This window comes from Loxodonta africana, chromosome 7, assembly GCF_030014295.1.
Source record: "Loxodonta africana isolate mLoxAfr1 chromosome 7, mLoxAfr1.hap2, whole genome shotgun sequence".
NCBI lineage: Eukaryota > Metazoa > Chordata > Mammalia > Proboscidea > Elephantidae > Loxodonta > Loxodonta africana.
In genome coordinates, this window is record NC_087348.1 from 8,920,029 (window position 1) to 9,057,289 (window position 137,261).

General features: G+C 50.4%; 11 protein-coding genes across 21 annotated transcripts in view; 6 read left to right on the plus strand and 5 right to left on the minus strand.

Moving 5' to 3' along the window:
* The window catches only part of C7H11orf68 (chromosome 7 C11orf68 homolog), a 2,964-nt gene extending 1,191 nt beyond the window's left edge, over positions 1–1,773 (plus strand). For all 4 annotated transcript variants that reach the window (XM_010599027.2, XM_003419418.3, XM_023559577.2 and 1 more), the window contains exon 2: positions 1–1,773. This exon is cut by the window's left edge. In XM_010599027.2, the coding sequence (XP_010597329.1) occupies positions 1–409 (409 nt within the window). In that variant the 3' untranslated portion in view covers positions 410–1,773.
* A 14,542-nt stretch (positions 1,774–16,315) lies between these two features.
* Positions 16,316–22,875, plus strand: FOSL1 (FOS like 1, AP-1 transcription factor subunit). Of its 2 annotated transcripts, XM_010599026.3 has the most exons (4): positions 16,317–16,617; positions 18,827–19,024; positions 21,286–21,393; positions 21,797–22,875. In XM_010599026.3, the coding sequence occupies exons 1-4, from the start codon at positions 16,516–16,518 to the stop codon at positions 22,214–22,216; spliced, it is 828 nt and encodes a 275-aa protein (XP_010597328.1). In that variant the 5' UTR covers positions 16,317–16,515; the 3' UTR covers positions 22,217–22,875. The 2 variants fall into 2 exon arrangements, with proteins under 2 accessions (XP_064143837.1, XP_010597328.1); XM_064287767.1 differs by lacking the exon at positions 21,797–22,875 and having other exon boundaries at positions 16,316–16,617; positions 21,291–21,549.
* A 570-nt stretch (positions 22,876–23,445) lies between these two features.
* CCDC85B (coiled-coil domain containing 85B) lies at positions 23,446–24,441 on the minus strand. The gene has a single exon (XM_003419581.4). It carries the CDS (start codon positions 24,287–24,289, stop codon positions 23,681–23,683), a length of 609 nt encoding a protein of 202 aa, XP_003419629.1. The 5' UTR covers positions 24,290–24,441; the 3' UTR covers positions 23,446–23,680.
* A 2,353-nt stretch (positions 24,442–26,794) lies between these two features.
* FIBP (FGF1 intracellular binding protein) lies at positions 26,795–31,064 on the plus strand. Of its 4 annotated transcripts, none has more exons than XM_010599034.3 (11): positions 26,822–26,935; positions 27,154–27,352; positions 27,565–27,691; positions 28,516–28,594; positions 28,779–28,879; positions 29,361–29,494; positions 29,816–29,924; positions 30,003–30,066; positions 30,326–30,412; positions 30,499–30,596; positions 30,939–31,064. In XM_010599034.3, the coding sequence occupies exons 2-11, from the start codon at positions 27,160–27,162 to the stop codon at positions 31,006–31,008; spliced, it is 1,062 nt and encodes a 353-aa protein (XP_010597336.1). In that variant the 5' UTR covers positions 26,822–26,935; positions 27,154–27,159; the 3' UTR covers positions 31,009–31,064. The 4 variants fall into 4 exon arrangements, with proteins under 4 accessions (XP_003419630.1, XP_023415347.1, XP_010597336.1 ...); XM_010599033.3 differs by having other exon boundaries at positions 26,831–26,952; XM_003419582.3 differs by lacking the exon at positions 28,516–28,594 and having other exon boundaries at positions 26,795–26,952.
* CTSW (cathepsin W) lies at positions 30,968–34,594 on the minus strand. The gene is made up of 10 exons (XM_003419583.3): positions 34,464–34,594; positions 34,155–34,239; positions 33,260–33,373; positions 32,737–32,891; positions 32,530–32,626; positions 32,365–32,445; positions 32,100–32,225; positions 31,893–31,957; positions 31,603–31,812; positions 30,968–31,524 (listed from the first exon to the last, which is right to left on the minus strand). Exons 1-10 carry the CDS (start codon positions 34,548–34,550, stop codon positions 31,414–31,416), a joined length of 1,131 nt encoding a protein of 376 aa, XP_003419631.1. The 5' UTR covers positions 34,551–34,594; the 3' UTR covers positions 30,968–31,413.
* Positions 34,595–49,295: 14,701 nt separating this feature from the next.
* Positions 49,296–64,064, plus strand: EFEMP2 (EGF containing fibulin extracellular matrix protein 2). Of its 2 annotated transcripts, XM_064287771.1 has the most exons (12): positions 49,312–49,384; positions 49,647–49,764; positions 49,979–50,027; positions 50,632–50,838; positions 51,398–51,520; positions 51,821–51,937; positions 52,086–52,205; positions 53,999–54,118; positions 54,206–54,332; positions 54,577–54,772; positions 55,854–56,022; positions 56,557–64,064. In XM_064287771.1, the coding sequence occupies exons 2-11, from the start codon at positions 49,654–49,656 to the stop codon at positions 56,013–56,015; spliced, it is 1,332 nt and encodes a 443-aa protein (XP_064143841.1). In that variant the 5' UTR covers positions 49,312–49,384; positions 49,647–49,653; the 3' UTR covers positions 56,016–56,022; positions 56,557–64,064. The 2 variants fall into 2 exon arrangements, with proteins under 2 accessions (XP_064143842.1, XP_064143841.1); XM_064287772.1 differs by lacking the exon at positions 56,557–64,064 and having other exon boundaries at positions 49,296–49,384; positions 55,854–56,137.
* MUS81 (MUS81 structure-specific endonuclease subunit) lies at positions 56,750–63,280 on the minus strand. 3 transcript variants are annotated; one of them, XM_064287768.1, is made up of 16 exons: positions 62,065–63,280; positions 61,850–61,979; positions 61,524–61,609; positions 60,853–60,951; positions 60,617–60,697; positions 60,360–60,445; positions 59,713–59,853; positions 59,443–59,538; positions 59,233–59,354; positions 59,046–59,143; positions 58,417–58,533; positions 58,225–58,320; positions 57,929–58,057; positions 57,748–57,851; positions 57,004–57,198; positions 56,750–56,912 (listed from the first exon to the last, which is right to left on the minus strand). In XM_064287768.1, exons 1-16 carry the CDS (start codon positions 62,197–62,199, stop codon positions 56,846–56,848), a joined length of 1,782 nt encoding a protein of 593 aa, XP_064143838.1. In that variant the 5' UTR covers positions 62,200–63,280; the 3' UTR covers positions 56,750–56,845. The 3 variants fall into 3 exon arrangements, with proteins under 3 accessions (XP_064143838.1, XP_064143839.1, XP_064143840.1); XM_064287769.1 differs by having other exon boundaries at positions 57,004–57,087; positions 62,065–63,279; XM_064287770.1 differs by lacking the exon at positions 57,004–57,198 and having other exon boundaries at positions 62,065–63,279.
* A 580-nt stretch (positions 64,065–64,644) lies between the features above and the next one.
* CFL1 (cofilin 1) lies at positions 64,645–68,134 on the plus strand. The gene is made up of 4 exons (XM_010599036.3): positions 64,645–64,775; positions 66,660–66,967; positions 67,234–67,310; positions 67,503–68,134. The coding sequence occupies exons 1-4, from the start codon at positions 64,773–64,775 to the stop codon at positions 67,613–67,615; spliced, it is 501 nt and encodes a 166-aa protein (XP_010597338.1). The 5' UTR covers positions 64,645–64,772; the 3' UTR covers positions 67,616–68,134.
* Positions 67,233–105,030, minus strand: SNX32 (sorting nexin 32). The gene is given in 12 exon segments (XM_064289281.1): positions 67,233–69,589; positions 69,901–69,986; positions 70,057–70,213; positions 70,326–70,403; positions 71,147–71,186; positions 71,385–71,499; positions 71,635–71,698; positions 71,893–72,283; positions 72,453–72,492; positions 72,495–72,585; positions 73,322–73,428; positions 73,823–105,030. Coding segments are annotated over 12 exon segments (1,680 nt in total). The 5' UTR covers positions 74,280–105,030; the 3' UTR covers positions 67,233–69,535.
* On the plus strand, positions 91,827–121,410 carry LOC104846807 (uncharacterized). Its single transcript, XM_064289282.1, has 8 exons — positions 91,827–91,961; positions 93,053–93,191; positions 105,094–105,149; positions 105,386–105,554; positions 105,646–107,831; positions 110,561–110,638; positions 111,386–111,574; positions 113,132–121,410. Exons 1-5 carry the CDS (start codon positions 91,827–91,829, stop codon positions 107,202–107,204), a joined length of 2,058 nt encoding a protein of 685 aa, XP_064145352.1. The 3' UTR covers positions 107,205–107,831; positions 110,561–110,638; positions 111,386–111,574; positions 113,132–121,410.
* A 13,840-nt stretch (positions 121,411–135,250) lies between these two features.
* Positions 135,251–137,261, minus strand: part of OVOL1 (ovo like transcriptional repressor 1) — a 9,701-nt gene continuing 7,690 nt past the window's right edge. Inside the window, exons 3-4 of the mRNA XM_010599037.2 lie at positions 136,014–136,203; positions 135,251–135,714 (exon numbers count right to left, since the gene is read on the minus strand). Coding sequence (XP_010597339.1) covers positions 135,419–135,714; positions 136,014–136,203 — 486 coding nt within the window. The 3' untranslated portion in view covers positions 135,251–135,418. The remainder of the gene's footprint in view (positions 135,715–136,013; positions 136,204–137,261) is intronic.

Genomic DNA, 137,261 nt, shown 5'->3' on the forward strand with positions numbered 1-137,261 from the left:
CCAGCTGGCTATCACTCACCAGGTGCTCTCAGGCAAGTGGCTGATGCACCTGACACCTGGCTTCAAGCTGGACCATGCCTGGGCTGGCATTGCCCGAGCCGTGGTCGAAGGCCAGCTTCAGGTGGCCAAGGTGAGCCCACGGGCCAAGGAGGGTGGGCGCCAGGTCATCTGTGTTTACACAGATGACTTCACGGACCGCCTGGGTGTACTGGAGGCAGACACAGCCATCCGGGCTGCAGGCATTAAGTGCCTGCTCACCTACAAGCCTGATGTCTACACCTACCTGGGCATCTACCGAGCCAACCGCTGGCACCTCTGCCCCACTCTCTACGAGAGCCGTTTCCAGTTGGGAGGTGATGCCCGCGGCTCTCGTGTGCTTGATCGAGCCAACAATGTGGAACTGACCTAGTGGGGCCAGGCAAACAAGACCACCTTGGGATGGACCATCCATGCCAGTATGGATGTTCCCACCTTCCTCCTTGTCACCCCAAGGAGGCCAGGCCCCAGCTTTGAGGACTGGGTTAGCTCTTTTGGAAACTGCCTGCATCTTTCATTCCCTTGAATCTCTGCCCTCTGATCAGGACTAATGCCAGCCCCCACAAGTGGCGGGGCTCTGGCTTGCTGAGGGCCGGGCCCTCAGCCTCTCTTCGCTGCTGCTCCCCTCAACCTCCCAGGACCACAGGCCGGGGCCAGACGCTGGGGGAGAGCCGTCCTTGGCCACCCCCGTCACCCCACCAGGCTGCACCTTGCCTCCTCCTGCACTGTCCCTTTCCCTTCCTCCTTCACGAGGGAGAAAACTCAGTGCTTCCAGTCTTTCCCCTTGGAGCCTTCTAAGTCCACAGGGCAGGGGTCCTGCGGGCCTGAGCATGCCATTGGGGGTAGAGAAGTAGTTGTGTCACTCAGCCCCTGGCAGAGAGAGGGGACACCAGGGCCCAGGTCACCGGGCCTGCCCCTCCGTGAGATTTACAGCCTGCACCACCTTCCTCCCCTCCTCAGATATCTTGTCACGTGCCTGCTCCTGGCATTTCAATAAAGCCCAGCTTGGGTCTGTGTCTTGAGTGTTTTTTAAGGCTGTATTGGTGGTTACCTCCTTTGGCTGCTGAAGAGATGCAGAGCCAGGAGAGGACTGCTCCCCAGGCCTGGCCTCCTGTCTGCCCACGGTACTAAGACATGCCTCACCAAGGCCCGGCTCCTCTCAGAACCTCTGTGAAGCCAGCCCTGCTTGTCCCATCCCAAAAATCAGAATCAGTGATTTCCTATAAATGCAAGGGCTTGGCCCTTCCAGAAAGGCCCAAGGGGCCACTATTAGCCTCATTTTTAGGTGTGATATATGTGCCTGTATGTGTATAGCATAATGTATTTGGGCATATTAAAGAAAGATGCCCGCTGGGAGAGGCAGCCTGGGCAGGCCTCATGGTTTGGTGAATGGAGAATGGGCTGCATTTCAGTGTCCTAGGCTGGACACACTAGTGCAGGGAACAACCTACACAACCTTCAGTGATGGTCCTGGAAGGTCTCCCATTTATACTCACCTCTCACACTGCCCTGTCAGAGGGGCCACTGGACAGTTTGCAGAGCACTTCCACATGCATCATTGAATTCTCACGTCTTTCTGAAAGAGGTATTGGCCCCATTCTGTGGTCAGGAACACTGAGGCCCAGAGGGGAAAGGGAGTTCCCCAGGATCATGTGGTGAGTTGAGCAGAGAGAGCTAGAATTTGCACCCCACCCCTGCCTCCTCTGCCTCTAAGAGGAAACCTCACCCACGGTTAGCTGTTCACAACCCACAAAGCACTTTCACTCCCGTGATCTTGCTGAGCTCTTGTGCTAGGCTACTGGAGCCTCTCGAGCCTGACTCCAACCCCCCGCCCCCACCCTCGCCTGGCCCTGGCCTTGGTCGGGGGCCAGGTTATCTGGCAGGGAGCCCCTTGGGACACTGCTCTCGTGCCGTGCCGGAGCTGAGTCAGCCTCCAGCACCCTCACCAAATTGGAATTTGGAGCAGGGGAGCGGAGATGCCACTCGGCTGACTGGGTGGAAGTGGATGAGTCAAGTGATCCTGGTTCAGCTTCCTCCCCACCCGACTCCCGGGTACAAGCCTTGGGAAGTCCCTAGAACGGGTGGTCTCTGAGCTAGAGCCTGGTGCCCTGCTCCCTCTGGCCCACAGTGCCTTGGCCAAAGAGGGCCAAGGCTTGGGGGTCCTGGCCAGGCCCTCATGGGTCCTGTTAAGATGCCCATATGGTGTCAACAAGACCTGGTTCACTGAGCAGTTAGCACGCTCATCCCCTCCTCTCCCTCTAGCCCAGACTGCCTCCTGTACCCCAACCCCTCACTGCCACCCACATATACAGCTCTGTCAATTGGTCTCTCTGTAGAGGGGCCATGGCCCCCACAGCCTGCAGGACGATCTCCACCCACTGTTCAGCCTCCCTTGGGCACCCCATCTGCCTTGTGCTCAGCCCACTGGCGCCAATTGCTACTTCCTTCAGCCCCTGGCACGTAGCCCCGGGCCTCCGGCTGTGCCTTCTGCTTGAGCACCTGCCATGCACCACCATGTTGGGTATGACCGTGTGGTTACTGTGCGATTGCTGATTGATGTCTAGCGCCCCGCTGGCCCCTACGCCATGTGCCCAGACTGTGTGCCCCACAGTCTGTGAGGGCAGGAATGGTGTCCACATCTCAGCCCTGTCCTTGGAGCACCCTCTCCATAAATGAATAAGTGTGCCGACGACTCCAATCTGGCCCCTGAAGACTTTTCAGCCTAGTCTCGCTTCCACTCCCTGCTTCAGCCTCTCGTCCCAGAAACATGAGCTGCCTCTGGTTTTCTCACACACACTCCGGGCTTTCTCACGTCCCTGCCTGGACACGTGCCCTTGCCCTCCATGGCCCTGCACGTGCCTGATCCTCAGGTGTCATCCTCCCAGAGGTTTCTCTTTCCTGGCCACCCTCGCCCCACCCTCACCCCAGCTGCAGAAGCACCTCCCCCAGTCCCTTTGCCTCTGGCTCTCATTTGTGTACCTGTGGTGCCTTGAGGACAGCGGCCACACTTTACCTCCCAGGGTGTCCTCAGTGTCAGGCACAGGATCTGGCCTAGCGCAGATGCCAAGAAACATTGGTTGACTGAACAGTTGAAGGCAAGTCACCCTGTTTCCGGGCCTCGGTTTCCTCATTCTAGGAAATCATAACAAAAGGTAGGCACTGTGCTAAGTGTTTACCTACTTTATCTCATTTAAGCTTCACTGGGCTCTGGTGTTGTCGCCATTTGGCAGAAGAAACTAAGGCCCAGAGAGGGTTAGTAGCTGGCTCAGGGTTACAAAGCTAGTAAGTGGAAGAGACAAGATTTGAACCCAGGCTATCGCACTTAAGGGCACCTGATGCATGACCGAGCCCCCGCTACATGGATGTGCTGCTGGGGTGAGGTGGCGAGAACAAATGAGCCCAGCAAGGACTTAGGATCCAGTTTGTACAGCACCGAGGTAACGTCCTCAGGACTCAGTGGGAGAGACGCTGGGCCCAGAAGACTCCCATTTTGCTGATTAAGAAATTGAGGCCCGGACAGTGCAGGGATTAAGCCTACCTGGGCAGGAAAGGTCTCTCAGGCCTACGGTGGGGGCTGCTTCCCTGGTGGCCCAAGGGCTCCCTGAAGCCCACCTCCTCTGCCTGGCAGGGGGCTCTACCCTGTTGGCCAGCCCCCTCCCACATGGGTGAATTGGACAAGCCCCTGTGCACTGCTCCCTTCTAAAAAGCCAGGGGAATGGCTGAGACAAGAGAAATGAGGAGATTCCCCACTCTTTCTCCTCCCTCTTACACACACTGTGAACCCCCAGACCCCAGGGGGTAGTCGCCAGAGTGGCTGGCCTGGGAGGGGGAGAATATCTGCACAACCCCTGACTCCAGCCACGTTCAGGGCTGACTCCAGAGGACAGGAAACAGCTGAGTTGGGAGAAAGCTTCTGCCAGAGCTTTGGCGGGGTTCTCAGGGATTTTCCCGGCAGGGCAGCTGCACCCAGCTCCCGCTCGCTGGGAGGGGCCCTGGCAGGGATGAGGCTTGGATCACACGGCTGATTCATCATGGCAAGAAACTCCCCACTTCTCTGACGCGCATCCCTCAGGCACTGAGAGGCAACCTGAAGACACCGGCCCCACAATCCCCCAATCCCAGTTTTCCAGGCCACTGGCCTCCTGGCAGGGCGAGGAAGACCCCCAGTCTCAGCAGAGGGACAGAGGGGAAGGTAAAGGGCAGGGCTTAGGGGGCAGCTTCCCAGGCAATAAAAACCAGAAGCTGGAACCCTCTCTGGGCACCTCAGGCATCCTCCCCTCACCCATTTTATAGATGAGGAAACCGAGGCTTAAATAATAAGAGCAAATGTGTACCCAGACCTACTCTGTGCCAGGCACGGCCTATGCACTCTATATACATTATCATTTCAGTGCTTACAACCTCCATTTTACTGATGAGGAAACTGAGGCAGAAAAGGTTAAATAACTTGATGAAGGTCAAGGCTAACCATGACCCGGCAGCCACCACATCACCCATGAGTGCTAGTACACACCCCCGCGACAAGGAGCTTTGTCCCTGCTCCCCGAGCAGCTCTGGACCCTGGGATCAGAGACCTCCCTGGAGTGGTTTGCATTGATTTCTGGGGATTTTCCACCCTTGGGCCCCAACTCTGCCCCTGGGGACTCTAGAGGACAAACAGGTCACCCACTCAGCTTCAGCTCCTCTCCCCCAGGGATAAGGAGAGAAAGCTGGCTTCTGTGGAAAAATCTGCCAAACCCTCAGAGACCAGGAGAGGACAGTGAGGCCTTGCCGCCAAAATCTTCCTCTGGGGCTTTGGCTCCATTCCAAACCTCAATCCTTTGCTCAGGAGTCAGAGCCTCCCTTTCCTGTCTGCCAACCCCCTCCCCAACACACACACACACAGACACACACCACACACACACATACCTACACACACACACACACACACACACGTGTGTGCACGCCCCAGCTGGCTCCTGCCCCCCCAGGGTGCCTCACCTGCCTGCTTAGGGGGGCAGTGAGTTGTGGCTCCATGAGGCGTGGCCATGGGCCCCAAGCGGGCAACCTCTGCCCAGTCTGGCTCCCACTCACTCTGTATGACTCACCCCCTTGCCCCCCATGACTCAGTTTACACCGGTGCCTGGAGGTCCTCCCAGCATGGGTGGGGCCAGTTTATTGGCCCAGCCCGGGGCTAGGAGCCTTTCATCCCAGGATGAACGTTTCATCCCCCTCCTGGCCCAGAGTAAGGGCTGGCACCCATGGGGGTAGCACTCCGGTTCCTCGGGAGTGGGGCCTGGAAGCCCCAAGTCTGGTACAGTGGGGGAAGCCCAAGAATGGAGTGACAGGCTCCAGCTGCCCTGGGCCTGGGTCTGCAGGAGGCAGGATCTGAAGGGGCCAGGTTGAGTGGGCAGAGCTTTCCTGGGCACCCAGAGCAGAGTCCCAGACACCAGTGGTTCAGAGGCAATGGTCCCCAAGGGTCAAAGCACCATAGCCAGAATCCCCTAAATATCGATCCCATTCTGTACTGGGCCCTGTGCTAGGCACTAGCCATACCTTAACTTATTTACAACCCAACAACCTGGGAGGCAGGTACATTTATTATCACATTATTTTTACAAATGAGGGAACTGAGGCTTAGAGAAGGGAGTTGTTCAGGTTGCAAAGCCAGGAAATGGCTGACTGGGATTTAAACCCAGGCCCTCTGTCATCAGACCTCATGTTGTTTACCCCCACTGCCTCCCAGAGCTGGGCTGGTTGAAGCAGGGAAGAGGGCCCAATGGTCAGCTCTCTCCCTGCACCCATTGGACCTTCACCGAGACTTTTGGTTTTAGGGAGCACAGCTGGTAAACCACTGATCTGCAAGAAGGGAAACTGAGGCTCCCAGAGGAAAAAGGACTGGTTCGAGGGTGCATAGCACGTTGCAGACCAGCCATGGCTGGGGCCAAGTCTCTGCGCCTCTTATGCTTTCCCAAGTGCTACCCTGGGCTGGAGAAGTGGCTTGTGTAGGGAGGGAGTCCCAGAGAAGGGGTGGGGAAGCAATGGCCCTGCCCCTGACTCCCTGGAGCCTTAGGTCCTCAGCTGCACATGGGGACAGGACTGCCATCCCAGCAGGGTGGTATGAGGCTCAATGGACAGCAGAGGGACTGGCACATGTGGGTGCTCAGCTGGCATCCAGAGAACAGGGGAGGAAGGTAACCCCTGTGTCCATGGTGATACCCAGGCCCTGGAAAGAGTCACCCCATGCCACTCTTGCCCCATCTCCTTCCTCAGCCCAAGGCCCCCCCACACACCCCCTCTGACCTTGAAGGCCCCAGTGGTCAGGCCCAGAAGACCCTTGCCTCCAGCAAGGGATCCCACCCCAGATCCAGCCTCTGTAAACTGAGCATAGATCACTTCTGTGTTCACTCTGCTCATGGCCCCTTCATCCCCCAGACCAAATCTCAGCCTGACATTCGAGGGCCTTGGCTAGACCTCACCCAGCCCATTTTGTTCAGCTCAGCACTCAAAACCCATTCCCTACACACTCTGAATTGTAGCTACCCCAGACCCCTGTCCCCCACCCCCAGGCCTTTGTACTCACTGTCTCTTGCACCAGAAATGTCTCGTCAATCTCAAATCTTCCTCTGCCAGGAAGCCTTCTCCCACCCTCCCACCTCTACCTTGAGAAAGAGCCCTTCCTTCCTGGGGGCTCCTGCAGTGTGCTGGCGCTCTCCAGTGCCTGCCCCCAGCCTTTTCTCCCTGGCACCAGGGCTGTTTTCCTAAGTGTCAGGCCATCTCTCTGGGCTGTAAGTGCCTTGGGCCAGGACAAAGTCTTTGATCATCTCCATCTCCCCACATCTGGCTCAATTCAAATTTTAACTCAGGAGAATGGATAAATGAACTGTGGTACATCCCTGCGATGGACTACGACTCAGCAGTGACAAGGAACAAACCATTGCTCATGCAGCAGGGAGGAACCTCACGGATATAACGTTGAGAGCTAGAAGCCAGATGTGGAAGAGCCCATGCTGCATAATTCCATTAATGGGGAATTCTGGAAGAGTCCAAAGACTTCTGGGGAGGGGAGAGGGAATATGGATTGCAAAGGGGCAGTAGAGAAGCTTCTGGGGAGATGAAAACACTCTGTATCTTGATTGGAAGGGTGGTTACACGGGTTTATATACTTTGGCCAAAACACATGACCAGTATATTTTAAAAGTGTGAATTTTATCAAATGTAAAATATACTGCAATAAAGTAGATATTGTTTTAAAATGAGGCAGATCTATATACACTCAGTGGAAGGATTTCCAACACAGGAGAAAACAAAAAAAGCAAGGAACAAATGGGTGTGCAGAGCAGGCTACATTCTGGGTGAAAAGAGACACAAGAAACTGGTTACAATGCCTGTCTGGAAGAAGAGGGAGGAGAAACAGGGGTAGGAGGGAAGCTTCTCATGGTACACCCTTTTGCAGATTTTGGATTTTGAGGCATGGGAATGTACTACCTAGTGGAAAAAGGAATGCAATTAGATTTTTTAAAATAAGGCAACATTAAATAAATATACAAATCATCAGGTGGCATCCATGGCACAACAAATGGTCTCTATTCACCTGAAGCAACAGAGGAAGGAGAGTCAGGAACAGGAGGAGGATACACAGCTAGTGAACAACTACCTCCTCTGCAGTGAGACCAGAAGAGCCGGACGGTGCCCAGCTACCGCTACTGAACATTTTGATCAAAGATTCCATAGAAGAATCCTGGTCAAAAGGGAGAAAATGCAAAAGAGAATTTTAAATTTTCAAGGATTCTAAACTTTCTGGAGCTATGGAGGTTGGATGAACCCCTGAAACTATCGTCCTGAAATAATCTTTAAACTTTAAACCAAAATTATCCCCGAAGTCATCTTAAAACTGAGCAATAGTTTCACTTAACTAGTAAAAAAGATCTGCCTTGAACATTATGCTTTTTTAAGAGCTACCTTTATGGGATCAAATTGACAATAGCACCTGGAAAGATTAGACAGGAACCGTAGGGGCAATGAGTTTATGTTAATGAGGGAGGAACAACTCAGAAAAGGAGGGTGAGAACGGTTGCACACCTCGAAGAGTGTCATCGATGATGCTAAATTGTACATGTAGAAATTGTTGAATTGGTGTATGTTTTGCTGTGTATATTCTCAGCAATAACAACAAAATAAAATTTAGATAAAAATATAAAACATGTTTTAATGAGAAATTACATATGTGTGTTTTTAAAGTGACACTTTAAAGACTGAGGGGCATCTGACCCAACCCATGGTATTTTCAATTTCCTCATATGCATGAGAAAGCTGGACAATGAATAAGGAAGACTGAAGAATTGATGCCTTTGAATTGTGGTGTTGGTGAAGAGTATTGAATATACCACGGACTGCCAAAAGAACAAACAAATCTGTCTTGGAAGAAGGACAGCCAGAATGCTCCTTAGAAGCAAGGATGGAGGGACTACATCTGACAAACTTTGGACATGTTATCAGGAGGGATCAGTCCCTGGAGAAGGACATCATGCTTGGTAAAGTAGAGGATCAGTGAAAAAGAGGAAGACCCTCAATGAGATGGATTGACCCAGTGGCTGCAATAATGGGATCGAGCATAACAAGGATTGTGTGGATGGTGCAATACCCAGCAGTGTTGTACACAGGGTCGCTCTGAGCCGGAACTGATTCAATAATACCTAAAAACAACGTCACATACATATATGTGTGTGTGTATGTATGTGTATTACCTATTTCTTTAAAAGAATTTTAAATTATTTGCATTTTTGGATATACGTGTGTGCATGTATCCTAAAATAGCACAGCCCAAAAAATGCAAAGATTTAAAAATCATTCTGAGGCCTACACGTATGTACACATTAAAAACCTATACATAGTAAAAGGTTCTTATATATTCATTCAAAGAATTGGCCGGATTTGATTTATACCACGTGCTTTTGCATTATAGCACTACAAGAATTTCTCTGAAATGAGAAAGCAAAGAAAGGAGAAAGAAGAGAAGAAAAAACAAAATGGTACCAAAACATCCCAGGTTAGTCTTTTCTCGTTTTACTTTTTTTTTTTTAATCTTCCTCCCATTGCTTTTGTCTGAATGTTTCTCCCACCTCTTATTAAGACAAAGATGACAAGAGGAAGAAGGAACAGTCTTTTCAACAAATGATGCCAGGACAACTGGATCAAAAAGAATGGCAAAAGAATAAAGTTTGACCTTTACTTTATACCATATATAAAGATTAACTCAAAATGAATCAAAGACCTAAATATAAGAGCTAAAACAACAAAACTCCTAGAACACATAGGCATTGATCTTCATGATCTTAGATTAGGCAATGGTTTCTTAGGTATGATATATAGATAACAAGCAAACAAAGAAAAATAGATGAACTGGACTGCATCAAAACTAAAAGCTTTTGTGCTTCAAAGGACACCCTCAAGAAAGTGAAGACAGCTCACAGAATAAGAAAAATCTGCAAATCATATATCTGGTAAGAGTCTAGTATCCAAAACATATAGAGAACTTTTACAACTCAACAATTAAAAAGACAACCCAACTTTAAAAAAGGCAAAGGATATGAATAAATAGTTCTCCAACAAAGAAATACAAATGGCCAATAAGCACGTGAAAAGATGTTCAACATCATTAGCCATCAGGGAAATGCAAATCAAAATCACAATGAGATACCACTTCACCCCCACTAAGATGGCTATAATCAAAAAAGACAATAATAAGTTTTAGCAAGGATGTGGAGAAATTGGAACCTTACACAATGCTGATGGGAATATAAAATGGCACAGCCTCTTTGGAAAAAACTTCTTCAAAAACTTAAACACAGAGTTACCATATGACCCAGCAATTCTACTCCTAGGTTTATACCCAAGAAAAATAAAAGCATATGTCCACACACACACACAAAAAAAAATCATTCTGAGCAGAAAACAGTAATATATAGCATAGTACTAGGAAACTGTTTTGCGTGAGGGATTTAATGTAGGGAATTTTTTTTTTTTTTTTAGGGGCTCATGGAAGTAGTACTGGAAACGGTTAACACACTCTGCTAACTGAAAAGTTGGCACCTTGGAAGAAAGGCCTGGTGATCTACATCCAAAAGATGTCAGGCATTGAAAACTCTAGGGAGCTCAGTTCTACTAGGAAACACATGGGGTTACCATGAGTTGGAATAAACTCTATGGCAACTGGTTTACTGGTTAGGGCTCATGGAAGGCCTTACTGAAGATGGTAACCAGACATGAAGGGTAAAACAGTTGGCCAGGTGAGGGGGTTAGGGGAGGGTACCCCGGGCAAAGGGTACAGACTGTGCAAAGGCTGAGAGGCTGGGTCCAGCATTGAAGCTAGGCAGAGGGAGGAGCCTGGGCAGGCAGCCAAGGTCCACCAAACCTGGGAGGGCCTAGAATGCCATGTCACAGATTCTGGGTGCTTTCAAGAAGCCCGGGCTCTGAAGACTGACTGCCTAGGTTCAAATCCTGGCTCCACCGCTTCATCGTGTGCTGCTTTTAGCTAGGCACTTAATTTCCCTGTGCCTCCATTTCCTTTTCCGTAAAATGGGTATAGCATGATTATCTATTTCCAAGCATTGTTGTGAGGATTAAATAAATACTTTGAATAGTGTATGTGTGAGCCACTGGTGTTATCCTCGTAGCCCTCCAAGTTCCCCCCACCCCATCAACATGCAACCTATAAGAACCCAGGGGGCATCAAGCATCCCTGCCCTACCTCTTCCCAGGCCTCAGTAATTCTGAAGGGGCCAGAACTCAGAAAGGTCCAAGTCAGAGAGAGACAGGGGTCAGAATTTTTAAAGATTCCTTTGTGAACATTCTCATGATTAAAAAAATACAACTCCTTCAAGAATGAAGAACACCAAAGACATAAGGTAATTACGAGGCCAAGAGACAGAAAGGGCCACATAAATCAGAGGCTACATCAGCCTGCGACCAGAACTAGACGGTGCCCAGCTATAACCGATGACTGCCCTGATAGGGCACACAACAGAGAACCCCTGATGGAGCAGGAGAACAGTGGGATGCAGACCTTAAATTCTCATAAAAAGACCAGACTTAATGGTCTAACTGAGACTGGAAGGACTCCGGAGGTCATGGTCCCCAGACCTTCTGTTAGGCCAAGACTGGAACCATTCCCAAAGCCAACTCTTCAGACAGGGATTGGACTAGACTATAAGATAGAAAATGATACTGATGAGGAGTGAGCTTCTTGGCTCAAGTAGACACATGAGACTATGTGGGCAGCTCCTGTCTGGAGGGGAGATGAGAAGGCAGAGGGGGTCAGAAGCTGGCTGAATGGACACATCGAATATAGAGTGGAGAGAAGGAGTGTGCTGTCTCATTAGGGGGAGTGCAACTAGGAGTATATAGCAAGGTGTGTATAAGTTTTTGTATGAGAGACTAACTTGACTTGTAAACTTTCACTTAAAGCACAATAAAAAAAACAACAACAACTTTTTCAGAATGCTGGGTGGAAAATGGAGAGGAGGGAGCTGAGGTGGAGGCTGGGAGACCATCCAGGAGAGAGAGGATGGAGCCAGGATCAAGGAGAATAAATGTTTGTCACAGTGAACTGAAATGTCAACACCAGATGTGGAGCAGTGGGAAACCCTTACCCATTGCTGGTGGACTATAAAGCAGCACAGCTGCTTAGGCCAACAGTTAAGTCAAATCAACTAAAGCCAAACATACACCTACCCCTGTGACCCAGCAATTCTGCCCCTGGGCATCTATCCGAGAGAAATGAGTGCGAATAGCCACCAATGGACACATCAAGAAAGTTCACAGCAGCCTTATTCGCAATAGTCCCAAACCAGAAGGGTCCCAAAGGCATCAGCAGAAGAATGGAAAGACTGTGGGATATTCACGCAATGGAATTCTACCCAGCAATAGAAAAGACCAGACTACTAGTTCACCCAATAACGTGGGTGAACCCTGCAGACATGTTGAGTGAAGGAAGCCAGATGCAAAAAAGCACACGCGCAGTGTTCCGTTTATATGAAGTTCAAGAGTAGGTAAAACTAATCTATGATAATAGAAGTCACAATAGTGGTTAACTGGAGGTGGGGGTAATGACAGGAGTGGGCATTAAAGAGAGTTTCCAAGCTGCTGAAAACGTCCTTGATCTTGATCTTGTGGCTACCCAGGTATACATGTAAAAAGTCATTGAGCTGAATACCGTGATGATTGAACTTTACTCTATGTATATTTCAATTACAAAAGTGAATGGAAACTAAAAAAATAAACATCACCTCCGGCGGCACTGATTGAGCACCTACTGTGTGCCAGGCATACTCCTCCACCACCCCTTTTCATCTCCCCACAACCCTAAGAGGTGAGGCTCTCTGGGGCTCAGAGTAGGTAAGAGGTTGGGTCAGGCTCACACGGCGGCCAAAGGCCAGGGCCAGGGTCTCTCAGGCCTCCCCCACCCCAGACTCCCAGCAGCCCCTGTGGCTCCTGGGGTTCTCTCCTGGCCTCCCTGGGTGGCAGCTAGTGAGGTCAGGCCCCAGGAACGTTTCTGTAGCCACGAGGCAGGAGTTGGTGACTGAGGAGCTTGGAATGTGCTGCTTCTGTAAGGACCTTCTTGTGGCTCGGCCGACGGTTAGAGCAGGAAGGGACTTTCAGAGTCATGTAGTCACACACACACCAAAAAATAAAAAGTCCCACCACCATCGAGTCCAACTCATAGCAACCCTGCAGGACAGAGGAGAACTGCCCCACAGGGCTTCCAAGGCTGTCATCTTTAGGAAAGTACTCTCACATCTTTCTCCTGAGGCGCAGCTGGTAGGTTTGAACTGCTGACCTTTCGGTTAGCAGCTGAGCACTTAGCCACTGTGCTACCAGGTTTCCTTTACACACACGCGTGCGCGCACACACACACACACACACACACACACACACACCCTATTTAAATAAAGCCCAAGAAACTGAAAACCAGAAGGACCAAAAGACTTGTCCCAAGTCAGGAGTGGGGGGCTGAGCCCCCATTCCTTCAGCTGCACAGGCTGCCTGGGGAGGGGTCAGGGATGGTCTTTGGAGGCATGAGGGTGAATGCAGTCCAGGCTGACCTGTGTCAGGCCTTGCATGTGCCACCACCTGGCCACCTGTGTCACCCCTGACCTGACCTAGTTGGGTCTGGCCAAGGAAGTCAGCTATTCGTGTGTGTATGTGTGTGTCTCAACCCCGAGGCTTTTATTAACATGTGTATTTATTTTCGATACTATTTATCAAAGGAGCCCTGTTGGCTTGGCACAATGGCTGGCAGTTCGAAGGCACCAGTGGCTCCACAGGAGAGAGACCGGGGCATCTGCTTCCACAAATATTTACAGTCAAGAAAACCCTATGGGGCAGTTCTACTCTGTCACATGGGGTCGCTATGAGTTAGAATTGACTCAATGGCAGCCGACAACAACTATCACATTTTTACTATGTGTCCGGCTCTGTATTAAACACGTGATATTATTTTACTTCTACCCCCCAATCGCCTCATGTACATGTGAAAGCTGGATGATAGGTAAGGAAGACCGAAGAATTGACACCTTTGAACGGTGGTGTTGGTGAAGAATATTGAGTATACCATGGACTGCCCAAAGAATGAGCCAATCTGTCTTGGAAGAAGTACAACCAGAATGCTCCTTAGAAGCAAGGATGGCCAGACCAGGTCTTACATACTTTGGTCATGTTGTCAGGAGGGATCAGTCCCTAGAGAAGGACATCGTGCTTGGTAAAGGAGAGGGTCAGCGAAAAAGAGGAAGATCCTCAACGAGATGGATTGACACAGTGGCTGCAACAATGGGCTCAAGTATAACAACGATTGTGAGGATGGTACAGGACCAAGCAGTGTTTTGTTCTGTTGTACATGGGGTGGCTATGAGTTAGAACCGACTGGACAGCACCCAACAATGACAATAACAGCCCCCAACAACCCTGAGATGTAACTATAATGATATCTCCATTTTCCAGAGGAAAAGGAGGCTCTGAGAGATTGTGTATCTCATCTGGGTCACATGGCTGGTGAGGAACCCAGCAGAATCCAACCCAGGACCCAGAACTGTCTGACTCCAGCGTGCACGTTCTTCCCATGGGTCACACTGTTGTTGCAAAATCTCTCTCTCTCTCTCTCACACACACATACACCCCTATGTTTCTCATTCTGGTAAACTGCTGTGGTTTCTTTTCCTTTCAGAGGAAGACAAGCCTTAAATAAAACAAGGTCAAAGGGAGAGGCACCAGCCTGGCAGCCACCTCCTGAAAACACAGCACTTTACAGGTTACAAAGCACTTTCTCATCAATGATCTCATTTGATCCTCACAGCAGCCCCACGAGGTCACTGGGAGGTCCAATCATTGCCACTGGGACTGAGACTTGGAGGGGAGCAGGGCGGATTATCCAATAAACAAGGTAAGCACAGGCTTTCTTGTGCTTACTTACTGATCATAGTGAACAACTGTTCGCATGTGAAATTGCTCACTACAGACTAGCAAGTAAGCACAAGTAAGCCCGTGCTTGCCTTGCTTACTTGGCCGTCTGCCCCTGTCAGGGATTGTAAATTTGAAGAGTCTTTGATTCTGTAGGAAGATGCTGTGGGGTTGGGAGAGAGACATGCCAGCCATACCTAGAAGCAGAAACTTTGATGTGGTGAAAAAAAGTGCAATTGTTCACTACAGACTAGAGAGTAAGGGCAAATAAACCTGTGCCTACTTTGCTCATTGAATAATTCACCCCTGGAAGCTAGGCGACACAACAGAAAATGGCCGCTCTGTGACTGGAACCCCAAAGTCGAGCTGGCCTCCTGGCTCCAGCCCTGAGTGAGCCCACAGACCCCTCACCTTTGTGCCCACGACAGGCTGCCCAGGGCCCTGCCCCCTGGAGCTCTGCTGGAGCTGATCAAATGGAGGTTCTGGTGGAAAAGCTGGAGAGCCCAGCGTTCTTTCTACAGCTGTGTGACGTCAGCAGCTCCTACTCTTTCTGGGCTTCAGTTTCCTCATCTGTAAAACAGGAGGGGCACAGAAGCTCTTGGACGGTCCTCTCAGCACTGACGTTCTGCATGTGTGGAATAGCGTCTGTGACGCAGTGAGGGCTTTGAAAAATCTTGGCTGAGCCTGGCCTTAGAGCTCCTACAGCCCTAGTTTGGGAATCTGGTCCAGCCCTTCACCTAGTGACCCTGGACAATCATTTCAGCCTCTCTCAGCCTCAGCTTCCCCATCCGTAAAATGGGGATGATGGTGGTACCTACTTCCCAGGATTGTTGGTCTTTGGTTGCTGACTTTTGATTCCGGCCTCAGGTTCATACAGACCTTTGACATAATCTCCAAACAATGCTGGTGACCACACAGTCCACAAGTAGCATGACAGTATTTAAAGAAGATGGTGTTCACCAGACAGCTAGCCACTGGAGTCCCATCGCAGAATCCCACTCCATAACAGACCAACTCATTGCCATAGGGTTGATTCTGACTCACAGCGACTCATGTGTTACAGTGTAGAATTGCTCCTAGGGTTTTCTTGGCTGTAATCTTTATGAAAGCAGATTGCCAGGCCTTTCTTCGTCCGCGCCACTGAGCAGGTTTGAACTGCTAACCTTTAGATTAGTAATCGATCGCAAACCGTTTGTGCCACGCAGGGACCTTAAAACGTGTTCGAGCTCCTGCAATTTCCAGTCAGCAGCACAACGATATTGCATTGTATCTGTGGACTGTTCAAAGCATTACTCTGTTCTTTTAAGCACTTAAAATAGATCCCCATGTTTATAACTCTGATGTGTCATTCATTCATTTTTCGGTATATCCGGAGCCGTACAGCAATGCCAGTGGACGGGCCCCCTGCCACAACTGTGAAACCGTGCGTGGCACTTAGCATGGTTTCCGGCATGAAACAAAACACCCAGTGATAATGATAAAATAAATAATGTATCACATTCCTAATCCATTTTACAGCTTCCAAACTGCTTTCCCATTCATCATTCCACCTCCCACGCGCGGACAGGTAGCTCCGGAACGACGTCGTCCCATTTCACCGCTGCAAAGGCCGAGGCCGCGTGCGGACCAGGGCGCGCGGGCGGCGGACCGAGCGGCGGGGCGGGGCGGGGCGGGGCGGCCGCAGGTGCGTCAGGCCGGGGGAACCCTGGGCTCTACCTGGGCGCGCCGAGGAAATTGCACCATGTATGGGCAGCTGCGTCAGAGGGCGGAGCCCTGCACAGAGCCCCGCCGGCGGTCGCGGGGGCCCGCGAGTCCGCCCCTTCTCCGAGCAGAGGGGGCACCGGGCCGCAGGAGGCGTCGCAAAGCTCGCGCGGACGGCACGGGCGGTGCGTCGGGAGAGGGAGCCCAGGGGACCCGCCGCCGAGCACCCCCGCGCAGTCCGAGTGGTTCAGCCCGCCAGCGTTCATTCACAAAAAGCGAAGAGTCGGCGAGGAGACGGTGAGTCAGGACCGAGCCGCCGCGGGCCCGCAAGCAGCAGCCCAGGGCATGTTCCGAGACTTCGAGGAGCCCGGACCGAGCACCGGGCCGGGCGGCGCGTACGGCCCTCCCGCGCCCAATCCCGCCGCGGCGCAGGCGGCCGCCCAGCAGGTGAGACGGCTCGGACAGCGCCTGGGACGCCGGGGTCCGCTCCGGGACGAGCTGGGGACCGGAGAAGGACCAGAGCGGGGGCGGGGGACCGATGAGGGGCCAGGGCCAGGGGCCGGGGGCCGGCTAGGGCCGGGGGCCGGGCCGAGGACCCTGCCATTACCTGCCGTCCGGGAGCCACGTTCTCTCCACGGCCCAGGGGGATGCGCGGGACGACCTTCGGGCGCCGCTCCTCGCCCGCCCCCTTCCCCGCGCTGCCTGCGGTCGGTCCCTCCGTCTGTTTCCTTCTTTCCTTCCTCCTGCCCACCGCTAGTTCTCCGACGGGGATCAGGGACATCTGGGTTAGTCGTAGCCCCACCAGGATCAGCGAGGCTCTCCATCTCGGGCTGGATGCCCGGGCTCCGGGTTTGGGCTAAGGCCGAGACGTGCGGACACTGGAGGGAGGCGGTCACCATCGGCTGACCAGCCTCTACAAAATAGGAACTCGGCGCTGCCTGTCGCTGTGTGTCTGTCCGTTGGTCTGTCCCTCCCTCCCCCCACTCTTCACTGAGGCTTCACGCTTTTCGGTGGCTGTCTGGCAGTGGAGCCTGGTGGTTTCCGGAGACTGGCTCTCGACCCCTTTCCCAGTTGGGGCCACTAAACCCTACGAAGCCTCGGGACGTGTGCGGCGTCACGCAACGGGCAACGCCAACGCCCCCGACCCTCGGCCCGCACCGGCGCCCGCTGCCGGCTGGGGGGATCTGGGAGGCTGCAGGTGCCCATTTCCTGTCAAAGGGCCGCGAGCACGTGTCACCAGGGGAGAGAATGAGCGGGCGTCCGTTCCGCCGAGTCACGGCGGCCGAGTCACGGCGGCTGAGTCACCCGCGGCGCCCCTCCCTTCCTGGCCCCGAGCGCCCTGGCCCGGACAACCTCGGGAGCGGGAGATGCCGCCGCTGGCAGTGCCTCGGGCCCGGAACTGGGGTCACCGGGTCACTGGGACAGCAGCCTTAGCCGGGGCCACTGCTGTCGAAACTTGCCTGGGCTTGTGGAGAGCTTCTCAGACGACAGGTCGCCCACACCCAGGGCCCAGCTCCAGGCCTCTAACCCTGTTCTGCTCCCAGAACAGTGTGCCCTCATCCCAACCCATTGCTCAGATTCCTGGCAGAAATCATCTCAGATAACCTTTGGCGTGTCATTTACAGTGTGCCAGGGAAGTGCTAGGCGCTTTCCACTTCATTGACTATTCCACTGAATCTAAGAAACGATGATTTTAAAACCTACCATGAGTTTGTGCCAGTAAAGGAAAAAAATGTCAATTAAACTATGATTTCAGAGCTATTAAAAGGTACTTCTGAGAATCAGTGAAATGCTGTAATTCTCACCTATTAAACCAAAAACAAAACAAAACAAAACAAAACAAAACCCCAAACCTGTTGCAGTGGAGTCCATTCTGACTCCTAGCAATACTATAGGACAGAGTAGAACTGCCCAATAGGGTTTCCAAGGAATGGCTTGGTGGATTTGAACTGCCAACCTTTTGCTTAGCTGCCAAACAACCACTGCACCAGCAGGGCTCCCCTCACCTATTACAATGTTACAAATGAGGAACTGAGGCACAATGAAGGTAAACAGCTTAACAGCTTGCCCAAAGTCACACAATCAGAAAGTGGCTGAGCCAGGTTTAGAACTGGGATTGCCTGAACCCAGCGCAGTGACTCCTGCCCACCACAGTCCCCTGCGCATTAGGCACTTGCCACTTACCAGGCTCTGTCACACGTTCTCTCACCTGATTCTCACAGTTACCCTCTTTGTGCAGATGGGACTCAGGCAGGGTGCAGGGGTAAGGGCAAGACTCTGGAGCCTGGCGAGCTGGGGTCCCACTTACACACTGTGTGTTTTCAGGCAATTCTTCCCCGGACTGAAAATGAAGTTACTACTAGAGCAGTCCTCATAGGGCAGTTGTGCAGAGTATATGAGTCAGTCTCTGTAAAGTGGTCAGGACAGTGCTTAGCAGGACAAACAGGCACAGAAAAGTTATGTGACTTGTGCAAAGTCAAACAGCTGAGCAGGGATTTGCCACCAAGTCCGTCTGTCTGACTGCCAAGCTGCGCTCTTTCTGATCTCCCAGAACTGGCAGCTGCTTTGGGAGTGGATGGCAGTGTACCCTCTGTCTACTAGATGCCCCTCAATCCACACAGAACTCATCCTTGGCCATCCACTTCTTGTCCCCCAGAAATTCCACCTTGTGCCAAGCCTCAACGCTGTGAGTGGCAGCCAGGAGCTGCAGTGGATGGTGCAGCCTCACTTCCTGGGGCCCAGCAGCTATCCCAGGCCTCTGGGCTACCCCCAGTTCAACCCGCCGCAGCCCCGACCAGGTGTCATCCGGGCCCTGGGGCCACCTCCAGGAGTGCGGCGCCGGCCCTGTGACCAGGTAAGGAGCAGACGCCTGGCCCTGGTTCTGATGCCCATAGGGCTGCTAGGGTGCTGAGAACAAGCTCCTGCCAGAAAAGGAGAGCACAAGCCTAGAAGGCAGGGTCACTGGCAACTATTGCCCAAGACAGAAAGTGACTGGAACCCTTGGAGAGGCCCAGAAGGCAAGGAGGTCCCTTCTAGATCAGGGAAAGCTTCCTGGAGGAGGGGGCATACTAGCCTCCAAGGATGTTAAATCCTAGGGTAGGATTTGCAAAGGCAGAGATGAAGAAAAGATGAAGTTCTGGGTGGAGGGAGTGGCAGGCACAAGGAATGGAGGTAGAGGTGAGGATGTGAACATGGAAAGGTGAGAGTATGGCAGAGGGCCTCCCCCCACTGGCATGTGCAGGGGAGTGGGCTGTCGCTGTCTGTGGCACTGCACAGCTGGGGAGAGAAAAGGAAAGAGTGGATCCCCTTCAGCTACTCTCTAGGTCTCAGTTTCCCTATCTCATTTAATTCTCACAAGAACTCTCTGGGGAATGTACTCTGATTCTCCCCATTTTACAGCGGAGAAAACAAATGCCCAGAGGAGTAAAGTTACTTGCCCAAGACCACACAAGGAGTGAGTAATGAGCCTGGGTCTGTCCAACCCTAAAGTCAGCTCCTAACCATCCAGGCACACTGTTTCACCAGAAGCTGCCAGGAGGCTCCAAGCAGCATGATCCGGGGTCTCTTGCCTTCCCAGTCAGGGCTCCTGCCCTCACCACTTCTCAAATAAAGTCCTTGCCAAAATAAATAAACCAGAGATAGGGGGGCTTTAAGGGATAATAAATAAGAGAGCCTCTTGCCTCCCTAGCCAAGGATACTACCCTTACACTGCTCAAATAAAATCTTTGCCAAAATAAATAAATGAAAGATAAGGGGGGCTTAAGGGATAATAAGTAAGATAGGGGGCTTTCCTCCTTCCTCTCCCTGGAGCGTTCTGATCTGTGAGGCAACAGTGGGGTGAGGTCCGCATGTTAAAAAGCTTGCTCCAACAGCAGAGTAGAGAATAGGGAGGATGGGATCCTGGGAAAGATGTGAGATGGGCCAGGGGTGGTTTTCCCAGAAGTAGAACGGATGCAGGGGACTTTAGCGAGAGAGCCCCAGACACAGGCAAGCCAGGGGTAACCGCCTTCTGGACTCCTGCCCTGTTGTAAGGGTGGCACTTTGATTCTGGGCACTCCCAGGTTGGGGCTGTGAGTGGTTCTTTTGGGGGGAGGTGGTCTCCATAAGCTGGCCAGTGTCAATAGAGATACCCACTGCTGTTGAGTTGATTCCGACTCATAGAGACTCTATAGGACAGAGTAGAACTGCACCGTAGAGTTTCCAAGGAGCACCTGGTAGATTCAAACTGCTGACCTCTTGGTTAGCAGCTGTAGCACTCAACCACTATGCCACCAGGGTTTCAATAGAGGTAGTGGACTCTAATTCCTGATCTGGGACCTTACCCAGGGATTCATCCCCCCTGAGCTTCAGTTCCTCACATGGAAAGTGGTTAAGAATCGTATGAAGCACTTAGCTGACACATAATTAGTTGTTTTTGTTGTGTGCCCTCCAGTTGATTTCGACTCATAGCATTTCTATATGACAGGGTAGAACCGCCCCTTAGGGTTTCCTAGGCTGTAAATCTTTAGAAGAGCAAATTGCCTGGTCTTTTCTCCTGTGGAGCGGCTGGGTGGGTTAGAACCACCGACCTTTGGGTTAACAGCAGAGCTCTTTAACCACTGTGCCACCAGGGCTCCTTTAGCACATAGTAGGCTCCTAGTAAATTACGACTTATTCTGGAGCACTCAGTAGCCCCTCCTAGTTTTCACAGTCCCAGGGGAAGAGGCCCCTTGGTCTTCAAGAGATGGAAAGAATGAGGGTTCTGGTCAAAGAGGGTTGGGGGCCCTGCTCCAGGTCTCAGAGGAGCAAAGGCCACTTCTGGCTGGGGGATGAGAGAAGGCTTCCCAGAGGCGAGGGCATTTTAGCTGAGTCCCGGACGACGAGGAGGTTTAAGGTTTGTGGAAGGGGAGGGCACTTGGTGTGAGGAACCGTAGGAGGCAGAGGCTGAGTGCCAGGAGGAAATCTGACCGATCCAGGCTGCCCAGACCGTGAGTGCGGGAAGTCGGCTGCGGTGCTGTGGTCTCTAAACCGTGTCCTCCGCCAGGGGTCTACCCCTGGGCCACCATGGGGGGCGGGCGCTGGGCAGCCTGCCGCAGTGGTGCCTCACCTTCCACCCTTCGACCCTCTGTTCCCCAGATCAGTCCCGAGGAGGAGGAGCGCCGCCGAGTGAGACGCGAGCGGAACAAGTTAGCCGCTGCCAAGTGCCGGAACAGGAGGAAGGAACTGACCGACTTCCTGCAGGCTGTGAGCCCCGGCCCCCCAAGCCTTAGGGGGACCCCGTGGGAACCAGGGGCGCCTAACTGCCTCCCTAGCTAAGGGGAACCCTTCTGGAAAAAGGACGAAGACAAAGCGATTAAAAATTAGTTGCAGCGCATCTCACTCTGTAACCATGCAAATCTACTCCCCTTGACTCTTTCCTAAAGCGCATAATCAGGGCTGGGCTCAGAGCAGAGCTCTTGCGGACTACCGCTTTCTAGGACGCCCCCAAGCCTGATGGGAGTCGTGCCCATTCTCTCCCAGGGGCTCACGGGAGTTGTAGTCCAGCCTTACACAGGGGCTCCCAACCACCCCCACCCATCCTCCCAGGCTGCAGGGTATTCAGCCCTCACCTTCTTCATTCCTCCCCTGACCTTTTGACCTTTTACAGGAGACCGACAAACTGGAGGATGAGAAGTCTGGGTTGCAGCGAGAGATTGAGGAGCTGCAGAAGCAGAAGGAGCGCCTGGAGCTGGTGCTGGAAGCCCACCGCCCCATCTGCAAAATCCCAGAAGGGGCTGAGGAGAGCAGCACAGAGGACACAAGCGGCACAGGCGGTACCAGCAGCCCGCCTGCCCCCTCCCGCTCTGTGCCTTGTATCTCCCTTTCCCCGGGGCCGGTGCTTGAACCCGAGGCGCTGCACACGCCCACGCTCATGACCACGCCCTCCCTGACCCCATTCACCCCGAGCCTGGTCTTCACCTACCCCAGCACCCCAGAGCCCTGCGCCTCGGCCCATCGCAGGAGTAGCAGCAGCAGCGGGGACCCGTCCTCTGACCCTCTCGGCTCCCCCACCCTCCTTGCTTTGTGAGGTGCTCCAGCCCCTTCCCTGCAGGTGTCACTCTAGCCAACACCTCTACCCTCATTGGTCCAGCTGGTCTGGACTACAGTCCATCCCAAACCCAGCACGTTCTTCTCCATCCCTCCAGATGAGACTGAGCATATTTTGCTTCAGGATGGAACCAGCTTGGAGCCACCAACGCTGCTCACTGTTTCTCTCGAGCTGGCCCCTCTAGCACAATTTGCACTACATGAGAGACAAATTATTTCCTGCTTGTGCCAGAGAACTCCCAGCAGCCCAAAAGGACTTTGTAGAGCCTTCGAGGTCCTCTGGAGTCCTAACCTCTTCCAGATCCACCCCCATAGCCTACATCACCCTCTTCCTGTCATCCACCCAGCCCTACTCCCTGACAGAAGGTGCCGCCCTACCAGCCTAGAACACTAACCCAGCCCCACTGCCAGCAGCACCACCTGATCGGACCAGGGCATCCTTCAGGCCCCTCTGAAATGGCACAGCCCCGGAGGGCGTTGGAGGCTTCTGTGATGAGCTCACCTGTGGCACCCAGCTCTGAGAGGCCTTTAGCTTCAGGGAGTCCAAGCCCACACAGCAAAGGCAGCTGCTATTTATTTTCCTTAAGAGAGTATTTTTGTACAAATCTGTCAAACGGAATAAAAAGGCTTGAAGCTCTGGTCTGGGTGTTTCATTGGACCCCGAGGCTAAAGGGGGAACATTTGAAGCCCGAAGCCCTGGGCTTGTTTCAAATCCACCCACTCACTGCCTGACCTTGGATAAATTCTTTGATATCTCTGAACTGGGACGTTTTATCTGACAAATGAGGCTACGTCTGTTACGCTTCATCTCCTGGACTGGAGAGAACAGTGCTCAAGAGTGCAAGTGAAGAGGATTACCTCCTCCTCCTCCAGGGGAGGGCCCACAGGGGAGAGCTGGTATGCCCCTTCCAGCCTCAGGGGAGGCGGATTGAGTTCCAGGCCCCCGACACCTGCTTCCTGCCCCATTGTCTTGGACAGGAAGGAGCCGGGAAGTCACTTCAGGGTCTGGATCATGGCCTGTCCCACAGCCCCACGGGGGGAGTCAGGGGCCTACCACGGTCCCCTATCCCACCCCAGCCACGAGGTAAAGGGGGAGCCAGCCACCTTAGCTCTGCGGTCCCTCCAGAAGGGGATGGGGCCCCGTCTCAACATCCCCGCCCTCGTCCCAACCCCGGCGAGTCCCAAACAGACGCTGCCCAGGCGGCGGGCTCCGCTTCCTTCCCAGTTTATTAGTACCCACCCAGCCCCCAGCAAGTTTCTCCGCTCCAGCCTCCCTGCACCCCATTGGCCAAAACGAGGGATTCTCTTCGGTGTCAGGGTTTCTCAGTTCATGCAGGCCGCCCCTCGGGCGAAACCAGGGCGGCGCTCCGGTTCCGAGGTCCACCGCAATCCCGTCGTTCGGGGCGCAATCCAGGCGGGCGCCGGTGCCTAGGAAGCGGAGCCCTCAGTCATCAGGGGAGCAGGCCAGGGGCAACTGATCGGGGCTGCCCACGCTGCCGGTGCTGGAGCTTCCATCGCCCAGGTCGCGGGGCCCGCAGGGGGGCAGGGCGAGCTCGGGGGTCGGCCCCGGGCCAGAGCCCCCCGTGCCGCCGGAGCCGCCGCGGGGGCCCCACTCCTCGCCCAGCGCGAGGCAGAGCTCCTTAAGTGCCAGGTTCTCCCGCAGCAGCTCCTCCTGGCGGCCCTCCAGCTCGGCCAGCTTCTGCCAGCAGCCTCCCAGGTCCTCGCGCACGGCCCGGGACGCCTGGGTTCCGAATAGCTGCCACTGGCGCGCAGCGCGCCGCCCTCGCTGGCGCTCCGAGTCCAGGAAGCAGCAGAGGTCGCGCAGCTCGCGGTTCTCAGCCTGCAGGCGCCGGTTGAGCTGCTTGAGCTCGCGGATCTCGCCCAGGTGGCCCTGCAGCTGCCGATTCACCTCCTGCATGAGGCGGCCGCGCTGCACCAGCGCCGCCAGGCGCGCCGCCTCCTCCCGCCGCAGCCGCCGCACCAGCTCCTCTTTGCCCAGCGCCGCCATCTCCTCGTCCGTCAGCTCCTCCAGGCCGCCCGCCTCGGCCTCCATTGCTGCTTAGGCCACTGGAGCATCGCCCGCCGCCCAGGAGCCCCGCGTCGGCCCAGCGCCGCTAAGGCTCGGGCTCCGGCTCGCGGGCTGCAGACAGTGGCGGAGGCAGCGAACCTGTGGCCGCGGCTCGGGGGTGGGCACGCGCCAGGGCGCGCGCCGGGGCGGGGCCGCGTGACGTCGCGGGCGAACAGCCAATCCGGGAAAGCAGCTCCGGAAAGGGGCGGGCCGAGCTCAGAAGCCTCTCCCCCGCCCACTCCCGACCACGGTGGCCCTGACTCTTCCCGGACACAGGGTCCCAGCGTCCCCGTCCTCCGCGGCAGTCTGAGCGCGAAGCTACGTGCTTCGTACCTCCCAGTTCCGACCTCCTCAAGCATGAGCCTAGGCCGCTCAACTCCTTCTCGAGGATCAAGTCTCGGGCGTCGGCCCCCGACTCTCCTGCCCACTCCGGGACGGAACGCAAACTGATCGCCTTCCCTTCCTGCCTAGCTTAGTTCAAACTCTGGAGTCTCTCAGCTCCTCAGTCTAAACGTCCTGGCACCCCGTCAGCTGACCCTACCTCCCACGGAGTGTTTCCTGCCCAAGGGTGGGGCATACAAGGGATTCGGTTGTTCTGTAAAGGCTTATTGTATATTAGGCCCCAGCAGAAATAAACTGGACCAAGATCCTAATCTTGTCCTCAAAGAAGTCGCAATTTGACGGGCAGACTGTGTTAAACAAGAAGCAAATGGGGCGGGGGGGGGGCGGAGGGCGGAGATAACGGTCTGAAGGGCTATCAGAAAGATTTCCTGAAAGAGGTGATAGGCGAGTGGCTGAAAGATGCCTAGGACTAGGCCAAGTAAAGAGAGGATTATTTCAGGGAAAGAGTCTTCCCCTGACTCGCGGCACCGTGAAAAACACAGGTACCTGAAAGGGCCTAGCTGTTTTAGGAACAGAGAGGGTAGTCTGATGTTTTTTAAAGGTAAGTGCATGGAGAAAGTGGCGCGAGAGTGAGGAGGTTACAAAGGTAGTTGGAAGCCAGATTCTAAAGGGCTTTTAATACCAGGCTGGGGAGTTTCCACAGACCATCAAGGATTTTAAGCAGGGGAGTAACATAATTCAAATGTGCATTGGTTCACGCTGTTCTGTGTGGGATGGGCCGGGGGGAGAGGTGTAGGCAGAGAGATTAGTAAGAATACTGTAGCCATGGGCAAGGAAAGCTATGCAGGTCTGGGCTGGAGCAGTGCCAGTGGGGGTGGAGGGGAGGAATCAGATACTAGAAATACCCAGGAGGCAAAATCAGCATAACTGAATGTGGGAGAGACCAGTCTGGGAGAATGCTCAGGTTTCTGGTATGAGAACTGGGTGGATGTTGGGGCTGTCACAGACAGGGATGCAGGACAGACACTGATTGGAGGAGATATCTTCGTCATCTAGTGCTGCCATAACCGAAATACCACAAGAGGACGGCTTTAACAAAAAGAAATTTCCTCACAGTAAAGTAGGCTAAAAGTCCAAATTCAAGGCGTCAGCTCCAGGGGAGGGCTTTCTCCGTCAGCTCTGGAAGAAGGTCCTTGTTCTCAATCTTCCCATGGTCGAGGAACTTCACAGGCGCAGGGACCTCAGGTCCAAAGGACGTGCTCTGCTCCGGGTGCTGCTTTCTTGGTAGTATGAGGTCCCCCCGTCTCTCTGCTCCCTTCTTTTATATCTCAAGCCATTGCCTCAAGACACAGTCTAATCCCGTAGGTAGAGTCCTGCCTCACCAACACAACTGCTGGCCATCCTCCTCGTTAACATCATAGAGGCAGGATTTACAACATATAGGAAAACCACACAATACTGGGAATCATGGCCCAGCCCAATTCATAACACACATTTTTGGGGGGACATAATTCAATCCATGACAAGGTTTGTCTAGAACTTGTTGAACTTGGGGGGATTTGGGGTAGGTGGCTTGGAGACAGTAAGCAGACAGGCGGCCCCCCAAATGTGGACTTCAGGCAGAGCTCTGAGCTGCATTATCAGAGAGGTCATTAGCTTGTGGGAGTGGTTAAAACCCTGGGAGCAGGTGAAATGACTCAGGAGAGGTGCTCGTCCTCCGGATGGGCGGGAGGGTTATCAGCAAGGGTCCTTGGAAGTCGAGCCATATACTCTTTTTGCAGAGAAGAGATTTAGGGTCAAGCCCCAGGAGACTCCTAAGTTTAGCAGATAGCTCAAGTGGGAGGCCTGGAAGAGATCAGAGAAGGTGGAAGACAAACCAGGAGGGAAGACAGAGCAGCTAGGGCAGGGAAGGCCGGCCGCAGACCTCGACTCGGTCGTCCTCCGCCATAACTTCGGACGACGAAGGAGCCGGGTATTCCCCCTCCCGCTGGCAGGAGGGGTGATTCCGCAGCCGACGTCTTCGCTTCTCCTCTAGCCGCCCCCGCCCCCGCCCCCGGCCCCGCCCCCGCCGGGTCTGTCCCGGAAGTAGTCCTTCGCTGGCTCCGGGTACCCGGAGCGGAGTCTCGGCGCTCGCGGAAGTGGCCCGGCGTGGCGCGCCGGGCCCGGGCAGTAGGCGCTCCTGCTTGGGGCGCAGGTGCGGCGCCCGGGCCTGGGCGTCGCCATGGCCAGCGAGCTGGACATCTTCGTGGGGAACACGACCCTTATTGACGAAGACGTGTATCGCCTCTGGTTAGATGGCTACTCCGGTCTGTGTATGGGGCTGCCTGGGGGTCCCCTCCGGCGCCGCGGTTGTTTTGGGTGGGAGAAGGGGCGGGGCCGGGACTTAGACGTCCCATCCGGAAGTGGGCAGGGGACTGGGGCTAAGGGGTGTCCAGGGGTTGGGATTGATCCCCGGAGGGTCCCTGGGGTCGGCGAGGTGAGTCGTGATGCCGGCGCCCACTCCCCAGTGAGCGATGCAGTGGCGTTGCGGGTGCGCTCGGGGATCCTGGAGCAGACAGGCGCCACGGCGGCGGTGCTGCAGAGCGACACTATGGACCATTACCGCACCTTCCAAATGCTTGAACGCCTGTTGCACGCGCCGCCCAAGCTCCTACACCAGCTTATCTTCCAGATCCCACCCTCCCGGCAGGCCCTGCTTATCGAGAGGTGCGTGTCTGGAGGGGTGTGGAGGCGCTGCAACCAGTGCTATCGCGTACCCATTTCGCTGACTGAAACTGAGGCCCTGGGAGGGGACGGGACTTACCGAGGCACTCAGGAAGTTGGGAACAGAGGGAACCAGAACCCAGGCCCTGGCCGGAACCCTTTTTCCCTTCTTTATGGAGGATCGATGGTGTTCCCTGCTACATTCTTCCACACAGGTACTACACCTTTGACGAGGCTTTTGTGCGAGAAGTGCTGGGCAAGAAGCTGTCCAAGGGCACCAAGAAAGACTTGGATGACATCAGCACCAAAACAGGCATCACCCTCAAGAGCTGTCGGAGACAGGTGGGCATTCAGCCCCCCAAGACAACATTCCATCTGCAAACCACCCCTTCACTCCATCCATCCCTTTGGCTACTGTTCTCCCCTCCCACCCTCCATTGTGGCAACAGCTTCAAACTCAGTCTCTTCTCCCCACATTTTACTCCTTCTAAGCCCTCCCCTATTCTTGCCGCAGTGATCTTTCAGACACAGTGACTTTGCGAAGTTGTGAAGATTGTCAGAAACCCAGGTCTGATAATGACTTTTTGCTGCTCATAAACATTCGCTGGTTCTCACTGTCTTCTGAAAAACAATTGCACTCCTTGGGCTTGACCCTTAGACTCTCTGTGACCCGGTCCCTACTGCCTTCTATATTTCTCTACCTCCCAGGCTTTTATCATGCTGCTCCTTCTCCCTGAAGGCCACTGTTCCTGGCTGTATCTACCCCTTGAAATTCAAGGCAGGAGGTCTGGTCTGATGCCACCTCCTGCACAAGTCTTTCTGGCGGTGCCAGGGAGAAGTAACCCTTCCTCTTGACATTTAGTGCCTTTTCCCTGTGTCTCCTGTGAGCTTCCTGAGGACAGCTTAGCATTTGTTCACTTCTGGGCCCCTGGAGCTTAGCCAGCAGAGTCAGTTCCGGCACAAGCTCCTGGAGGATTGGAGAGCGTGTTGCAAAAATAGAGTTGAATTTAGAGCTATGACTGAGTAAACATTTATCCAAGGGAGGATGGCAAAAGCTGATAAGCATTTGATGATTTAATATTGTTAGTTGTCGTCAAGTTGATTCCAACTTCTGGCAACTCTATGAGTAGAGCTGCTCCATAGAGTTCAACACTGTGTTCTTTCAGAAGCAGATCAACAGGCGTGTTTTCCAAGGTGCCACTGGTTGGGTTTGAACCACTAGTCTTTTGGCTAACAGTTAAGCACGTAAGTGTTTGCATCACTCAGGGACTGCGTGTTGAATTGGTAAGAGATACTAAGTTGACAGGATAACAGGTGCTAAGTCAGCATTTGTTGCTAAGCTGGGTAGTTGAATGGAGATAAACGTTCAGTAAACAGTTTATTGGGTGAGTGTTTTCTGACTGGTCCTCCTTCCCTAAATCCCTTACAGTTTGACAACTTTAAGCGAGTCTTCAAAGTGGTAGAGGAAATGCGGGGCTCTCTGGTTGACAACATCCAGCAACACTTCCTCCTCTCGGACCGGCTAGCCAGGTGAGAAGCTAGCCATTCCCCTTCTTGCACACTCGTTCCCTGGGCCTTCACTGTGGTGCGCCTTCCTCAACCCACCCCAGCCCCGCTGATCTCCTGACTGTGCTGGGGGTATGGTTGCCCCACTTTTGCCCTGTACTTTAGACCAGACTGACCGGGTTTGACTCCAGCCTGGCCATTTGCCAGCTGGGCTATTACGAAGGTGAAAGAAGGCACTGCATGCGAAGCGCTTACAAAGTGCTCAGTGAATGGTGGCTGTCATCCTCATGATCTCTGCTGTGTCTGTTAGGAAACCGGGGCAGAAACCTTCCCTCTGCACAGACGAGGAGGCAGAGGGCCAGAGAGAAGTGATTTGAGACGGGTCACCAGGAAGTTAGGGCAGAGAGGGACCCGAGCTCAAATTCCAGCCAGAATTCCAGGTGGGGAGCTGTTTGTGAAGAAGGAACCCCGAGCCCTGAAGGGGCCTGCTCTCCCATCTTTGCAGGGACTATGCAGCCATCGTCTTCTTTGCCAACAACCGCTTTGAGACTGGGAAGAAGAAACTGCAGTATCTGAGCTTTGGTGACTTTGCTTTCTGTGCCGAACTCATGATCCAGAACTGGACCCTTGGAGCTGTCGGTGAGGCCCCTACTGAGGTGCCAGGCACCCAGGCCCCTCCCCACCACCCAGGGCCTGGCTCCCACCAGTGATTTCCCTGGATGGTCTCAGTTCCCAGCATCCTTTTTTCTTCGGGGTCCCCCCAAGCCACCCGTATCTATGTAGTCCACTTGCCCCCTACACCTCTTATTTGCAGAGGGCCCGCTGCTTCTCTGTGTGGACTGGAGACTGTATTTTCTCTTCTGTTGCGTGGGCACAGTGAGGTGGTGGGTGAGGAAGGCTTGGACATCACGGGAGGGGTTATTATCACCCAGCCCAACTTCTCTCATGGGCCTCACCCAGACTCTCAGGTGGACGACATGGACATGGACTTAGACAAGGAGTTTCTCCAGGACTTGAAGGAGCTCAAGGTGCTAGTGGCCGACAAGGACCTTCTGGACCTGCACAAGAGGTGAGCTTGGGGAGTCCATGGGGCAGGGCCTGAAATGGGGACTTGGGTCGCTCTAGGGCTGACCCTGTCTCCCGGCAGCCTCGTGTGCACCGCTCTCCGGGGAAAGCTTGGCGTCTTCTCTGAAATGGAAGCCAACTTCAAGGTCTGTGGTCCAGTCCAGCTTCCACCCCTTGGGCATCTTCAGCCTCTGGTGCCTCATTCCCACTGGCCAACTCTGATCATGCCTGAAAGTGACCGGCAGGTGGTGCAGCTCCTGCCTTTGCAGGCCTTTTGAGGGGGGTATTTGGTTGACTGAGGGAAGTGGATAGATTCAGGGAGGGCCCTGTCCCTCCCCCAGCCTCTGGGCTCAGCCCCCAGCCTCTGGGGCAGAAGGCAGAACTCCCAGGATCCCTGCCCCACAGAACCTGTCCCGGGGGCTGGTGAACGTGGCCGCCAAGCTGACCCACAATAAGGATGTCCGAGACCTGTTTGTGGACCTAGTGGAGAAGGTGAGCCAGCCTGCCGCTGCCCTCTGATGCTGACCTGGGCTGTCCCCGGGCTGTACTACATGCTAGATGTTTCTTTGGGCCACCAGTTTTTGGAACCCTGCCGCTCCGACCACTGGCCGCTGAGTGATGTGCGGCTCTTCCTGAATCAGTATTCAGCGTCTGTCCACTCCCTGGATGGCTTCCGGTAAGAGACTCTGGCACTCCCGCCAGTGTGGCCTTACCAGCCAGCCACCTGCCAAGGCCTAGCCCTCCTGCAGACTTGGGGTTCCCCATCCTGCCACCCTGGGGTTGGAGTGCTCTTTCTGTGGACCGGAGTCCAGAGCTCTGTGACCTTGGGCTGGTTATTTAACCTCTCCATTTCCGTTGCCTTGTGTGTAAAATCGTGGATAAGGCTTATACCTACCTTGGGAGAGTTCTTTGAGGAGTAAATGCGTTAGGATACATAAAGTGCTTAGAGTGGTGCCTTAGGGCTGCAGCATTCAGGAAACATCAGCTCTTACTGTCACTGTTGCTGGTATCCTTCCAGGTACCAGGCCCTCTGGGACCGCTACATGGGCACTCTCCGGGGCTGCCTTCTGCGCCTGTACCATGACTAAGGCCCCTCCCCTCCCCGCCCTGCCCACACTGACAATAAAGCTGCCATGAGTTTGGAGACTGATTCTTACTCCAGGGGGTGCTTGTGTGGGAGCGCACACGGCTCAGCATGTGAGTGTCAGGTGTCTGCACAGGGGTGTGTGTGGGCATGTCTCTGAGTGTTGGTGTGGGTGTAAGAATATGTGTGTAAGGACGTGTGTAGGTTGGCCCCACAGAGACTGGGAAATGTCAGGAAGAGAGTGATGTGTTCTCATCCACCATCCCCTCAGTTCAGTCAAGTCCTCTGAGAAGCTGGGAATCTTAGTTTATTTAGGCTGTAGCCAGAAGTTTGGTAAGATGGGCAAAAACCTTGCCAGCCAAGAGGCAACTGGTAGCACAGGAGAGAGCTGAGAAGTGGCCGGGCAGGCTCAGGGAGGGCAGGAGACTGGCTGCTTCTTAGTTTGTTTGTCCACACGGGCTGTGAGCGGGTACTTGGTGATGCCACAGGTATTGCTTCCTCGGTGCAGCCGGAAATAACCCTAGGAATTAGTGGGCATCAGGGCTGGAAGGTGAGGAGGGGCCTGGCCTGCCCCACCCACACTGTAGTGTGCACCCACCTCTTCGCCCCAGTTGGACCCCCAGGAGTTCTTCAGGATCCAGTATGGGATGGAGCGAGAAGGATGAGCCGGGGCTCCACCCTGGGGTGTCTCTGCCGGCATCCTCGCCACCGACTTGCCCTTGCCAAAGCCCACCAGTAGGACAGAGTGGTTCACACGGTGGGGGTCACAGTCATTGGACTTGGCCCTGATCACACCCTTCTGGTAATGCTGCAGGGGGCAGGGGCAGAGGGGCTGAGTTTGGGGCCACTCTCCCCTGTGTACCCCCCCGATTCCCTGTCCCATCCCACCTGCAGTAGCTTCATGTTGATGGTCACGGTGATGGGGCCTTGGGTGGCCAGGTACCCGGCGATTACTGGGGGGCGGGGTGAAAGGTGGATCAGATGGGCTGAGAGCATTACTGGGGGCTTCTGTTCATCTCTCTCCATTCCACCATCTCTATACCATGCTCTTTCTGTCCTGTCATCCCTCCTCCCATGTCCCCACCCTGCCCGCACTCTGCTCATCGTCCTGTAGCATGATGAAATCCTGGATCCAGGCCACATTTGTGTGCTTCTTCGCCTGGCACTTGTGGGCTTTGACGTTTCCCTGGAATGGGTAATCCTTTTCACTGGCCAGGCCACCTAGGGTGGAGAGAAGCAAGATGAGGTGGAGACTCGGCTCCCAAACGTCCCCCACCCTTGCTGTTTGTAGCCCTTGGACCCTGGGCCCTCTCAGCCCCATGCCCACCTGTGCAGTTACCTGGAGAGGCAAGGTACTCACTGTTGTTGAGAACAGTTATGAATGCGTCCCAGACAAAGCCACCACCGCAGCCATCCCCACAGCGGCCACAGTCAAGCAGCTCTGGAGCAAGAAGGGACAGCCTGGGTGGCCAGGTGCCCGGTACCCTCCTCCCCACCACACACACCCACTCTCTCCCAGCCGTACCCTGCACGGAGACTTCCACGGACTGGCTGTACTTGATGCCCCACAGGGCCTCGATGTTGCCCGCCACTGCCATGGCCCAGCAGCACTTGCAGTTTTTCTGGGGGGGTAAGAGGGTAGGAGTAGGGGGACTGGGTGTCTGGGCAGTGCCTCCTTCTCTTCCTCCCACCACTGGGGCTGGATTGGGCCAGGCTGGGGAGGAGCAGATACCTGGTTCCTGACGGGTTTGATGACGTTGGCCATCTTCCGCCAGTCACAAGTGGCAGGCACTGGCCTCCCCCACTCTTTAGGCCCTGCCTTTCTGCTCACGTTGGGGGCCCTTCCAGGCGCCTTCTGTTGCCCATAGACCTGGCGAAACTCCTCCTCTGGGGACCAACAGGGCCACTAAGGCCACAGTTTTGAACACCCCTCCCCCAAGTCCTGCCAGTCCCACTGAAGCCATCCACATCCTCAACCAGCTGGGAGGCAGGAAACAGGCTAGAGAAAGGCCAAGCTCCTTCTTGGGGTGCTGTCCCTGCCCTGCAGCCTTGGCCCCTGACCTGCACTGGGGTCCTGGACCCCAAGCTCCAGCCCCTGCCCCACCACTGCCCCCTAATGTGGATGAGCACCTGGTCCGTCCTTCAGGGTCCCTGGGTGAGAATGGGAGCCATTGTCTGCCCTGCCATCTGCCTCTGTCCCTGCAGAAGACTCTGCTTCCTACCTACTACCTAGGGCCCAGGAGGGGTTCTGGTACCTGTGAGGTCACTGAATGGGGTCACGCCAAACTTGGCTGTGCCCAGGTCCTCCTCCTGCAGCTGCTGAGCCTGGGCCAGGTTCCGGGCAAAGATGTCCAGGCGGCGGGCGTGCTCTGGGCCAAAGCGGGTTTTCATAGGCTGGCCCCCAAAACCCCAGAGCAGGAAGCAGCCCTGGGCTGGGCATCCTTCCCCCACCCCCACCCCGGTGAGCTCGGGCTCCTTTTATGTAGCACCCCAGGCTTCGCTGCAGACCCCTGGGCCTCGGAAGTGGCTGCCCAGCCCCTCAGGGTTAGGCTTTCAAAGAGGCAGTAAGGGGGACTTCTCTGCCCACCCGGAGGGGAAACCAAGCAAGGGGCCTGGGCACAGTGACTCAGAAGGAAAAGACAGGTGGCTGAGACTGGCTTCCTGTTGAGCTGCACTTCACACCTCTGAGCACACAGATCAGGAGCTCTAGCGCAAGGGTGTGGGATGGAGCGCAAGGGTGGGGCGAGGGGGGACAATACAGACCCACGGCAGGCAGCGTCCACTGAAAGCCCCCACAAACCACCCTCTGCGGGAGTTGAGACCCAGAGTGGGGGTGAGACGAGGCTGGCTGCTCATGGAGGTGGAGAGAGAGGCTCCAGCTTAGGGGCAAAATGGGAACACTTGGGTGTTTGCCGAATGAACACATGAATAGCAGTCTGCCCACTGCCAAGAGTCACAGGGATGGGCAGACCACAACAGCTGCCACCTGCCCCCCAGGCTCCATGCATGCAGGCAGGAAACCAGGGAGTCCACCCCAGCCCTGCCGCTGTCCTGAGTGGCCTTGGCCAAGCACATTTTCTACTTGAGCTTTAGTTTCCTCATCTGTTAAATGAGAGGAGGGGACTGGACTGAGCGTGTGCCCAGTGGTACCTGCTGGGTTTGAGTAACTGCGGTTGTACTGGAGCTGGAACAACGCGAAGACCTCTTTCAGCTCCAGTGGCTGGGGACCTGGGGCCTGGCAAGGGACCAAGGATGGAGGAGGTGTGGTGGGGTATATTTTGGGTCCCCACCTTGGCTCCCAGCCATGCAAGGACTGGGCTAGGAAGTCAGCCAGTTCCCCAGTCTCCATCACTCCCTCTGAGATATCAGAATGACAAGCCAGTTGTTTCTAGGAGCAGGTGAGTCCCACGCATGGGGTGGCAGAGGAAAGGAAAGGGGGAGCAGGGTAGGGGCACTTACCTGGGCCCTAAGGGACCCCCTCAAGCTGTGGGCCAGGCCTGCCACCAGCAGGGCCTGCAAGTAGGAGAGGTGAGTAGTTGGTGCCATGGTGGTTCAGCCAGGAGTGGGGGAGAGCAGGAAGTTGTGAAGACCAAGCTGAGGGGTAGGAGGGCGGGGCTGGAGAACCACAGATGGAGCACCCATGGGGGAAGGGGGCAGACCTGGAACAGGAGGCCATTGATGCCAGGTTTCTCAGGCCTCAGATTTTGTCCCTGTGTGTCTCTCTGTGTTCCTGTCCCCCATCCACCCTTTTTCCTTTATTTGCCAGTCTCTGGCCACCCTGATTTGTGGAATGCTGGGGATACAGTGATGGATCTGTGGGAGACTGATCCTAAGTGGACAGTAACAGCATATGCAGTGACAGGGAAGTTGGGGGCTATGGGAGCCACAAGCCCCTGACAACTAGGTGGGGATGGAGGGTGGCTAGTGCCCCGGGGAGCCATTCTTGCTCATCCTATGAAGCCCAGTAAGCTCAAGGGTCACCTCCTTCAAGAAGCCTCCCTGCTCTCCAACTTCTGCAGTAACCTGCCACCGCTTTGCTCCCCCACTGTGCCTGTGCCCGCTGTGCTCTGCCTTCCACCACACTGGAGGGTTCCGCTTCGCCTGTGTCCTCGACACCCAGGAAAGGGTGGGCACAGAGCAGGCTCGATGCGTGTTTGTTGGCTGAAAATTGAACATCCTGAAGGTGGAGCCAAGATGGCAGAATAGACAGATGCTTCCGGTGAGCCCTCTTTACAACAAAGGCCCAAAAAAACAAGTGAAATGAGTATATTTGTGACAAGCTGGGAGCCCTGAGCTTCAAAGGCAAGCTTAGAAAACGAACTGAGGGGTAGAGGGAGGAAGAGACCATTCAGAAGTTGAGAGGAATTACTGGGCCTGAATCGTGGGGATCCCTCAGGCACCATTTCCTGAGCGGCAGCGTCGGCTGGTACTAGCATTCGGCTGCAGTTTCCTCAGGGAGAAGCAGCCAGCCGCACAGCCTACTCACACCTCCAGAACCTGAGAAGAACAGCGCTCTCAGCAAAACCTAAGTACTTGCGTATATTTTAACCCCACCCCCAAGCCGGCTTCAGCAGCTGAATCCCTGGGCCTGAGATAGACCCTGGTGAGAACATAGAGCCATGCTATCGGCCTTTGGGAAGGAAAAAGTTTGCAATTGGGGGAAAACATAATTTGCTAGCTCCACTAACCGGGGGAGTTCAGGACAGAATCAGCTCCTTTCCAGGCATAAACTGTCCTTGGATTTTGAAAACCTTTCCCTTCTGCATGGACCTGTGTGGGCCTATTTCGGGAGAATAGGCCGTTGTTGACAGACTCCAACCATTTCAGCTGTCTGGTGCAGAGGTGGGTATTTGATGTTTGACATCGCTTTGCCTGTTAAACAAGGTCCTCACCTACCCACATCAGGGATCTAAGGACTGGTAGCTCCACTCAGGTCACCCAGCCACCCTCAACAGGGGTCCAAAGATAACTGGTACCTCCCAGTCCTCACAACCAAAAACTTTGGGTGTCCGTGGTCCATCTGCAGAACGCACCCAACTGTATGCTCTAGGAAACAGGGACGCGCTTTCCTCAGAGACACTCAGGGGTCTGTTCTTAGCGCCCTGCCTTGTTCAGAGCGTGACCCCCTACTGCAATCAGATACCGGCATATACGTCAATCACCCTTGCCCCTCTAAGACTGTAGGACAGAGCCTGTACCACTTGATGATCAGCTACCTGGAAACCTGAGCTGAATTCATACAAGAAAGCTGACTGGAACCCTACACTGATATACCGGGTAACAGCTCTAGCCATCTGGGGACAGGACGTCAGAGTTCCAAAGGCGAAAATAATCAGGCTAACTCACTCAAGCAACCATAGGGGTATACCAAAACAAAACAAAGCAAAAAGCTACGACACAGTAAGCAAGCATAAACTAATTCAATAACTTATAGGTGGCTCGGAGACAACAGTCAATATCAAGTCACATAAAGAAACAGACCATGATCACCTCCACAGGCTCTCAAAACAAAGAGTCCAGGGATCTTCTAGATGAAAGTGCATTCCTGGAATTACCAGAGCCAGAATACAAAAGTTTAACATACATAACACTTCAAGACATCACTAAGGAAATGAGGCAATATGCAGAACAAGACATGGAAGGCACAGATAAAGCAATTGAAGAAATTAGAAAGATTATTCAGGAACATAATGAAAAGTTTAATAAGCTTGAAAAATCCATAGACAGACAGCAATCAGAAATTCAGAAGATTAACAATAAAATTACAGAAGCAGACAACTCAACAGAAAGTCAGAGGAGCAGAATTGAGCAAGTAGGAGCTAGAATTTCTGGACTCGAAGATAAATCACTTGGCACTAATATATTTTTGAAGAAAAATCAGATAAAAGGATTTAAAGAAATGAAGAAACCTTAAGAATCATGTGGGACTGTATCAAGAAAAATAACCTATGAGTGATTGGAGTACCAGAACAGGAAGGGATAACAGAAAATACAGAGAGAATTGTTGACGATTTGTTGGCAGAAAACTTCCCTGATATTGTGAAAGATGAGAAGATATCTATCCAGGACGCTCATCGAACTCCACATAAGGTAGATCTTAAAAGAAAGTCACCAAGACATATTATAATCAAACTTGCCAAAACCAAAGATAAAGAGATAATTATAAGAGCAGCGACGGATAAACGAAAAGTCACGTACAAAGGAGAGCCAATAAGAATAAGCTCAGACTATGTTGCGAAACCATGCAGGCAAGAAGGCAATGGGATGACATATTAAAAAAATTGAAGGAAAAAAATTGCCTGCCGAGAATCATATATCCAGCAAAACTGTCTCTTAAATATGAAGGTGAAATTAAGACATTCCAGATAAACACAAGTTTAGGGAATTCATAAAAACCAAACCAAAACTACAAGAAATACTAAAGGGAGTTCTTTGGTTAGAAAATCAATAATATCACGTATCAACCCAAGACTAGAACACTGGGCAGAGCAACCAGAAGTCAACCCAGACAGGGAAATCCAAAAAAGCAAAGCAAGAACATTGAAAAAAAAAGCTCAAAACAGGGTAACAGCGATGTTATATAAAAGAAGACAACATTAAAATAATAAAGCGGGACTAAGTTTTTTTTTTTTTTAAGAAATGTAATCATACACCTTCCATATGGAGAGGAAGATACAGCGATACAAAGAAATAAAAATTAGGTTTAAATGTAGAAAAATATGGGTAAATAATAAGGTAACGACAAAGGAGACAAACCATCCTACTCATCAAAATAAAATACAAGAAAAAATTCTCAGCAGAAACAAAACAACAACAAATATGAGGAAAGGACAATATATAAAGATAATCTACTCAGCACATAAAATTAAGTGGGAAAAAGAAACTGTCAACAACACACACACAAAAAAAATCAAAATGATAGCACTAAATTCATACGTATCCATAATTACCCTGAATGTAAATGGACTAAATGCACCAATAAAGAGACAGAGAGTGGCAGAATGGATTAAAAAACAAGATCTGTCTACATGCTTCCTACAAGAGACACACCTTAAACTTAGAGACACAAACAAACAAAAGATGGAAAAAATATATCAAGCAAACAACAATCAAAAAAGAGCAGAACTGGCAGTATTGATTTCTGACAAAATAGACTTTAAAGTTAAATCCATCATGAAGGATAAGGAAGGACATTACATAATGATTAAAGGGACAATACTCCAAGAAGATATAACCATATGAAGTATTTATGCACCCAATGACAGGGCTGCAAGATACATAGAACAAACTGTATCAGCATTGAAAAGTGAGATAGCTCCACAATAATAGTAGGAGACTTCAACACACCACTTTCGGTGAAGGACAGGACATCCGGAGAGAATCTCGATAAAGACAGAAGAGCTAAATGCCACAATCAACAACTTGACCTCGTAGACATACAGAACACTCCACCCAACAGCAACCAAATATACTTTCTTGTCTAGTGCACATGGAATATTCTCTAGAATAGACCACATATTAGGTCATAAAGCAAGCCTTAGCAGAATCCAAAACATTGAAATATTACAAAGCATCTTCTCTGACCATAAGGCCATAAAAGTGGAAATCAAGATCAGAAAAAGAAATCAAACACTTGGAAACTGAACAATACCCTGCTCAAAAAAGACTGGATTATAGAAGACATTAAGGATGGAATAAAGAAATTCATGGAATCCAATGAGAATGAAAACACTTCCTATCAGAACCTTTGGGACACAGCAAAAGCAGCTCTCCGAGGCCAGTTTATATCAATAAATGTACACGTCCAAAAAGAAGGGCCAAAATCAAAGAATTATCCCTACAACTTGAACAAATAGAGAGCAACAAAAGAAACCCACAGGCACCAGAAGAAAACAAATAATAAAAACTAGAGCTGAACTAAATGAAATAGAAAACAGAAAAAACACTCGAAAGAATTAACAAGACCAAAAGCTGTTTTTTTTTTTTTTAAATCAACAAAATTGATAAACCACTGGCCAAACTGACAAAAGAAAAACAGGAGAGGAAGCAAATAACCCAAATAAGAAATGAGATGGGCGATATTACAACAGACCCAACTGAAATTAAAAGAATCTTATCAGATTACTATGAAAAATTGTACTCTAACAAATTTGAAAACCTAGAAGAAATGGATGAAGTCCTAGAAACACAATACCTACCTAAACTAACACGAACAGAGGTAGAACAACTAAATAGACCCATAACAAAAGAAGAGATTGAAAAGGTAATCAAAAAACTCCCAACAAAAAAAAAAGCCCTGGTCCTGACGGCTTCACTGCAGAGTTCTACCAAACTTTCGGAGGAGAGTTAACACCACTATTACTAAAAGTATTTCAGAACATAGAAAAGGATGGAATACTACCAAACTCATTCTATGAAGCCACCATATCCCTGATACCAATACCAGATAAAGACACCACAAGAAAAGAAAATTACAGACCTGTATCCCTCATGAATGTAGATGGAAAAATCCTCCACAAAATTCTAGCCAATAGAATTCAACAACATATCAAAAAAATAATTCACCATGACCAAGTGGGATTCATACCAGGTATGCAGGATGGTTCAACATTAGAAAAACAATGTAATCCACCACATAAATAAAACAAGAGAGAAGAATCACAGGATCTTATCAGTTGATGCAGAAAAGGCATTTGACAAAGTTCAACACCCATTCATGATAAAAACTCTCAGCAAAATAGGAATAGAAGGAAAATTCCTCAACATAATAAAAGGCATTTATATAAAGCCAACAGCCAACATCACCCTAAAGGGAGAGAGCCTGAAAGCATTACCATTGAGATCGGGAAGCAGACAAGGATGGCCTTCATCATGGCTCTTATTCAACATTGTGTTGGAGGCCCTAGCAAGAGCAATTAGGCTAGATAAAGAAATAAAGCGCATCCAGATTGGCAAGGAAGAAGTAAAAGTATCTCTATGTGCAGATGACATGATCTTATACACAGAAAACCCTAAGGAATTCTCCAGAAAACTGCTGAAACTAATAGAAGAGTTCAGCAGGTATCGGGATACAAGATAAACATACAAAAATCAGTTGGATTCCTCTACGCCAACAAAAAGAACATCGAAGAGGAAATCACCAAATCAATGCCATTTACAGTAGCCCCCAAGAAGATAAAATACTTACGAATAAATCTTACCGAAGATGTAAAAGACTTATACAAAGAGAACTACCGTACGCTTCTGCAAGAAACCAAAAGAGACTTACGTAAGTGGAAAAACATACCTTGCTCATGGATAGGAAGACTTAACATTATAAAAATGTCTACTCTATCAAAAGCGATGTATACATTTAATGTAATTCCGGTCCAAATCCCAACGACATTCTTTAATGAGATGGAGAAACAAATCACCAACTTCATATGGAAGGGAAGAGGCCCCGGATAAATAAGGCATGACTGAAAAAGAGGAACAAAGTGGGAGGCCTTTCTTTACCTGATTTTAGAACCTATTACACCGCCACAGTATTCAAAACAGCCTGGTACTGATACAACAGATACATAGACCAATGGAAGAGAATTGAGAATCCAGACATAAATCCATCCACATATGAGTAGTTGATATTTGACAAAGGCCACAAATCAGTTAAATGGGGAAAAGACAGTCTTCTTAACATATGGTGCTGGCATAACTGGATATCCATCTGCAAAAAAATGAAACAAGACCCATACCTCATTCCATGCACAACAACGAGCTCAAGATGGATCAAAGACCTAAATATAAAATCAAAAACGATAAAGATCATGGAAGAAAAAATAGGGACAACGTTAGGAGCCCTAATACATGGCATAAACAATATAGAAAACATTATTAACAATGCAAAAGGAAAACTAGATAACTGGGAGCTCCTAAAAATCAAACACCTATGCTCATCCAAAGATTTCACCAAAAGAGTAAAAAGACTACCTACAGACTGGGAAAAAGTTTTTAGCTATGACATTTCTGATCAGCGCCTGATCTCTAAAATCTACATGATAGTGCAAAAACTCAACTACAAAAAGACAAATAACCCAATTAAAAAATATGCAAAAAGATATGAATAGATGCTTCACTAAAGAAGACATTCAACAGACACATGAGGAAATGTTCATGATCATTAGCCATTAGAGAAATGCAGATCAAAACTACAATGAGATTTCATCTCACTCCAACAAGGCTGGCATTAATCCAAAAAACACAAAATAATAAATGTTGGAGAGGCTGTGGAGAGATTGGAACACTTCTACACTGCTGGTGGGAATGTCAAATAGTACAACCACTTTGGAAATCGATTTGGTGCTTCCTTAGAAAGCTAGGAATAGAACTACCATACGATCCAGTAATCCCACTCCTCGGAATATATCCTAGAGAAATAGGATCCTTTACACGAACAGATATATGCACACCCATGTTTATTGCAGCACTGTTTACAATAGCAAAAAGGTGAAAGCAACCAAGGTGCCCATCAATGGATGAATGGATAAATAAATTATGGTATATTCACACAATGGAATACTACACATTGATAAAGAACAGTGAGGAATCTGTGAAACATTTCATAACATGGAGGAACCTGGCAGGCATTATCCTGAGTGAAATTAGTCAGTTGCAAAAGGACAAATATTGTATAAGATCATTATTATAAGAACTTGAGAAATAGTTTAAACAGAGAAGAAATTCTTTTTTGGTTATGAGTTGGGGGAGGGAGGATGGGAGAGGGCTATTCGCTAATTAGATAGTAGGTAAGAACTACTTTAGGTGAAGGGAAAGACAATACACAATGCAGGGGAAGCCAGCACAACTGGACTAAACCAAAAGCAAAGAAGTTTCCTGAATAAGCTGAATGCTTTGAAGGCCAGTGTAGCAGGGGCAGGGGTTTGGGGGCCGTGGTTTCAGGGGACATCTAAGTCAATTGGCATAATAAAATCTATTAAGAAAACATTCTGCATCCCACTTTGAAGAGTGGCTAGCAAGCAGCCATCTAAGATGCATCAATTGGTTTCAACCCACCTGGATCAAAAGAGAATGAAGAACACCAAGGACACAAGGTGATTAGGAGCCCAAGAGACAGAAAGGACCACAGGAACCAGAGACTACATCATCCTGAGAACCAGAAGAACTAGATGGTGCCCGGCTATAACCGATGACTGCCCTGACAGGGAGCACAACAGAGAACCCCTGAGGGTGCAGGAGAGCAGTGGGATGCAGACCCCAAATTCTTATAAAAAGACCAGACTTAATGGTCTGACTGAGACTAGAAGGACCCTGGTGGTCTTGGCACCCAGACCTTCTGTTGGCCCAGGACAGGAACCATTCCCGAAGCCAACTCTTCAGACATGGATTGGACTGGGCAATGGGTTGGAGAGGGATGCTGGTGAGGAGGGAGCTCCTTGGATCAGGCAGACATTTGAGACTATGTTGGCATCTCCTGCCTGGAGGGGAGATGAGACAGTAGAGGGGGTTAGAAGCTGGCGAAATGGACATGAAAAGAGAGAGTGGAGGGAGAGAGCGGGTTTCTCATTAGGGGGAGAGTAATTGGGAGTATGTAGCAAGGTGTATGTAAGTTTTTGTGTGAGAGACTGACTTGATTTGTAAACTTTCGCTTAAAGCACAATAAAAATTATAAAAAGAAAAAAAAATTGAACATCTCGGTTTTTAAACAGGAGAGTGCAGGGCCCAGGGGACAGCAAATGGCAGCTATGGCCTCCTGTCCCTCCTCCCTGCTACAGTCTGAGAATGAGGGTGAGGGGTCTGGATGGGGCTGAGGGGCCCAAAGATAGCAGGGTGAGCATCACAGACAGAATATGCCAGAGCCTGGCGGGCCAAGGGCAGGCAGAAGTGGGTCCTGCTCATTGAGATCAAATTCTATCAGCTGTGTGACCTTGGGGCAGGCCTATCCCCTCTCTGAGTATTATGGGTCCCTTTCTGTGTGGGGCTGTTTCTGAGAATACATGGGAAGGTGTGAGAAAGGGTGGAGGAGACCAGAACAGGTCATGGCCTCTGTAAGTCGCTGGGCTTAAACAGGAGAGTATAGAGTCCCTGGGCAATAATGAAGGTGGTTAGCAGTTAATGGCATGAACCATGTACCCGTGTGGTACTAGGTGCTTTACAAATACTAGGTCAGTGTTTGGATTAATTTCCTGTGGCTGCTGTAACAAAATACCACAAACTGGGAAGCTTTAAACACTAGAAATGTATTGTCTCAGTTCTGGAGGCTATTACAGTAAAAGCTGTGTAAAGCAGAAACCTATCGGAGAAGGAAAATTCAAATATTTTCCACTAAGAGAAAATGAAAGAGAAGCGGTAATACGGCACCCTGTCAAAGGTGGGATACTTGAGAGACCTGGAAAAATGAGGCAGTCCTCTTGAGATCTGGCTCTCACAGGTTTCACTGTCGTTTGAATTCAGGGTGCCAGGGCCATGTTCTCTTCGAAGACTCTGGAGGAAGGTCCTTTCTTTTCTCTCTCAGCTTCTGGTAGCCCAGTTGTTCCGTGGCATCTAACGTATCTCCACATGGCTGTCTTTCCCCTTCTGTCTCTGTGCCTCTTCTCTTTCATATGGACACCACTCAGACTGGATTGCATATTGAACCCAGTATGAGTTGGAATCGACTCGACAGCAATGAGTTTGACTTTTTTTTTAACTCCAGTGTGGCCTCCTGTTAATTGATAACATCGTCAAAAACCCTATTTCTAAACTAGGTCATCTTGACAGGTATGTTGGTGTTGTTGTTAGGTGCCGTCTAGTCGGTTCCGACTCATAGCGACCCTACGCACAACAGAATGAAACACTGCCCGGTCCTGTGCCATCCTTACAATCGTTATGCTTGAGCTCATTGTTGCAGCCACTGTGTCAATCCACCTCGTTAAGGGTCTTTGTCTTTTCTGCTGACCCTGTACTCTGCCAAGCATGATGTCCTTTTCCAGTGGCTGATCCCTCCTGACAACATGTCCAAAGTATGTAAGACGCAGTCTCGCCATCCTTGCCTCTAAGGAGCATTCTGGCTGCACTTCTTCCGAGACAGATTTGTTCATTCTTCTGGCAGTCCATGGTATATTCAATATTCTTTGCCAACACCACAATTCAAAGGCGTCAGCTCTTCTTCGCTCTTCCTTATTCATTGTCCAGCTTTCACATGCATATGATGTGACTGAACATACCATGGCTTGGGTCAGGCGCACCTTAGTCTTCAGGGTGACATCTTTGCTCTTCAACACCTTGAAGAGATCCTGTGCAGCAGATTTGCCCAGTGCAATGCATCTTTTGATTCCTTGACTGCTGCTTCCATGGCTGTTGACTGTGGATCCAAGTAAAACGAAACCCTTTGCAACTTCAATCTTTTCTCCATTTATCATGATGTTGCTCATTGGTCCAGTTGTGAGGATTTTTGTTTTCTTTATGTTGAGGTGTAATCCATACAGAAGGCTGTGGTCTTTGGTCTTCATTAGTAAGTGACAGGTATGAGGAGTTAGGATTTCAGCCTACCTTTTTCAGGGACACAATCCCTGTGAGATGGGTAATACCGTCATCTCCATTTTACAGATAGGAGAAATTGGGCACAGACAGGCTAGGAAACTTGTCTCAGGTCACACAGCAAGAGGTGGATGGAGCTGAGGTTTGGACCCAGTCTGAATCCAGTGTACCAGCCCCTTGACTCTACTGCCTCTCTTGCGCACATGGTGAACTCTAAGGCCATTCCCAGCCTCAGGAGACCCCTGGGAGTAAAACAGGGTGAGGGATTTACAGAGGAGGCCCTGACACAGGTCAGGTGGGTGACTGGCCCCAGGTCCCAAGCTCCTGGGCTGGTCCCAGGTGGCCAGGAGGCCAAGAGCAGATCTGGTTCCTGCGGGGCTGGGCCGGGCTCTGCAGCATCAGGGGTGCCATCTCCCAACCATAGAGACCTGTGGTGAGTTCAGAGAAGCATTCTGGGATGCTTGAGGCAATGTTGAGCCGGGAACCCTGAGACATGGTCCCCTCTCACCCCTACCTTTCTTGACTCCCTCATCTCCCCCACCATGCAGGGCCTTGAGGCCCAGAACCCTGGCATTCCCCCTAGGCCCTGCCTTCTGGTCTCAGCTGGGCACCCTCTCCTACAGCTCTTCCTTTGGGCACCAAACCAAAAGACCAGTTGCCAGGGATTCGATTCCAACTCATGGTGACCCCATGTGTGCAGAGTAGAACACTCCATAGGGTTTTCATGGCACTGACATTTTGGAAGCAGATCTCCAGGCCTTTCTCCTGAGGTGCCTGTAGGTGGGTTTGAACCACCAGCCTTTTGGTTAGTAGTCCACCGCTTAACTGTTTGCGCCACCCAGAGACTCCTCTCTGGGCACCAGGAGCTGATATTGTGGGATTGAGTGTGTTTCTCCACAAGGGCTCTGGGCCCAAGGGCACGTTCAGGTTCTCTGGTCTGGCGGGGTGTTCCGCAGAACTGGAAGTGTTTATCATTCATTCATTCATTTACTCACTCACTCTGTCCTTCCTGCAGGAAGAGGCCTTTGTGGGCAGCGGGGTGTTAATATCGTACTGTTGCCTGGGTTCTGTGTCTTCCCTCAGGGCCTCCTAGGCTGGAAAGAAGCCCTCAAGATCCAGAGACAGGGGAGGAAAATCCACTGTCTAGAGGCTCCATAGAGAGGGAGAGAGGACAGAAAGGAGGGGTCTTAGGCTGAGTTCTCTAGAGAAGCAAAACCAGTAAGGTGTATAAATATATGTAGAGAGATTTATATCAAAGAAACAGCTCATTTGATTGTAGAGGCTAGAACGCCAGAAGTCTGTGAATTACGTAGCCTCAGGGGCCAGTGAACCCGAGACTGGCAGGTCGGAAAGCAGGGCTCTTGCTCACAGGCTGTGAAGATCTATGAATCGCAAGATTGGCAGATAAGCTGATAGCTCAAATCCCAAGAACCGAGGTCAAACCAGCAGGAGGCAGCCACAGGACCCAGGGCCAGCAAAAAGCGAGAACATCCGCTTATATTTGGATGCAGGCCACACTCCCAAGGAAACTCCCTTTCAACTGATTGGCTACTCAAAGCGGATCCCACCATGGGAGCGATCACATATAAACACTGAGAATCTGAGAATCGTAGTTCAGCCAAGTTGACACACAATCTTAACCACCACAGGAGGGCTCTGATCCTGGGCTTCATACATTCCCCCACTCACCACCTCACTTCTTCATTCTTTAGGACTCCTCCCAAGGCTGTGTGGCCCCATTTTGCTGTATCGCTTCGCCACAACACACGCACACCAGACTCCTCTGTCTGGTAAAAGGAGCAGTGCTCACTTGATTAAAATGCAGCAATCGGGCATCTACAGAGGGGAGCCAGGCCCCAAGGTTCTAGACCCAGCTCCATCGCCTGTGCATGTCACCTGTGACTAAGGCCCCAGCCAGCATTCAGAGCTGGGGTGGGGCTCAGTCTGGGCACCAAAAGAAGTATCATAAATTTGTCTGTTTTTGTGATGGAAGACCGAGGAAATTTGAGCGGCCAGAGAGAGGAGGGACTAGGGTGTGGGGCAAGGTGGCCTTCTTCTTTGATCCCTTTCATCACCTTCCTTAAATTTGAGCTTCAGAAGGCCAGGAGGCCAGCGCTGTTTTGATCAGAGCTGTGTCTTTGGTGCCTAGCACAGTGCCTGGTCCATGGTGGCCACTTGATAAAAAATATTTGTTGAATGAATGAATGAACTTCGCCATTCACTCACTTGTTCATTCACTTGCTCATCATGCGGCTCCTGACTGGCACCCAGTGAAGGCTGGAGCAGGGAGCTCGGGGAGGATCCTGGGATGAGCTCACAGCTCCACGGGAGAGACACTGACCCAGATAAAAGATGCGCAGGACTAGGGCAGAGCAGGTGCAGACAGGCAAAGTCACTGGGGTTGCCAAGGTTAGGAGGGCCCATTTTAGCCTAAGAGCACAAAGATGGAGGATCAGGGCCTAGTCTGAGTCACTGGCTTTGACCCCAATCATACCCCTCTGGGGCTCCATTCCTTATCTCTACACGGTGGTAACCATTCTCTGTGGGGCAGAGCTTGAGTAGAATGGCATTAGTGGCGCACCATGGCCTTGCCTGGCACAGAATAGGTGTCCAGATGGTGGGTCCTCACACTCTAATGTGGTGGAGAGTCCAGGGAGTCATAGAGTCAGGGACTTGAGTTCAAATCCCATCCTTACTACTCTGGCTGGGCCTGGGACAAATCTCTCACCCTCTCAGAACCTCTCTCATCTGTTAAAGTGGGTGGTAATGGCATCCCTTTTCTGGCTTGGCAGGAGGATTGTATGAGGTACACTACTGGTATGTTAAGATCTTGAAAACCAGGAGCTATTTAAAAAAAAAAAAAAAACCTTTTTTTTTTTTTTACATAACAGCTTTTACTATATGGCCACCCCATGTGTGCACCCCATAGTTTTTCAAGGCCGTGACCTTTCAGAAGCAAATTACCAGGCATTTCTTCCAAAGTGTCTTGAGGTGGGTTTGAACTGCCAACCTTTACAATTAGTAATCCAGTGCTTAACCATCTTGCGCCACCCAGGGACTCTTTGATGTGACATCATCTAGCAATGATAACAACAGTAGTTCCAGAACATTTCATCACCCCAGAAGAACACCCCTTACCTGAGCAGTCACTCTCCATTCGCCAATCCTCCTAGCCCCTGGAAAACACGAACCTACTTTCTGGCTCAATAGATTGCCTTGTCCTGAACATTTCATATGAATGGAATTATGTAATACGTGGACTTTTGTGACTGGCTTATTTCACTCAGCATATTTTCAAGGTTCATTCAAGTTGTAGTATGTATCAGTACTTCATTTCTTTTTATGTCCAAGTCATATTCCATTGTACGGATGTACCACATTTTATTTATCCATTCATCAGTTGATGGACATTTGGCTTGTATCTACTTTTGTGAATAATGTTGCTATGAACACTCACATACAGGTTTTTGTGTGGACATGTGTTTTCAGTTCTCTTGGGTGTATACCTAGAGGTGGAACTGCTCCCTCATGAGGTATCTCTATGTTTAGTATTTTGAGGAACTGCCAGTCTGTATTCCAAAACAGGTGGCCCATCTCACATTCCCACCAGCAGTGTATGACGGTTCCAATTTCTCCTGCGCCTCACCACTACTTGTTATTGTCTTTTTTATTTTAAGGGATTATTTTAAGCCTCCTCACCCTCACCCTTCGCCGGCTGGGAAGGATTTCTGCGGGTGGGGGAAAGTGAGGAGGAGGAGCCCTCCTGGCCACCCCGAGGAGTCATCCCAGGACCCCCGACACACCCCCTCCTCGGGGCGCGCTCTGGGGTGATTGTGGGGATACGTAGGAGTGGGAAAACGAGGCGAAGACCTGGCCATTCCCACCAGCCGGCTTGCCCCAGGCGGAGGCTACCAGGACACGCAGCCCTTTCCCGTCTCGCTCCTCCCCGAGACGTGGGCAAGGCTAAGGCCCGCCCCTTCCTGGGAGCCCGCCCCGCCCAACTCCGCCCCCGGGGGGGCGCACCCTCCGCTGGGGGCCGAAGCCGGGGCCGTCAGGGGCGGACGGAGGCCGGGAAGGCACTGGCTCCCGGCCCTGGCCTCCCAGGAACCAAGGGCAGCCCTGTCTGCCCTCTTAGGGGGTTCCATTCATTCTGAGCCAGAAGGGCCCTGCCGCCCCACCAGCTGTCGTAGCCTGGTGGAGGGAGGGCGCTGGGTGGTTACGCTGGAGCGAGGGTACCACCGAGGTGAAGGCCACCCTAGGGGAGAAAGGACAGAGATGGACGGTCTTAGGCCTGGGAGTGCCATCTCCGGGCGGGGGTCTGGGGGCCCTGGATCAAGGCTGGGGTGTTTCAGAATGGGGGTCTGTGAGCACAGAATAAAACTGTGGAGGGCACAGAGTGAGAGTTGGGGGTCCCGGGATCAAGGTGTGGGTGCACAGGATGGAGTTCCCGGGCGCTGATTAGGCGGTGCCTAGGTGCACAGGGTGACATTCTGGGAAGCGCAGAGCGAGGGTCTGGGCCCCTCGGTGAGTCTGGGGCCTGGCATCGGGGTCGATGGCCCCAGGATCCAGCGCTCAGGAGACCCTGGCCCGGCGCCGGGAGGCGGCCCGGGGCGGCGCCGTGGGGGACCGGGCGGGGGCCTGCGGCCGCCAGGGGCGGAGAAGCGGGGGTCGGGGTCCCTCCCCCTGGCGCGGGCTCAGGAATCCGCCGAGGGGCGGGCGGAGCGCCGGGGTGGGCCGGCGGCGGGCGCCGGGGGGCGCTTCCTGGGGCCGCGCGTCCAGGGAGCTGCGCTGCCGCCACCGTCCGCCCGCAGGCGCTGCCCAAGCCACCGAGCCGCTGGAGCCGCGGGCCGCGGGACATCGCGGGCCAAGTGAGTGGCCGCCGCTGGGGAGGGCGCGGGCGGAGTGGCGGCCTAGGCGGCGGGAGCAGGGGAACGCCGGGGACCGGGCGGGGGCGGGGCGGCGGGCCCTGGGCTCGGGCCTGCGGAGGAGCCGGCCCGGGCTCCGAGAGGCGCCTGGGCCCCCAGCGCGGTCCTGAGTGAGGCCGGCCGGGGCCAGGGCTCTGGGGCTCGGGACAGTGACTGAAGGGTGTCATGGCAGAGGCACCCTGACCCCCCGCCCACCACCTCGCAGCCCCAGGATGCTCCCCTTCGCCTCCTGCCTGCCCGGGTCTCTGCTGCTCTGGGCGCTTTTGCTGTTGCTCTTGGGGGCAGCGTCTCCCCAGGATTCGGAGGAGCCCGACAGCTACACGGTGGGATGTGGGGCCACTGGCCTGGGATGGGCTGGGTAGGGACACAGAGACAGGATCCTGGGGTGGCTGAGACTGGAGAAGGTGGTCCCCTCCCTTGGTTGGTGGAGCAGCTGGGGCCATTGTTTGGAGCTGGCCAGGAGGGGGGCCAGGCTTGGGCCCTGGTCTTGGAGGGAACCCCGGGGGTGACCATTGGCCACCTCTGGTCCCCTTCCAGGAATGCACAGACGGTTATGAGTGGGACCCCGACAGCCAGCACTGCCGGGGTGAGTGTGCCTGGGGGATTGACCCTCCCTCTAGGAGCCCAGAGAAGGGACAACCCCACCTCCAGAGCAGCAGCAGCAGGGGGCCCAGTGCCTGTCCTCAACCCGGCTCTGCTGGGCCACTGGCCAGCTCTGAATCTCTGGGGGCCAGCTCAGCTAGGGGTGGAGGAGCCATCTAGGCCCCTCCCTCTCCAAGAAGCCCAGGAAACCCTGGCCCCAGCCCCCAGTAAGCAAGAGAGCAACAGGGCACTGCCCAAAGTAGCTGAGTCCTGGACACCCTCTCTGAACAACCCTCCCGGCCCATCACAACCCAGGGGGGCAGTGTCTGTGGGGGTGCATGTCACTCTTGGGCTGAGCCAGGGCCAGAGCTTTGGGGAAGGATAGAAATCTACTTGGAGGAAGGAGAATGGGCACAACAGTGGGAACAGTCGGCCTGCCTCCTGCCCCAGAGGCTCTTGGGAGGGTCCTGGGCCAGCAGCCTTAGCTTGTTGAGTAGAGAAGTCTTGCTGGGGTCACACGGCCTGGAGAAGGCCAAGCTAGGCTCCTGCCCTCAGCCTCCAGGGCCAGCCTAGGAAACTGGCTGTGCCCAGCGGGCCCCTCTCTGCAGATGTCAACGAGTGCCTGACCATCCCTGAGGCCTGCAAGGGTGAAATGAAATGCATCAACCACTACGGGGGCTACCTGTGCCTTCCCCGCTCCGCTGCCGTCATCAACGATCTGCATGGCGAGGGACCCCCACACCCGCTGCCCCCAGCTTCCCACCCCAACCCCTGCCCCCCAGGCTATGAACCCGATGAGCAGGAAAGCTGTGTGGGTGAGTGGGGGGCCACCCTAGCACTGAGGCTTCCAGTCTTCCCCCCAAGCGCCCAACATTGCATCTCAAAAACTCAGCCCTCGTGTCCCTCCTTTGCTTCAATATCTCCCATGGCTCCTCAGGGCCACTGGGATGACATCCAGACCGTTGCCGAGACCCTCAGTGTCTATGGGGCCTGCCACAGGTGGCCCCCGCTCCTGTCCCACTGCCCTGGCCAGCCCCCGGGATCACCCAGCTCTGCCCCTGCCCCCTTCCTGATCTGGGTCCCACCCCTGGGAGCCATGGGCCTTGGAGGATGGAGAAGGTCTTGGAATCAGTGTTCTCGGGAGCTGTGGGCAGAGCCTGTTTCCTTGTGCTCCCCTGATCCTGGGTTGCACAGGTTAGGGCTGCCTCTCCCATTGGGTCCCAGGCTGGACACCTGCTATTTGTGCTGTTGGGAGGGTCTAATCCGTACGCACCCATGCGAGTGGTATCTGACTGTGTCCTCCCATCCTGAGGGGTCTGTCATGTTGGGGGGCACATGGCCTCCTGCGCATGGGCTGAGCAGTGTCTCCCACAGACGTGGACGAGTGCAACCAGGCCCTGCATGACTGCCGTCCCAGCCAGCAGTGCCATAACCTGCCTGGCTCCTACCAGTGCACCTGCCCTGATGGTTACCGCAAGATCGGGCCTGAGTGTGTAGGTGAGTCCAGGCCAGCTTCTCTAGTCCCTGCTCTGAGGCCCTGGCCTGGCTTTCACCCTGGCCTAACCTCCACTCCTTCCCACTCCCAGGTAGAATTTGGCTTCACCCCAGTCCCTGACACCTCTACTATCCTGTCCACCAAACACAGAGGACTGGATGGTATGGGGGGTCCTGGCTGACCTGGCCCAGCGCAGTCCCCCAGACACCGACAAGATTATGGATGATGAGGCCTTGAGTGACAGCAGGCCGGGCCCTGGGTGGCTTCTGACCCTCACCCTCTTTCCCCTGCCTCCACCCCAGACATAGATGAGTGCCGCTACCGCTACTGCCAGCACCGCTGCGTGAACCTGCCCGGTTCCTTTCGTTGCCAGTGTGAGCCGGGCTTCCAGCTGGGGCCCAACAACCGCTCCTGTGTGGGTGAGGCTGGGCCAGATGAGGCTCCTGGGCTCTGGGCAGGGAGGTAGGGCTAGCTAGGGGAGCCCCCTTCCTGACCAGCTCAGGTAGGGGGAGGGCTCTGGGCTGCTCCTCTGCTTTCACCCCTCCCCATTTTTGCTGGCACCCCCAGATGTGAATGAGTGTGACATGGGGGCTCCGTGTGAGCAGCGCTGCTTCAATTCCTATGGGACCTTCCTGTGTCGCTGCCACCAGGGCTATGAGCTGCACCGGGATGGCTTCTCCTGCAATGGTGAGACCTCCGCCCTTGTCACGTCTTCCTTCACTTGGTTCCCAGGCCCTGCACTGTGCCCTACCTTCTGCCACACAGTCCTCTGTCTGATGCCTCCACATCCCGTCCATCATTCTGTATTCGCTCACGTCCTGTGTATCCTGCCCCGGGTAGACCTGCCCCCAGGAACTCCCAGCCAGGGGGCGGGGAGAGGGGAGGCACAGACGAGAGAATAGTGTAGTCTCCCCTGATGCTCACTGGAGAGGCTGTGCAGGGATATGGGCACCACACTCCCCAGGAGTTAGTGGGTCCTGCATTCAAATCTTGGACTAGGGCAAGTCACTCTTCTCTGAGCCCATTTCTTCTTTCGTAAAATGGGTTGTCTTGAAGATTAAGTAGAAAAATGAAAGCGGATGCACGCTTTTTCAAGTCTAGGCAGCAACAATAAAAACAAACAAAAAAAACCCAAATCTGCTGCCATCGAGTCGAGTAGATTTCAACACGAAGCGACCCTATAGGACAGAGTAGAACTGCCCCAAAGGGTTTCCAAGGATTTCTTCCAAGGAGCGGCTGGTGGGTTTGAACCACTGACCTTTCAGTTAGCAGCCAAGCGCTTTAACCACTACACCACCAGGGCTCCTAGAAACACTAAAAAAACAAAACAAACTCGTTACCTAAAAGTTGAGGGACTGCTAATTATTGAGAACTTACCCAGTGCTGTGTGATGTATTTCCCTACTTTGCCTCATTTAATCCTGTCAACAACCTAGTGAGGTTAAGTATGCTTTTTTCTTCCTCTGCAAAATGAGGACATTAGTACCGCCCTCAAGGTTTGTTGGGAGGATTGCAAAACATAATAAGCATAAAAAAAAAAAAAATTTTTTTTTAAAGCATAAAGTCCTGGATAAATGGTGACTTTCATTATACAATGAAAAGAAGTTAAGAGACTGCCGAAGTCACCCAGCTAGGGGTGAGGTGGGGCTAGGGCTCAATCCGGGCTTCTCATGCCATGGCAGGTGGCCCCGTACCCTGTTTATGTTGTGCTTGCTGACAAGGCAGGACCCATAGGTACCTGGTTCAGAGCAGAAAGCCTGGGCTCTGCCCACATGGCTCACATCTGGCAGGGGGTGATTGAGTGCTTGGGCCGATTCTGGGCTGCAGAGATTGGGCAAGTTATTGAAAACCAGGGTAGGCTGGACCCTCACGACTCATGTACTCTAATCCACTCGTTTTACTGACAGGGAAATAGAGTGTCCCCAAAATCGGTCCGTAGGATTCAAACCCAGGCCTTGAGATTCCCAGTGGTTTCATTTAGTATCTTCTTACAGTCCAGGGGCAGAACGAGAAGTCTGAGCTGGGACAGTGGGGGAAACCTTGAATCTTCTGTCCTCCTAAATCTTGGAGTGGCACAAGCGATTTGTGTTCGACTACTATTTTTTTTTTTTTTACTAACCTAAAGATTGGCAGGTCAAACCCGCTCAGCGGAAGTTCAAATCCACTCCATCATGGAAGAATGGCCTGGCACTCTTCTGTAAAGATTATAGCCAAGAAAACCCTATGGAGCAATTCTGCTCTGTAACACACGGGGGCGCCATGCATAAGTTGGAATGGACTCCAGGGCAACGGGTTTGGTTTTTATTAAGCTTGGAGGGCTGTCGCATTCCCCTCTGACTTCCCTCGTGTGTCTTACCACGGGGCTGGGCTCTTTCAGTAAATGTTTGTGGAACTGAATCGAAAGGATTCCCCTGTCCCAAAAGTCCTCCCCCCTCGCCTTCAGGCCAGCCCTCCATTTGATCAACTCCACCATTTCCTCAGATATCGACGAATGCAGCTACTCCAGTTACCTCTGCCAGTATCGCTGTGTCAACGAGCCAGGCCGCTTCTCCTGTCACTGCCCGCAGGGCTACCAGCTGTTGGCCACACGCCTCTGTCAAGGTACAGGTTGCTGGGGCGGGCTGGGCAGGGTGGTGTGAGGGGTTGGTGGTCTGACGCCCGGGTTCCAGCCCCTCTCCCCTGGCACAGACATTGACGAGTGCGAGTCAGGCGAGCACCAGTGCTCCGAGACCCAGACCTGTGTCAACTACCATGGGGGCTACCGCTGCGTAGAGACTAACCGCTGCGTGGAGCCCTACGTCCAGGTGTCCGACAAGTGAGTTACTTTGACGCTGGGCGCTTATAGAAACTACAACTCCCAGTGGACTCTGAGGCTGGCTGGCGCCTGTTCGGGCGGGCGGTGTCCCCGAGGGCTGATGGGAGTTGTAGTCCTTCATGACAAGGAGTGCGAACTGTTACAGCAGGAGTGGGAGGATCCATCGTGCCCTCCTTTCGGGGGTAGGCAATATTTGGGGGACGGGCTAAAGCCTCATCCGTGTCCTTTATTTTGGGGTCTCCAGCCGCTGCCTCTGTCCGGCCTCCAACCCACTGTGCCGGGAGCAGCCTTCGTCCATCGTGCACCGCTACATGAGCATCACCTCGGAGCGGAGCGTGCCCGCTGACGTGTTTCAGATCCAGGCGACGTCCGTCTACCCCGGCGCCTACAATGCCTTTCAGATCCGTGCCGGAAACTCGCAGGGGGACTTCTACATTCGGGTAAGGCCTTGCCGCCCCCACCCTTCAACTGACGTGCAAAAGCCGCTGTATAATTACAGGAAGCCCGAAGTGGGAGACGCGGTTATGCCGCTAAGCCCCGCCCCTCCCCGAAGCCCCGCCCCGGGGCGGGACTTCCCGCGGTAATACCGCACTACTGCCTTTCTAACACTGCCTCAACTGGGCCCCACAGAGCCAAAACCAAACAGTGCCTAGAGCTGCGTAGGGCCGCCTTTTTACATGGCTGTCTCCCCACTGGACTGTGAACTCCCTGGGTGCCAGGATCTTGTCTGATTCATGTCTACAGGTCCGCATTGTATGTGTAGGAAGGTAGGGCTGACCTAAATTCTCACAGTGCAAACCAGAAAAAGTGGACTACAGGCTGTTAAATGCTGTTCTAACGAGGCACCTGGAATCTGGGGTTTGCATCCCTGTACTGGGTTACCCTATCTGGCCTCAGTTTCTTCACCCACGTGAGTGGCATGGGAGGTCTTCAGAGAGTCAGAGAGGGGTGGGCAAGTAGAGCTGGGCCTGGCCAAGGGTAGAGCAGTAGGGTGGGTGGGTGCAGGCGCCTGGGTCAGAGGCTCCAATTCTCTGCTGATGGAGCTGTTAGATGGGGAGGGCCCAGGTGTGGCTGGCAGTGACAGAAGAAGAGTGCAAGGGTCTCAAACACATGGACCTCATGCTGTATTCAGCTTCAGGACGGGTTGGTTTGGTATCAGCACTTGTTTTTTCTCTTTGAAATGCAATGCTTTGAGTGAGGGGTCTGCCTACTCCAAGTTACCAAAGGCCCCACCACTCCCAAGTGTCACACCTGGTCTTGTCTCACATTGGTTAACCCCAGTTAGAGGAACAAAAACCAGCTGGCAACGGTGGGAAGAGCAGCAGGGGGTGACTTCTGAGGGCAGAAGCCTGGGTGCAGGAGGGTAGATGAGAAAACGGGGCAGGACTGAGACAGACGTCTCTACCTCCCGGCCAGCTGTAATGGGTATAAGGCAAGAGGGTCAGGAGGTGATGCTAGGCTAGGAGCCTGGCACATCGGTTGACACAATCTACATGTGCCCCCACCCACTGTGCCCCGCAGCAAATCAACAATGTCAGCGCCATGCTGGTCCTCGCCCGGCCCGTGACGGGCCCCCGGGAGTACGTGCTGGACCTGGAGATGGTCACCATGAACTCCCTCATGAGCTACCGGGCCAGCTCTGTACTGAGACTCACCGTCTTCGTGGGGGCCTACACCTTCTGAGGAGGGGGTGAGAGGGCCCTAAGGGAGTGGAGGGAGGAGCCTGGGGCTCAGGGAGGACTGTGTTCTGCTAAAAGGGAAGACGTTGTGAGGGGCAGAGAGAGAGGCAATAAAGGGAGAAAGGAGTCGTCCTGGTGGCTGAGGTGGGTGGGTAAAAACTGCAGTCATCCCAGACTGGGGAAGGGGGGCTGTGTGCTCAGGGTGAGGAGACCCCACTGTCAGGAGCTGGGAGCCCTGTCCTCTAGGCTGGGATTGGTCTGCATACCCCAGATGTCAGAATTGGCCTGGTGGGAGGAGGTAATGAAGCTTCAGCCCAGAGACTGGGGCTTGGCTGGTTTGCTAGGGGACCCTGCTTTGGGCAGTGCCAGAAGGCCCTGGGTTCCAATCCCAGCTCGGCCTCAAAGTATGAATTTGGACAAACCCTAGTAGCTCCCTGTGCCTCTGTTTTCCCATCCATAAAGTGAGGCAACCGGACTGTTAATGGTTTTCAAACTTCTTTTTCAAGCTGCAGAACTTCTTATCAAAGGAAATTTCATTCATTCAGGGACCCTTTGATGACATAAACTCGACTCAAAGTTGCAATGCCCAGTGAGTCCACCTCCTTGGCAGCCTTGGTGCTCCACGAGCCTGAGGAACTCAGCCTAAAACCGGACCAGATGGTCTCCCCAATTCCTGCCTGGCTATTTTACAATGCCCCTGGGGCCTGGCGCCTCTCCTCCGTAACACATAAAACCGTGAACGTTTATGATTTTTATTGTAGCCCAAAAGATTTTGGTTAAAAGGCTGGCTAGCAGCCGAGTGGGGGAAGGCAGAGGCCCATCTCACAGCACGGCTCAGGTCAGGGGACCACAGTTACAGTAGAGCTGGGACAAGGTCCTGCTCAGAACAGGCCCCAGATTCCTGCAGGGAGAGAGGCAGGTGAGGTCAGACCCTGTGCCTCAGGCAGCCCCGGCCCCCTGGCACTCTTTCCAAGTCTGTCCCCTGCCCTCACCTCTGCAGATGCCCACATTTAATGGTACTCAGCAGCATCTCCTGCTCCTTGGGAGTGGCACAGGCATCATAGGCAGCCAGGAGGCTGGGGGTGGGGTGGGATGTTGCAGTTTCTGAGGCTTGACCATGGCTGGCTGCTGGCCCACTCGGAACCCAGCTCCAGGCCAGCACCATGGACGAGAAAGCAGGAAGGGGTCTGCATGGGTTCTAGGGGTCAGGATCACTGCCCCACTTCCTGAGCCTGGCACTCAAGGCCCTGGGGGCTGTCCCCTGGAGCTTGGGCCCAGCCTCACTCTCCTTTCCCCTCAGGGCCACACCCTGTGCAGCCACCCCTGGAAAACCCCAGGGAACCCTGAACCAGGGGCCAAACCCTCTACCTTTCTGCAGGAGCATGAGGACAGGACCAGCAAAGGTGCCAAAAGCTCCTGCAGGAGATGCTCCCCGAGCCTGGGCATTCTCAGGCCAGCAAAATGGGCCATCTTCCGAGCCCAGCTCCCTCGCCTTCCCTCCAAGGAGCCTTCTCTGCTTCTCCAGGCCTAATAGTCTCTCTCCTACCTGTGGCCTCCCCCAGTGTTTAGGCCACGGTCTGGTCCTGGCTGGTTCTGTCCCTCTCCTGGCCCTAGTCCTGTGAACTACCTCGGGTTCAGCTGGATCACCCATCTCTGGGTCTGCACAGTCCACACAGAACCGGGCCCCCCACGAAGCACTGGCTGAGCTGAATTTAATGCAGGGACGGAGGGCCTACCTGGCAGGGGTGCTGTACCGATTGACCAGGGCTGCCGCCTTCTCCCCACTCACTCCGCGTACCTGCATCAGCTGACGGGCAAACACCTCACGGATGGACTGTGCCTGGGGGGTGGGACAGGGACCAGGTCAGGGCTGGTCTGGGGCCAGCCACGTGCGGAGAAACCAGGCAGAGACAGTACCTTGTTCTTAATGGCTCCTGCGTTGAAGTCACTGAAGGTTAGGAGTGAGCACAGAGGATTTGGGGAGGGCCTGGCCCCTGGTTCAGGGTCCCCTGGGGTCCCCCATGGGCGGCTGCATAGAGTGTGGCCCTGAGGCAAAAGGAGAGTGAGGGACGGGTCAGAGCTCCAGGGGACAACCCCCACCCCGTCCTTGCGTGATCTACGCATCAGAGAACCAGTCTGAGAAGTGGGAATACTACCCACCCCACATCCCTCAGGGGAATGGAGGCCAATGCCCAGCAGGTACATCTGCTCACCTGATAGAGTCTCTGCAGGCCCCGTGTCAAGAGAGCCAGGTAGGCAGCTGACTCCTTAATGTCTGCTGTGCGCTTCACAAAGAACCCATCGATAATCTGGGGAAGGGGGCCCAAGAGAGGGAGGGGGCTCCTGAGCACAGCCACCAACCATGAGGCCCGTGCCAACCTGGCCTGCCCTCCCCTCCAGCTCACCTGAGTGTTGGTGACAGCCTGCAGCAGGGTGCTCTCGGGAAGGCTCAGGTTGTGGGTGGAGCCATGCTCCTCCACCAAGTATACCCGGCGCCCCAGGCCGCAGCGCTTCAGCCGAAACTGGGGACGTAGGCAGAGGAGAGAAGGCTCAGAGTCACACACTGGTCCCGTCTTCATCCCTGACCCGTCCAGTAGTCTCAAGGCAGCCGCTACCTTTTTACTCATGCTGTGACTGAAATCTCCTCCTGCCCTCCCTCAACAAGCTCATTCTTTAAGTCGCTCTTCCATCTGCACGTGGTCTCTCTGACTATAGGACCAGCAAAGTGACCAGTATGGGATGTGGCCTGTGCCATTCCCCTCCTGGAGATCTGGGCCTTATTTATCCAAGACTGCAGGGCCTGGCTACTCAGAGGTCTTTACTGTGCTCCTCCATCTAGCACAAGTATCCTGCACACCTTCATGCTGTGTCCCTAGTGGGCCTGCTCCCAGGGCTGTCCCGGAGCAGCTCTCCTGGGTGTGTGGCCAGCCCAGAAGTCCCCCTGGATTCCTCCGGGCTGAGGAGGAAGCCCCAGAGCTGTGGGTGTGTCCTGCAGCAGGGAGCAGGGGTCACAGGGCGAGGCCAGTGAGCAAACCTTCTGCTCCCGGAAGCGGCCGTCAATGATGCTGCTGCACAGGTCATCCAGCCGCTTGCGCTCCACGATGTGGTCCAGCACGAGCTCAACAGGCCTCACTACCAAGGGGCCAAGGAGAGTCTCATTGGCTCGTGTCCCCCCACCTGCCAGGCCTGCCTCTGACACCCACCCACCTAGGGCCCCTTACCTGGGTCTCTGGGCCTGGTCTCCTGTGCCACCCACACAAAGTCCCCAACGTGTAGCTTTCGGACTGTGTGGCTCACATGCAGCCGCTGCAGCTCACGGAGCAGCTCTGGCCTGTGCCCAGCTCTGGAGTTTTGAGGCAGGGGCCTAGGTCAGGGCAGGCCAAGAGCCCCCCAGTAGCATCCTGACTGCTCCCTCTCTCCCCACTGCTCACCCTGTGGTCTCGCTGACATCCACACACAACAGCACCCTGTACTCGCCAGGCCCCAGCTCCAGCAGTGGCTTTTGGGCAGTCACTTCACTGGGATCCCTGTGGGGAAAAGGGGCTGGTGTGTGTGAGGTAAGAACCCCAGTGCCAAGGCAGTCCCCTTCTCCTCCCCCTAGAATGTGGAGCAGTCAGAGCTCAGCTAGGTCCGGAGGTGGGAGTGGGGAGCTGGCCTCATTTCAGGGAGCCCTCATGCTCCCCCACACCCCTCCCACTCACAGCTTGGACAAGCCTGCTCCCGGCACTTGTGGCTCCTCCCCAGCAGGCTCCTCTGGCCCTGTGCCCACATTCACTAAGCTCAGGCCCTCCGACTCGGCCAGCTTCTGGGCCAATTCCAGCCCCTCCGGGGTCAACGAATACCTGGGAGATGAAGAAGACGAACACAAGTCTCCCTTCTTCAGTCAGACTAGGCAAGCTCTCCTGCCCGTCCCCAACTAGGGTGGCCGTGCCACCCCCTTGGCAACCCTGTACAAGCAAGCTCAACCCCTCCCAGCCCTAAAATGTATAATCAGCTTAGCTTTCTCCGAATCTGCCCAGCACTACTTCTCAGGTCTCCAGTAAGTCCGTCCCAAGTCTTCTTTCCTCTGGGTTCCTGCTCATGTTGTTCCTCCTGGAATGCCTTTCCTGCATCCTCTCCACTGAGTCCTACAGCATGTCAACTGCCACCTCCTCAGCAAAGCCCTTTTGTTGCCCCAGTAACTTGTGGCACCCCTCCTCCCTCCCAGGCCCTCAGATCCTCCAGGTACCCGGACAATGTGGGACCACAGTGCCCGGAGTGAGGCCTGGGCCTTGCTGAATGACTGCAAGCCCCACTAAGAATGTGAAGTCTGCTCCCCACTCCCTATATCCCCTGCAGTTGGCCCCACCTGGCTGGCTGGTGTGTTCTGAGGACAAGGTTCCGGTGGAGGAGGGATCGGAGAGCTGGCCAAGGTCGAACATTGCCAGAGACCACCTGTTGACAGAGAAGGAAGTCCTCAGGGAGCCACTGGTGCCACTAAGTGGCCACACTCCTTCTGCCCCCAGCCTTGGGCCAAGCCCCACACCACAGCCCGCATCTGAGAAGGGCAGTCTCTGGGGGGCTGAGGATCAGACTCAGAGCCGCTCAGCCCGGTCTGCGCCTTACCTTAGTGCTCACCCTGGGAGCCTTCTGGGCACATCTCTGCAGCAGCTCCTCCTTGGTTAGGAAACAGCAGCCACTAGGATTCTGAAATCAAGGTTCAGTGCCTGGGTCCCTCCACGCTGTGCTTACTCCCTTAAGCACCCCATCGCCCAGCCCTAGTGGCTGGATGTTCTTTACCACCTTGCCCCAGCCAGGCTTTTCAATAGCCCCCGGCCCACTGCCTCTGCCCTGGTACTCACCAGGCGCTCCTGGTAGAGCAGCAACAGCACAGTGCGGGCTCCTGAGTGCCGGGCTGGCCAGTAGCTGCCAGAGCCTTTCGATCTGGGCTGGGCTGGAACCTGAAGGGTACGGAAAGCTCTGAACATGACAGCCAGTGCCTGTTGCAGAGTCCCTGGCGAGGCCGGGACACCTGAGGGTTCAGGTTCTGTTTCAGCAGGCCCAAAGCAAGTCACTCAACTGCCTCTCACACTCCTTAGCTGTAAAGTGGGCCAGATAGTGGGAATATCCTCTGCAAAGCTGGGATGTGGCAGTGGGCCATTATGGGGTACGGGACGGTGGGGGTTGCCTGGCCAAGCCTCAGTTCTCCTGGTCCACCAACCTGCGCTGCAAAACTCAGTAACAGCAACCCCTGCAACTTACTGGGCTGGGGTTCCTAAGTAGTTTAATCACAGAACTCTACGGATAACTCTACTGTCGATATTCTCACCTACACCCTAAAAAACTGAATCTCAAAATAACCACTTGCCTGAACCCAGGTATCATTAATGTAGCTCTTTAAACACTGGCCTGCTTAATTTCCACGTTTCCTCAAAGCAACCCACATCCCCTGAGAAAGCCAACCACCAAGAGCTGGAAATATTACTTTCGGTACACCCACCTGCCTTGCCACTCCCCCTTGTTCTGTACTCACCGGCAGGGAAGGATCCCGAGTTTCCGCAGGTGGCCCTTCCGGGGCTGAACTCTTCTCTCCAGGTGGTGAGACCGGGGCATGGTCACCTGTGGGGGCGGAAGAGATTCACTCCCGGACCCCACAGAATCTGGCAGGCGGGGAGGAGCTGGGACGCTGCCTGCTCAAGCGGTACGGGAGAAGGGTGAGGCTCAGAGAGAGCCAGCCGCTAGTCCGAGGTCAGACAACGTGGACAGGAGTGGAGCGTTTGAAGCCAAGGTATCCAAGGTGGGCACGAACGCTGCACCTGGTGCGGCAGAGGAAGACCGGCCCTCGCCCTTGGTGCTCACCGCCCGAGGCTCGGTGCTGCTGCAGCCGCTCGTCCAACATCCGACAGAGCCCGTCTCCGAAGTGCTGGAGGATCTTGGCTTCCTTTCCGCTGCGCAGGGGCAGCGGGTACCGCCGGAGGGAGCGCAGCGCCTGCGGGAGCAGGGGGTGCGGTCAGGCCGGCCTTGGGGTCCAGCTCGGCCAGCGTCCGCCCCAGTTAGGCCGGCGCGGACCCCACCTTCTGAAACACGAAGCGTGTGCGGCGCCCCCTGCTGGCTGCCTCGTCCCTCCACTCGGTCAGCCAGCGTACGAAGAGCGGGTTAGGGCAAACGGGCAGAGGCCGCTTCCGGCCCAGGCGGACCGGCGCCGCCATGAGCCCTGGGGCCGGCCCTCGGGCGCCTCACGCCGGCGGAACTGGGACACCACCAGCTCCGGAGTTGGGATTCGAAAACCAGCTCGGAGGAGGCGGGGCTTCCCCAGTCACGTGGTCCCACGCGGGCACTAACTGGGTGATCGCCTCCCTTCCTCGCCCCCCGCCCCTGCACTATTCTAAGTGGCCGGCTCAGATTGCTGTCTCTACACCCCACTGCACTGAATCAGCCTTTGGACGCACCCCACTTAGGACCCTGGAGCCTAGACCCCGCCCCTTCCTCCCACCCCAAATTCGAGAGCGGGGCCCTATCTGTGCAGGCGAGAGGAAGGCGGACAGCGCCCCTTGTGGCTGGGAGGACGGGCCGGGGACGTGTTTAACGGAGTAATCTCAGCTTGGCTTCTTCAAAGTCCGCTGGCACTTTCAGCCTCACCCTTACAGAGGATGGGGGAGAGGACTGGGCTGGAAAAGAGCCCAGAAGAGGTGGGGGATGCAGGTATATTTTCCAGAGTGACATCTAGGAGGGGATGCAGGGCATGAAGATACAAAGCTAAGGCAGAAGGAGTTGAAGGATCTTCGGAGGAAATGATGATCACGGGCTGGGGGACACAGGGCAGAGTGGGCGACGTGAAGTCGGGGACAGGCAGAGAACACTGAAGCTAGGAGGACACGGGGGTCGGAAGACTGGTAATAAGGGGACTTTAACTAGGAGGTGCTGCGCATCCTGAGAGATGGTGGCACGTGGCTGAATTCGGGGAAGCAGATAGGAGTAAGAAGCCCAGAGAAAGGTAGAAGGGGAGAATGCTTCGTCGTTTCTGTGGCTCATTGGAGATGGGGAGCCCTCAGGGGGATCGATTAAATGTGGGGATTCTGCAAAGTGGCCCCAGGTTGAGGGGCACGTACAGAAAATTGGACACAGGGATCTCGCCAGGGGGTTGGAGCAGCCCATAGGCCACCAGCTGTCATGCCGGAAGTCGCGAGGTGCAGCTCTCGGGCCTGCGAAGGAGCTTCAGGTCCACCCTTGCAGACTCCGCCCAGCCCGAGATCCAGCATCCCCAGCCTGCTTAGGCCTCCCGCCTCCCGCCCGACGCGGCCTTATAAGGAGCCTGGAGCCGGCATTCGGGCTGGCTCCGCCCCCTCCAGTCTCATGCCCTAATAAGGACATCTAGGGCATCCTGCGGCTGGCGGCGGGCGGGAGAGCGTTTCCAGGGTAACTGCGAAGCCCCCTTCCCCCTCCTTGTTGCTCTTGGAAACTCCGAGGCTCGAAATAGGTGGAACCAGGCTCCCCTCTGACTGGGGTGCTGGCGGGAGGCGGCGGTCGAGCTGTGGCCTCCACCTGGGCCTCCCGGGTGCTCGGCTGGTAGGTGGTGCTGCGGGATGTCCCCGACTACAATCTCCGGCATGCTCTGCGAGGTACCCCACTCCCTGGTGTCGCTCCCGGGGTCTTGAAGACTGGGCTGCCTCCTACTACTTACACGTTGTTTTCTGCTATGGGATCAAGGCCACCAGTTCCGTTTATGGGTATGCCTCTGACGTGTTTGCGACCCTTGTCTTCTCTTCTTGCAGAGTGTGCAGTCTCATGATCATCTTTCGGAGCCAACGAAGTCTAAGCACATCCCAAACAGTTCCATTTTATTTAGGCGTATGCGCCCACAGAGCTTGTGTCTCAGTTTTGCGGCTATTAATCATCTACCTGGCTATCATATCAACCTGAACGAGGTTCAAGTCTGGTTTAATGTCTGTTTCCTTGCTGCCAAATAAGAGATACAAAGAATCCTTGGACTGAAATGCACAAACCCCTTTATTGCCTCGTGAATGAATGACGTCTGCCAAGCACCTTTAAATAAAGACAAAGCCCTCCTTTGAAAGTTTTTTTTCCCCTGTAGCCTTTCCCTCGCGCGTGCGCGCGTCTGTGTTTTCCCCTATTTTTATTTTACTAAAGTTGCATGTGGCCTTTTTGAGGAGACAAGAGTGGCTTCGGACACGGAGGACGTTCAGTGAGTGTTTATTGGATTGAAGGCTCCTTATCCTTGCGGTTCTCCTTGTTTTAGGACTGAATTCCAGACCAATGGAGAGTTGTTTCAATTCAGAAAAGCAAAATCCTAATCCCACTAAAAATTTTCAGACTAGGAGATCTAGATAGTGTCAAGATGGGTATATTATGAAAACCGTTTCGCTCAAGGGTGAAGGACAGCAAAATCGGGGTTCATTTTTGTGTCTTCTTTAAGGTTAGCCAGGGCCTATCGCTCAGCTTCGAGCGTTTCCTGGGAAACTCCACCAATGGGCGCGCGCTCCGTGCCCTTCACTCTAGCCCCTTCGGCTGCCTCGGACTACATTTCCCGGCATGCAGTGCGGAGCCCCTACTCCAAGAACCCGAAGACGGTGCAAGACTCTCGGACTTCATTTCCCGTCGGCCCGCGGGGGAAGCGCCGGAAGCCCGCCCCGCCCCTCATTGTGCGGCTCATACTAAACGGAAGGGGCCGGGAGAGGCCGCGTTCAGTCGGATCCCGGCAGCAGCTGCAGCGGCTCTCGTATTTTCTGGCTCTCTTTGCCGTATCTTTTTCGTTTCCGGAAACATGGTGAGCGGCGGGCCACGGCGCCTGAGGGGAGGTGGCTGCGGCTCGGTCGCCTGAGCGCGGGGGAGAGGACGGGGGAGCGACGTCGGCACCCCCTCCCCCAGCGCTGCGGGCGGGACGAGGGTCTCGCGCTGAGGGGCGGGCGGTGCCGGGACGCGCGTGCGCGCCCGCGGGCGCCGGAGAAGGCTGGCTTGGACGTCGCTCGCGCGCCCCCTGGCCTCCCTTCCCCCACCTTGCTGGTGCGCCCGCGCGGACACCGGCCGTGGGGGGAGGGGTGCGGGACGCGCGCGCGCTTGCCGGCCTCTCGCGGAGTGGCCGGTGGCGCGCGCCGCCGCGGAGGTCGGTGCGAGTCAGTTCACGGGGCGCGCGCGCCCGTCGGGAGCACGCGGCATCCGAGCCCGGCCGGGGGCGGCGAGGGAAAAGCGCGCAGGAGGTATTGGCGCGCGCGCCCCACCCAAGGGCTGTTCCTGTCTCCGCGTCATCCTCCCTCGGCAGCAGGCAGGCCTAACTGGCGAGCAGGTGCCAGGGATGCCTGCGCCCGGAAGGGGCCAACGGGATGCCGGGTGCCTGGGTCCGGGTGGGGACGCAGGCACCTAGGAACTGGATTTACACCGCGCGGCACGGAGCGGACACCGTCGAGGCCACAGCCCGGCCCAGGGTCGAGTGCGCCTACGAAGGGAGCCGGGCCCTGGGCCCCGGCTGGAACAGCGCTGTCCCCGGCGCGTGCGCACACGCTCAGGTCCGGCCGCGGGGGCCGAAGCCTTCGACAAGTGGGGCCGTCGGCCTTCCCGGATGGGGCCGGAGGGTGGAGCCGCGTTTAGGGAAGTGACCCAGGCGGGCAGCGCCCGGAAACCACCCCGCCCCCTGCGTTGGGCCTGAGGGCTTGGAGAACTGAAGGTTGTGTAACTGCCCAGGCTCCGGCCTGCAGCATATGGGCTCGCTGAACGCCTGTAAGGGTGACACCCGGAGCTTGAGGCCCTGGAGGTGTCACTGTCTCTAGGGTGTGGGTTTCTGTTTAGGAGAGGGGGCCGAGCGGAGCCGAGCTCCTTTCCCCGCCCACTCCGGAAGCGACTAAATCACGTGGCTGGCTTCCTCCGCAGTTCCGGGGGTGGGGGGTTTCGGACTTCATGGTGGACAGTTGCTCCGTCTCCTGCTTGGGCTGTCCCCCAGCAGGACACAGGGTAGAGGTTTAAAGAGCTCTGGAAGACCCTGGGCACTAGAGTTTCTCCTGTTTAACATCTGTGAGCGACCTGAGGCCCCGCACCGTTTCCGGAGGTCAGGGTGTTTTTCGGCTGGGCCCTAATGGCAGTTGTGATCAGGCTATGGGTAAAAGAAGGTCTAGCAGGGAAGGGGACTGTTTATATAGTAACTGCATTGATTATTTCTGATGGACTTGCTAGAACTGTCGGTGTCTTGCCTAGCGTTTTGGGGTTCTGGTTCCCTGTTTTCTGAAGTGAAGATCGTGGCTTGGGTGTTGGGGTCGTTTTCTCTCTTCTTTGAAGTTCTAAGTCAACTCTTATCCGAACGCTGAGATTGAATATTGTGAGAAAAAGTTAGTAGTCTATAGATTATCTTAAGAAGGTTCAACAAAGGTTTAGTTTTTCATGGGTCTTCAATTTCCTGGTCTGTGAGATGGAGATGTTGAGCAGCATGACTCAGAGGTCTTTTCCGTGGTTGCCATTCCAGGCTTGTGTACCATCTGGTCCTTTGACAGGGGCTCGGGTGTGACAATTGTTTTGGGAAAGCAGTTAATGACATTTTTGGGATATGGGACTGTGGACTATGCTTGTTGGCATCAGACCGGGGTCTTTTGAGAAAGCAGGGGGGAGACTTCCAGGGGATTTCAGAAACTTGTTCCTCATAAGATGTGTGTGTCTCATTTCCCAGGCTTCTGGTGTGGCTGTTTCTGATGGTGTCATCAAGGTGTTCAATGACATGAAGGTGCGCAAATCATCGACGCCAGAGGAGGTGAAGAAGCGCAAGAAGGCAGTGTTGTTCTGCCTGAGTGAGGACAAGAAGACCATCATCCTGGAGGAGGGAAAGGAGATCCTGGTTGGTGACGTGGGCCAGACTGTTGATGACCCCTACGCCACCTTTGTCAAGATGCTGCCGGACAAGGACTGCCGTTATGCCCTCTATGATGCAACCTATGAGACCAAGGAGAGCAAGAAGGAGGATCTGGTGTTTATCTTTTGGTGAGCTTCTCATTCAGGCACTTCTTCTTGTTACCTGCCCTAGTTCCTTTTCTCAGAATGGGAACTTCTGTGGTTCTTGGTATAACCCACCGATGTGTGGGGAGGGGTAGTCAGTTGTCACAGAGCATCTACTATCAATGAGAAATTCCAGTATGTGGATGCTGAAGGTCATCTCAAGGGTTTTTTGAAGTTATCTATTACTGCTTGAGGGCGATTGCTGGACCCAGAGGAGGGGACTGTAATTTCCCTGCTCTTTCTCCTTCTAGGGCCCCTGAGTGTGCATCCCTTAAGAGCAAAATGATCTATGCTAGCTCCAAGGACGCCCTCAAGAAGAAGCTGACAGGTAAGGGCTGGCATTGGTGGTGCTGTATGCCTGCAGCTCGGGGTGCGGTGAATAGCGTGATGGAGGAGATTGTCCCCCTTCCCTGCCTGCTGGAAAGTAACCTTGTCCCCGTCAGTCTGCTCTGATTGGCTCCCTCCCAGCCCCCACACCCCATGCTTCCTGCTCACAGTTGCTTTTCTTTCCCCACCCCAGGGATCAAGCATGAAGTACAAGCAAACTGCCTCGAGGAGGTCAAGGACCGTTGTACCCTGGCAGAGAAGCTAGGAGGCAGCGCTGTCATCTCCCTGGAGGGCAAGCCATTGTGAGCCCCCTCCAGCCCCCTGCCTGGAACATCCGGCAGCCCCAGACCTGCTTGTGGGGGCTGCAGGCTGCCCCCTTCCTGCCAGACCGGAGAGGCTGGGGGGATCCGAGCAGGGGGAGGGCAATCCCTTCATCCCAGTTGCCAAACAGCGCCCCCACCCCCTGGACCTTCCTCTTCCCTCCACCCCGAAGGTTCTGGCCTTCCCAAATCGCTTTTGATCTTCTGATTCCTCTTGGGTTGAAGCAGACCAAGTCCCCCCAGGCACCCCAGTTTGGGAGGGGCCTGTATTTTTTTTAACGACACCCCAACTCCCCACTTGTTCCTCCCCATTCCCAGGCTGCCAACTTCTAACCGCAATAGTGATTTTGTGCTTGTCCGTTTAGTTCTGTGTATAAATGGAATGTTGTGGAGATGACCCCTCCCCACGCCGGCTGGTTCCCCTTCCTCTCTTCCCCTGGTCACATCCACTTGTTTGGAGGCAGGGCCAGTAAGGAACCTTCAATTAAAAAAAAAAGGAAAGCTTGCTAATGGGATGTTTGTTACAGGCTTGGGGCCTGGGGGGCTTGCAGGGGTGTTGGGCTAGAATGAGCAGTATTTCTTCTTTGCACAGTGATCCCCAGCAAGCCCCATGCATCCTGGTCTACCTCAGCGCCTGGCTGAGCCTATCTCTGAGATCACCACTCTACTGCTTTCTGGGTGGTACTACAACAGCGCCACATTGGCTATTTGGGGGGTGGTGGAGCCAGGGTGTGTCTGCTGCTGCTTGCAGGGGGTCTTTAAGTAGAGTGGCCTTATGCCTGAACTGAGTATCTCTGGTCTCATCCCTGTGGGCACTGAGGCTTCTTGGCTGTGAGATTTTTTGCATGTCACAGGTTGTGTGGTAACGTACTGTCTATGTTCTCAAGATTTTGTTTCGTTTTCTTTCTTCTGACTCTTCTGCGGGATGGCTGATTCGCATTTATGAGAGTAGAGGGTCAGGTCAAGTGGCTGCTGTGAGTCAGGTGAAGTTGAGTCTTTGGCCTTCTAGATGTGGTTGGAACCTCTTAGGGTGTGGCCAGCCAGGTAGAGCCCAGGACTTCAGACCCAGGTGTCTTGGGCCCCACCTCCCAGTGTTTAACCAAGAGGGTGGTGGCTGGGTTGGAGCCTTTTGCCAGCATTGCTGTCTTCAGCCTGCACTTTGGGCTTTCACCTGCCTGGCAGGCAAAGGTATCCAAGGCGCCTGGGATAAATTGGGGGTGGTAACACAGGGTTCATTCTTCCTCCCTTAACCAATGAACTGGAAAAAGCGTGAGCGAGAACTAGTTCTTTAGATTTTTGGAACTTAATAGCAGCTCTAAGGGAGGCAGGAAGGAGTAGTTCTACTTTGCTGGTTAAAAAAACCAGGGTAGAGGACTTGTAATTGGTTCTACTCGTGTCCAGCTAGGGTTTGTGGGAGTGGGGGAAACCTTGAAGGCTGCTCCTGGGGTTCCAAGCCTGAGTTCTGCACGTTCCTTTGGAGAAACTGCTGAGGACACCGCAGGTTGTTCCCGACTTGGTCCCACAATATGGCCTCAACAATGCCCTGGCAGAAGGTGGGCCCAAGTGTGGGAAACGAGGACTCCAGCAAACCCCTTGCTAGAAAACCAGGTTCTTTATTAATAAGTGGATAACAGGTGGGGGTAGACGTGCTTTTCCTCCAGGGTGGTGGGTGGGTGGGGGCTATCCTCAGCACCCTGGGGAGGGGAGGTCAGGGCCTCTGGAGCTGCCCAGTCCTGGGGCTCTGCTTACCTGTGGCCAGTACAGTGCCATGCTGCCCTCCTCTTGAAAAGGCCGGGCTCAGGCTGGCCTAGGGGAACTGGGGGTGTGCTAGTGGCTGCTGAGGTGGGGCCTGGGGGCCCCTTGTTACTGGAGGTCCAGGGACAAGGATTGGTGTGCTCTGGTTGCTCTAAGGCTCCCCCTTGAGGACAGTGGGGGTGTTCTGGAGCAGCAGTGTGCTGGCCTGGAGGGGAGAGGTAGGTCCTTGATGTTCTTTGCCTGCCCTCACCCTGCTCCTAAGACTGGGAGTTGTACTTTCTGAATCTCAGATAACGCCTGCCACACCCCTGCCACCTACAGAGTGATTTGCACCAACGAAGAAAGAAGGGCAGGGACCTGGCCCAAGATGGGGAAACAGGGTTCTGAACCTCAGCTGGAGCTGCTCATGAGGTGCTGGACCTCCTCCTGCCCAAAACACACAGACTTAGCAAGCAAGTGTGAGAAACTAAGAATCTAGAGGCCTGGTGGTGGGGGCCGGGGAGGCCAGAGGTTCACCTTGGCGTGTTTGAGCTCCAGCTCTGCCAACTCAGTGAGGTTCTTGCAGAAATAGGAGACACGATGGGACCTGAAGCCCGTGAGCTCTGGGGAGAAAAATGGGAACCTGGCAGGGCAGGTGCCCCGTGGTGGGGGGTCAGGGCGGCAGGGGCTCACCCTGCTTGGCTGACTCAGAAAGGCGTTTCAAGTGCTGGAACCGCAGCTGCTGGTGGCTCTCGGGGCACACCTCCTGGTTCCTGGTGCGTGTCTTGCCTAGCGCCTTGTTGGCAGTCTCATAGTCAGCCAGTGCCCTTAGCCATCGGTACAGCAGGTCCTGGAGCCAGCATGGGCACAGGACCGCTCCTGCCCACAGCCCTCGCCACCCTACCTGGGTTGGCCATGCCCACTGGCCTCCAGCCCACACCTACTCTGGTGCTGCCTCTCACCTTGGCCACCTGTGAGTCATACCTCAGTATGTCTGATAGCTTCAGGTCCTGGTCAGAGGCCACACGGTTCTCCAGCTTCTGTTGGGAAGGTAGGGGCTCGGGAGGGAGCTAGCCAGAGAGCAGCTAAGGGATGGGGGGGCCTCCTCAGCTAAATACCTAAGAGAATTACTGATACCACTCTACATCAAGCACTGATATTAAGGGAAACAGGCTTCACTGAGGAGGTGGCATCTGACTTGGGTCTTGGGGGTTTAGTAGGAGTTAGCTAGACAAATAAAAACCAAAGATCTGCAGGTATGGAGGCCGGGTATGTTCAGGGAACCATACATTTGGTGTGGGGGCTGTTGGCCAAGGCAGTGAAGGGAGGCAGTGGCCAGATCACAAGACCTACAATGCAAGCTAAGGACTTCGAGCTTTGTGTTGGGCAGTTTCTGGAAGGGACAAGGTCACTGAAGAACCTTGAGCAGGGAAGAGATGTGATCCAACAGACATTTTAGAAGGATTAGCATATTCCAGTGACTTTCTTGGAGAAGAGTTCAGGAAGTGTGCATCTGGGGCAGGATGTTGGCAGCAGGGTGCAGCCTGACAAAGGCACGTGGCACATCCTTGTGCCTCACCCAACCGGGTGCACCACCCCCCTGCCCCATCACCATGCACAAACACTCGAGGCTGAGCCCTTGTCTCTGCCACACCACTTCTTTTTATACTTGAGTGTGAGTTTTCACCAAACATTCCAAAATGATCCTGGGGCTTTCCCCTGTCCCATGACTTGTTCTTGCTGGAAATGATCACTGGGGAGACTTCAACACAGGTGTACTGACCCTTAGTGGTTCAAAGAGTTCAGCCAATTTTAGGAAGCTCCTAGGAGGCAGTGGGGAGGAGGTTAGGGCTTGTCCCTCCTTGGAGAAATCTCCCCCTCCCTCTTCTCTCCCAAACCCCAGCAGGTCATTCTGCACCTCCCCGCTAGATGGTAAATAGCCTTCTACAGAGTGACCCCTAATGGACAGACAGCATTGCAAGCACAGGGAGAGGGCAGGAGGGGGAACAGGGAGTCCTCACGTCTTCAGCTGGTTAACTTCTTGTGTTCCTAGATTGCTTAGGACAGCTGAGATAGGGATATAATCAATCGCCTGCCAGGCCTGCTGGGGAACAACCCCCATCAGAGCCCCTCCGTCTGCACATCAACCCCTACCTCTGCTGACTGTGGCCACTGACAGGCACTAAGGCGTCCCCTGCTCTCCTCCCCAAGAAAGAAGGACTGCTGGGGATAAGGGGCAGGCGAATCCAGGGCCCCTGGGGCCCTTCGTACATTTGTGGGAGCGCATGTCGTGGTCTAGCAGGAAGGCTCTCTCGTGCTCAAAGCTGTCATCCACCTAAGGGAGCCGGATAGGACGCCACTTACACCCAAGACACAGGTGCACGGCAGCCACAGGCACCCGGGGTGGCACAGTCTCCCTCCAATCCTGGCCATGCTCCACCAGCGGCTTCCCTCCCACTTACAAGGGCCTCAATCCTGGCCATGGACTTGATGCCCTGGGGTGAAGCCAGAGCGGAGCCTAGGAGTCACTTTGAGCCCCGACATGCCGGTGATAATGGCTTCATCTGCAGATTTCAGTGTTCTTCAGAAAGCCCCGGAGCAGCTCCTTCCCGTCTTCCCGTTCTTGGTCGGACGCTCAGCTGAGGCACTCGTGGAGATGGTGTGGTGCTGGGGGCACGTGCGCCTCCCACCCTCCCTGCGCCTGCATCCAGCCCACCTCCAGCCCTGCTTCTCCCCAACCCCCCAAGCCTCAGTTCCCAGCCCTGGGGGTGACCTTATCACTCCGGCCCTGCTCACATTCTGGCTGTGTTCCAAAGAGACGGAGAAGTTATGGTCTTGACACAGGATGGGGTGGGCCGCCAGGCGCTGCAGAAACACTTCGTGCATGGGGACCGTCTTCTCAGAGGTTGCCAAGTACTCTCTGAAGGAACAATGGGCAGTGGGTGGGCCCTCCTCAGCTCTGATCATCGTGCAGCCCTGGGGTCAGAGGTCAGAGTAGGTCAACTCAGGCTCCTGGAAGAAACCCTGAGGCTCTGGGGAGGGGTGGGGCAGGGGCTTTGCCAAAGGCGAGGGAAGGAGGTGGCACTCACACTTCTAGCTCCTGCTTCATTTTGGCAAACTCTTGCCGGTGATGGAGCTAACCCCCTCACCCAACTAATGCAGCTTTTCCCGCGATGCCTCGAAGACTGCCCTTGGAGGGGCCGGGGGATCTGCTCAGAGGGACTGCGCTGGGAGGCCTCTCATTGCCTGGGGCCATCGCCCGCCCCTCCTCACGCCGAGGCCCCGCCTCACGCTGAAGCCCCGCCTCACGCTGAAGCCCTTCCTCACGATGACGCCCTGCCTCACGCTGAGGCCCCTCCTCACGCCGAGGCCCCGCCTCACGATGACGCCCCGCCTCACGCCGAGGCCCCGCCTCACGATGACGCCCCGCCTCACGCTGAGGCCCCTCCTCACGATGACGCCCCGCCTCACGCTGAGGCCCCTCCTCACGATGACGCCCCGCCTCACGCTGAGGCCCCTCCTCACGATGACGCCCCACTTCACGCTGAGGCCCCTCCTCACGATGACGCCCTGCCTCACGCTGAGGCCCCTCCTCACGCCGAGGCCCCGCCTCACGATGACGCCCCGCCTCACGCCGAGGCCCCTCCTCACGATGACGCCCCGCCTCACGCTGAGGCCCCTCCTCACGATGACGCCCCGCCTCACGCTGAGGCCCCTCCTCACGATGACGCCCCGCCTCACGCCGAGGCCCCACCTCACGATGACGCCCCGCCTCACGCCGAGGCCCCTCCTCACGCCGAGGCCCCGCCTCACCATGAGGTCCCGCCTCACACACGCCCCACCTCACGCTGAGGTCCCGCCTCGCGATGACGCCCCGCCTCACGCCGAGGCCCCGCCTCACGATGACGCCCCGCCTCACGCCGAGGTCCCGCCTCACGATGACGCCCCGCCTAGCGACGTGGCCGGCATACTCCTCGTTGCCCACGTAGGCGTCACGCCGCCAGATGAACGCCTCGTGCTGCCGCACGACCGAGAGCTCCGTCTGGGCGAAGTTGATGGAGGCAGCTCTAGAAGCAGGAAAGCCTGTCAGGTCCTCTCCTCCCCAGACCCTGCACCCACCAAGCCTCCCGGGCACCCACTTACGGATCTCCCCAGTCTCACACCCCAGGTGGGGCCCAAGTTGGGGCCCAAGTGTCCCTGATTTCACTCAGGAGGCTGGGCGGGGGATGGTGAGGAGGCGGGGCTTCAGGCAAAGGCAACAGGGGCAGACAGGATGCCTACTTTCTAAGACGGGAGGGGGAGGGGGAAGCTCCCTCTCAGGAACAGGGTCCCAAGGCTACGATGGAAACTGATCCCCACTCCCTGAAAGGGGGACCCGAGGATGAGGGAAGCAGGCTCCTCGGGCCCCTGTAGCTCCCCACAGGAGGTCATCTGGGACTATGCCCCCACCCCCGCCCACGAAGCCTCACCTCGGTTTGAACGGTGAACTTCACCTTGTCCCGCTCGCTCACTGCGTCTGAGATCTCCACCTGGAAAGTGCTGTCTGCCTGCAGATCCACGGATATAGAGGATGGCTGAGGAAGAGGGGAAGCCCTGACGTGGCGGACCACTGTCCCTTGCCCATCCTTGCCGCAGGCTTGCTCGTCCTCTTGCAGGGTCCACCTCAGTAGCATCACTTCCTTAATGCCCTGGGTCATCAGTTGCCCCCAGAAGAATCCTGAGACGTCACTGCTCAGGGCTTTGTAATTGCCAGAACACTTTCCCACCCTGCCATCCTCTGAGGCAGGCAGAACGCTCTGCATTTTACAGATGTGGAAGCTGACACCACCAGAGAGGTGAAGTAACTTGTTCAAGGCCACACAGCTGCAAGGTGGCAGGGCCAGATGTGGACCCAGGTTCTTGACGTCAAACCCCATGTACTTTTCATGCACTTTCTCAGCTTCTCACCCACCCCCTTCCCAAGCTGGATACCAGAGCTTAAAGTGAGCTGGATGAGAAGTTTCCACCTCTTCTTAGGAGTTCTTGAAACTGTTCCTTTCATGATTTTTTGATGCCAGTAGACATTGGCTTGCAGGCAAAGCACCTGTACTTCTCCAAATGAAAAGATCCTTGAGGCACCAAGCTACTAGTTCATTCTTGCATTGATCCATTCAACAAGCATTTATTGACCACCTACTGTGTACACACCATTGTTTGAAATGCTACTAAGGAGAAGGGAAGAGGCTTAGAAGCCACTCTACCTTCAGGCATTGCTTAATAAAAAATTATTACCATATATATAAACTGTCACCTGTCCCTCCTCTCATACCCACAAACCTCCTCATTCCCCCTCTCAGCAGGTTGGCACACACAGGGGACAGGATGGTACCCTAGATGGGGCTCAGTGATATGTAGGTCCAGAAACAGACGAGGCCTTGCCAAAAGATGGAGCGTCTGCAGCTGGTCTGGCGATTTCTACTCCCTAGTCAGATGCCTGCATCTGTCCTGTCTCCTGGCTCTCGTGTGAAGTAATTGACCCTGAGGTCACCTGTTACAGGGTTACCTCTCCACCTTGCTTCCCCTTTTTGTTTTTAAATTGAAGTATAACTTACATACAGCAAAGTACACAAGTCTTAACTGACCACAAATGGACATATTTATACACATGTATAAACTAGTGGCTGTTGACTTGATTCTGACTCATGGCAACCCCATGTGTGTCAGAATAGAACTGTGCTCTGTAGGGTTTTCAGTAACTTATTTTTCATTAGCAGCCAAGCACGTTAACCATTTGGACCACTGGTCACCGTGAGTCAGAATCAACTCAATGGTAATTGGTTGTATATATGTATACACCTGTGTAGCCTCCACCTAGATCAAGATACTCAGTATTTCAACACTCCAGAAGGCTCCCTCTTGCCCCTCCCCTGAAACTATTTGGGATTTATGTGAAAGTTTATAGAGCAAATTAGCTTCTCATGAAACAATTAATACACAAAATCGCTTTGTGACATTGATTGCCAACACTTCGATGTGTCAACGCTCTCCCATTTTCCATCCCAGTCTCCCTGTTTCCATTCACACAGTTTTCCTGTTCCTTCCTGCCTTCTCATCTTTGCTTTTGGGCTGGTGTGACCATTTAGTCTCATATACATGACTGAATAACAAAGCACATCCCTCATGCGTGTTATCGTTGGCTGTATAAAACCAAAAACCAAACTCATTGCTGTCGAGTTGATTCTGACTCACAGCAACCCTACAAGACAGAGTAGAACTGCCCCATAGAATTTCCAAGGAGCGGCTGGTGGATTCGAACTGCTGACCTTTTGGTTACCAGCCAAGCTCTTTAACTACTGTGATACCAGACCTGTCTAATCTTTGGCTGAAGGGTGAACCTCCAGAGTAACTTCAGTACTGAGTTAAGAGGGTGTCCTGGGGCCATACTCCTGGTGTTTCTCCAGTCTCTGTCAGACCCACAAGCCTGGTTTTTTTTGTTTTTTGTTTTTTTGGTGAATTTGAATTTTGTTCTACATTTTTCTCCCGCTCTGTTCGGGACCCTCTATTGTCATCCCTGCCAGAGCAGTTGGTCATGGTAACCTGGCATCATCTGGTTGTCTGGGCTCATTCTGGTGGAGGTTGTAGTTGTGGTCCATTTTTCATTTGGACTAATCTTTCCCTTGTGTCTTTGGTCTTCTTCATTCTCCTTTGCTTCAGCCTGGATGGGACCAGTAGCTGTATCTTAGGTGACTTCTTGCAGGCTCTTAAGGCCCCAGTCACTATTCACCACAGTCCGATGTAGAACATTTTCTTTATAGACTATATTATGCCAATTGAGCTAAATATCCCCCAAGATCATGGTCCCCAGCCCTCGGCCCGGTAGCTCAGTCTCTCAGGGAGCTTGGATGTGTCTGTGAAGCTTCTATGACTTTGCCCTGGTCAAGTTGTGCCGACTTCCCTAGTATTATGTACTGCCTGTCTTAACCTTCACCCAAGTTACCACTTATGTACTATCTAAAAAAAAAAAATTTTTTTTTTTCCTCTTCACCCCTCCCCTCTCTCATAACGATGAAGTCTTCCTATGTGGAAACATTTTCATGTTTCTTCCTAAGTATCTTCCTTTCTTTCAGGTATCTTCCTATGTGGAAACATTTTCATAATAGTGGTATCATACAGTATTTGTCCTTTTGTGATTGACTTATTTCACTCAGGATAATGCCCTCCAGATTCATCCATCTTGTTAGACGTTTCACATATTCATCATTGTTCTTTACTGTTTCGTAGTATTCCACTGGGTGTATGTACCATAGTTTGTTTACTGTTGATGGGCACTTAGGTTGTTTCCATCTTTTTGCTATTGTGAATAATGATGCAGTGAACATGGGTGTGCATATGTCTATTCGTGTGACGGCTATTATTTCTCTAGAATATATTCCTAGGAGTGGGATAGCTGGATTGTATGGTATTTCTATTTCTAGCTTTTTAAGGAAGTGCCATATTGTTTTCCAAAATGGTTGTACCATTTTGTATTCGCACCAGCAGTGCATAAGACTTCCAGGCTCACAACCTTGCCAACATTTGTTATTTTCTGCTTTTTTTATTCATGCCAGTAATGTCAGGGTGAGATGGTGTTTCACTGTAGTTTTGATTTGCATTTCTCTAATGGCTACTGATCGCGAACATTTCCTCATGTGTCTGCTAGCTGCCTGAATGTCTTCTCTGGTCAAGTGTCTGTTCATATCCTTTCCCATTTTTTAATTAGATTATTTGTCTTTTTATTGCAGAGATGTTGGATTTTCCTATAGATTTTTGAGATTAGACCTTTGTAAGATATGTTGTAGCCAAAATTTTTTTCCCAGTCTATAAGTTCTCTTTTTACTTTTTTGGTGAGCATAAGTGTTTAATGTTTAGAAGATCCCAGTTACCTAGCTTATCTTCTGGTGTTTATGTGTTGTTAATTATGGTTTGTATCCTGTTTATGCTGTATATTAGGGCCCTTAGTGTTGACCCGATTTTTTCTTCCATGATCCTTATAGTTTCTGGTTTTATATTGAGGTCTTTGTTCCATTTTGAGTTAGTTTTTGTGTATGTTGTGAGGTATGGGTCCTGTTTCATTTTATTACAGATGGATATCCACTTTTGCCAACACCATTTGGTAAAAAGACTGTCTTTTCCCCATTTAATGGACTTTGGGCATTTTTCAAGGACCAGGTGGCCATAGGTAGGTGGATTTACATCTGGGTTCTTGATTCTGTTCAATTGATCAATGTGTCTGTCATGGTACCAGTACCAGGCTGTTCTGACTACCGTAGCTGTGTAGTAGATTCTGAGGTCACGTAGCGCAAGGCCTCCTACTTTGTTCCTTTTCTTCAGTAATGCTTTACTTATCCGAGGCCTCTTTCCATTCCATATACAGTTAACGATTAGTTTTTCCATCTTGTTAAAAAAAAGAATGCTATTGGTATTTTGATCGGGATTGCACTGTATTTGTAGATTGCTTTGGGTAGAATTGACATTTTCACAATGTTGAATCTACCTATCCATGAGCATGGTATGTTTTTCCATTTATGTAAGTCTCTTGGTTTCTTGCAGTAGTGTATTGTAATTTTCTTTGTATAGGTCTTTTACATCCCTATGTATTTATTCCTAAGTTATTTATTTTTTTTAGGTGGTATTATAAGTGATATTGGTTTCCTGATTTTCTTTTCATAGTTCTCCTTACGGATGTATAGGAATCCAACTGATTTTGTATGCTTATTTTGTATCCTGCTATTCTGCTGAATCTTTCTATTAGTTCCAGTAGTTTTCTTGTGGAGTCTTTAGTGTTCTTTATGTACAGTATGCATATGATGCGATTGAAAATACCATGGCTTGGCTCAGGCACATCTTAGTCTTCAAGGTGACATCATTGCTCTTCAACACTTTAAAGAGGTCCTCTGCAGCAGATTTACCCAATGCAATGCGTCTTTTGATTTCTTGACTGCTGCTTCCATGGCTGTTGATTGTGGATCCAAGTAAAATGAAATCCTTGACAACTTCAGTCCTTTCTCCGTTTATCATGATGTTGCTCATTGGTACAGTTGTGAGGATTTTTGTTTTCTTTATGGTGAGGTGTAATCCATACTGAAGGCTGTGGTCTTTGATCTTCATCAGTAAGTGCTTCAAGTCCTCTTCACTTTCAGCAAGCAAGGTTGTGTCATGTGCATAACGCAGGTTGTAAAGGAGTCTTCTTCCAGTCCTGATGCCCCAATCTTCTTCATACAGTCTAGCTTCTCGTATTATTTCCTTAGCATACAGATTAAATAGGTATGGTGAAAGAATACAACCCTGACGCACACCTTTTCTGACTTTAAACCAATCAGTATCTCCTTGTTCTATCTGAACACCTGCCTCGATCTATATAAAGGTTCCTCATGAGCACAATTAAATGTTCTGGAATTCCCATTCTTCGCAATGTTATCCATAATTTGTCATGATCCACACAGTCGAATGCCTTTGCATAGTCAATAAAACACAGGTAAACATCCTTCTGGTATTCTCTGCTCTCAACCAGGATCCATCTGACATCAGCAGTGATATCCCTGGCTCCAGGTCCTCTTCTGAAACTGGCCTGAATTTCTGGCAGTTCCCTGTCAATATACTGCTGCAGCCGTTTTTGAATGATCTTCAGCAAAATTTTGCTTGCGTGTGATATTAATGATACTGTTCTATAATTTCCACATTCGGTTGGATCACCTTTCTTGGGAATAGGCATAAATATGGATCTCTTCCAGTCAGTTGGCCAGGAAGCTGTCTTCCATATTTCTTGGCATAGACAAGTGAGCACCTCCAGCGCTGTGTCTGTAGGTTGAAACATCTCAAATGATATTCCATCAATTCCTGAAGCCTTGTTTTCCACCAATGCCTTCAGAGCAGCTTGGACCTCTTCCTTCAGTACCGTCGGTTCCTGATCATATGCCACCTCTTGAAATGGTTGAACATCGACTAATTCTTTTTGGTATTTTCAATTGCATCATATGCATGTGAAAGCTGGACAATGAATAAGGAAGACCGAAGAAGAACTGATGCCTTTGAATTGTGGTTTCGGCTAAGAATATTGAATATACCATGGACTGCCAAAACAAGAACAAATCTCTCTTAGAAGAAGTACAACCAGAATGCTACTTAGAAGCAAGGATGGTGAGACTGCATCTTACATACTTTGGACATGTTGTCAGGAGGAATCAGTCCCTGGAGATGGACATCATGCTTCGCAGATTACAGGGTTAGCGGAAAAGAGGAAGACCCTCAACGAGGTGGATTAACACAGTGGCTGCAACAATGAGCTCAAGCGTAACAACCATTGTAAGGATGGCGCAGGACCGGGCAGTGTTTCGTTCTGTCATGCCTAGGTATCGCTGTGAGTCGGAACTGACTCGACGGCACCTAACAACAGCAACAACATGTATAGTATGTATGGTGTCCCCCACGTGTCTGCTAGTTTGTCATACTGTGGGGGCTTGTGTGTTGCTGTGATGCTGGAAGCTATGCCACCAGTTTTCAGATACCAGCAGTGTCACCCATGAAGGACAGGTTTCAGCTGAGCTTCCAGACTGAGACACACTAGGAAGAAGGACCTGGCAGTCTACTCCTGAAAAGAATTAACCAATGACAACCTTATGAATAACGGTGGAACATTGTCTGATATGGTGCTGGAAGATGAGCCTCCCAGTTTGGAAGGCACTGAAAAGACGACCGGGGAGGAGCTGCCTCCTCAAAGTAGAGTCCACCTTAATGATGTGGATGGAGTAAAGGTTTTGGGACTTCATTTGCTGATGTGGCACAACTCAAAATGAGAAGAAATAGCTGCAAACATCCATTAATAATCGGAACCTGGAATGTACAAAATATGAATCTAAGAAAATTGGAAATCATCAAAAATGAAATGGAATGCATAAACATCCATATCCTAGGCATTAGTGAGCTGAAATGGGCTGGTATTGGCCATTTTCAATTGGACAATCATATAGTCTACAATGCCGGGAATGGCAACTTGAACAGGAATGGTGTTGCATTCATTGTCAAAAAGAACATTTCAAGATCTATCCTGAAGTACAACGCTGTCAGCGATAGGATAATATCCATACACCTACAAGGAAGACCAGTTAATACAACTATTACTCAAGTTAACGCACCAACCACTAAGGCCAAAGACGAAGAAATTGAAGATTTTTATCAGCTTCGCAGTCTGAAATTGATTGGACATGCAATCAGGATGCACTGATAATTACTGGTGATTGAAATTTGAAAGTTGGAAATGAAGAAGGGTTGGTAGCGGGAAAACATGGCCTTGGTGATAGAAACAATGCCAGAGATCAAATGATAGAATTTTGCAAGACCAGTGACTTCTTCATTGAAAACACCTATTTTCACCAACATAAACGGTGATGATACACATGGACCTCGCCAGATGGAATATACAGAAATCAAATCAACTACATCTGTGGTAAGAGACAATGAAAAAGATCAGTATCAGTCAGAACAAGGCCAGGGGCTGACTACGGAACAGACCATCAGTTGCTCATATGCAAGTTCAAGCTGAAACTAAAGAAAATCAGAGCAAGTCCATGAGAGCCAAAATATGACCTTGAGTATAACCCACTTGCATTCAGAGACCATCTGAAGAATAGATTTGAGGTGTTGAACACTAATGACCGAAGACCAGACGAGTTGTGGAATGACATCAAGGACATCATCCATGAAGAAAGCAAGAGGTCACTGAAAAGACAGGAAAGAAAGAAAAGACCAAGATGGATGTCAGAGGAGACTCTGAAACTTGCTCTTGAGCGTCGAGCAGCTAAAACAAAAGGAAGAAATGATAAAGTAAAAGAACTGAACAGAAGATTTCAAAGGGTGGCTTGAGAAGACAAAGTAAAGTACTCTAATGACATGTGCAAAGAGCTGGAGATAGAAAACCAAAAGGGAAGAACACGCTCAGCATTTCTCAAGCGAAATAACTGAAGAAAAAAAATTCAAGCCTCGAGTTGCAATAGTGAAGAATTCTGTGGGGAAAATAATATTAAACGACGCAGCAAGTATCAAAAGAAGAGAATTAGTCGATGTTCATCCATTTCAAGAGGTAGCATATGATCAGGAACCGATGGTGCTGAGGGAGGAAGTCCAAGCTGCACTGAAGGCATTGGCGAAAAACAAGGCTCCGGGAATTGACGGACTATCAGTTGAGATGTTTCAACAAAGAGATGCAGTGCTAGAAGTGCTCACTAGCCTATGCCAAGAAATTTGGAAGACAGTTACCTGGTCAACTGGCTGGAAGAGATCCATTATTTATGCCTATTCCCAAGAAAGGTGATCCAACCGAATGCGAAAATTATCGAACAATATCATTAATATCACACTCAAGTAAAAATTTGCTGGAGATTGTTCAAAAGTGGCTGCAGCAGTATATTGACAGGGACTTCCAGAAATTCAGGCCAGATTCAGAAGAGGGCATGGAACCAGGGATATCATTGCTGATGTTAGATGGATCCTGGCTGAAAGCAGAGAATACCAGAAGGATGTTTACCTGTGCTTTATTGACTATGCAAAGGCATTAGACTGTGTGGTTCATAACAAATTATGGATAACATTGCAAAGAATGGGAATCCCAGACACTTAATTGTGCTCATGAGGAACCTGTACATAGGTTAAGAGGCAGTTGTTCAGACAGAACAAGGGGATAATGAGTGGTTCAGTCATAAAAGGTGTGTGTAAGGGTTGTATCCTTTCACCATACCTATTCAATCTCTGTGCTGAGCAAATAACCCGAGAAGCTGCACTATATGAAAAACGGGGCATCAGGATTGGAGGAAGATTCATTAACAACCCGTGTTATGCAGAAGGCACAACCTTGCTTGCTGAAAGTAAAGAGGACTTGAAGCACTTACTGATGAAGATCAAAGATCATAGCCTTCAGTATGGATTACACCTCAACATAAAGAAAACAAAAATCCTTACAACTGGACCAATAAGCAACATCATGATAAAATGAGAAAAGATTGAAGTTGTCATGGATTTCATTTTACTTGGATCCACAATCAATATCCATGGAAGCACCCAAAACAGGAAACCAAACCCCCTGCCATCGAGTAGATTACGACTCATAGCGACCCTATAGGACAGAATAGAACTCCGATAGAGTTTCCAAGAAACACCTGGCAGATTCGAACTGTCAACCTCTTGGTTACCAGCCCTAGCACTTAACCACTACACCACCAGGGTTACCACCCATGGAAGCAGCAGCCAAGAAATCAAATGACGCATTGCATTGGGCAAAACTGCTGCGAAAGACCTCTTTAGAGTGTTGAAAAGCAAAGATGTCAGCTTGAAGACCAAGGTGGGCCTGACCCAAGCCATGGTATTTTCAGTTGCTTCCTATGCATGTGAAAGGTGGACAATGAATAAGGAAGACTGAAGAAGAATTGACGCATCTGAATTGTGGTGTTCGCAAAGAACAATTTTTTTTTTTTTTTCCCCACGGACTGCCAAAAGGACAAACAAATCTGTCTTAGAAGAAGTACAACCAGAATGCTCCTTAGAAGCAAGGATGGCGAGACTGTGTCTTACACACTTTGGCCATGTTGACAGGAGGGATCAGCCCCTGGAGAAAGACATCATGCTTGGTAAAGTAGAGGGTCAGTGGAAAAGAGGAAGGCCCTCAAAGAGATGGACTGACACTGTGGCTGCAACAAAGGGCTCAAGCATAGCAAGAATTGTAAGGATGGCGCAGGGCCTGGCAGTGTTTTGTTCCGTTGTACGTGGGGCGCTATGAGTCAGAATTGACTCAACGGCACCTAACAACAGCATGTATAGTATCATATCATCTGTAAATATGGAGAGTTTTACTTCTTCCTTACCAATTTGGATGCCCTTTATTTCTTTTTCTTGCCTCACTGCTGTAGCTAGGACTTCCAGCACAGTGTTAAATAGGAGTGGTAATAAAGCGCATCCTTGTCTTATTTTCATTCTCAAGGGAATGTTTTCAGCCTCTCTCCATTGAGAATGATGCTGGCTGTTGGGTTTTGTATAGATGCCCTTTATCATGTGGAGGAGTTTCTCCTCTATTCCTATCTTATTGAGAGTTTTGGACTTTATCGAGTGCCTTTTCTGTGTCCATTGAGATGATCATGTGTTTCTTTTATTTATGTGTAGATTATGTTGACTGATTTTCTAACGTTGAACCATCTTTGCATACTTGGCATGAATCACACTTGGCTGTGGTGGTTTTTTTGTTGTTTGTTTTTAAATATGATGCTGAATTCTATTGGCTAGACTTTTGTTGAGAATTTTTACATCTATATTCATGAGAGATATTGGTCTGTAATTTTCTTTTTTTGTGGTGTCTTTGCCTGGTTTGGCATCAGGATTATGGTGGTTTCACAGAATGAATCTGGAAGTATCCCTTCCTTTTCTACGTTCTGAAATAGTTTTAGTGGTACTGGTGCAAGCTCTTCCCTGAATGGTAGAATTCTTCAGTGAAGCCATCTGGGCCAGAGCTTTTTTTCGTTCAGATTTTTATTATTATTACTTTTTCAATCTCTTCTCGTTACGGGTCTGTTCAGATTTTTTTTACCTCGGTTTGTGTTAGCTTAGGTAGGTAGTGTGTTTCTAGAAATGTGTCCATTTCCTCTAGATTTTCAAATTTGTTGGAGTAGTTTTTCATAGTATTGTTATGACTCTTTTTATTTCAGTTAGGTCTGTTGTAATGTCCCCCATTTCATTTCTTATTTGGGTTATTTGCTTCCTCTCTTGTTTTTCTTTTGTCAATTTGGCCAATAGTTTGTTGATTTTCTTGATCCTTTCAAATAAATGACTTTCGGTTTTGTTGATTCTTGCTATTGTTATCTATTCTCTATTTCATTTATTTCTGCTCTGATCTTTATTATTTCCTTCCTTCTTGTGGCTGTGGGCTCCTTTTGCTGTTCTCTTTCTATTTGTTCAGGTTGTATGGCTAACATTTTGATTTTGTCCCTTCTTTTTTTGATGCGTGCTCCTATTGCTATAAATTGACCTCTGTGCATTGCCTTAGCTGTGTCCCATAGGGTTTTGGTATGATGTGTTTTCATTCTCATTTGAGTCTAGAAATTTTTTTATTCCATCTCTGATTGCTTCTGTTACCCAGTGGTTTCTAAGCAAGGTGTTATTCAGTTTCTATGTATTTGATTTTTTTTTGCTTGCTCTTCCTGTTGTTAATTTCTACTTTCATGTTGTTATCAGAGAAGATGCTTTGTATTATCTCAATATTTTGGATTCTGTTAGGGCTGTTTTGTGGCCTAAGGTGTGGTCTATTCTGGAGAGTTTTGTCTGTTCTTGAACTTCATGTAAATGGAATTATACAGTATATACTCTTTTGTGACTGTGTTCTTCAGTTAGTGGAGCAGTAGTCCTCTTTCACTGCTGTGTAGTAATCCATTGTATAAAAACCAAACCAAACCCACTGCTGTCAAGTTGATTCCGACTCATAATGACCCTATAGGGCAGAGTAGAACTGCCCCATAGAGTTTCCAAGGAGCGCCTGGCAGATTCCAACTGCCGACCTCTTGGGTAGCAGCTGTAGTACTTAACCACTATGCCACCAGGGTTTCCATCCATTATATAGATATGTCATAAGTTATGTGTCCATTCTACTGTTGATGGTCATTTGGATTATTTCAAGTTTTTGGTTATTATGAATAAAACTGCCATGAACTTTCTCACACATGACTTTCGAGGGACCTAAGTACTCATTTCTACTTGGTCACAGTGTAGGCATATGTTTAGTTTTAGTAGATACTGGAAACGGTTTTCCAAGGTGACCGTACCAATTTACACTCCCATCAGCACTGTATGAAAGTTCCAGTTGTGCCACATCCTTGCCAATACTTAGAATTCTTAGTCCTTTTAAGTTCAGCCATACTGGTAGAGGTATGGTAATAGTACATGTTGGTTTTTATATGTTACCTGGACAGGAATGATGTACATCTTTTTATGTACTTATTGACCACTTGGGTATCTTATTTTGTAAAATGCCTATTTAAATCTTTTGCTCCTCTCTCCACCTCTTTCTTAAAATCAGCCCATCTGAAAGACAGCACACAGTACAGGGGAGGTCAGCACAATTGGACTAAACCAAAAGCAAAGAAGTTTCCTGAATACACTGAATGCTTCGAAGGCCAGCGTAGCAGGGGCAGGGGTCTGGGGACCATGGTTTCAGGGGACATCTAAGTCGATTGGCATAATAAAATCTATTAACAAAACATTCTGCATCCCACTTTGAAGAGTGGCATCTGGGGTCTTAAATGCTAGCAAGCAGCCATCTAAGATGCATTAATTGGTCTCAACCCACCTGGATCAAAGGAGAATGAAGAACACCAAGGACACAAGGTGATTACGAGCCCAAGAGACAGAAAGGGCCACATGAACCAGCGACTACATCATCCTGAGACCAGAAGAACTAGATGGTGCCCGGCTACAACTGATGACTGCCCTGACAGGGAACACATCAGAGAACCCCTGAGGGAGCAGGAGAGCAGTTGGGATACAGACCCCAAATTCTCATAAGACTAGACTTAATGGTCTGACTGAGACTAGAAGGACCCAAGTGGTCATGGCCCCCAGACCTTCTGTTGCCCCAGGACAGGAACTATTCCTGAAGCCAACTCTCCAGACATGGGTTGGACTGGACAGTGGGTTGGAGAGGGATGCTAGTGAGGAGTGAGCTTCTTGGATCAGGTGGACACTTGAGATTATGTTGGCATCTCCTGCCTGGAGGGGAAATGAGAGGGTGGAGGGGGTTAGAAGCTGGCGAAAAGGACACAGAAAGAGAGAGTGGAGGGAGAGAGCAGGCTATCTGAGAGTGTGCAGCAAGGGGTATACGGGTTTTTGTGTGAGAGATTGACTTGATTTGTAAACTTTCACTTAAAGCACAATAAAAATTATTTTTAAAAAATCAGCCCATCTTCTTATCAATTTATAGGAAATCTTTATATATCCTGGAGGCAAGCCCTTTGTCAGTCATACCTGTTGCTATATCGTCACCTATTCTGTGATATGCTTTTTCACTCTCTTTATGGTAGATAATTTTATCTGGGGCCTCTTAACTCTTGATACAAAGTTAATGATTAGTTTCTCCATCTCTTTAAAGAAGAATGCTCTTGGTATTTGGATCGGGATTGCATTGTTTTTAATAGATTGCTTTGGGTTGAATTGACATTTTCACAACGTTGAATCTACCAGTCTATGAGCATGGTATGTTCTTCCATTTATGTAGATCTCTTTTGGTTTCTTGTTGTTAGGTGCCAGCAAGTCTGTTCCAACGCATAGCGACCCTATGGACAACAGAACAAAATACTGCCTGGTCCTGCACCATCCTCGCAGTTGTTGGTATGCTTCAGCCCATTGTTGCAGCGACTGTGTCAGTCTGTCTCGTTGAGGTCTTCCTCTTTTTCACTGATCCTCTACTTTACCAAGCATGATGTCCTTCTCTAGGAATTGATTCCTCCTGACAACATGTCCAAAGTATGTGAGACACAGTCTTGCCATCCTTGCTTCCAAGGATCACTCTAGTTGTACTTCTTCCAAGACAGATTTATTTGTTCTTTTGGCAGTAGATGGTATATTCAATATTCTTCATCAACACCACAATTCAAATGCGTCAGTTCTTCTTCAGTCTTCCTTATTCATTGTCCAGCTTTCACATGCATATGAGGCAAACAAAAACACCATGGCTTGGGTCAGGCACATCTTAGTCCTCAAGGTGATCTCTTTGCTTTTTCACACTTTAAAGAGATCTCTTGCAGCCAATTTGCCCAATCCAATGCATCATTTGATTTCTTGACTGCTGCTTCCATGGCTGTTGATTGTGGATCCAAGTAAAATGAAATCCTTGACAACTTCAGTCTTTTCTCCATTTATCATGATGTTGCTCATTGGTCCAGTTGTGAGGATTTTTGTTTTCTTTTATGTTGAGGTGTAATCCATACTGAAGGCTGTGATCTTTGATCTCCATCAGTAAGTGCTTCAAGTTTTCTTCACTTTCAAAACACAAGATGACAAAGTGTCATCTGCATAATACAGGTTGTTAATGAGTCTTCCTCTTCTTCTTCATGTAGTCCAGCTTCTTGAATTATTTGCTCAGCATACACATTGAATAAGTATGGTGAAAGGATACAGCCCTGACACACACCTTTCCTGACTTTAAACTATGCAATATCCCTTTATTCTGTTTGAAGGACTGCCTCTCGGTCTATGTACAAGTTCCACATTAGCAAAATTAAGTGTTCTGGAATACCTGTTCTTTGCAATGTTACCTGTAATTTGTTATGATCCACACAGTTGAAACCTTTGCATAGTCAATAAAATACAAGTAAACATCTTTCTGGTATTTTCTGCTTTCAGCTATGGTCCACCTGAGATTAGCAGTGATATCCCTCATTCTGTGTCCCCTTCTGAATCCGGCTTGAATTTCTGGCAGTTCCCTGTCAATGTACTGCTTTAGCCACTTTTGAATAATTTTCAGCTTAATTTTACTTGTGTGTGATATTAATGATATTGTTCGATAAGTCCTACATTCTGTTGGATCACCTTTCTTTGGAATGGCTGCAAATATGGATCTTTTCCAGTCAGTTGGCCAGGCAGCTGTCCTCCAAATTTCTTGGCATAGATAAGTGAGCACTTCCAGCATTGCATCCATTCATTGAAACATCGTAATTAGTATTCCGTCAATTCCTGGAGCCCTGTTTTTCGCCAGTGCATTCAGTGCAGCTTGGACTTCTTTCAGTACCATTGGTTCTTGATCATATGCCACCTCCTGAAATGGTTATATGTCAACCAATTCTTTTTGGTACAGTGACTCTGTGCATTCCTTCCATCTTCTTTTGATGTTTCTTGGGTCGTTCAATATTTTCCCTGTAGAATCCTTCAATATTGCAACTTGAGGCTTGAATTTTTTCTTCAGTTTTTCCAGCTTGAGAAATGCTGAGTGTGTTCTACCCTTTTGGTTTTCTAATTGCAGGTCTTTGCACACTTCATTATAATACTCTACTTTGTCCTCTTGAGGTGCCCTCTGAAATCTTCTGTTCAGCTCTTTTACTTTATCATTTCTTCCTTTCGCTTTAGCTACTCAACGTTCAAGAGCAATCTTCAGAGTCTCTTCTGACATCCATTTTGGTCTTTTCTTTCTTTTCTGTCTTTTTATTGACTTCTTGCTTTCTTCATGTATGATGTGTATGATGTCCCTGATGTTATTCCACAACTCGTCTGGTCCTCAGTCATTATTGTTCAATGTGGCAAATCTATTCTTGAGATGGTCTCTAAATTTAGGTGGGATATACCCAAAGTCATATTTTGGCTGTCTTGGACTTGCTTTAATTTTCTTCAGCTTCAACTTGAATTTAAAAAAACATAGGAGCAATTGATGGTCTGTTCTGCAGTCAGCCCCTGGCCTTGTTCTGACTGATGATATTGAGCTTCTCCAATGTCTCTTTCCATAGATGTAGTCGATTTGATTCCTGTGTATTCCATCTGGTGAGGTCCACGTGTACACCAAAACCAAAACTCGTTGCCAACGAGTCAATTTCAACTCATAGTGACCCTATAGGACAGAGTAGAACTGCCCTGTAGGGTTGGCAAGGAGCGCATGATGGATTTGAACTGCTGACCTTTCAGTTAGCAGCCATAGCTCTTAACCACTACACCACCAGGGTTTCCTCCATGTGTATAGTCGCTGTTTACATTGTTGAAAAAAGATATTTGTAACAAAGAAGTCATTGTGAAACTTCCACCAAGACCTCCCCCCATGCTCTGCCATAGTTCACTGGCCCCCTCACAGCCTGCTTCCAACTGCAATTTGGGCCATCCATGCTGTGGCCATAACCACAGTTTGAATTTGGTGCCAGAATCCTGTGCGTGCGTGAACCAAGATTTTGGCACATGTGCAGGACCTGAGGAGCTCTGTCCTCAGTCTGTCCTTGGACCTGAACATCACTGACATGATTCAACATCCGGACCTCCAAATGTGGACATGGGAGGGCTAAGGGCAGAGAGTTCCAGGCACCAAACCCAACCCCCAGACGCCACTGGAAATAAAAAGCTCCCCAACTCCCTCAGACAGGGAGCATGTGGCCTTATGGTTGCTAGAGCCCATGTTGCTCCTTGTCTGCGCAGACAATAAATTTCCACTTTCTTTTTCCCTTGCAGCTGGTGGTGTGCTGTCTGTCTTATTTAGATCGGCTAATAGGACAGGACAAGAACCCTTGTTCAGGCGCAGATTTTGGCGACTCCGCCGGGACTTTCAGACTGTAAAACCTGGGCAGTGAGCATCCGGACCCTCGTAACCCCGTTTGGTCGGTAAGGAGTTTCAGGTGGTCACCATGATCCCCGCCCCAGGACGAGGTCCACTGGGTCCCTACCTCAGCTCGGAAACAGAAATTGGAAACTGGATGGGAAAGGCCTCTGAATTGTTAAGTGCACCTGGGACCACGTTGTTCCACTGGTCATCTGAGGGGGCTTAAAATCCCCCGAGGGGGTAACAGTCCCCCCGGGGAGCTAGGCAAAGAAGAAGGTGACAACAGCGCAGTCCTAAGACTTGACCCCAAGGGTTGTAAAACAAGGGAAGTGGGCATCGTGGCCCCTGGGACCCATCCTCAGCCCCATCTGAAACCAAGAGTGTCAGGTCACTCTGCCATCGGTGACAATCTTTGTCCATCTGTGATCACCCAAGGTTAACTGGTAGTTGATAGAGGGTATTTAAGTCCCTCAGAGGTTGCCCTGCCATTATGACAATTTTTCTTTCGGAGCACTCTTTTCCTCTTTCCCTTTATTTCTATCTCTGCTCTCCAACAGCAAAAAACAGGTAATTTAATTTATGGTCATTGATTTTAGTTAAGTCCTGGTTTTGGTTTTGGTTTTTTAGTTTAGGGATGTCCTTTTTGCATTGGTAGTGTCTGTCTGGTGGGCGCTCCTCTAGGTTGTGGGGGTGTCCTTCTATCTGAACGTGTTTAAAACACATTGTTCATCTGTCTGTGTGTCTGTGTGTGACTGTAGGAACAGGGATGATTCTAAAAACATTCCAAAGCATTCACCCTTAAGGTATTCTTCAGAGAACTGAGATAAATTCAGTTGTAATCGTGGGAAAAAGAGAGAGCCCACCGTCCTGCCACCAGGGTTAGTGATGAATAGCCCTTACAACTCCAAAAGTGTGTGCGGCTCCCTCCTGAATCTGTGCTGGGTGGGGGGAAAGGGTGGAGAATTAACCAGGGAAGGTAGTTCAAATGTCCTGAGAATTTTCCATTGCCATCGCCCCATATGAAGGGGGGACACCCTATGGAGAGACAAATGTGGCCCTGGGTGCTGCAAAGCCAGAACACAGCCAACAGGGAGGGCTAGCCCCTGGCCAGTATCCCCTCCATCAAACAACTCCAGCGGCAAATAGGGGCCAGGTTCCCTTTAGTACAGCAGACCTGATTAACTAGAAGAATAATACCTCAGGATGTTGACAGAAACCAAAGAAACTGTATGAACCGTTTACTGCTGTCTTTAACTCTTTTGATTCCACCTGGGCAGGCTGTCAGTCTCTCTTAAGCACCTTCCTACCCCTAGAAGAGCGGAAGATGGCCAGAGAGGAAATCCAGAAGCGACATGATGCTTGATGGACCAGAGATGGAGTCAATGACATCTTCCCCCTTCAAGACCCCACTGGGACCACAATTGCACAGTGGAATACAGTAGGCTCACCCGATATTGGGACTGCCTTTTAGTGAGCCTGAGATATGGAGTGCCTAAGCTCTTAGATTGGAACAAAGTATATGAAATTAACCAGTGTAAAGATGAAGATTGTGCAACCTTCCTCAAAAGAGTTATAGGACCTTTAGAGAATATACTGATCAAGAGCCAAAAGATCCAACAAACGATCACATGGTCAATAATATTTGTATAAGACAGTGTGCACCAAATATTGAGAACCAACTTCACAAAATAGAAAGAAGAGTAACTATGAGTATTAAACACCTAGTTGAGTTGGCATTCAAGGTCTATAACAACAGGGAAGAAGACAAAGGCAGGAAGTGCCAGGTTGCCCTACCAGCAACAGCAGCAACAGTACCGAAATGGTATAGGCCTCTAAGAAGAAAAGGCCTGTGGACCCTAGCGAGGCCTGGCCCTGACCCCCGCTGGGAGAGAACCAGTGTGCATATTGTGAGCAAGAGGGCCACTGACAAAGAAAGCGTCCCGAGAGAGTGAGTACCAAGTAACTCAACACCAGACCTCTCCAGTCAGTAATCCCAGCACATTGCTCCAATCTGTTGCTGCTCCAGATTCAGCCAGCCCTCTTCTCACTCTGTCCCTGGGAAACTCAGTCCACCATGACTATGTCCGGACGGTGGGCCTGGGCCCTGCCAGCCGTCCAGACCCACAAAATCAACGTCTAAGAGACACCAGTTTAGAGATCTTGAGAGGTGAGAGTAGCTTCGTTGAGGATGGCTAAAGGAGAGTGGGCTATGCTGTTGTCAGCCACGCTGAGGCCCTCGAGGCAAATGCTCTCCCAAATGGAACCTCAGCCCAAAAAGCTGAGCTGGTTGTATGATCCTGGCCTTGTGGCTGGCCAAGTCCAAGTGAGTGACCATTTATATAGACTCGGAGTACGTGTTGTCAGTTTTACATGTATATGAGACTTTGTGGAAGCAAACAAAGCTTTTAAATTGGGTCAGTAAAGAAATCAAACATGGCCAACAGATTTTACAACTCCTTGAGGCATTGTCACTCCCCGCTGCTCTGGCTGTGGTACACTGCAAAAGACATCAACAAGAAGATACAGTAGTGGCCCAAGGCCACCAAAGGGCTGGCTTACAGGCCAAGCAAGCAGCAAGAATCGTGACCCCAATAGTAGTGACTGATTCTAGCTTGCCATAAGCTACAGAAGACCTTTATAGGTCTTCCCTGTTGTTATAGACCTTGAATGCCAACTCAACTAGGTGTTTAATACTCATAGGGACCAGACAGGGAAGAAACAACTGATGAGGCTTGAAAGAGTAAAAAGGTAGAGAGCAAGAAAAATGAAGAAAAAACAAAAACATGAGAAGGAAGTAGAAAGGTAGAGAAGAAAGGGAGGGATGGCTCCAGACTAGACTGTCCGGGGTTTCCAGGAAAAATCTAAATGTAAATATACTGATTCGTTCTGCTACTGGATCAGGTTTTAGAGTCTTGTGAACAGCTGGCTCTGCACCACTTGTCACTCTGTATGGTCCCTCTCAATATTAAAGACCACTACTTAAAAAAAAAGGAGCCAACAAGATCTTCTTGGCAGCGTAAGAGGAGACTAAGCTCCAGGAATATGTTCTGGAAAAAGATTGCAAGAAAAAGGTAAACTAGACTATTGAAGCCCACCAGGCCAAACCCTGCAAGAAGACGTAATTAGCATGGGCTAAGACCCTTCCCTTGGCTCTGTTCAGGACCAGGGTTGCACCTCAAACCAAACCTAAGGTAAGCCTTTTTGAGCTTATGTATGGGCGTCTCCTCCTCTGTACCTTGTGGGAGGGCTTCATTACTCTGGGTCCTGAGGATACCTTGGAGACTAGAGACATGCACAAAACTAGCTCGCTATTGAACAATATTTGTGTTCTGTGGCAGTGGTGCTTGACTCTCTTTACAGGTACATGACGTGACAGACTCTTCCACAACCTGAAGTCTCTCTCTCCGTGTCAAGACCTGGAGCACTATAGACCCAGCAAGAGAACAAACCCCCAGCACTGCAACCAAGATCACCAAAAAGGGTGAGTGGATCCACCACTCTCTCATCGAGCTGGCTCCTACTCACGTTACCGACCAAGAAGTCCTGCAGAATGGTAAGAATGGGCAAGACAGTAACAGCTGAAAAAGTCAGACTTCAAAAAAGATTTAAAGTGAAAGACAATTGTGCCAGTTGATTGTCATCCCCTGACAATTGTGCAGGTTGTTATTCATGACTCTGTTCAAGTTTACCACCTCTATGCGGCCTTATACCCTGCTTGTTTATTTCCTGTGTCTCTCCAAAAGAAAAAACGGCAAGTTCATTCCTACTTTTTTTTTTTCTATTTTAAGTAGTATTTTTTTAAATTTCATTTTGTAATAGTTTGTTGCTACCAAAACCAAAACCAAACCCAGTGCCGTCGAGTCAATTCCAACTCATAGCGACCCTATAGGACAGAGTAGAACTGCCCCATAGAGTTTCCAAGGAGCGCCTGGTGGATTCAAGCTGCCGACCCTTTGGTTAGCAGCCGTAGCACTTAACCACTATGCCACCAGGGTTTCCCAGTTTGTTGCTACTATATAAAAACAAAATTGATTTTTATATATCTGTCTTGTGTCTAGGGACCTTGCTAAATTTTTTTTTTTATCTTGTGTCTAGGGATCTTGCTAAATTTACTTATTAATTTTAATAGTCTGTAGATTCTTCTGAATTTCCTACATGTACAGCCCTATAATCTAAAATAATGATAGTTTTATTTCTTCCTTTCCCACCTATATATCTTTTCTTTGTTTTTCTTGCCTTATTGCACTTGCTAGGAACTCCAGTACAATGTAAAACAGAAGTGGTGAGTGATGTGGTGATAGTGGACATCCTTGACTTGTTCCTGATCTCAGAGAGAATGTGTTCAGAATTTAACCCAAAAGGTGTTTTTATTAAGGAAGCTTCCTTCTATGCCTAGCTTAATGAGAGTGTGGATTTTTATCAGTTTTTCTTACTTTACTGAGATATCATAGTTTTTGCTCTTATTCTGTAACGTTTTTGTATCAAGGTTATGTATGCTTCCCTCAAAAACAAGTTGGGAACTGACCCTCTATGTCTGGTCTTTGGAATAATTTGTATAAGAATGGTATTATTTCTCCGTTAATGCTCGGAAAAATCCACCTGTGAAACCATCTCTGCTTAGAGATATATTTTTGGAAGTTTTAACTACAGACTCAATTCCTATAATTGGTGTAGGACTACTCAGATTTTCTAGTTCTTCTTGCTTCAGTTTTGGTAAGCTGCAGTTTTTAAGGAATTTGACCATTTCTTCTAAATTATCTGGTTTATTGGCATAAACTTTTTCATATATACTTTTATTATCTATTTAAATTGTATTTATTGTATTGTTTTTGAGAATATACACAGCAAAACATACACTAATTAGACAGTTTCTACATGTATAATTCAGTGAAATTGATTACATTCTCCCAGTTGTGCAGCCATTTTCACCCTCCTTTTCTCAGTTGTTCCTCCCCCATTAACATCAACTCACTGCCCTTTAAGGTTCCTATCTAATGAGCCTTAGAGAGCAATCTTTTGCATTGCTGTTGTCAATTTGATCTTATATAGACAGTTCCTAAAATAGCATAATGCTCAAGGCAGACATTTTTACTAAGCGAAACTATTGTTTGGTTTTAAGAAGACTTCAAGGGATATTTTTGGTTTAAGGTTTAAGGATTATCTCAGAGCAATAGTTTCAGGGGTTCATGTAGCTTTCATGGCTCCAGAAAGTCTGGAGCCCATAAGAATTTAAATTCTGTTCTACATCTTCCCCCTTTTGGATCAGGATTCTACTATAGAATCTTTGATTTAAATGTTCAGTAATGGCAGCCAGACACCAGCCAGTTCTGGTCTCATGGCAAAAGAGGCAGTTGTTCATGGAGGCAGTTAGTCACACATTCCATTTCCTCCTCCTATTCCTGACTCTCCTTCTTCCTCTCTTGCTGTGGGTGAATAGAAACCATTATTATCTAGTGATTCCCTTTATCATTCCTGATAACTGGTAATTTGTGTTCTCTCTCTTCCTCTTTCTCAGTCTCCTTCCCTCTTTCTCTTTTATCAGTCTTGCCAGGTGTATATCAATTTTATTAATGTATTTTTTAAAACTTTTTTGGAATTATTTTCATTATTTGTATGCTTATTTTCTATTTATTGATTTCTGCTATTATCTTTATTATTTCCTTCCTCTACTCTCTTGATTAATTTGCTCTTCTTTTTGTAGCTTCTAGAAACTTATATCATTACTTTTCAATTTTTCTTCATTTCTAAATTATGCAACTGGAGGTATGAATTTCTTTCTGGACACTGCTCTAGGTGCATCCTGTGAGTTTTGATATGTCATATTTTCATAATCATATATTTTTAAAATGTTTTCTAATTTCCATTGTAATATCTTCTTTGACTTATGAATTATTTGGAAGCATGTTGAGTAATTTTGAAATATTTGAGAATATAGTTATCTTTTTGCTTTGATTTCTAGTTTAATTCTGCTGAGTCAGAGAACATACTCTGTATAATTCCAATCATTGAAAATTTGTTGATACCTGGTTTATAGCACAACAAGGAGCCCTGGTGGTGCAGTGGTTAAATGCTCCACTGCTAACAGAAAGGTCAGCAATCTGAAACCACTAGCTGCTCTGTAGGAAGAGGACGTAGCAGTCTGCTTCTGTGAAGATGACGGCCTTGGGAATCCTATGGGGCAGTTCTACTCTGTCCTATAGGGTCACTATGAGTCAGAACAAACTCGATGGCAACAGGTTATAGCCCAACATATGATGTATTTTGGTAAATATTTCATGTGCACTTGAAAAGAATGTGTTTTCTTAAGTTGTTGAGTATAGAGCTCTATTTAAGTCAATTAGATCAAGTTGCTCAATGATGTTATTCAAATCTTCTAAATCTGCACTGATTTTTTTTTTTGTTCACTTGTTCTATTAGTTATTGACAGTTGTGTTAAAATTTCAAACTCTAATTGTGGGTTTGTCTACTACTCATTTAGTTCTGTAATCTTTTAGCTTGCACATTTTAAAGCTATAAGTGCATATACATTTAGGACGGTTTTATCTTTCTGTTGAATTAACCATTTTGTCATTATAAAACATCCCTCTTTATTTCTGGTAATATTTCTTGACTTAAAGTCTACTTTGTCTGAAGTTAATACAGCCACATCAGCTTTCTTTTGATTAGTGTATGCTTTCCCATCCTTTTACTTCAACTTTTCTGTGTTCTTATATTTAAATGTAACAGTATATTTGATTTTTAAAAGTTCAATTTGACATTTTTTATTGGAGTATTTAGTCCATTCGTTATTATTGTAATTACTTATGTTGTTGTTGTGTGGCATCAAGTCGATTCCAACTCACAGCACCCTCTATGACAGAGCAGAACTGCTCCATAGGGTTTCTTAGGCTGTAATCTTTATGATGAAGAAATTGAAGATTTTTACCAACTTCTGCAATCTGAATTAAGGGTCCCGGACAGAGCTGGAGGAAAAGGTAGAACAAAATTCTAACTCACAAAAAAAGACCAGACTTACTGGCCTGACAGACACTGGAGAAACCCCAAGAGTATGGACCCTGGACACCCCTTTAGTTCAGTAAAGAAGTCACTCCTGAGATTCACCCTTCAGCCAAAGATTAGACAGGCCCATAAAACAAAACAAGAGTAAAGGGACACACCAGTCCAAAGGCAAAGACTAGAAAGCAGGAGGGGACAGAAAAGCTGGTAACAGGGAACTGAAGGTCGAGAAGGGGAGAGTGTTGGCATGTCATGGGGTTGGTAACCAATGTCACTAAACAATATGTGTACTAATTGTTTAATGAGAAAATAATTTCTATAAATCTTCATCTAAAGTGCAATAATTAAAAAATTTAAAAATTAATTACAATTTCTATAGTCTGAAATTCATCAAACATGCAGTCAAGATGCACTGATAATTACTGGTGATGGGATGCAAGAAGGCTGGAAATAAAGAAGAATCAGTAGTTGGAAAATAGGGCTTTGGTGAAAGAAACGATGCAGGAGATTGCATGATAGAGTTTTATAAGACCAATGACCTATTCATTGGAAATACTTATTTTCAACAATGTAAATGGCGACTATACACATGGATCTTGCCAGACGGAATATACTGAAATTAAATCGACTACATCTGTGGAAAGAGAATGGAGAAATTCAATATCATCAGAACAAGTCCAGGGCCGACTGTGGAACAGACCATCATTTGCTCATACGCAAGTTCAAGCTGAAGCTGAAGGAAATCAAAACAAGTCCACAACAGCAGAAGTATGACTTTAGGATATCCCACCTGAATTTAGAGAGACCACCTCAAGAATAGATTTAATGCATTGAACAATAATGACTGAAGACCAGATGAGCTGACATCAAGGATATCACACACGAAGAAAGCAAAAGGTCATTAAAAAGACAGGAAAGAAAGAAAGGCCAAAATGGATGTCAGAGGAGGTTTTGAAACTTGCTCTTAAACATAGAGTACCTAAAGTGAATATAAGTAATAATGAGGTAAAAGAGCTGAACAGAAGCTCTCAAAGGGAAAAACCCTGCAGTTAGAAAACCAAAAAGGTAGAACACACTCAGCATTTCTCAAGCTGAAAGCACTGCAGAAAAAACTCAAGCCTCGAGTTGCGATATTGAAGGATTCTACGGGGAAAATAATAAATGACACAGGAGGCATCAAAAGAAGATGGAAGGAACACACAGTCACTGTACCAAAGACAATTTGCCGATTAGGAAGCAATTGTACTGAAGGAAGAGGTCCAAGCTGCACTGGAGGCATTAGTGAAAAACAAGGTTGCATTAACTGACAGAATACCAATTGAAATATTTTAACAAACGGATGCAGCACTGGAAGTGCTCACTCGTCTATGCCAAGAAATTTGGAAGACAGCTCCCTACCCAACCAACTGGAAGAGATCCGTACTTGTGCCCATTCTAAAGAAAGGTGATCCAATAGAATGCAGGAATTATCGAACAATATCATTAATATCACACGCAAGAAAAATTTTGCTGAAGATCATTCAAAAGTGACTGCAGCATTACATTGACAGGAACTGCCAGAAATTCAAGCCGGGTTCAGCAGAGGACGTAGAACGAGGGATATCATTGCTAATGTCTGATGGATCTTGGCTGAAAGCAGAGAATATCAGAAAAATGTTTACTTGTGTTTTATTGACTATGAAAAGGCATTCGCCTGTGTGTATCATAACAAATTATGGATAATATTGTGAAGAATGGGAATTGCAGAACACTTAATTGTGCTCATGCAGAACCTATACATAGACCAAGAGGCAGTCATTTGAACAGAATAAGGAGATACCTACCACGTTGCTTAAAATCAGGAATGGTGTGTGTCAGGGCTGTATCCTTCACCGTATTTATTCAATCTGTATGGTGAGCAAATAATTCGAGAAGCTGGATTATATGAAGAAATGCAGTATCAGGATTGGAGGAAGACTCGTTAACAACCTGCAATATGCAGATGATACAACCTTGCTGAAAGCAAAGAGGACTTGATGCACTTATTGATGAAGAGCAAAGACCACAGCCTTCAGTATGGATTACACCTCAACATAAAGAAAACAAAAATCCTCACAACCAGACCAATAAGCAACACCATGATAAACATAAACAGAGAAAAGACTGTAGCTGTCAAGGATTTCATTTTGCTGGGATCCACAGTCAACACCCATGGAAGCAGCAGTCAAGAAATCCAATGACATTACATTGGGCAAATCTGCTGCAAAAGACCTCTGCAAAGTGTTAAAAAACAAAGATGTCACCTTGAGGAGTAAGGCACGCCTGACCCAAGCCACGGTATTTTCAATTGCTGCATATGCTTGTGGAAGTTGGACAATAAACAAGGAAGGTCAAAGAAGAATTGATGCCTTTGAATTATGATGTTGGCAAAGAATACTGAATATACCACAGACTGCCGAAAGAACGAACAAATCTGTCTTGGTAGATGTACAGCCAGATTGCTCCTTAGAAGTGAGTACGGTGAGACTTCGTCTCACATACTTTGCACATGTTATCAAGAGGGACCAGTCCCTGGAGAAGGACATCATGCTTGGTAAAGTAGAGAGTCAGCAAAAAAGAGGAAGGTCCTCAACGAGATGGATTATCACAGGGGCTGCAACAATGGGTTCAAACATACCAAGGATTATGAGGATGGCACAGGACCAGACAGCGTTTTAATCTGTTGTACATAGGGTCGCTATGGTTGCTGTGAGTGGGAACTGACTAGATCACACCTAACAACTTTTTTTTTTTTGTACTTTAGATGAAGGTTTACAGAACAAATTAGCTTCTCATTAAACAATTAGTACACATGTTGTATTGTGACATTGGTTACCAACCCCACAACATGTCGACACTCTCCCTTCTGGACCTTGGGTTTCCTATTACTAACTCTCCTGACCCTCCTGCCTTCTAGTCTTTGCTCCTGGGCTGGTGTGCCCCTTTAGTCTCAGTTTGTCTTATGGGCCTATCTAATATCAACAACAGTCTTTACAGGAGCAGACCGCCAGGTCTTTTCTTCCAAGGAGCCTCTGGGTGAGTTTGAACCATTGAGTGCTTAACCATTGCACCACCAAGGCACCGTAATTATTGTCCCATCTGTTTTTTTTTGGTGTGTGTGTATGAGTTCCTTTATTTCTTCTTATATTTTGTTGGATTAATCAGTTATTTTATATTATTTCATTTTCTGCTATATTTCTACTTACATATTCTTTTCTTAAATAACATTTTATTGTGTTTTTATTGAAAGTTAGGTTCCTGTTCAACGATTATTACAGAAATTATTCAGTGATGCTGGTTACATTTTTCACAATGTGTCAACATTCTCATTAATTATATTCTGGATGGTTGGTTTCTAGTAATCTGGCTTCCGTGCTGCCTTACATTCTTTATCTTTGCTTTAGAGTGACTGTTGACCATTTCCTCTCATATAGATGATTTTTTAAAGGTGCACAGTACTCACTGGTAGTATTCTTTATTTTCTGAGCCAATCTGTTATTCGGCTAAAATTATGTATTCTTTTCTTGTTCTTTTCATGTCTCTATATTTAAAGACCCCCACGTGTCTGTCAGTCTGTCGTACTGTGGGGGCTTGTGTGTTGCTGTGATGCTGGAAGCTATGCCACCGCTATTCAGATACCAGCAGAGTCACCCGTGGAGGACAGGTTTCAGCTGAGCTTCCAGGCTAAGACAGACTAGGAAGAAGGACCCGGCAGTCTACTTCTGAAAAGCATTAGCCAGTGAAAACCTTATGAATAGCAGCAGAACATTGTCTAATATAGTGCTGGAAGATGAGCCCCCCAGGTTGGAAGGCACTCAAAAGATGATTGAGGAAGAGCTGCCTCCTCAAAGTAGTCAACCTTAATGATGTGGATGGAGTAAAGCTTTCGGGACCTTCATTTGCTGATGTGGCATGACTCAAAATGAGAAGAAACAGCTGCAAACATCCATTAATAATGGGAACCTGGAATGTATGAAGTATGAATCTAAGAAAATTGGAAATCGTCAAAAATGGAATGCATAAACATCGATATCCTAGGTATTAGTGAGCTGAAATGGACTGGTATTGGCCATTTTGAATCGGACAATCATATACTCTACTATGCTGGGAATGACAACTCGAAGAGGAATGGTGTTGCATTCATTGTCAAAAAGAACGTTTCAAGATCTATCCTGAAGTACAACGCTGTCTGTGATAGGATAATATCCATACGCCTACAAGGAAGACCAGTTAATACAACTATTATTCAAATTTACACACTAACCACTAGGGCCAAAGATGAAGAAATAGAAGATTTTTCTCAGCTGCTGCACTCTGAAATTGATCGAACATGTAATCAAGATGCATCTATAATTACTGGCAGTTGGAATGTGAAAGTTGGAAACAAAAAGAGGGATTAGTAGTTGGAAAATATGGCCTTGGTGATAGAAACAATGCCAGAGATCGAATGATAGAATTTTGCCAGACCAACGACTTCTTCATTGCAAATACCTTCTTTCACCAACATAACAGCAACTATACACATGGACCTCGCCAGATGGAACACACAGAAATCAAATTGACTACATCTGTGGAAAGAGACAATGGAAAAGATCAATATCATCAGTCAGAACAAGGCCAGGGGCCAACTGTGGAACAGACCATCAGTTGCTCATATGCAAGTTCAAGCTGAAACTGAAGGAAATCAGAGCAAGTCCATGAGAGCCAAAATATGACCTTGAGTATACCCCACCTGAACTTAGAGACCATGTGAAGAATAGATTTGACCCACTGAACACTAGTGACCGAAGACCAGACGAGTTGTGGAATGACATCAAGGACATCATCCATGAAGAAAGCAAGAGGTCACTGAAAAGACAGGAAAGAAAGAAAAGACCAAGATGGATGTCAGGGAAGACTCTGAAACTCGCTCTTGAGCGTCGAGCAGCTAAAGCAAAAGGAAGAACTGATGAAGTAAAAGAACTGAACAGAAGATTTCAAAGGGCCTCTCGAGAAGACAAAGTAAAGTACTCTAATGACATGTGCAAAGAGCTGGAGATGGAAAACCAAAAGGGAAGAACACACTCAGCGTTTCTCCAGCTGAAAGAACTGAAGAAAAAATTCAAGCCTCAAGTTGCAATACTGAAGGATTCCATGGAGAAAATATTAAATGACGCAGGAAGCATCAAAAGAAGATGGAAGGAATACACAGAGTCATTATACCAAAAAGAATTGATCGATATTCAACCATTTCAAGAGGTGGCATATGATTAGGAACCGATGGTACTGAAGAAAGAAGTCCAAGCTGCTTTGAAGGCATTGGCGAAAAACAAGGCTCCAGGAATTGATGGAATATCAATTGAGATGTTTCAACAAACAGATGCAGCGCTGGAGGTGCTCACTCGTCTATTCCAAGAAATATGGAAGACAGCTTCCTGGCGAACTGACTGGAAGAGATCCATATTTATGCCTATTCCCAAAAAAGGTGACCCAACCGAATGCAGAAATTATAGAACAATATCATTAATATCACACGCAAGCAAAATTTTGCTGAAGATCATTCAAAAACGGCTGCAGCAGTATATCGACAGGGAACAGCCAGAAATTCAGGCCAGTTTCAGAAGAGGACGTGGAACCAGGGATATCATTACTGAGGTCAGATGGATCCTGGCTGAAAGCAGAGAATACCACGATGTTTACCTGTGTTTTATTGACTATGCAAAGGCATTCGACTGTGTGGATCATAACAAATTATGGATAACACTGCAAAGAATGGGAATTCCAGAACACTTAATTGTGCTCATGAGGAACCTTTATACAGGTCAAGAGGCAGTTGTTCGGGCAGAACAAGGAGATACTGATTGGTTTAAAGTCAGGAAAGGTGTGCGTCAGGGTTGTATTCTTTCACCATACCTATTTAATCTGTATGCTGAGCAAATAATCCGAGAAGCTGGACTACATGAAGAAGAATGGGGCATCAGGATTGGAGGAAGACTCATTAACAACGTGGGTTATGCAGATGACACAACCTTGCTTGCTGAAAGTGAAGAGGACTTGAAGCATTTACTAATGAAATCAAAGACCACAGCATTCAGTGTGGATTACACCTCAACATAAAGAAAACAAAAATCCTCACAACTGGACCAATGAGCAACATCATGATAAATGGAGAAAAGATTGAAGTTGTCAAGGATTTCATTTTACTTGGATCCACAATCAACAGCCATGGAAGCAGCAGTCAAGAAATCAAAAGACGCATTGCATTGGGTAAATCTGCTGCAAAGGACCTCTTCAAAGCGTTGACGAGCAAAGATGTCACTTTGAAGACTAAGGTGCGCCTGACCCAAGCCATGGTATTTTCAATCACATCATATGCATGTGAAAGCTGGACAACGAATAAGGAAGACTGAAGAAGAGTTGACGCTTTTGAATTGTGGTGTTGGCGAAGAATATTGAATATACCACGGACTGCCAAAAGAACGAACAAATCTGTCTTAGAAGAAGTACAACCAGAATGCTCCATAGAAGCAAGGATGGCGAGACTGCATCTTATATACTTTGGACATGTTGTCAGGAGGGATCAGTCCCTGGAGAAGGACATCATGCTTGGCAGAGTACAGGGTCAGAGGAAAAGAGGAAGACCCTCAACGAGGTGGATTGACACAGTGGCTGCAACAATGAGCTCAAGCGTGACAACGATTTTCAGGATGCCACAGGACCAGGCAGTTTTTCGTTCTGTTGTGCATAGGGTCGCTATGGGTCGGAACCGACTTGACAGCACCTAACAACAACAACAGCAACATATTTAAAGAAGAATCTTAGTGCAATGTTTCACCTGAGGATGAATACTACTGGTGGACTTTTAGAGAATGTGGCACCTGTAAAGGCTGGAAGTGCACCCATTAGTTTCACAGCCTAGTACATTCTCAGAACACATAGCATCCCATATAATAATAATAGCTGTAATAATTACAATATAGTATCTAACACCTATATTTGCTCTTACAATACGCCAGGTACTGCTCTAAGTGATTTCCATGTATTAACTAACTTAATCATGAATATGAACACAGATAAACATTGAAGCAGACACATTCTATTCTATACTTTGTGTCTCTCAGCCCTCTTACCCCTCCAAATTCCACTTGAACCCTGCTACTTTCTTTTTGGCTTCTACATCCCCCAGAAAAGGCTCTCCATCTCTCCAACTCCCTTCTCCCCAACACACGGTCCAGCTCATTGGTGCAGTAGGTGTCCTTCGTTCCCTGCCTCTTTCCTGCTATCTTACTGTGTCTGCTCTGACCTGCACCACTTGGTACCTACTTGAGGGAGATAGGACCGCACCTCCTCCTTCCTTATCTTCAGCCATGGCCCACTGTGTACATGATCTCCAGCCCCCCAAAGCATTTACCTCTGCATGTCCAGCCCCTACCTGTTCTTGGTACAAGGGAAATGCTCAATAAATATTCGTTGAATGCATGAAGTCAAAAGGAAAGAACAAGAATATATGGTCTTATGATTATATGAACACAGATATACAAATGAAGCCTGTCATGGATTGAATTGTGTCCCCCCAAAATATCTGTCAACTTGGCTAGGTCATGATTCCCAGTATTGTATCATTGTCTATCATTTTGTCATCTGATTTGATTTCCCTATGTGTTGTACATCCTGTCACTATGATGTAATGAGATGGAGTAGTGGCAGTTATATTGATGAGATCTATAAGATTAGATAGTGTCTTAAGGCAATCTCTTTTGAGATATAAAAGAGAGAAGCGAGCAGAGAGACAGAGGACCTCATAGCACCAAGAAAGCAGTACAGGGAGCAGAGGGCATCCTTTGGCCCTGAGGTTTCTGCGCTGAGATGCTCCCAGACCAAAGGAAGACTGATGACAAGGACCTTCCTCAGAGTCAACAGAAAGAGAAACCCTTTCCCTGGAGCCAGCGACCAGAATTTGAACTTGTAGTCTACTAGACTGTGAGAGAATAAATTTCTCTTTGTTAAAGCCATCCACTTGCGGTATTTCTGTTACAGCAGCAGTAGTAACTACGACAAAACCATAGTGCTGAACACGATCCCTCCCCACTCCCCAGGAGGGGCCCTAGCTCCTTCTCAATCCCTTCTTCTTCCCCAGCAAACCAGCTTGAGTCTGTCCTGACAGAAGAGGGATGACAGTGATAGGTCCCTTTCCATCTGTCAGGGCAAAAGTAAAACCCTTCCTTGGCACATTCTCACCGGCTTTCATGTAGGTGCTGCAGAAACGCACCCCTCCCCGTCTCTCTGTGTGTGTGTGTGTGTGTGTGTGTGTGTGTGTGAGACACACACACACCTCGCCCCATGATTGGGTATCACGGATGATGGAGTGAGGTGGGTGTCGGGAGGGGTTTGCATCCTCTCTTTACCTTGCTCTCCTTCTCCACCTCCTGGTTCTCCTCCATCACGCTCCTTCCCCTCTGCAGGACACAAATGCTGCCCGCGCTTCGTCCCCCGTAACTCGCCCCGCCGAAAGGACCGGGTAGGGACGCTCGCGGCTGACCGAGACACTCTCCCTCTCCCAGCCAGAGTCACTTGAAGTCGGGAATGCCTCCCCCCCCGTTGGCCCCAACTGCGCCCTTTAATTGGGTGCCATCTCTACCGTGCGCGACGCCATTGGCTGCCCAGACCCCAAATTTTAAGGTGGAGCGCAGATCCGGAGAAGGCCAAGCATAGGCGACAGCAGGGAGGCTGGGGCCGGGGACTTTGGGGTCACAGAGGTCGCACGCCTCACAGCCCCCCCGACGGCGCGCGCTGCCGGCGGACTCCCGCGCGCCCCCTCTCCGGGCCCCGCCTCCCAACGGCCTCGCGCGGCTCGCGCATGCGCGCTGGCCGGCTCTCGAGCTAACCGAACGGTGGGCGGGGCAGCGGGCGGGGCGAGGGCCTGGTGGGAGGGTGGGTGGGGGCTGTCGGGGAGGGGCGGGGTGGTGGGGGCCGAAGACGAGGGGCTATGTCTGTGGAGAAGGGGGTTCCGTTAGGCTTTCGGCACTGGGGCGTGAGGGAGCCGAGGGGCAAGGCGCATAGGACGTCGAGGAGGCGCCACAAGGCCCGCGGCCAGCGTGCGGGCGGCCAGGCCCCGAGTCGCGGTGCGCCGCCAGTCGAGCCGGGCTGCAGGGGGGCGCCGACCCTGCGAGATAAACTGTGGAGGCCCTGGAACGGGCTCATCGTGATCGGAAAGAGAATGGAACTCCTGGGTAGGAACACGACTAAGCCTAGGTCGGGGGACCAGAAGCTGGAGCCTGGGTATTGGAGAATGGATGCGGTGGAAAGGACTGACTCCAAAGAGAAGCCGGGCCTGAGTAAGGGGAGGGTGGATTTGAACCTGCTGCACAGTGTAGCAAGTGCATTACGGCCTTCCGCTGACGTGGGGAAAGGCAGCCCCAGGGAGATCTGGGCAGAGCGAGAGGCCAAACGCAGACTCCCGGCCGTATCTGAGAGTGCAGTAAGGTCTAGGAGGGGGTCCGGCTTTGAAGAGAGTTTGAGGTCCACTGGGGAGAAGGTACAGACCTACGGAGAGGGGTGGAGGTCCAGTGGAGAGGATATGAGATCCAGAGGATATAAACTGAGGTGGAGTTTGGAGGAGCCCAGGTCAAGTGCAGAGAAGAAGGAGTCCAGGGGAGAGAGAAAGAGACTGAGTGATCCAGAGACCAATAGAGAGAATTTGAGATCCAGAGACCATAGACTGAGATCTTGGAATGGGGAGAAGCCAAAGTCGAGCGCAGAGAAGCTGGTGACCAGTGCAGAGAAGCGGGGATCCAGTGCAGAGAAGTTGGGGACCAGTGGAGAGAAGCTGGGGTCCAGGGGAGAGAAATTGCGATCAAGTGGAGAGAAGCTGGGGACCAGTGCAGAGAAGCTGAGGTCTAGTGGAGAGAAACTGGTGTCCAAGGGAGAGAAGCAGGGGTCCAGGGGAGAGAAATTGCGATCAAGTGGAGAGAAGCTGAGGAGCAGTGGAGAGGATTTGAGATCCACTGGAGATAGACTGGGGTCAGGTGGGGAGAAGTTGGGGTCCAGTCAGGAGAAGCTGGGAACCAGTCCGGAGAGGCTGAGGAGCAGTCGAGAGAGGCTGGGGGCCAGTCGGGAGAAGCTGGGGACCAGTCGGGAAAGGCTAGGGGCCAGTCAGGAGAAGCTGGGGACCAGTAGAGAGAAGCTGGGAACAAGTCAGTTGAATCTGGTGACCAGTCAAGAGAAGCTGAGGGCCAGTCGGGAGAGGTTGGGGACCAGTCAGTTGAAGCCGGGGACCAGTCGGGAGAAGTTGGGGACCAGTGAGGAGAAGTTGGAGAGCTCAGGAATGGGAAGCATAAATGAAGAGAAAATTGAAAGAGTGATAGAAGTTATTGATAGTGAAAGTGTGGTAGAAGTTCCTGATGAAAACGTAGAAATTCCTTTTGAAAGTGTAGAAAGGAGTGATGAAGAGCTAGAACAGACTGCAGAAGGAATGGAAGTTGAGGGGGTCGTCTTGAGTGAAGTGAAGGATATTGCTGAGGAGTCGGTTTCTATGGAAGAGAAAGAAGCCGCAGGGGAAAGTGCGAGTGAATGAGACAGATGAAGGACAGAAGTCGACAAAGGAAAGAAAAGTAGATAGGGTACGCATTGAAAGTCAAAAAGGAGAAATTAAGCCAAGAAGAGCATTACTGATCTGGAAAGGGTAAAGATGAAAAAGGAAAGGAGAGAATCTGAGCCTAAGAGAAAAGAGTGGGAATGAAGAAGAGCTACTGGGGATGAAGGTGGAGAGTAAGGACCAAAGGAAGCAAAGAAGAATGGGAAATGGAGATATTTTTGAGAAGAAAGGAAACATTTGGTAACAAGTTGATAGAGGAAAATTGGATATTGGTTTCTTGGAGAGGAGTGTGATGGAGGAGCTTGTAAGGAAATGTTTGAGAAGTGGATTTAGGATGGGCTTAGAGGGATTTAACAACAGAAGATTGGGTGTATGAGATCTAGGAGGCTGCGTAGGGAGGAAAACGGAGAACTCCAGCAGGATAAAGGAGAGACATGGTGGGATGGGGAAGAACAGGCAAGCTGGCATGAGTAAAGCACATTTCTGGAAGAGGATCTGTGACAAGGACCCTCCGGAAGAATGAGGGGCACCGAAGTGACAAAACCAAGAGGAGAAGAGAAAAGGAAGTCAAGGAAGGAAGGAAGGAAGAAGCCAGATCTCATAATGGTGATTATGTTTGTTGGTTTTTAAAGTTATTTCCTTCACTATTTCTGTACTGTCCTCTCCCACATAGCCAATTCCATAGTCTGATGTGACAGACCTGTCTAAGGGCCCCGTATATCTGGACCAGGCTCATCCTCACTTATCTTCCTTCCAGCTAGTCCCCAGGTTGTATCCAGAGTAGTTGGTGGGCTCCGCTGTTTTAAGCACTTCACTGTGATCACCATTTCAAGGGCTCCCCTGACTTCCACATTAGATTCTATTGCTTATGCTCGATTTGAAGTTTTCTCCATTATATGTACCTGCATCGTTTCCATCCTTGACTTAAGAAAAAAAAAAAATTGTGGTAATGTATATATAAAAAAAAATTAAAAAAAATTTTTTTTTTTTATATATATAACATAAAAATTACCACTTTAGCCATTTTTAAGTGTACAATCTGGTGGCATTAAATATAACCCCCCCCCAAAAAAACAAATCCATTGCCATACAGTTGATTCTGACTCATAGTGACCGTATAGGACAGCGTAGAAGCACTCCATAGAGTTTTCAAGGAGCGCCTGGTGGATTTGAACTGCCAACCATTTGTTTGGCAGCCGTAGTTCTTAACCAGTGTACCACCAGGGTTTCCTTAAATATAACCACCACTATTTATTTCCAAAATTTTTTCATCACCCCAAACAAACTGCACCAGTTAAGCAGTAACTACCCATTCCTCCCTCCCCCAGCCCCTGGTAACCACTAATCTACTTTCTGTCTCTGTGAATTTGCCAATTTTAGATATTTCTATACACTTGCCTATTCATGCATTACATTTTGATTGTTCTTAATTGAATTCTCAACGAGTAACCCTAATTTTAAGCAGCCCTGGTGGTGCAGTGATTAAGAGCTCAGCTGCTAACCATAAGGTCAGTGGTTGGATCCCACCAGCCGCTCCTCGGGACAAAGATGTGGCAGTCTGCTTCCATAAAGACTCCAGTCTTGGAAACCTTATGGGGCAGTTTTACTCTGTCCTATTTTTTTTTATAGGGCTATAGGGTCGCTATGAGTCAGAATCAACTTGATAACAACAGATTTGTTTTTGTTTTTTTTTTTTATGGCTTAACCCTAATTTTAGCCTTGCTATATTTTCTTTATGAAATTTTCCGTGTGGAAATGGTTATTACATTGACTAGATATACACTGTACTAAATCAGTTATAAACATGCTGTGATTTCTCCCTTTAAAAAAAAAAGCCCCCTCTTGGCCCATGTTTCCCCCTAACTTCTGCCCCATTTCTCTTGCTCTCTGTGGCCAGCAGAAAGTGCCTCCCCCTCAAAGATACATTCATTTCCTAATTCCTGGCACCTGTGAATATTACCTTATATGGTAAAAGATGTGTTTAAAAATCTTGTGATGAGGCGCTTATCCTGGATTATCCAGGAGGGCCCTAAATACCAACATAAGTGTCCTGAGAAGAGAGAGATGAGGGAGATCAGACACACACAGACGAGGAAGCAGAGATTGGAGTGATGTGGCCTCCCTCCAAGGAATGCCAGCAGCCTCCAGAAGCTGGTTGAGGAAGCTGTTAGAGGCAAAGAATGAATTTTTCCTTGAGTCTCTGTAGGGAATACAGCCCCTGCCAACAGCTGGACTTTGGACTCGGCCCTGCAGAGCTGTGAGAGAACACATTTCTGTTGTTTTAAGTCACCCAGTTTGTGGTAGTTTGGTATAGGAGCCCCAGGAAACGCATCTACTCCTCTTTATAGCAGAATGCCTCCAAAATGTCTGTGCTTGCTCTCTCTAAATCTTCTCCTCTGTTCTTTTTTCTCCAACTTTTTCTAGTGAACATTTTAATATACACAGAAAAGTTGAAAGATTAGAGCAATGAGCAAGAGCATACTCTTTATCTAACTTCAGGAGTGGTTAACGGTTTGCCCTGTTTGCTTTATCTCTCTAAAATTCAGCAAGCACTTTCTAAAGATGATGACATTCTCCTATGCCTGGTACCTAAGTAAAGTAGAATTTTAATTTAATAAATTAAGAATAATTCCCTAATATCATTCAATCCATATTCAACTGTCCTTTGTTGTCCCAAAGTATCTTGGATACTTCTGTCTTTGATAACTCTTTTTCCCTGGCTCAGAACCCAGTCAGGTACGCATGTTGAACATGATGGCTCAGTCCTTTGGGTCTCTTAGCTTAAGACAGTCCCCCTCTTGTTTTGCTTTGAACAGCTTTGTCTTTTTGAAGAACTCAGGCCAGTTTTCTGGTAGATATGCCCCATCCTGGATTTGTCTGATTGTATCCTGATGGTGTTCTTGGTCCATTCCTCTAGCTGCCATGGTTCCTGATTGCTGGAACATGGGGCAAGAGGCCCTGGTTTCTCTTTCTGAATAGCACTCATCACTGTTGGATATGTTGCTCGTTTCCCTGCTGTACTTGTTTACTGTCTGTCTGTCCTTTCTAGATTGGGAGCCCCAGGAGGGCATCACCATGGGTCTGGTTACCTCTGCTGGTCCTCTGCCTAACCAGAACCAAGTACACCTAGTAGGCACGCAGCATGTATTTGTGGAATGAATTATCCCTCCCATTCAGTGACTTACTATTTAACATTGTCTAGGTATCGCTGTGAGTCGGAATCGATTCGACGGCACTGGGTTTGTTTTTTTTTGTTTGTTTTGGTAAGAATTCTAATTTGAAAATCATTTTCCTTGGGCCTTTGAAGGCATGCTCCTTTGTTTTCTCCCTGCCAGCGAGGCCATCCACCCATCCACCGAGAAGTTCCAATGTTTTCTTACGCTTGATCCAGTGCACACAGCCAGGCATTCTGGGTAAGTGATCCGTTTTCCTCCGCCCGGCTCCGTTATTTCTGCTTCTTGGTTGGTCAGAAGCTGACAGCTAGCTTTTCTGTCCGTTCTCTAGGAACTCTGATCCCATACTTAGACAATAAAGCCGAGATAGCAGGTGTGGGCAGAGTTGTAAAGATAAGCTACGGACCGACCAAGCCTAGTAGTAGGGTAGTTTTGGCAAATGGAAATCAGAGTTAACATTTACTGAATTCTTGTAATAATCAGGGTAATTGAATAGACGTCATGTGAAACACATTCCACGTACGGTATCATTTAATCCGCACAGTAGCGTTTGAAGAGAGGAACCATTACTCTATCAACTTTACCAGTAGGAACTACCAAGCCCAGACGGCCTGGTCCAGTACAGCGCCGCACTGGCAGCCATGCTGCTGAGCTGCCTCCATGCTGCTGAGCTGCCTCATCAGTGCTTACTAGACAAGCCCCACAGCTCCACTTGCTGCCTTCAGAGCAAGGTCTGAGGCGCTGGGGGCAGGGGGAGGGAATGAGGCTACACAACAACCCGTGCATTCATGCAGGGAGTGCTTGTTGAATGACCACTTCGGTGGCAAGTTTTTAAGAGCATAAATGCCCGAAACAATGGTGTTTCATTTCTTTACCTGCTCTCTGCCTGCCCAAGGTCACCACCCCTTCCCCCCGCACTCCCTTGGCTCTGAGAGCTAAGGAATCGCTGCCTCTCTAGATTTTCAGTCTAGAATTCTAACCAAACAGGCCTGCACAGCACGAGGCTGAGACGGGGGCAGCTTCAGTGGTATGGACGTCTGTCATCTGTGCTGCACACTACGTTCGTTGATTGTTCTCTAGCTGGATGGCATTTCCTCCTGGGATGTCAGATGTGTTCCACCAAGGTCACAGAAAGAAGAGTGGAGATCAAGACTCCTTGACAAACATCAGCTGCCTGTAAGTGCAGATATTTTCAGTCATATAGGTAGCTGGAACTTTAGCTATAGAAAGTCCTTTTTTTCTAAAATTAACCAAAATGTCCACATTCAGGGAAGCGAGGGCTCGGGTGGATTTATTATTATTTTTTTTTATTACCCGATTCTTTGTATATTCCCAAAGATCCTTGCTTCTTGCAATAGGGTGTGTTAAAAGTGACATCGTTTGGCTTTTGTTAAAATGCCTTGTTAGCTGGTTCCATTTGCTCACTCCACAAACATTGAGCACTTACTTCGTGCCAGCTGGGAAGGCAAAAAATGTCTAGGACCAGGTTCTTGCCCTTTGCCTCCTATCTCATGAGGGAGACAGACGTCAAAACAAGTAAATCGCAACGCACGGGAGATGTGCTAGACTTGCACTAAGGTGGTATGTGGGAGCTGCAGAGGAGGAGAGCCAGCCACGGGGCTGGTCAGGATCTGATCAGAGAAAGCGTCATGCTCAGATGACCATGTGGGGTGAGAAGGGGTCAGTAGATGGACATGGAGGACAGACGTTCTAAGCAGGAAGAATAGTGTTGCTGAGGCACCGTGACAGGGCCAGGGAAGAACAGCAGTGTGGTATGGCTGGAGCAGGAGCTTATTACGGAGACTGGTAGGATGGGAACTTGGGGGGAGCCTGTGGCCAGACTGGGGAGAGCCTTGAATGCAGGATGGAGGAATTTAGACTATGTTCTGTAGGTGACAGGGAGATGACGCCATCAGATCCATGTTTACATCGGTGACTTACCAAGCCAAGCAACTGAGTCAACCCAGAGCAGCATGAGGGTGGGTCGGAGTAGGACACCGAGCTGTGTGTCCAGCACAAAGTAGGGACTCAGGAAAGTAGGGGGTACGATGATTAGATCATTGCAATAGTTCAGGGTAGAGAGGATGAGGCTGTGAGCTGTGGCAGGGAGAGTGGGGATGGAAACAAGAGGATAGACTCGAGAGAGTTTTAGAAGTTGTATTTGCCAGGATTTGTTGGTCCACATGAATGGCAGGGAGGAGTAAGGAGGAACCAGGCTTACAGATAACAACAGCCAATGTGTATCATCAAATGCTTGCTCCGTGTTAGGTGTTATACCATTATCTCATTTACTCCCCTGAGAGGGATTGTAGTATCACCCCCATTTTATAGATGAGGCATTTGAGGCAAAGTGTCCATCAAAGTGACAGCTGGCAAGTGGTGGCAGTAAGTGGTGGAGCAGGGATTTGAACCTCAGGGAATCGGGAATCAACACCCTTAACCTCTACACGGTGACTTTGGCGGCTGATTGGATTTCAGAGCCGAGATGTAGGGCACTGAAGTGACCACCCTAGGAAGCAGGTTGAGGGTGGCAGGTGCGACCTGAAACTCATCAGAACCACCTAGTGCTCCAGAGTGCTCATAAACAGGCTGCCCAGGCACCACACTGGGCCATGGACATGTGTCCAACCCATAGAGTATTTTTAAAACGTTTTTTAGAACTAATTGCTGACATTTTAAAATCTAGAGATTTTACATTAAAACCTGAATTTCTGGCTTTTCTTGAAAAATCAGAGCTGGCCACACTGGGCCCATATTGCCACCAGAACTGCGTATTTGGGTTTCCTTCAACTGGGCCTGTGCGTTCCAGCTGGCCAGAGCCCCACCACCTGCCTGGGGTCCCTGCCACCGAGGATACCTGAGCTCACATCTCTGCTGTTTCCCCACCAGTGCGCCACTCAGCTTCGGTTTGGTGCCCTCAGTGAGCTGACACATTTGGACTTGTATCAAGCCCAGGCCTCTGTCAATGACCAAATGCCCCTCTTGAACTTTAAGGACATGAGATAAAAACAATACCATGTTTTGCTTTGTTGGTTTTTTCCTTCATGCTGTGGGAATTGAGAAAAACTAAATACCCACCCATGCTTGAGTGCCCATGGTGAGAGAGTTCCGTACAGGCAGTGTGGGACAAAGCTGAATGATCACTAGGTCCTGTAACCAGTACAAATTAAAAGGAAATAGAAAATGTACCACAGAAAATGGCAAAAGCAACACCAGCTCTGCAAACCCTGTTTAGTTGGTTTTGTAATTAATAATTTGCTTGAATGTCCAGCTGTGCACTTTCGACATTTCATATTATAAGGAAGGTTTTGGGGAAACACCTGTGTGTGTGTGGTGGACCGTAGCCTACAGAGCTTGGAATTCGTTTCCAAAATTCAGCTGGAGAACATTTTTTAAAGGTATATGATTTGTTAAGAAAACATGTGTCTGTACCATTAAGTTAAAATCTGAGGTCCAGGGGGGCAATGTGTTTGTTCATATTCGATATTGTGTTAACGTGTAAGGAGCTTTAGTAGTACAGTGCTTAAAACACTCAGTAGCAAACCAAAAGATTGGTGGTTTGAACCCACCAGCTGCTCTATGGGGGAGAGATGTGGCAGTCTGCTTCTGTCAAGAATTCAGCCTTGGAAATCCTATGAGGCAGTTCTACTTGGTTCTACAGGGTCGCTATGAGTCAGCATCGACTTGATGGCAATGGGTTTTTTAAGATGTCATAATAATAATCCCCGGGAAATCCTGGTGACGTAGTGGTTAAGAGCTACGGCTGCTAACCAAAAGGTTGGCAGTTCGAATCTACCAGCCGCTCCTTGGAAGCTCTATGGGGCAGCTCTACTCTGTCCTATAGGGTCGCTATGCGTCGGAATCGACAGCAACGGGGTTTTTTTTTTTTTTTAAATAATCCCCCGTGGCAGTGGACAGGTAGAACAAATGACGATATTTCATGTTGGTGAGAGTTTGCTTCTTTGCAGTTTTTAAACTGCCCTTCGATATGCAGGTTCAAACAGGTTCAAGAAGTAGAGCCAAGACCAGGGCTCCCCCGTTTGACTCCTAATCTGGTGTACTTTGTGCTCTGCCTGTTGGTTTTCCATCTTGCCTGGTCACTTGAGTCAGGTACTGGAGGAAGGCATTATTCTCGGGTGGCCACTGAGCCCCAGAGGGTTAATGTCCATGTCTCAAGGGCCATGGATCCATCAGACTACTCCAACTCAACTCAGGAGGGACCAGCTCTGCACCATTCTCCTGGGAAGTAGAATTAGTCATACAAGGTTCGAAGTACTGATGGGTTTGGTCCCAGGAACTATTTCAACACAGACTGCATGGGGCCTGAGAGGCAACACTGCTGCTCCTCGGACTCTGACCTCTGCCCAGCACATTCACCTCCGAGGCTCCCCACCCTGGCGTCTCGCTTAGGGTGGGACCCGGACTGTGTTGTCTCCAGTTTGTCTGTTTGCATCCGTATTGCTCAGAATCCATTGTTTCCTACTCATACCAAATGGACAAATACCTCAACCTAGGTGCTTAGCACCATGCTGAGAGCTAGAGATACACAGACAGGTGCCCTGCCTTGGGGAAAGAACACACAGGGAACAATTGGTGAACATGGTGGCACTTTGCTGTGGTACCCTAACAAATGATATTTATCTCAATCACGTTATGGTTTCATGTCTGTGGTGTGCCCTGAAGTGCCTTAAAAAACCCAAAAACCCAAACCCAATGCTGTCAAGTCAATTCCGACTCATAGCAACCCAATAGGACAGAGTAGAACTACCCCACGGGGTTTCCAAGGAGCGCCTGGTGGATTTGAACTGCCGACCTTTTGGTCTTAACCACCACACCACCAAGGTTTCCTATAGTGCCTAGACTCCCCCAAAAGATCTGGTAAAGTTCTACTACTTAAAGCAGAGCCTGAAGGAGGGAGGCAGAGCCCCGTGGCTGGCTGGAGGAAGTCCATCCCAGGGGGACAGCAGGGGGAGCAGCAAGGGGAGAGCCTCCAGGGGCAGTGTGCCTGGCACATTTGAAGAACAAGAAGCTACTAACTGAACGTCTTCAGGCCTCACTTTCCCCATCTGTGAGGCCATGGACTTGGGAGGAACAAATGAAATCAGTTAAGTGAAAATGTTGATGTAAACTATCAAGCATTGTATAAAAGTTATTTTCTTCATGTTGAGTTTGTCAAGTATCTGTAGAGTGCTTACGTCATCATGGATCATAAACATTATATGACGGTTCTGCCCTTAAATTTTTTTTTTTTTTTATTGAGGGGAAATTCACACAGCATACAATTAGCTATTTTAAAGTGAACCATTCTGTGGACTCAGTGGCATTTAGTGTGTTCACGATGTTGTGCGACCACCACCTCTCCAGCTTCAAAACACTTCCATCACCCGCCCTTTCGTTTATGGTATTAGTTCATGTTATCACTCTTGAAAAAAGGAGTTTTTTCCATATCTGACTTTGCCCTTTCTGTTTCGGGCTGGCCTTCCCCAGGTACAACGATTCATCCTTGTGTTTCTTCAACAGCTGTGTGTTGCACTTCTGTGCAGTAGCCACTGCGAAAACGTAACGACAAGTCCCAGCGTTCAGGGGATTCATAATCTAGTGGGAAACTTAGATATTGAATGGATAATTGCCAGAAAATTAATTTATGATAAATGCTCATGAGAAAAAGCAGGTTGCTTTGAGAATCGTGTATAAAAGTTTGTAAAGGTATTAAAGCTACTAGAATAACCTGATTTATTGTTGTTATAATGGTACCTGGAGTCCAGACACTGGACTGAAGAAAAGAAAGGTCACCCCAGGGGTGTGAACTGGTTACGGAACGGCGTAGCGTCCGGAGGCAGAGGTGAAAATGGTGCCCCCATAACTACTCTTCGAGGTGTGCAAGACAGGTAGCGTTACCATCGCTCCCATTTTATAGATGTGGAAACTGAGGTTCAGAAGGTCGTGCCTTGCCTAATGCCCCCTGGTGGGGCTTATAGCTGATATTCTTTCCACACTAGCCGCCTGTCCGCTGAAGGCGAAAAGCATTTTGTCCACCAGAGGGCATCCGAGCACCTGACTGGGAAAAGACATGGGTGCACAGGCCGAGCTGGTCCAGCAACCAACTGGATGTGTTCTGGCCTTCCACAAGGGGGCACTGATACGCTGGCCTCAGAGTCACCTTGGAGGGGACGCCTGCCCCCTGTTCCCTGCCCACACACACACCAGGACTCATAACCCAGCAAGCTCTTTGCTCTCTCAAGCTTTTTATTACACACTAATGTGAACGACTCGACGGCACTGGGTTGGGTAATGTGAACATCTCTGTTTTCCTAGATGATTTTTTCTTAACCAAGCTGGGATAACAAATCAGGGCAGGTAACCCAAGTCACCTCAGGTGATGATCCAGTGATCCCCAAGACAAATGTCCAGCCCCCAGGCAGGGAGTCACAAAAACTGCTAGCGTGGTTGTGGCAGCCACACGGGTGGTGGTGCCACGGCCGCACGTCCACCATGTCGGCACAGTCACTGAGCGTCTCCAGGCAGGATGACCTGGCAGCGTTTCTACCCCACCCACATCTAGTTTCGCTTTCCTAATGTTGTTAAAAAGTGTCTTCTAACTGAAGTCAGGTAGTTGAACAGGTTTTAGCATTTTACATCATTTTTTTAAACGAACATTTGTGTAAGATTTCTCCCTTCTGATGGGTCTCCTTTTGTTTCTCTCAGGAGGATATCTAGAACTGTCCTCTTTGGCTTTTGTCCAAGAGCCAGATTCTAATAGCTCTTGGACTGTGGTTTCATTTTAACCATAAAACCTTCTTTTGAAATGATTCCTTTTTAACCTGGAGGGTAGGGCCAGCTTGGTACCCGGCGGTAAATGCCCCCTGCCTGGGAGAAGTAGAGGTGGTGTTCGTTTACTGCTGGCACAGCGCAGTTTAAAAGGCGAGGCCGATTTGGGCAAAAAAAAAAGAGAAGAAAGAAAGGAAAGAAATTGTGGAAAGGTCAGTTTGGGGGACTTGTTTGAATGTCTGCTTTAATCAGTTAACTCAGAGTGTCAAAGGAGAGCAGTCTGGAGGAGAGAACTGAGGGAAGAAACCAGTCAGCACCACTGAGCAGTCACTCAGCAGACACAGAGTGTCCTGTGGGCAGCCACGGGCCTCAGTGTTCTGGGACAATCTCAATTTCCAGGGCAGAAAACACACTGGCCCTTTGTCAGAGCACGCAGCAGACTGCCCCCAATTCTCAGCTCTGAAAATGTGATCACCCCAGAGACCTGTCAGCAGCAAGCCGTCTCCTTAGGAGTGAGCTTACCCAGGCCGTGAGGAGAGCCGGGACCTCCAGGGACCCCTGCATTCGTCAGAATATTCCCTATTTCTCTTCTCGCCTTACAATGCAAGTCCTTTAGTAATAAGTACTTGTGTTTGTAGAAACTTAAACATACTTTTGATGCAGCGGGACAGAAATCGGGTGGCGTTGGGCCGGGCAGCACTTTATTCTGCGGTATACAGTGTCACTATGAGTCAGAACCAACTCGATGGCACCCAACAACAACATCTTATTACAGTTTAGGTGACAAACCTCTTTGGTAACAAAAACATGAAAAGAAAATGGGATATGTGGTGAAGGTTAATTCTAGAAAAATAGATTGATGTCAATCCCACCTGAGGCTAGTCAAATTGGGAAGGCTTACTCATTTCACAGAGAGAGCCTCCACTTCCTCCGAGATTTATGCTTGGCTTATTTATCTCTTCTGGAGCATCTAAGGAGGAGGGAGAACAGAACAACCAAAGGCTGGAGATCAGAAGCTGTTACCAGTGGATGGTCTGACATGAAAATGAAGGGTCTTTGATACCCAGGATGTTGGCAGAAGACGAGGCTTCCATTAGGAAACCCTGACCTGGGTGGACTGTTTTAACAGCAGGTGCACAAAGCCAGGGGTATCCACAAAAGCTGGAGAGGCAGGGGCTGTGTCTTCTACCTTGCTCTTGTTTCTTGTGTGAACCACTTGCAAATGTTGGGTCAACGTGTTTATCAGTTCTACTCACTGTGTCTGCGGCAAGCGAGCCACCCGTTCATGACATAACCTGGCACAGACTCAGAACATGGCATTTCTCCTGTCTGTTACTTAACTCTGGAAGAGGACTGAGGGAGAAGAGAGAAAGTGAACGTTTCGTGTGCCCAGAGGAAAACAGATCCCACAGAGATGAATTTAAAAAAGCCAGTTATCTGGGAGTTTGATGGGTGCTGTTAAGAATGGGTTTCTGTTTCATCATTCAGTTTCTAGCTCGGCCTTCCTGGCTCAGACCTGCATGGCGGAGCTGTTTCTTGGGCCTTCTCCCTGCCTCTTGGCCGCTCCTCCCATTCCACCTGGCTGCTGCATCATGGGACCCTTGGTTCTGGAGTCTTCCCTATGCACCTGCCAGAGGGGGCTGGGCCAGGGCGGCACTCTCGGGGTGACGTTAGGCTCCCCAGAGGGAGCTGCCACCCCCAGGGAGGGCTTCTTAATGTCTCGGAGGAGCGCTGGGAGGGAGGTAGCACAGATTGCAGGTACCTATTCAGTTGCGCTGACTCAACCTGAGGATGACGGAGAGGGGGCATGCATCTTGGACTGGTTTGGGGGTGGAATAGTGCAAGCGGGACACTTGCACCGTGATTTCTTAGGACGTCATGATGGCTTCCCGAGGTCCCCATCCCTTAAGGTCTTTACCCATCAACCAGCACGCACAGGACCGGGCCTGCTCTCTGTCTCGGTGACATCTTCCAAAGCCCAGGAAGACAGCCAAAACAGCAGAGCCTGAAAAACACAAGCTCACATGGGAGGCTCAGGCTCTTGGGGCAGATTCCAGAAGTCGTGGGATACTAAGGGTAGCAGCCGCAGGCCCGGCTCTGAGGAGCCCTTCTTGGGATGTGAGGAGGGCATTTTCGTGTTACTGGTCAGTGAGAAATGCCCTGGAAGTACGCTTATCTTGGAGAGGAAGGAATGGAACCAAGGGTTTAAGTTGGAGTATACATAGCTGACCTAGTTATAAGAATGTCTGTCTGCATGGTTTAGTCCTGAATGTTAGCAGTGCCATTCTGGGGCTCCGGGGAGAGTGGTGCTCTCTGGGTGCTCATCCTCTCCTAGTCTTCAAGCTGGCTTGGACCAGAAATAGAGTAAAATACTCAAGTGGCATCCCAAACGTTGTTGCTGTTAGTTGCCGTTGAGTCGATTTCTGACTCATGGCTACCCTGTGTGTGCAGAGTAGAGCTGCACCATAGGGTTTTCAAGGCTGTGACCCTTTGGAAGCAGATGGCTAGGCCTGACTTCTGAGATGCCTCTGGGTGGGTTCGAACTGCCAACCTTTCAGCTAGTAGTCGAGCACTTAACCATTTATGCCACCCAGGGCCTCCTTATCACAAACATTTGTTCTAAAAAACAAGTGGCCTGGGAAGGGAAAGCACCTTTAGATCCAGCCGTGGCCTACCGTGGCCCCGTGAGTGACGTGACCTGCATGTGCCTCCGGGCAGTCCCTGGGCTGTTATGTGTTCATAGTCAATTGGGGCAGTGCTGCTGACAGCGTGGTTTCCTGCATTAGAGTCACCCTGTCAGCAAGACACTGTTTGCATCATTTGTTTGCTGTCTTGTGGCATATTATGCACAAACTCCCTTAAGTTTAATTATATTAATATCTGGAAATGTAGATAGAAAAACATGATACTCGTTGCTGTTGAGTTGATTCCTACTCATAGCGACCCTCTAGGACAGAGTAGAACTGCCCCCATAGGGTTTCCAAGGCTGTAATCTTTACGGAAGCAGACTGCTACATCGCTCTCCCTCGGAACAGCTGGTGGGTTTGAACCGCCAGCCTTTCAGTTAGCAGCCAAGTGCTTAACCACTGTGCCACCAGGGCTCCTTGAAAAACACTATACCAGCCTACAATTGCTGAAATTAGGAGCGCTTGGAACTGAAGCCCCAGAGAACCCTGTGGGTTTGTCGGACTTAGCCAGCACAAGTCCCATCTCTTACAAGCACAGGTGTGCATAAAGGATGCCACAATGCTGGGGGGATTTCAGGCAGCTCGGGGCCAACTGAGGAGGGAAGGAAAGAGATATAACTTCAGAAAACTTCTTCCAGGCCCAAGAGTTTGGATCTCCCTCTACAGAACACCTGAGGTGTCACTGTTTGGGGTGAGCTGACCGGGTAAGGGAATCAGCTGGAGGAGGAAAAGCCCGGGACAGACTGGAGGAAGCGGTTTGGGCTGAGTACCACGGAACAGCCTCTTTGATTTCAGAGATGAAATAGTTGACCCCAGACCTCACTGTAAGATGTGAAGACTCACTTCACTTTTATAAGCTCATTAAAGTAGTATTTTTGACTGTCCACAAGTCCGGCTTTAGAGAAAACAGAGAACACTGCCAGCCACACCGCACCCTTCTCAAACCACTTAGCTGACAGTTTTTTCTTCTAATTACTTGAGTGAGCGTCTCTGTTATTTACAAAGCTTGGGGAAGGCACGGTGAGAGGATTGTGATTTGGTATCCTTTCTGGCACAGAGCTGTGAAATTCAGCCCATCTTATGAATCCCTCAGTACTGTCAGACTAGCAGAGACCACCAGAGTTAGGGGCCTCCCCCCAGATCAGTTATCTGGCTGGTTTGCTGTGGCCACGGGGCCAGACCAGGACCCTTGAGTTCATTTCTACCACTTCACTGACGTTTTGGGTGAATAGTGGCTAGTTACCTCAAAGCTTTTACACCGTTTCACTTTTGTTCGGATGAAATGAGAAAGCCTATGCCCTTTCCCTTCTTTCCTTCCTTCCTTGGGTGTTGGTAAGGTCATTGAGATAGTGGTTGGAAAGCGCTTGGAACTGCTTCAAGAAAACAGCCCACCTCGTTCTTACATTTGGATCAGCCCACAACCCCCCAACCCAGAGTCTAGGGTTTCCATCCATTGCCCTGGGTATGGTGCCCAGGAGAAAGAGGGGTGCTCCAGGCCAGAAGCGCAGGTCCAGCTGATTGGAGAAGGTCGCTCCTGCCCTCCGTTGGCTATCTCATCTCCAGAAATAAGGTCAGTGGTAGTTCAGCCACTCGTGTCTCCTCGTCATGCAGTCATCTGGGGTGACTTGCTGGGCTGCATATTTCCAGCCCCTGTTCCAGGTATTAGTAACAGCTGAAATGAAAAGACTGTTTCCTCTGATGCACGTTTATGAGGTGTTTTTAAAGCTGAAGTGGCAGGGATGTGGGGAACCTTGCTCACGGTGGTATAGGGAGGTGTCAGACTGGGTGGGTGGGTGGGTGTGAGGGGAGCCCCACCTTCTGGGAGGGCTGCTGCTCTGGACAGCCCAGTTGTTTGAAAGCCTGGAGCGAGGAACATTAGGGTAACCTCAGGCCTCGTGACCTAGATAGTGTTGTGCTTCTCAGGCTGGCGATGCTGGGCCACGCAGGTAGGAGCTTGGTGGAAGCACAGTGCTGCTGGGGCAGGCACCTTCCACGCAGCCTTCTGGGTAACGGCTCCTCACTGAGCCTGGGAGCTTGAGGGACCATCCCAACTTCCCCTTCACCGGACCACTGTCCGGCGTGGTGAGAAAGCAGTTGGATTTCATATGAGGAAAGTATAAACGAGGTCCGTGTGCCCCAAAGGCAGAATCACTGTCCCTGTGAGGATCATGCAGCCACAAGACAGCCTCAAGGACAAAACAATCTTCTAGTGACGGGGAGGGGGAGTGGTGTACAGAGGAGGCCCTGGAGTAAGCCCAGGAGTCCAGTGGGAGCTCATTAAACCCTTGTTGAGAGAAGCCTGGCAGTTGTTTGATGAAGAACGGGGGGCAGAGAGCTACCAAGAGAGATGCAGCCATGGCTGTGGACCCCGAGAGGAGGAAAAGTTTAACTATACTAACCAAAAGTGTTGTAAAATCCATTTGGTTGCCAAAACGAACTGTTGCACTGGGGACATGTGGCATGTCGACTGACAAAGGCTCCAGTGCCAGCGCACCGCGAACGGAGAGACAGCGCGCTCACAGCCGCAGGTGGCTGAGCCTGGATCTTTGCTGTGTTTCTGCCACCAGAACGTGCCAATTTGATGTCCAGCGACTCAGGCTTTTACTGCTGGATTGTCTTGTGAGCAGTTTGGGGTTTAAGACAATGTCGGAAAAGTCAGCAGCCAACCATCCCAGGAGCTAGGTTCCACCCAGGCCCCAGCAGGGAGATGAGGGTTACCCCAGCTTTCCAGGTGCCCTTCCTTCCTCCCGTGTGCCATGTGGCACTTCTGTGCCTCGGGATGGCTGTCATCCTTCTGCCTGGACACCTGTCCTTCCTCCTGGAGAGACCCTGACCTGGCAAGTGTGTGTGAGATTGCATCGGACCGCGTGTGTGTGCAACTGTATGTGTGCGCTCACGTGTGTGTGTGCAAGTGTGTGTATGTGAGAGAGAGTGTGCGCGAGTGTACGTGTGCAAACGTGTGAGTAAGTGCGTGGCGGGGACACCAGAGGTAGGAGAAGGCTTCCGCCCCTCTGCAGGTCACCACCACCAGTGCCTTTAAGGCCTCAGCTGAGCCAAGGTGAAGCAAGAGTGACACCAAGTGCCAAGAGCAGGAGCTTGCCATCGTTTGTCTCCTCAGATGAGAGGAGCGGAGAGAATGGGCTTAGCTCTAGTCTGGCAGCTCTGGCCTCGATGAGAGGGTAACGAGAGCCCCCAAGGCTTGCTGATGCCTGTGTCTTTACTCTTCTGGGCGGAGGGATTGGCTCTCTGGGAATTGGGTGCAGAGCCAAAGTTTTGAACAGGTTTGTAAAATAAAAATCAAGGTGAAATGTCTTGTTGACTGGAGCCACACTGCCATTTCCACCTTGTAGCTGCCTTTCAGCTTCCTCTGGAGAGCAGTTGTCCCTCATGGCTATAAACTGCAGGTGACCTTCCTTGCTGGCAACAGACAGCTCTCAGGTTACTAATGGTGGGTCTGTCACCGTTGTCTGCAAAGACGACCCATTTTCATTTGTTCAGAATAAACAAATCACTAGTTGCTGTCAAGTTGACACAGACTCATGGTGACCCCGTGCGTGTCAAAGTAGAAGTGTACTCCGTGGGGTTTTCTTTTTTAATAATATTTTATTGTGTTGTTGGTGAAAGTTTACACAGTAAACTAGATTCTCATTTGACATTTTCTATACAGATTGTTTGGTGACGTCAGTTACATTTTTCACAATGTGTCAGCATTCTCTTTAATTGCGTTCTGATTGTTACTCCATAGGGTTTTCGATGGCTGATTTTTTGGAAATAGATTGCCAGGCCTTTTCTCCTAGATGCCTCTGGATAGACTTGAACTTCCAACTTCTCAGTTAGCAGCTAAGCAAGTTAACTGTTTGCACCACCATAAAAAGTTAACCCAGCTGTCTGTGGCTGTTCTGGAGGCTGCTCTGGGTCCGGGTTCCTATGGCCAGGTGTACACCCCACCGACCCAGGTGGGGAGCTGAGATACATATTCCTGTGGACCAGCTCACGAGGAGCATATTCCCAAGCCCAGCCCCTCCTCTTCTGCAGTTTCCACTAGACCACCTTCAGGGGCAGAGAATCCCATGGGTCCTCCACCAATGCAGCCCAAGCCTGCAGTTAGGGCCCCTCTGCAGGGCTCCCAGCAGGGCTACTGGCTGTGGTTTTTAGTCGTCTTCTCAGCTTGGCGCCTCCCTGGTGTTTTTCCTTCGTGAAAGACAAGGAGGGTTAGATTTGTTTGTCCAGATGCCACCAGGCCGATGACTGTCTTGGGGAGAGGCGTGACTGCAGGTGGAGCGTCAGGTCCGGTCCCACCTGATCTGGGAGTGTGTAAACAGCTGGTTGATTCAAACCTGGGAGGTGTTGGGAAACCCCTTGGGCAGGAGATTTCGAAATGAGATTCCGATTAGAAAAAAACATAATGGGGTGGGGTTTCAAGGAATGAGGGCGACAGAGAAAGCTCCCATCCTGACACCCTGCTGGATAGCGGGGATAAACAGAAGAGCCTCCAATAGAGAGGAGGTCCCAGCCCGCTGCATCCAGGCGCTAGACTGTTCCTTGACTGCCCCTCCCCACCCACAACAGGAGGCACCCTGTCCTCTCCGTTCACCGGGCGAAACCACACCTGGAGCGGCACTTTCAGTCTAGGGCATGTCAGCACCAGCAAGGTGTAGATAAATCAGAGGCTCCCGAAGAGAGGGAGGTTGCTGGGCAGGGTTGACAGGAATATTAGGAGAAAAACTGAGTTATGGGAAGATCTAGAAAGTCAAACATACCGTTTAGGCTTGTGAATAATTCGGAGAAGGAGCTATGATGAAGGGAGGAACGGAGAAGCTTGGGGGCCCACTGCTTCAGGGCCCTGGGCAGGAAGGGGTAGCACCCCACTCTGCTGAGTGGGCTGTTTCTTAGCTCAGGACACGCTGGTACCCAGTGTCTCCTAGTGGCAGGTACCTGTGACATGAGGAACACAGAGGAAGATGCTGGCTGGACCCAGAGCCGGGGAGAGGTGGACACAGGAAGGAGAGGGAACCAGAACAGCAGAGGAAGAGTGATTAGAGTGACTCAGAAAAAGATCTGGAGGTAAAACAGAAGAAAAGGCTGAAGGGGCAGCCTAGGAGGAGCGAAAAGGAAGCAAAGAACTGGGTATCTCATTTGAAGAACTTGGAGTGGTAAGGTCAAGAGTGAGTCCCCAAACAGGGTCAATACTTGGAAAGTTTGTCGTTTGATAAGTCCATGCCTTCTGTCTAGGTGGAATGAAGAAAGTGGGACTCTTTCAGGGTGTTGGGGCCCTACTGCACGAAAGCAGAGAGTGGAACTGTCACAACAAGCTCACCGCCTATGACCGAGAGGGGCTTGTGATTCACAAGCGAGCTTGCTACCTCCACCCAGGAGTAATGACTTCCCCATCTCGTGCAGGGCGGGGACCCATCCAACCGGAACCACCGCCCAGACTCTCCTGGTCTCCTTAGATGACAAGCTGTGGCATTCCTGGTCCACCCAACTCAGCCCCCAAGCAGTTTGCCAAAACATCAGTAAACAAGGACAGGTGAAGGGGTCACAGACCTACAGCACTTCGGGCAGTTTCCTCCTCCTTCCCAGGGCCTGTCACCTGACTGACCAGGTATCTCTCAGCATGGACTCTACTCTTTCCTCAGAGAGTTGTCAGAGGTTCCCCAAACACCTTCCTCTGAGCTCAGAGTAGGTTTATTTTTATTTTTAAATTCTATGACTACGAGGCCAGGAGATCCAAGAGTTTGCCTGAGCTGCATAGAAGAATTGTCCCCACTTCCGTCGCACCCAATGTTCAAAATGGCCAGCTCCATCCGGTGCGGCTGAGCACTTTCCTTGCCAAGGTCGAACCAGAGAGGAATGTCACTAGCTCCAGCATCCAACATTTGTTTAGGCCTTTATATTTTACAAAGCAAATAATGATCTTATTTAACCTTCACGGTAATCCTGCTTTACTGTTACTTCCACGTTGTGGACGTTGAAACTGAGTGTCAGAACTGTTAAGCATGGTTGTGGGTTGAACTGTGTTCAAGATATGTTCAAGTCCTACCCCTGTGCCTGTGAACGACCCTGGTTGGAAACAGGGGCTTAGCGGATGTAATCAAGTTAGCATGAGGTCACACCGGATGAGGGCAGGCCCTAATCCAATGGCTGGTGTCCTTATAAGAAGAGGGGAATTTGGACACAGACATTCAGACGCACAGAGGAACAATGGCCATGGAAAGACAGAGGAAGCGATTGGAGTCATGCTGCCACAACCCAAGGAACTCCAAGGATTGCCAGCAACCACCAAAAGCTAGAAGAGTCAAGGAAGGGTTCTTCCCTGGAGCCTTTGGAGGGAGCATGGCCCTGCTGACATCTTGATTTCAGACTTCTAGCCTCTAGAACTGTGAGAGAATAAATGTCTGTTGCTTTAAGCTACCCAGTTTGTGGTCACTTGTTACTGCAGCCACAGGAAGCTTATACAAGAGCCTTCCTCAAAGTTAACTGGTCCTGGTCCGCCTAGGACTCAAACTCATTCTCTGGTTCCAAATCCTTTGTGCTTTCCACTGCAGCGTTGTGGGCTCCCCTTTAGGTTTTGCAGTTACAGAAAGTCAGAATTCCTGGATCTCTTGCCTGACCTCCATCTCTGCTCCTGAGGTGACCTCAAACAGTCTGTCCCCTCAGGCTCCCTGCCACCCATTCCCCTTCCACCCCCACTTTTATGATCATCAGACAGGAGAAGAGCCTTCACTTTTTGGCAAAGAGTGTATATGTAAAGCAAAATGATTCTTACATTTCCTCTGCCAAGGACTCTTTTTAGAATCACCGAGGTTTCTTTTCATTACAGAAGCAATGTGGGATCATGGTAGAAAAGTCACAAAGTGTAGAAAAACAAAAAGAAGAAAATAAAAATTATAATTCCACCATTGAGCAGTAACTTACTGTTGTGAACATTGTGGTGTTTAGTCTTCCATAACTTTTTTAAAAATTATTTTTTGAAATAATATTGTGTTTTCAGTGAAAGTTTACATAGCAAATTAGATTCCCACGTGACGGTTTCTACACAAAATGTTCAGTGACCTTAGTTCATCTTTCACAGTGTGTGAGCATTCTCTTTAGTTACATTCTGGTGGTTCGATTTCTGGTACTCTAGTTTCCCTGCCCCTTTATCTTCTCAGCTTTGCTTTGGAGTAATTGCTGACCTTCTGGAGTCTTCCGTAACTTTTATGAGATACGCGTATACTTATTTATGTTTACAAAAATGGAAAATGCATCCACCTCATAATACTGTTTTGGAAACTGTTTTATTTTTTTAAACTTAATATATTGTAAAGATTTTCTTGTTATTAAATATTTTTATAACATCATGTTTAATGGACACGTAATTTTCCCTTGCAGTTCTATTCATGGTACTCTAGAGTTAAACATTTAGATTGTTCCTACTTTTTCAATGTTATAACCAGTTTTATGGTAGACTTCTGTTTATAGGTAAAAGATATCAGATTTTAATTTTTATTTGTTGTTATGAATGAAGATTAATTTTTTTCAGATGATTTCTATCACTTGAAGTTCTTTTATAAATAGTTTCTCTGTTATTTTTTGTCTGTTTCCCGTGGCATATATTTTATTTTTCTTATTGAGACATAAAAAAACTCTTTATATTGGAAAGGCTAAACTTTGACCTGCCAAAGACTGAACTCTTTATATTGGGAAGGCTAAACTTTGACCTGCCGAAGACTGAACTTTTTATATTGGAAAGGCTAAACTTTGACCTGCCAAAGACTCATTTTGATATCAGGTTTGAAGGGACCACTTTGAATCTGTGGACCTAGCGCCTTCCCCAGACTCACCCTAGCTGACCACTGACACTTCACTCTCTTGCTGTACACCTCCCCCCAGTGCCTTCATCTTAAATTCCAAGCCCCCGATGAAGCAAGTTTTATGGAAGGGACCTTCCCAGGGGCCACCCTCAGAAACACCCTGGCCTCCTTAGGGAATGACATGTTCACACCAGCACCATCCTTTCTGCCCTGCCCTTCAGAACCTCATCCTCCCCTCTCCCTATACCAGCTGCTGCCCTGGGTGGGGAGCTATGGAAGACTCCTGGAATGCTTCAGAAAACCCTGCCATGAACCACTTAGAACTCTCTGGAAGAAGAGCGGAAGAAAACATGGAAGGGGTATTAAAATTGGGGGAAAGTCCTAGGAAGGTTTATCATGGCAAGAAAGTGGGAAAGAACCCACTTCCCCAGGTCCCCCCTTGTGTCCAGGCCAGGCCCTCCTGGCAGGGCTGCGTGTGCGTGCTTGGGGCAGCTGGCAGCAAGCTGCCCTCCTCTTCCGGAGTCCCAGGCGGGTCCGCTTCTTCGCTCTGTTATTACCGCTGGCAGGTTGTCTGTGCCCCTGGCCAAAGGGACACAAGTCATTCCAGTTCTCCGGGTCTCCTTCAGCAACTCGTCCGCTGCGTGGGGCAGGGGGAGGCGCCTGGGCCTGTTACCTGGAGTACCGGGAGACGTGGAGGAGGCAGGGAGGGGGGCCACAGGAGCCAGCTGGACTGGCTGGCCAGGTGGTGAGGACAGCGTGCCTTGCTGACAGAGATCATTGCTTTAGAAGACTGGGACTGTGGGGAGGAGGTTAGGGTATGTGTGGGGGCGGGGATGGGAGTGCACCCAGGGCTACCGTAAGTGTGGAACATCCTGACCCATCCAGATCCCCCAAGATTCCTCCATGTACTCCCCCTTTCTCTAGGGTTGGGATCTCTCAAGGCCGCTGTGGCTGCGACTTGAACAGGAGCAAACACACCTGGGGTTCCTGTGAGGAGCTAGGTCCCAACACTTGCTCCTGGGATCTCCTTCCCTACAAAGACTTCGGCTTTTTCCCTGCAGGTGGGCTTCGGGTTCCCCCAACTCTTCTCTTCCCTCCACATGTTTCCTGGGAAGGAAGGCTGTGTGGTGCCCTAGAGGGGACTGTGTGAGGACCTTGTGGTGCCCTAGAGAGGACCATGTGAGGACCTGGCTGCCCCTGAACCTCCTTAGCTTTGACTCTTGTCATCTGCAGAAGGACAGTAACAGGACCAGCCTCTCGGGGTTGTTGGAAGACTCAGTGAGATTCCAGGCACTGTATGTGAGACAGATGGTAGGTGGGTGCTCACCCCGGCCAGTATTTCCTCCTCCTCCCCCCTTTCTCAACTCTGTTGACCTGGGTGACATTGGGGAGCTTAGGAAATCTCTCCTCAAGGGTGTAGTTCCTGGTAATCGAGTCCCTGCGCCCCAGGGTAGCCTGTCCTGCTTGCTGTCTGTCCCACCGGCAAGCACACCCACACCTTCCCCTATGCGGACTGGGCTACAGTAGTGTCCCCATCAGACCTGCTGGAGAGCAGGGACAGGGCTTGCTCAGCTGGGTGTCCCCATGGCCTCTGCACAGCTCTGGGCGCAGTGAGCGAATGAGGGAAAGGCTGAGTGAATGAGATGCTCTTGTTTCCTGATCATTGAGAATTCAAGAGAAAAGGGCCCAAGGCTTAGAGTCCACAGCCCACAGGTCAGAGCCTGGCTCACTAGCTGCGTGACCCTGAGCAAGATGTTTCCTCTCCCTGTGCCTCAAATTCTTTGTCTAAAAATAGGAACAATAATAGCTACCTCTTAGAGTTGTTGTGGGGATTAGAGATGCCATCAGAAAGAAGCCACCAGGCTGCCACTGCCGGGCTCATAGTAGGAACTCAATAAATGGGAGCGGTGATGAGCTGCTATTATGCGGCTGTTTATGGATTTGCTTAAAGCACAACGTCAGCTCCAAGGTCTGCTGCAGAGTGGCCTGCAGCACGTGGGTGGCCCAGAAGCCTCTTGGTGTGGTGTCACGCCTGAGGATGCCGGGGTCCCTCGGTGTGTGATACGAGGTGGGCGTTGTCACCCAGCACTCAGCAAGGAGCAGCAGCCCACAGACCGGGCCTGAGGACAGGTAAGGGTGCAGTGGGCTCCCTGCCCTTCACATCTCTGAGAATTTTTTTTTTTTAATTGTGGCAAATATATATGTAACAAAACATTTAGCATTTCAACATTCTTCACATGTACAGTTTCAGTGACATGAACTGTGTCATCACGTGTAACCATCACCATTATCTGTTTCTGTGTTTTCCCATCATCCTTAACAGAAGCTCAGAGCATGTTTTAATACCTGCTTTATGGTTTATTCTACTTAGAAAGATTGATCAGGGCAGGAGTGTTCTCACCCATTTTATAGACAGGAAAAACGAGGCCCATAGGGAATTATCCACATGACACCAAGCTATCGAGTCACAACGCAGAAGATCACATCCGCCTGGAGTGCCCTTGCTGAGGCCCTGAATCGCCACGCGGGACCCAACCTTCCCTTCAGTGTTGGCCCCACAGTGGCTAAGTACTGAGAAAACTCGGGGCGGGGGGGTTGGCCAGAGGGAGAATTGGGATTAGTTGACTGATTGGATATAGGAGCTAAATAGCTGGAAGATGTTAGCCTGGGGGACTGGGAGACAGACTGAAAAATTGGGAAGGGAGCCAACTGAGGACAAAGGAAGGCAGATCAATTTTGAACTTGTTGAGTCTGTGAAGAGGGTACGATACCCCACGCCTGTGGCTGCCATCCGCTGAGAGAGTGGACTTGTCCTGGGCGGCCCCACAGAACAAAAGCCAGCGGCAGTGAGAAGGAGCTGCTTCCCACAACACTGTTCAGGTCACCACCCAGGCTCTGAGTCGGGAAAAGCCTCCCAACTAGTCTCACTCTGGTGTTTTCTTTTTCACCCCATTCTCTTCACTAGCGTTTTCACCCGGGCTTGCGCCTTCTTGGGGAAGACATGGTTGCTGCACTTTGGCCCGACCATAGAGAATTTCTTAGTTGGAAAGGGCCTTGAAGATTGTTTCGTACAGCCTCTGTCCCAAGATTGAATCGCATCACAAATCCCTAACAAATGGTTCCCCAGCCTCTGTTTCTGGCCCTCCGGTGAGAGTGGGGATCACTTTTTCCTGAGCAGTCCATGCCGTGGCCTCAAGGAGCCCTCTGCTCCCTTAGATGGGTCTGCTCCCCAAATTCTCATCTCTCGGCCCTGATTCTGCTCCCCAGAGCCACCTGAAGTAAGCCTGCTCTCTGTTCCTCCAGCAGGCAGCCATGTCCTGCCTCCCCTCCTCACAGCACCCTCCTCAGTGCCTTTAACCCTCGCTCTAACCTTTGGTTGGCTCTGCTGCTGCAGTTTGTCCATGAATTTCTTCAGGTGCTTTACCTAGCTGGGGGCCTGGAGATGTAAAGTCTTTACAACAGAAAGGGACTTTAGAACTCAAGAAACCACCCCATTTTATAGATGAGGAGACTGAGAGATTAAGTGGCTTGCCGAAGGTCACAAAGGTAGCAAGAGGTGGGGCTGGGCCTCAGTCTCCAGACTCCAGCCTCTGCTCTTCCCTGCCACCCACCTGGCCTGGCAAGCACCAAGCAGAGCGGAGGGAGGGACCTGGCGCTTGTCTCCAGGCTTCTGTGACTGCCTAAGATCCCGGTAAGCTTTTTTACTTTTGCAGCCACACCTCCTTGTTGACGTGTTGAACTTCAAGTCAACTAAAACCCCTAAATTGTTTTATAATCTTATTTCCTTCTAACTGTAAAAACGTAATACATGCTCATTGTAAGAAAAACTAAAAATGTGTACAAATATAGAGTATGACTCTTAATAGCACTTACTGTTAAAGATTTTCTCACCCCACGCTTGCTTGCTTTTTTTAAGTATAAAAACAGGACTTTAGCTTTATCCTAGGAGTCCCTGGGTGGTGCAGAGGGTTAAGTGCTCAGCTACTACGAACTGAAAGGCTGGCAGTTTGAACCCACCCAGAGACACCTCAGAATAAAGGCCTGGTGATCTACTTCTGAAAAATCGGCCATTGAAAACCCTAGGGTGCACAGTTCTACTCCAGCACACATGGGGTCCTCATGAACCCTTGATAAGGCCATCTTGCTAAGCCCCACCCAGCCTCCTGTCTCAGAATCTTGTTTTGTTAAATCAGTTCTCCTTGTTGGCATTCAGCAGGGCTCAAACAAATGCATGTGGCCTGAGGAATGAAGGAAACAAGCAGTGTGGATCCAGCCCAGGAGACCCTCTGCCCCACCCCGCTGGCCACACTCCTTCTCCGGGTCTTTGGTCCCACTCTCCGCCAACCTGGAACACTCTCTACCCTCAGCCCTCCTCTCCGCACTGTTCCCCAGTTCTTCCGGCCCGCTTTGGCCACGAAGCCTTCCCCCACTCTTTCAGATGCAAAAAGCTCCTTTTTTTGGTTCTTGCATTTGTAGCCTGGCCACGCCCCATGCCCTTGGTTAAGTATTGACTTGCTTATCTCTCCTCTTTTCTGGTGTGGGCCTTACTTCCCAGTCAGCTGAGAGCCTTTCCTCCTTTTCTAGTTTCTCCCGTTTTGCCCAGTCTGGAGAACATTTGGGCCCCCAAAACGTGACTGTCTGGCCAACCTCCTTCTGAGGGCTTGAGAGAGTGCTGTGGCCCCCCGGAGCTCTTCTGAGGAGTGGGAGAGAGCAGAGGCAGGTGGAGCCCAGAGACCCCAGCCCCCACCTGCCCCTGGTTTCTCGGGAGCTGTCACATCTCCTGCTGAAGTTTACAGAGCTGTTAATCATCTGAGCTGCCAACAATGGGCTCTGCTTATCTTGGGACAGGTAGAAATGGGATTTGGTCAGCCCTTCAAATTGGGAGGCTTTTCAAGATAAGAAAAAGCCTCCAGGCCTGGCTATTTAAAGAGACAAAAGGAGAGTTAAAGGAGCCTAGGTGGTGCAAGTACTTTGGGATGCGCTGCTAACCTAAGAGCCCACTTGGCAGCTCAGCAGAAGAAAGGTCTGGCGCCCTGTGGGGGCATTCTACTCTCTAACACGTGGGGTCGACATGAGTTGGGGGCCAATGCAGCGACAGCTAAAAACAAGGCCTTCCCACTCCTGTGAGCTTCTCCCAGGGAGCCTTAGAGAAGGTCAGGTCCCTGTTTCCATTCTCACAGCACCAGGACACCAAGCCTCCTGGAACATAGACCTGATGGTCCTCCTCTTCCTCCCTCTTGCTGTGGTCCATCTGGCAATGTGATTGATGGAAGAACATTGAACTGGGACCCAGGTCCAGGGCTCAGGTCCAGCTCTCCTTCAGAGCGATCCTGGGTAACCGATGGGGAGGACCAGGCAGTCTCACTAGTCTTCTAGTTTGAAGAGACACTGGCTACCCCCTGAGCTTCCGAGCCAGGCAGCCAGGTGGCTGTACCCGTGCCACTGCCTGTTCACCGTGGGGCTCTGGGCATTTCCTAGCTTCTCTGCAGGATGGGGTCATAGCCCCTACCTCAGAGGGCAGGGCGGTGAGGAGTAGTGAGCCGACTTGACCCGGAAGTTACCAGGGTGTGACCTTTGTGCCTGTTACTTGGAACAGACTGCCATCCCCCTGTGGTCCAACCCCAGTAGAGTGCTGGGAAGAGTGGCTGCCGAGACCGGAACCCGACAGACCACCAAGAGATCCGGGGCACTGGGGCACAGGGGAGGCTGTCAGTGGGTCGGTGGGGGAGATTTAGGCAGCTGAAAAGCCGCACTGCCTGAGCCGATGGCGCTGGACCCAGGGCCCAAGGGCCTCCCCGGAGACCTGGGCCATGGCTCTTAGACTTGACTTGAGGGCCACAGGTAACTGTGAAGGGATACAGCTTTGACGAGAATAGATCACTTGTTTCACTTAATTTCTCTGCAGGGGGCAAAAAGAGGCCTATACGACAAGCAGGAAAGGAGAGTTCTCTGATTTTAATAGTTGGGGGAAAAATTATAAAACAGACAGCACAGAGGCCATAGCTCCCTCAGATTGGCAATGAACCCTGGGACACAGAAATGTAAACAAAAACCGAGCTTCCAGAGAATGTTCTTTTATACTACATAACTTTCAGAATACAGCAGTGCCCCAAACACTCACAAAAAATACTCTAAAATAAGAGTTCAGGAACCGTCTATACACATTCCAGAAGGTGACAAACACAGACACCCAGGAAGTCCAGAGAAGGCACCTTCCTCCCAGGTCACCCGGGGGCTAAGCTGCTCTTTCGGGGCAGGGGACAGGATATCAAGGCCAGGTCTGCGCAGGGTTTGGTTTTAAGGCGCTACCCGCCTGCTGTGCTCCGTCATCGTCTGTGGAGTGCACCTCTTGCTCTCCGCAGGCTGGCACCCATCCCTGCCACCTCTTCCTTGGATCCACACGAAACAGGGACAGGTCCTGCACTCACGCCCCACCCCCTGGACCAGGGATACTTGGGACAAGCAGCAGACTGTGACTATCTTTTCATCTCTGCCCCTCAGACAGGGCCAACCAGCCAGGAACAGCACTCTCCTGAGGCACTCAAAACCCCAGAAAAGAGGCTGACATAAAGTCAGTTACCCACCTAATATACTCCTTCCTCTGCTGGTTTCTGGTATACTTGGTTGTCACTCTGTCCCAATTTTTTGCTGCTGTCCTAGGTTTCTGACTCCACCAGGAAGCAAGCAGGTCTTCTGACTCTGGGTGTCAGACTCATCATCCCACCTGTCACCTCGAAACTACAGCCAGACGAACCCCCCATGTCTGGGAATCGTGAGTTACTTTACAGATGGAGGCAAGGAGGGGCTAGGTAACCTAGGGCAGCCTGGAAAGAATACAGGAGGGAAGGGCAAAAGTGGGTGTGCTCTCAGGGCAGAGGGGCAGGAGGGCAGAGAGGGTGCCTGTCCTCCAGGCAGGAGCTGGAGGCAGTAATATAGTGGGTTAAATCTATCAGGAGTTACAAAGACTGGGCAGTGGGCCAGGCACCCACCCCCAGAGCTAAGGCACAGAGGGGTCTGAAATGTCCAGGATAAATAGAACCACGTGGGGACAGAGAAGAGCCAGCTCCATCCCGCTCTTAAAAACAGCCGCCACTGGCGCCAAAAATATATTAATATCTGTACATTTGTCATCTTTAAAAAAAGGAAAAAATATTTCCTTGGCACCTTGTGGTTGATTTCTTAAAAGTGAGGTGATATGTGGAAAGGCGTCCTGTGTACACACACACGCGCACACGCACACACACACGCACACACACACGCACACACATGCAGCTGTGCGGACAGGTATGCATCTCCCTGTAGGGAGGGCAGAGCCTCCCCATAGCCCTGAGCATGAGAAACACTGACGGGCTGTCGCCAGCGCCACCCCCCCCATCCCCACGGCTGTTTGAGCAGGGTGCTCCTGATGAGCACCTCCACTCTGCGGCCCATCGGGGACCAGAAGTTTGGCCCTGGCCTCCAAAGGCGAGGGCGGCAGGACTGCCCTCATCAGCTCCTGGGGAGGAAGTCCTGCCACCCAGGGAACAATGCCTTCTCAGTAGGCTTGCTGCTTCTGGTTGAAGGCAGCCTTGGCCTCATCCCGCCACCTCTGCCCTAAGACAAAACTAGAAAAGTGAGCAGAGGTCAGCTCAGAGGGCTGACGTGAGCACATGTGCCTGGGGGCAGGCTGACGCTCAGGGATCTGGTCCTGATTGCCATTTCCTAGCAAGAGGCCACAGGAGGGTGGACAGGCCAGGCAGCAGGATGGCGGGCCGGGCCTCTCGGGCCTCTCACAGGTGGTGGTCGCTTTGCAGCAGGGAGGTGACAGTGTTCTGCAGGGCCACAGCCACCTTCTTGGAGGTCTTACGCAGCAGCGGGCTGTCGGGGTGGTGCTCCTTCAGGTGCAGGACGTGGCCCTCCTGGCTCTCGGATGTGCAGCCACACTCCTCACACACGTACAGCTTGGCCCGGCGCTCCTTATAGGCATATTTCTGCTGCACGCCGTGGATCTTCTTGAGGTGAGACTCCAGAGAGCAGCGCTGGGTGAAGGCCTTGTCACACAGGCTACACTTGTAGGGGCGCACGCCTGTGGGGAGCAGAGTGGCCAGGCGTCAGGGAGGGTGCTACAGCACCACCTCCTCAAACCTGTCCCCCTCAGAGCCTGTTGGCAGCTCCCTGGACCCAGAGGACGGGACCCTTGACTCTAAGGGAAAGAGGTGGATGGAGGGCCTTTCCAACAAGTTTCCTAGGGGACCCTCTAACTGATGAACTGAGGAGACATTTGCCATGAGCTCCAGGAGGCCCTCCCAGGCTACCCATTCCCCAGGAGAGCTGGGGTGGCCAGAATATCGTCTGCCTAGCCTCAGCCGTGGGGACCCCTCTTACCAGTGTGGGTGCGGACATGTCTCTTGAGGTCGAAGGTGTCATTGAAGCCCTTCCCGCAGTACGTGCAGAGGTGCCTCTTGACATCATTGTGACATTTCATGTGGCGATTCAGCATCCGCTGGTAGGTGAAGGCCTTCTGGCAGATATGGCAGGTAAAGAGGTCTCCACTGGGACTGTCCCCCAGGGTCACCTATGGGCAAGGAAGGTGTTTGTGACAGATACCCAGAAGTTCAAGCTGCAGGTCCATGGATTTGGTGGACACAGGCACTAGCTTCCAGCCTCCTGAGGAGAACAGGGCTCCCCCCAGAGGCCACAGCTCTGTGTGTTTGCTCACATGGGTGGGCTCAGGGCAGGAAGGAACCTTTGGGTCACAAAGTCCAGCCCCTTATCACAGTCCCCAGCCCCTTCCCAGGCTGCCAGGTAGCCTCATCTTCACCACCTCCTGAGAAGAGAGCCTAACCACCTGCACAGCCTGCTGCAGCTCAGGCAGCTCCAGCGGTTAGCAGGTTCACCCCTAACCTGAGCCCAAATCTGCCTCTTGGGAGTTCTGCTCATTCTTTGTCCTCCAAGATGCTGCCCCAGGCTGAGGCCACCACTGTGGCTGGAGGCCTCTCATGTAGCCCAGCTCCCTGCTTCCACTCAAGCCAAACTGACGTGGCCGGTTTCAGTCCCTTTGGCACCCAGATGGCCCTCTTGCCTATAGGACCTTTTCATTTTTTTCTAATTATGAAAGATTTCAAATATATGCAAAAGTAGAGAAACTCTGTCATAAGCCCCTTGCCTTGTCACCCGGTCAAGACCACTTCTCCTCCACCTCTGTGCCTCCCTCCTCGCCCGGGATTGCTGTGAAGCCCATCCTGGGCACCTGTCCGCCTCTGAACACCTGTGCTTTAGGGAAGCTGCAGCACCCCTCCAGGTGCACTGGTCTGCACAGGTGACGAGGGTCTCCACCTCTCCTTGTGAACATTCGGGAGGGTGCCCGTGCTTGTGGGCAGCCCTGTCGCTGGCAGCTCCTGCCGAGCCCCCCGGGCACTTAGCGCCCCCTTCACTGCCACCCCCTCCTCTTCCTGTACTCCTGGAGCTAGCCTTTCGGCACCTGGGGAAATTCCCCTTGTTGCGAGCCTGTCCAGACCTCTGGGTCAGGACTCAGTCCTCTGGCACAGCTGCTGTCCCGTCCCCTCTGTTCTCTGGCTAGGGCTCACAGGGGCTCAGGAATGGGAGGGAGGGTCCGTGGGGCACCAGGGCTCT

Excerpts from the sequence above, each read along its gene's own strand:
- FOSL1 (XM_010599026.3), top strand. The coding sequence starts at position 16,516 with ATGTTCCGAGACTTCGAGGAGCCCGGACCGAGCACCGGGCCGGGCGGC. Across the intron at positions 16,618-18,826 it reads CGCAGGCGGCCGCCCAGCAG|AAATTCCACCTTGTGCCAAG; the intron begins GTGAGACGGCTC and ends CTTGTCCCCCAG. Across the intron at positions 21,394-21,796 it reads TGACCGACTTCCTGCAGGCT|GAGACCGACAAACTGGAGGA; the intron begins GTGAGCCCCGGC and ends GACCTTTTACAG.
- CCDC85B (XM_003419581.4), bottom strand. The coding sequence starts at position 24,289 with ATGGAGGCCGAGGCGGGCGGCCTGGAGGAGCTGACGGACGAGGAGATG.
- FIBP (XM_003419582.3), top strand. The coding sequence starts at position 26,868 with ATGGCCAGCGAGCTGGACATCTTCGTGGGGAACACGACCCTTATTGAC. Across the intron at positions 28,880-29,360 it reads CTCTCGGACCGGCTAGCCAG|GGACTATGCAGCCATCGTCT; the intron begins GTGAGAAGCTAG and ends CCATCTTTGCAG. Across the intron at positions 30,597-30,938 it reads CACTCCCTGGATGGCTTCCG|GTACCAGGCCCTCTGGGACC; the intron begins GTAAGAGACTCT and ends GTATCCTTCCAG.
- CTSW (XM_003419583.3), bottom strand. The coding sequence starts at position 34,550 with ATGGCACCAACTACTCACCTCTCCTACTTGCAGGCCCTGCTGGTGGCA. Across the intron at positions 32,446-32,529 it reads CGTGGAAGTCTCCGTGCAGG|AGCTGCTTGACTGTGGCCGC; the intron begins GTACGGCTGGGA and ends TTCTTGCTCCAG. Across the intron at positions 31,813-31,892 it reads TCAACATGAAGCTACTGCAG|CATTACCAGAAGGGTGTGAT; the intron begins GTGGGATGGGAC and ends TGCCCCCTGCAG.
- EFEMP2 (XM_064287772.1), top strand. The coding sequence starts at position 49,654 with ATGCTCCCCTTCGCCTCCTGCCTGCCCGGGTCTCTGCTGCTCTGGGCG. Across the intron at positions 51,521-51,820 it reads GATCGGGCCTGAGTGTGTAG|ACATAGATGAGTGCCGCTAC; the intron begins GTGAGTCCAGGC and ends CCTCCACCCCAG. Across the intron at positions 54,333-54,576 it reads TACGTCCAGGTGTCCGACAA|CCGCTGCCTCTGTCCGGCCT; the intron begins GTGAGTTACTTT and ends TGGGGTCTCCAG.
- MUS81 (XM_064287768.1), bottom strand. The coding sequence starts at position 62,199 with ATGGCGGCGCCGGTCCGCCTGGGCCGGAAGCGGCCTCTGCCCGTTTGC. Across the intron at positions 59,144-59,232 it reads GACCAGGCCCAGAGACCCAG|TGAGGCCTGTTGAGCTCGTG; the intron begins GTAAGGGGCCCT and ends GCCCCTTGGTAG. Across the intron at positions 58,534-59,045 it reads GCCGCTTCCGGGAGCAGAAG|TTTCGGCTGAAGCGCTGCGG; the intron begins GTTTGCTCACTG and ends CTACGTCCCCAG.
- CFL1 (XM_010599036.3), top strand. Across the intron at positions 66,968-67,233 it reads GATCTGGTGTTTATCTTTTG|GGCCCCTGAGTGTGCATCCC; the intron begins GTGAGCTTCTCA and ends TTCTCCTTCTAG. Across the intron at positions 67,311-67,502 it reads CCTCAAGAAGAAGCTGACAG|GGATCAAGCATGAAGTACAA; the intron begins GTAAGGGCTGGC and ends TCCCCACCCCAG.
- LOC104846807 (XM_064289282.1), top strand. The coding sequence starts at position 91,827 with ATGGCTAAAGGAGAGTGGGCTATGCTGTTGTCAGCCACGCTGAGGCCC. Across the intron at positions 91,962-93,052 it reads TTGTGGCTGGCCAAGTCCAA|ACCTGGAGCACTATAGACCC; the intron begins GTGAGTGACCAT and ends CTCCGTGTCAAG. Across the intron at positions 93,192-105,093 it reads CCAAGAAGTCCTGCAGAATG|GACACAAATGCTGCCCGCGC; the intron begins GTAAGAATGGGC and ends TCCCCTCTGCAG.